The sequence below is a fragment of the Nothobranchius furzeri genome, chromosome 5, assembly GCF_043380555.1.
Source record: "Nothobranchius furzeri strain GRZ-AD chromosome 5, NfurGRZ-RIMD1, whole genome shotgun sequence".
NCBI lineage: Eukaryota > Metazoa > Chordata > Actinopteri > Cyprinodontiformes > Nothobranchiidae > Nothobranchius > Nothobranchius furzeri.
In genome coordinates, this window is record NC_091745.1 from 46,778,588 (window position 1) to 46,888,451 (window position 109,864).

Sequence of the window (109,864 nt, forward strand, 5' to 3'; positions counted from 1 at the left end):
CTCCAAGTCTACTGTGGATGAAGTTTTGCATTGTGGCCGCTAGAGGGTGTGTGATCTGATATATTTGTAGCGCTGTTAGCTAGCTGCTAATATTTTGTATGCAATTTGATTGTATACTTTCACCTTGTTCAATAAAGTTTTGAAAAAAAAGCTAGCTGCGAATACTTCCTGTTTTAGCTCTTTATTTAATCTTGTGGAAGACAGAGAATTAACATCGATTTGTTGGTTTTTATTTGTTTGTATACTTGAAGACGTTCTGGATGTCCCATTATTTAGACTAATTGTGATGTTAACACAAATATAAACCCTGTAGTGATTTTTACGTGGCATGTTTTATTTTGTAGGAAACTACAGGAAGTGTTGATGACCAATATCTTCTGAGCTTTACAAGCGCTGCCTGTAGTCACAAAATTCCTTAATGGCCATGCTTCTCAGTGCCTCCTGGCAACGCCTACTTTCATGGCATTTTTTCAACTCTTGACTAGGGTTGGAGTTACATTTTCTCCTCCTCCTTCCCTCCTGAGCTACTGCTACATTTCTATGGCCACACCTCATCCCTAAGCCCCCACCTCCCAGTCAGACATTCTCTTCTGATTCTGTCTCGAACAACAGCACTTTCTCCTTAGTGCCCGACAGCCTTGCAGCACCAAGGCTCATTATGCAAATGAGTTAATGGCATCAATAGGAGATGACTAACAACATTTAAGACAACCACGGAAAAGCTGGCAACACTAATCCAGACCAGTTTTATTTCTGAGCCACCAGGGTTCCGGGGTCCTGAAATATCAGGTATCACCGTATAGTGTGCTGCTCAGAGAAGCAAAGGATCCACAAATAAAAGGGAGGATCTGCACTTTGGTGGTGCTATACCTACCTGAAGATAACATGCTGTAGATCCAGAGTTGGCGTCACAGTTATCATGAGCTAATCCTTCAATAATGAAGTGACTAACTGAATCAGCCCAGCAGCAGATAAAGTCAGCGAGTGTTGAATTGTGCTTTTCAACTATTAAATAATAGTGTTTCACGAGGGAGCTGGCTCTTCTTCAGTCAGCTCCCAGCTAGCCTCAGTGGTATTTCACTGTAAGGCGCTTCTGCTTTGGCTTCTAGTGTTACACCTATGGATGTCTTTTATACAGTGTGAGCTGGCTGCCAGTGACCCAAAGCAACATCCTCCACTCGTGTTGTCACAGGAACCGGTGTCACATGGAGGTAAACTCAGTTTATTTATTGCTGATGTTTTTCTGTCTCAGGAAGCTGAGCGAGGTTGTTGTTCATATAGACATAAAGATGCTAGAACAAGCTAAGTGTCCACGGACTCTGTTGGCATACGTTCTGCACATGGGAGTGTATTGTTCAAAAAAGCTTTTATTTTGGAAAGTAATACCATACGTTTAAAGCCAGTATTATATTCAGAGGGGCTCAAACAGGGTGAGCAGAAATCATTAATATGTCAAACACAAAAATCTGTCCAGGTTCTGCCTCTAATCCAAGGTCAGGTCATGGTGACAAGTCCAGAGGGGACACTCAGATATCCCTCTCCCTAGTGAGACACTGTCCTGTTCCCGCTGGCGGATGCCCAGGCCTTTGCAGGCCAGAGGGTGACTTTTGGGTTTGCCCCGAGTTAGCCTTCCAGAGGGACGTGCCTGGAAAGGTAACAGGAGGCCGCCATAGTTCAGTGTTACTGAGGATGAGACCCTGATCTGTCCACCCACCTCTAGCTCCGTCTTACCACTCCAAAACTACACAACACATTTCCTGAACTCCTCCACCTGAGGCCGACTCACTCCCAGCAACACAAAGTAAATGGGACAAAAGGCAGATTACACTACTCGTTTCTAAAAGCAGCATCTTTTATGTGCAACAGCCAAGAGCCAAAGCTAACAGGAGCTTGGGAGACAGAGCAGCTGAGGCCGACAAGTAATGTGCCATTGATCACGAGCAGAAGGAAATCCGCTACATTTGTCTCAGAGGGATGAGGATGAATCCAGACATGGAGTAAGATCACAACACGCTGCTGCCTTGCCTGAAGGCCATGTGACAGACAGGGTATCATGCTCCAACCTTCCTTGAAAGGCTCCTTTTGCTGCTTTTCTGGGGATTAAACCAGCCTCATAATGGCCTGTGGGATTTGTGACCCTGCTGGGTGACAGCCATCAAATTGGGTGGCAGACAGAGAGGAATTGCAATCCGAACACAGAGCTCAATCTGTGGTTGCCAGTCAAAGATGAAGATCTATTGACCACGAAGAGAGGAAAACCAGAGATACCGCAAATAAAGATCTGCCGCTGCGACAGGTAGCGTAGCGTGCTACCACGAAAGGAATTAGGCTGCGCTGGGTTTGCATGAGTAATCCCTAAACCACATCTCTTCCTACAACTGCATCTGCTCTTATTTTGGGGATTTGCAAGATTATTTTTCCACAGAAACTACTTTACATCCTCAACAGCTTCTCCATACAGGATCCACAGTTTCCATGGTAATATCTGGGGCAGGAGGGAGGAAGAAAAACACCACAGAGAGAGAGAGAAGGAGAGGAGAGAGGAAGGAAAAAGGAAGGAAAAAGTATTCATAGTTGACATGGAAATAACGGGATTCATTATATTGAGCCAGCTGATTCCCTCTATCACCAGCAACAGCCGGCGTGAGAACGCTGGTGTTTGAGCTGTGATGAATTACTGCCAGGGTCAAAGTGGTGTGGGCCGTGCTTACTGGTCAAACAAGTCCAAACTCCTCCGACCCATCCCAAAGCCCCCCCACACAGAAGCATCCCCAACCCCAATTAAATGTTTTCTCTGTCTGTCTTCCTGCTGTTTACTCGGCCCCAGCTCCCCGTGCCGGGTCCAGCCCTGTGCTTTAGGTTAATTCCTGCAAAAGCACGGGAAACTTCGTTAGAGGCAAATAAAATCCCTTTGGTCCTCTGACGTGAAAAGTTTACTAGTAAATGTTGGCGTCAGCAAAGCGCCGGCTGGGCTCGGGCTGCCGTTGGGTTATAGAGAAAAGGTTTTTGCCCGATAATTGAGGATTTTTATTCCCACCGACTCACAGCAGTCTCACGGTCAATTTAACAGAATTGTGTGGGAGAGAAAATGCAGCTGTTGTGATGAGTTTGTGTGTCGATCCCACAAACAGGTTTTACATTTCAAAACAAGAAGCAGGATGAGCAGCAGACACCCGCGCATCTACACCCACATCAGCACCCCGAAGAAGAAGAATACATCAAATATGGATGTAAGGATAGACATGAAAGTGTTTCAGCAGTTTCTGTTGATGCAGCAGATCAGGAATGACTGACACGTCGTGGTTAACTTCCTTCTGACCCAAATGGTCACACATTCAATGCATGGCATCAGGATGTAAAAATCTAGCAGGAGGAAGATCAGTGGTCCAGACTCCATTTCACTTCTCAGGACCAAGTCAAGCCGATCTCTTTAAATCTCACAGACTCCCGTGTCATAAAGGACTGACCCGCTCAGCTGATGCAACAAATGACCAGTTAGACTCGGACGTGTCAGGACATGAAAAACAGAGACACCGTCCAAGTGGAGGTGTGTTTTCCTGTAGGAAAAACAGGTAACATTCATGTTTATGTTTATGCATTTAGCAAACGCTTGTCCAAAATGACCTACAAGTGAGGATGAAGCCAGCAGGTTGCCTTTGAGGCTTCATGTTTCATAAGAAGCCCAGTCAGTAGAGAAATAACACACTTTTAAGCTTGAAGGGGCTTGTTTTTTATTTCTGCCCAATTATTTTTGGAAACTGCACCCAGCGAGTGATGAATGTCCTGTGTTGGAAACATCGACATGTGGGACTAAAAGTGGGCCAGCAGGATCTGAACACAATCTCCTAACTTCTGCTTATTGTACCGAGGGAGTAAACATCAATAACATAACTGTAACAGGAGCCCAAATTCCTAAATCATTCACAACGTTCCACAGCTACGGTGGCTTTGGGTTTTAGGATTCCTAATGTTTCATGAAGCTTCAGTGTTTAACGACATTTTCATGTTGAAGCCCAGTTTTGTTGAGGTCTAAACGACGGTCTGCTCATGAGAATTTAGACAGCTTACCTTAGCCCAGGAGGTGCACAACACCAGAGCATGATACTACCACCACCGTGCTTCAGAATTTGCCATCATTACTACTTATGGTCAGCAAGAGCTGCCTACTCCATGTTTGCATGCATGCCTGTGTGTGTGTACGTGTGCGTGTGCGAGTGTGTGCGTGCGTACGTGTGCATGTGCGTGTGTTTGTATGTGTGTGTGTGCTTGCACGTGCCTGTGTGTGTGTGTGTGTGTGTGCGTGCGTGCGTGCGTGCGTGTGTGTGTGTGTGTGTGTGTGTGTGTGTGTGTGTGTGTGTGTGTGTGAATAAAACATACATGTTTTCTTTAAAAGAGCTTTGATTTCTGGATGTTTGCCTGGATTTTGGAATTCTGAAGGACACCCCTAGAAAACATTTAGTAAAATAAACCCACGTACAGCGTTACACTTTACAGCAGTAGGTCAGAAGGTAGAGCGGGTGTCCTGTAATCAGAAGGTTGCAGGTTTGATTCTGACTCCGACCAGAGAATGCTGCTGTTGTGTCCTTGGACAAGAACCCACCGTAGCTGCTGGTGGTGGGGTTTTATTAAAACTGTTGTGACAAACACAATCAAGTCCAGTAGTAGTGTCATATTTGCCTTTCGACGAGTGATGGAAATTTTTTGTTTCTCCTGTTTTCTTCTGATCAACAATCTCAGATTTTATTTATTTATTGTTTTGGAAGATGACACCGATCGGTGGTGTCCGGTCCTGATCCTCGGGAAACACTTTGCTACATCCTTTAGCTCAGAGGCTCTTATTTTTGGTCCTGGAGGGACAGTGTCCAGCAAGTTTTAGTTGTTTCTCTGCTCCAACACATTTAATTGAGTGGATGAATCACCTGTTCAGTAGCTCATGCAGCTTCGCAGAAGGCTGTCAGTCACCTGTTTGTTGGCATCAGGTGTGCTGAAGTCCATGTGTTGGACCACAGAAACATGGACACCAAAAACATGAAGGATGGTGGTGGCCCTTGAGAACCAGAGTCCGGTAGAGCTGCTCTTGATTAATCTGCTTAGTTTTGATTGGGATTTCTAAAGGAACTCATCCAGAATGTTGGTGTTGTTTCTTGGAAACGCTGATCATTGTCTTATTGGACCTGGTTTTGCCCAAGGCTAACTTTTATGGAGCTTCTGATGTATTTCTTGTTTCCCGTGGATCATGTCAAATCCAGGGATAATGTCTGTGGCCATGCTGATGGATGTGAGTCATTTTGTTTCGAGGAGAAGACGACGGTGCTCATCACCGACAGCATGAAGCAGTACGGACTCCACTTTACTACGACAAGCACACAAAGAACTAGTGAAGAAATCAATGACCTCACCTCTAAATACATTTACCTCACATCAATGAACTGACTTAGCTTGAAGCTAAACGGTTAATACAGAGATGCAGCTAAATGGTAGGAACATCTAGTGAGTGAAAGTGGGGTCAGTCCACATATTTAAAATACTTGACTGTCTCATTCTGATTCTACTTTTACAAGTTTTCATTCCGAGGTTAGTTATGTGGAATTATGTGCTTAAAAACAGCTATTGTGACCTTTTACCCTTGACCCCTCAGAGGCCCCAGGACTGAAACCAAACTTCTGTCGGCTCTGGTTTCAACTCTGTCGATTTAAATAGGATTTGAAGCCATGTCGCTGTTTCACAACAGGGATACAATCCAGATGCTGTGACCTCTCACAGCTGTTGTGCTTTCATATAAAGGGATGGTTCTCATCTGTTCAGGACTCAGGGTCATTAACAAGTAGTATCTTACCTGTTGTAGATAGCTCTTTGAATGACCTCAAGTTGGTAGATTACTGATGAGTGTGATGAGCCTCAGCTTTTCACCACAAGGCAGGACGAAGAGGATTTTGAAACAGTTGTCTGAAACTCATTACAGCGCGTGAGCGCGGCGTTTCAGGAGACGTTGGATTGCTTTCAGTTTGATACACTCTGTAGAAATGGTAGAATTGTGGCAAGGTGGAGAAACAAGGGCCTAACCCCAGACTCCCAGGTGAGAGCTCTAACCATCCTTTTGGCCAGGTGGCCAGGGCGCATGATCAGTCGGGATGCAGTGACACTCACCCAGTCACTCGAGGAAGAGTGGCAGAGGAACCCCAAATCCAGGTGTGAGAAACTTGTTGCATCTTGACCAAGAAGACTCGTGGCTGTATCAGCTCAGAAGGTGCTTCTACTAAATACTGAGCAGTCTGAATACTTAGAACCATGTAATATTTCTGTTTTTCCTTTTTGATAAATCTGCAGAAATTTCTAAAAGTCCGTGTTTTTCTGTCAATATGGGGTGTTGTGTGTGTGTTGATGAGGAATTTTTTTTTTTTTTTGATTTTGGGAAATGCTGCAATATAACAGAGTGAAAAATTAACTGTATGACTACTTTCTGTACCCACTGTAAAGTCTACTTTTTGGCTCAATCCTTTTTTTTCTGTGTAGTTTTCCTCGTCTGCTGCGAAACCAGATTTAGCCCCACGGCTGTTAGCTCGGTCAGAACTAGCCTCCGTTTCTCCAGGATGAGGTCACTGAAGGAGCAGGGAAGATATACATTTTTCATAATCTTTCCACAGAATCCCAAGACAAAAGATCTAAATGTTCCCTCTACGAGGCAGATTTCTGCATTCAGTCACCCCTTAAGTCCAATGTCACCTTGTGCCCGTTCATAATCAGAAACCAAGTGAATTTAGTTGCCACTTCTCACAAGTCCTGCAAGTCCTTTCAAGAGGAAAATCTTTTCATTGGATGGATCAATCAAAAAGAGCAAGTGTGCCTGTCAAAGGAGCAGAAACCTTAATTAATGAGTATCATCTGAGTCCTCTGCAGGAAGTTAATATTTTCCATCACACCAGCGTGTCGAGGAAACATGATTTGGGGGAAGAAATGATTTCCTGCTCGAGTGTCACCGTTCTAATAAGCGTTTATCATGTTGGTTGACTTGTAATTATTGTTAATGACATTGTGCTGATGACAAGCAGGAGCATTGCAAGTTATTGCTTGTCTTAGCGAAACCAATAACAAGTAAAATAACATAATCAGTAGAAAGGAACGATGCTGGTTGAGAGCGTGCAGCAGTGCGTGATGCTGCAGTGTAATTATGATCCTATGAACTGCTTGCTGGCAGGTCCTTTATTAAACAAACAGGATGTTCTTGTTCCTGCTGGTGGCTGGAGTGGACACCAGTGACAATCTCCACAAACGGGAAGTGTTTATGACGTTCTCGGGTATGTGGCAGGCACGCTGCAGCGGATCAGTGTAAGACCAGCTTACATGTGAGGCATTTAGCTTATGCACTCCCGCAGGGAGCTTTAATGTTGACTATTTAAAGACTCTCGCAGACTGATCTAAGGTGCAGGTTTGATCCTGCAGCCAACCACAAGTCTCAGTTAGAAGAGTAAATTACAGGAAGACCAGCCTGTACTCTCCATGCTCACTAATGCTGCTTTGGTAAATTCTTCTGTAAGTTTTAACTAAAGGTTTTTGAGGATTTGGTGTTACATTACATGAGGGGTGACATTTTTAAAAAACACCACATTGACTACCATTTAAATGCAGACGATTGCCAATTATGTGCCTCTGTGAAGCCTAATGACTCCTTACAGCCCCTTGTTGAATGCTGCAATGATGTGAAGAGCTGGCTGTTGGAAAACTCTCTTTAGCTGAACGATGCCAAGACAGAGGCCATCATTTTCAGCCCTAAGACTTCTCAAAGTCCCCAACTGACCCTTCCATTTATCGCAAGTGGGTTGAAAACCCGTGTCACAAACTTAGGGGTTGTGATGGATGCTAAACTAAAAATGGACATTCATGTCAACCAGGTAGTTAAGACCTGTTTTTACCACCTGAGATCTCTCTAAAGTTAAGCCCATTTTAAAAAGGCATCATCTCCCTTCAGTTGTCCATGCCTTCATTACTTCCCGTCTCGACTACTCTAATTCAGTGCTATATGGTATCTCCTCCTCCACTCTCACTCGCCTTCAGCTTGTGCAGAACACAGCAGCTTGATTCTTGACTGGCACCAGGCAGCGAGAACACATCACGCCGGTTTTAGAAAATCTCCATTGGCTCCCCATCCATCTCCAGATAGTTTAAGATCCTGGTTTTTGTGTTTAAATCCCTCAATAACTTAGCACCTGGCTACTTGTCTGAGCTCATTCACCCTTATGTTCCTACAAGATCCCTCCGATCAGCCGACCAGCACCTCCTACATGTCCCTAGCTCCCGCTGTAAATCCCGCGGGGAGCGCGCCTTTTCAGTTTGTGCGCCGAAGCTCTGGAACCACTTGCCCCTCCTGATCAGACTCCCTTCCTCTCTTTCCCTTTTTAAGTCTCGTTTAAAAACTCACTTTTATTCGTTGGCTTTTAACTCAGTCTAACTTATTCTCTTTCTCCTTTTCTTTTTGATTTGAATTACTCGATTTTAATGGATTTAGTTTTTATTGTTGATTGTTTTTATTGTGTTTTTGTTCAGCACTTTGGTCGGCTCTCATGCCGTGTTTAAATGTGCTATACAAATAAACTTGGTATGGTATGTGGGCAACCGTGGTCCTCGAGGGCAGCTTTCCTGCATGTTTCAGTGTTTTCCCTGTTTCAGCACACCTGATTTCAATCAGCAGGTGATTAACCGGCTTCTGCAGAGCCTGATGAGCCACTGCACAGGTGAATCAACTGTGTTGAAACAGGAAAACAACAAAACGATGCAGGATACCAGCCCTCGAGGACTGGAGTTGCCCAGACCTGCATTACATTCACTTTGGAGCGGGTAGGTGGCCGAGGGAAAGCAGAGGCCAGGGAAACTGAATGAAGCTCGAGGTCTGGCAGGGTGGAGTCTCTCAGAGGTCAACGGGTTCAAACGTGATAAACGACGGTGGTTACTGAAAAGGTGTATTCACCCAGCATTCCATGTTTATTTTTATTTATTGACTTATATTTAAGAGGATAAAACCACTTGAGATGAAGCATCTCGTTTACAAGTAGGTCCTCTTGGAAACAAAGATGCAAATACAAAGACAAGATAACAGAGCGATAATTTGAATTCAAAACAAAATGGCTAATTAACACTACCACAATTTAAAAAAGCAATAATAATAAAAAAATAAGGATAATAATAATAATAATCTTTGGACAATAAGAGATTATAAATATGTTTCCCAGTCTGATGAGTCTGGATTTCAGCCTTGTTGCTGGTGGAGTAATGCCGAAGTTCTAGTTCCACTGAGCTTGGTTTAGCCACAACAGCCTACCTGAGTACTGTTGCTGACCACGTCCAACTCTTCCTGACCGCATGGACCCATCTTCTGATGGCTGCTTCCAGCAGAATCATGCACCAAGTCACCTCCACAGTCACCAGTCCAGAACTTTTGGGATGTGGTGGAACGGGAGCTTCTCATCATGGATGGAGCTGATGCTGCCATGCCAGGATGGACCAGAACCTCTGAGGAAGGATTTTAACACCTTGTTAAATCTATATTTTAAAGGATTAAGGCCGTTGTGATGGTAAAACCTATTACTGGCGCCGTTTTGGTGATGTTTTTAAAAAACCTTTAGTATCTGCAGATTTCTGTTTTATTTGCCGCACCAGCTAATAAAACGAAGGGGAAACGTTTTAAATGAGATTGCTCATTTACTTGAAGGCTTTTGAAAAACTCTTTGACTCAAGAAATGTTTACAAGTCATCTCACATCATTCTTCCACTGATCACTGAGAATCTTCTTTCTCTAAAAATCACAAAGTAATTTTCCTGAGTGGCTTCTTGAGCTTTATCGACAAAAGCCTAAAATGCTGCCTTTCTGTCATTCGTCCCAAATTTATTTATAGAAACTTTGCCTCTGTTGGATTTAAGTCTCCACTTTGATTCCTTTGTAGCTTCTCTATTCACAAAGCTGCTGTTTCTACTTAACCCCCCTTCCATGTTTGAACCAGCAGATGAAAATCACCCAGCAACAAAAATCTGTTTCTGTTTCTGAGGACGTCTCCAAGCTCACCTCTCCACCAGCAGGACTTCATTCACCCAGATCAGAACCTCTAACAGATTCTTTGTTTTCGGAGCTTCGTGAATAAAAAGATCAGGGTGGCTGTTCGACAGGACAGATCATCAGAGGAGCGGAGTTTCTACCTCCATCATTCAGACCAGGAACAAAGAACGGGTGGAGTTTATCAGAGAAGCAGAAGCCAGTAAAGGATCAGAGCTGCAGCTTCTACATCATAAAAGGAGACCACAACCCCCTCATCATCCACAAACACCCCCACCTACTCCAGACCAGAATCAAGATGGAGACCTCCTTGAGGACCATCACAAGCTTTGTACTGATTTCCATTTCTCAAATTAACAGTCCAGTAATAATTGTCGGGAACTCTCCCTTCCTGTTGATGGACCTTCTGACCTGAACCTCAAAGTCAAATCTGCCTGAAGATAAACTCTGTATCCCCAAAACAGTAAAACAATCTCCCTGGATTAACTGGAACATCCTCCAGCACATCTTTATGATAGACTTGTTCTCCATCATCATCGTCATCATCATCATCATAAACTTGTTCTCCATCAGCAGACAGGTCCAGGTCAGGATGTGCCGTATCAGGATCAAGAGTTACATCTACTGCAGACCTCTGGACCTCCTTCAGCTCAGCCTCCATCAGGTTCTTCATCTTCTTCTGAGAGTCTTCTCCAGCTGATGCACAGCTCTCATCACAGTCCTCTCATATGATGGAGGATGAACTCTGAACTTTGTCCAGTCCTTGGTGGGTGGAGCAGCTTTCAAGGAGCTGAAGCTCTGGAGAAGGTGGAGGTGGTCTTCAGAACCTGAGAGCTGCTTCACCTCAGAGCTCCTCTTCATCAGCTCAGAGATCTCTGGTTCCAGATCTTTGATGAGGTCTTCAGTCTGGTTCTCTGTAGTTTTCTGTTTGTCTTCAATGTCCTTTATGGGCTCCTTTATGCTTCTCTCAACAGACTTCTTCAGATCAGTAAAGACCTGAACACCTTCTGCTTTCTGTCTATCTGCAGCATCTTTACTGATCTTCACCGACTCTCTAACCTCTTGAATCTTTAGTCGTCTGTTCTGGATCATCTGTTGAACTTCAGCATGTCTTCTCCAGCTCTGGAGAAGACATGCTGAAGTTCATGGCCGCTTCCAGTCGGCAACAAGATGGCGCCTGAGCTTGGCTTAGCCGCAGTCACCGGCCACTTTTTCAAACTTTTCTCCACTAACCTCCTCTTTTCCACCTTGCTCCTGTCTGCGATCCTCTTCAGTAGTGTCCCTGCTACCATCTCCTATGATCGCCAGACTCTTTTGTCCTTCCGTTCGTTCACGATCGCCCAAGACGCACCGAGGACGTACCATCCTGTTTGTTTACCTGAGTGGCGCACCTGCCCGGAGCCAAACGACAGTCCTGAGCTGTGCACCTCCGGCTATGTTTGTCCGGTCCCGGGAAAACGTCGGAGGAAAAGAGGTAAATGAGCAGGAATCCGGGTGAGATTAAGACTTCTCTTAAAGCGAGGTTTATCTGGTAAACATTGGAGCGATCTTCTAGCTTCTTGTCCTTTGTTTGGTGACCTGAGCGCCACTTCCGCATTCCCGCCAGGCCGCGTTGGGACGCGGTTCATCCGTCCAAGTTTTTTAAGGTCGGTTTATCTTCATTCCTCTGTAGTTTCTCCTCCTGTTCCCTCCATAAGTGGTTTTTATAAACACCGTGGATCTAACCCCGCTAATTTACGTCCACTAACTCCAGCTGTTTGTGTAGTTTCTGATTCCTCCACCTCACTCAGTATGGCTCTGTTAAATTCCCACTCTGTTAACAATAAGTCCTTCCTGCTCAATGATCTAATTCTCTCTAAAAACCTGGATTTTCTGTTTCTGACTGAAGTTTGGCAGCAAACATCTGATTATTCTGGTCTGATTGAACTCTGCCCCATTGGTTATTCTTTTCTTAGCCAGCCCCGGGGTTCTGGTCGTGGTGGAGGCCTAGCTGTTGTTTTCAGAGACCATCTTCCATGTAGCTCTACAACCTCTGGTCACTTAGCTTCCTTTGAACTGCAGCTGATTAAATCCGGGCGTAAGGACCCGTTGACCTGGTCCAAACAGTTCTTTCCTTCAGGAGTTTAGTGACTTTCTATCCTCCACTGTGAAGCTGTCCAGACTGGTGACTGTTGGTGACTTTAACATCCACGTTGATAATCCCTCTGATCTCTTTGCCATGAATTTCTCCAGCCTTATGGACTCCTTCAGCTTTACCCAGCATGTTTCTGGCCCCACACACACCAGGGGGCACACTCTGGACCTTGTTTTTACCCTTAGTCTAAATGCTGACAGCGTTTGTCCTGAGGACGTTTATATTTCAGATCACCATTGCATTTTCTTTAACTTGTCAGTTTCTGCGTCCCAACCTCCTGCTCGCCGTATGGTTAGTTCTCGTTTTGTTAATGAGAGCACAGCTAGCAATTTTTCTGCTGCCTTTGATCCACCCTGTTCTTCTGATAACGACCCAGATTCCTTAACTTCTCAGTTTAACGAGCACTGCCTCTCCATTCTGGACAACATCTGTCCTGTCAGAACCAGATCAGTTCCTGCAGTGAACCCTACTCCCTGGTTTAATGACAGCCTTCGCAGCCTGAAGCACCAATGCAGAAAAACGGAGCGTTTGTGGAAGAAAACCCATCTCCACATCCATCTGCTGCACCTAAAGGATCTTCTGACATCCTTTAACTCTGCAGTCAGAGATGCAAGGGTTTCCTATTTCTCCAACCTGGTGTCCCAGAGCAAAGGGAACCCCAAGGTGCTGTTTAACACCATCAGCAGCATCGTCTCTCCTGCCTCTCTTACAGCCTCCATCCACTCTGTTACAGACTGAGAACTTTCTGTCTGTCTGGTTTGGCAGCTGCTGGGTTTCTGTTCAGCTTCATATCTGAATTGATCAACCATTTCTCTGAAGGTGTTGACTTTTAGTTCAGGTCTGGTCTTCTTGAACAGATGGGACACTGGAAGCTCTTGCCACCATCCCAGTGTTGGGTGATGCAGGTCTTACAGAAGTTGTGTCCACATGGCATGGTGACTGGATCAGTGAACACATCCTGACAGACGGATCCTCAAATCTCAGGCTGGTGCCAGCAGACATGTCTGAACTCTGAGGACAAGAGTCGAAGAGGAAACTACAGAGTAAAGCAGATCTAATCAGAAAAGTTTAACGTTAGTTATTTAAATAATTTAGTTTAACTCCAGATGAGTTTCAGCATTAGGAAAGCTTCTCATTTGGATTAATCCGAGTTTAGTTTTTCCTGCTGATTGATGAACCACAGCAAACCTGATCAGTTTTGTTTAATGATCACAGAGTCAGAGGAGAAAAGGTGAATTCTCCTTCAGATAGAAAGTTGGTCTCAGCTGCAGCTCTGAATCGGTTTCTCTTTCACTAAAGTGCTGTAGAAACCTCCAACAGGAAGTTTTTAATTTGCTGGTAGTCAATCGGAGGAAACGTCCACATACCAGGAAGTAAGTCACCAAAACCTGATGTGTTCAGTTGAACTCTGATCTGGTTCCTAAAACAGGAGCAGAGCGTCTTTCTCAGATACCAACTTACAAGGCATTCATTTAAACCAGAAGACTGTGTAAAAACAAACAAAAAAAATAACTAGTGAATTTGGTCTTTAAGCGAGGAAAGGCTAACAGGTCATACCTCTGATGGCTTAAACATCAGCTTAAATATAAAAAACAGATCATTAAAAATACTTAAATAATCCTTATGTATACTCACTTTCACCTGACAGCTGAAACCTTCACCTTATAGTTGGAAATCTTTGGTGGACAGAGAAAAAAAGTTAGTTAATCTTGATCAACCTTCCTACTCGTACCGCCAGGCTCTCTCTAACCCGCGGTCGGTCCAACCGATTCAGTCCGACCTGAGTGTTGGCTTCCTCCTTGGAACAGAGAAATGCAGGAAAAATAGGTTTGAAGCAAAAACTAAAAACCGATGGAACTTTGCAACGGTCTGGTGCTGGAACGTTCTCCTTTTCAGCTTCTTAAAACAGCCAACGGTCTTGTTAAATGGTAAATGGCCTGTATTTGATATAGCGCCTTCTAGAATCCAGGAACCCCCCAAGGCGCCTTACAACACAATCAGTCATTCACACATTTACACAATGGTGGGGATGAGCTATGATGTAGCCACAGCTGCCCTGGGGCAACTGACAGAGGCAAGGCTGCCGAGCACTGGTGCCACCGGTCCCTCCGACCGCCACCAGCAGGCAACGTGGGCTAAGTGTCTTGCCCAAGGACACAATGACAGCAACAGACTGAGCAGGGCTCGAACCTGCAACCTTCCAATTACGGGGCGAGCACTTAACTCCTGTTTCCCGTGTTAAGTCAAGATCCTCTTCACCCCAAGTCTGGTGGTTCACTATCTCCATCGGTAGAAAGTGGTCGGTTCCTCTTTCCTTCCTTCGACCTTCACACCAAACCTCGGCTCCAACTGATTTGAGTTACAATCTGGACCTTTAACTTTTAATCACAACTTAATCATTAAACATGTTACCATGGAACAGTCCCTACTGATCATTTAACAAGACAATTCTATTGATTCAGATCGCCGTTTAACATTACTTGACTTAAAAACTCATAATCATGCCATTTAATCACAAAATGGACATTGGCTGTAAGAATCCTTTCATCACCGTCTTACTCAAACATTACATGAAATCATACATTAGATTATTTCATCAACTTTTGCCTGTTTGTGTCCATCTCTCCGATCATGGGTAAATGTGACTCAACTCATTTTGACTTTTTTTTTTCTGTTCTAGAGACATTATTCTTTATTCTGTTGAACCACAATTTGGTTTGTCTTCATGTCCTGGACACGATCAGACATTCACACACATTCTTACCCAGGTTGTGTGAAGAACAAGACAAAGCAACAAGACAAAAGAAGATGAGCTGCAGGATTTTTATTTAAATCAAGAGTGTTTTTATCCAAGATTCACTTCATAATAAAAACCACTACATAAATGATGGTTGACGCTCCTGCAGTTGACAAGTTTTCCAAACCGTCTCACACTCCCACCTCCGCTCTAGTTGTGGCCTTGGAGAGCCTCTGCCATGAACAGCTTCCCAAGGTTCTGCGAGGTGAACTCCTTCACGTTCTGGCAGTAGTTGTTAATTTGCCCTGTTGGAGAACAGCCACATGCATTCACACGCCCCCATAAAACAACACACAAACACCCCACAAGAAGCATATGTACAGCATACACACACACACACACACACACACACACACACACACACACACACACACACACACACACACACACACACACACACACACACACACACACACACACACACACACACACAAACATTTGTACAAACACAGACGGTGAAAACAGCAGCGAAACATCAAATTAGTGGTGAACGGAGTAAACGGGGGGCTCAGAATGCTGTCAGGAGGCGGAGAGCCAAACAGCGGGGATAAAGGAAGCTGAACGGGAGGCTGAGTAAATAAACTTTAAATTAATGTAATTTTAAGATAATGGCAGAGATAATTGCGAAACAGAACCTGAGCTCCAGTGAGAGGAGCAGAAGTGTCTGTTGGAATCTGGAGAGAAAAAGAAATGCGGGTGTCCTCTGGTTTGATTGGTTTTTTGTGTGTGCGTACCTGCAATGAGCAGACTATCCATGCGTGGTGGCGCCTGTGGGGGCTTGAACAATTTGGTGATATCCTCCTCAGGCAGTGGGGGTTCTCCACGACTCTGCCGCTGGGCATTCTCCTGCTGCCTTCTCTGGATGTACTAGAGGAGGAGACCCAAAAACAGGGTGGCATAAGTCGGGGGAGATGCAGGAGAAAAAGTTGAAAAGCCCCAAAACAAGTTCAGATAAATTCAAACAAGAAACCTGGATAAATGGAGCCAAAACCAGAAAATATGTGAAAAGAAATGACGAGAAGAGATGGAAGTAAGAGAAGAAAGCATTAGGTAAGAGAGTCAAGAAGAGTTACAGGAAAAGTAGCAGGAGGCATAAAGTCACGGAGACGCAGGGAACACAAAGTAAGAAATGTAGAGAGTGATGAAAGCTGAGATAGGGAGACAGAAGAGTTATAAGTGCTAACAGGAAGGGGAGTGATTTGTGGTGGGCTGACAGTCGGTGAATAAGTGAGGTTCCGTGTCTCTGGAGATCCTAAAAGCCTTGTTAATTTAGCAAGATGGAGAAAAGGAAGGTTGTGGCAGATGGGAGGTGGCTGGTGTGGGAGCGTGTTTTCAACCAAGCATCCCACAATGCACCAGTATGTGCGCCTCACATAAACATAAAAATGAAAATATACAACTATTTGATCATTTTATTTCCTGCCGGTGTGTCACAGCATGAGCATGGTTCCTAAAACGTTCATGTGTCAAACTTCAGCCTCACTTATTAGTGTATACGACTCCTACAGAGCTGTTAAACAGACGTTAGAATTAAAACTCTAAAAGTGAAATACGGTTTCATTTAGACATATGTTGACCTCATCAAACACAGGCACCACTGTCTGCTTTCCCTCCTCTTCACAAACGGCTCAATCGCTGTCAAGTTGCCATTTTTCCAGACCACGGACTCTGAAATGGACCAGGCTCTTGCCTCCTGTGCGTTTTATGCTTCGTGTTTGATGTTGACGTCTTGACGAAAAGCAATCGTGTCCCAGCAGTTCTCTTGCAGCCTGCAGCCAGGGCTTCCTGTATTTTGTCGTTTTTATTCTCAAACCTCCACCTTCACAAGCGTGGATTTTTTTTTTTTCAGTGCCTGCTGCTGAGCAGCATCACCACAATGCGTTGCTGGAAGCGGCGTGCAGCACGCTGTGGGACGGCGGCTTTGCTGTGATGGCCTCCACAGACTTGTTATAGAGTCAGACCTGACGAAATATCAAAGCTGGACCAAGACCAAATGAAGTTAGTGTACTACGTAATGGTCTAATCTGGTCAGGTAATGCACCCAATCATAATAAAGCCTTTAATCGTATTGTGAGCTATAGTCACTGCAGACGATGGATGTGTTCAGACAACAATTACCATCCAGATTGAATTACAGAGAAGATTATTATTTTATGGAGTCCATTTGGCGACACAGTATTGAATTGTTGGTCAAGTGGGTGAAAAGATGATTTTTAATTATTCTAATAAATGAGTCTTTAAAGCAATTAAATTCTGTCCACTTTGGTTTTCCTTCTTGAAAAGGTTCATTGCTTCTATAAATTTGTAAAGTCAAATAACTCAAGTTTTGGACTGAGACGTGGCTTTGGAATATTCCTAATCCTAAATGGCTCAGATCGGTATCTGAGCCTAGTTTTTACTTCCTCTGTTTCCTACCTTCCTTTCAACATGCTAATCATATAAACTTCAACTCTTCTGGCAATGTTTCCAACAGCTGATTTGACTCCCCTTTCATGTTTCCTTTATATACAGAGACAAACCCTAACCTGACTCAGTAACAATATTGTTATTTGTTAATTGCTGCTGATTTCTTTCATTAGGTATAATTTGTGCTCCCTCGATTCAGTGCTGCGAGTTTCCTTTAGCTGAGACTGAATCAGAGGAGTGAGACATACACTTCCTTTAACAGAGACTAGCGCGACTGCAAATTGTGGCAGGGGATCTGAGATTTACCAGATTCAGGGGCTGTGGAAGAAAAATGGAGCCCGCTCAGCACAATGCCTTTTTGCAACTTTCTATGATGATTAATAAGGTTCCATTTGTCCTGGAAGCAGCAGGGTCAATAGCACGAGATTACAAGGGCCACGCACTGTTGATGTCTGAAAGGTTTAATAGAAGCTCACTTTCTTTTTCTCTGTGCTTTATTGGTTCATAATGGGGAATCGTGTGAAACACGAAAAAAGGCTCACTGTAGGAAAAAGGTTTCTGTGCCGTGTGTGTGTGTGTGTGTGTGTGTGTGTGTGTGTGTGTTGGGGAGATTTGTAGGCTGTGATGATGAGGAGGTGAATACATGGGGGATGATGGATCATAATGGTGTAAATGTGTGGGTGAATGGCCTGGGATGAAGCATATGCATTTGTGTTGGTATGGAGTTGGGTCGTGGATGCGTGTTTTCTTCTGAGTGACTGGAGCCGACTGGGACTCTTAGCTGCTGTTGGACCACATGATGATGATGATGACTCAGCCTCGATCAGCATTAATAACACGGGCACTTTCTCACTTCCATTTGCTTGGATTAATGACTGAATAATGTAGACTTTTTAATGTAGGAGTGTTTGTGTGCACATCAGTGAGTCACATCGAGCTGCTATTCTTCCATTTTCCTGTATAACGTGTGCACAAAACTGTGACGCTTGTGTTTCCATCCGCTGCCAGATGTTTGTGATGCAGAGGTTGTATTTGCAGATGGTGATCAGTGAATGTAGACGGTTTGCATCCTGGAGAAGCTGCTGCCTTCTAGTGCACTTGTCACTTTATTTTGGTTTTAGGATGTGATGCGGCATCTGCTTCTAAACGAGCTGTGATGTGGCTACACCTACTCATCAGCTTTAAGGACTCACAGCACATTTCATGTGCATCGGCTCTTCTTGCTGTTAACCATGTGTGAGTTTTACCTTCTAAATATCTTGTTGGATCAATATTCAAGAAATATGTTTGCTCTCAATACAAAGCACGGCACTTGAGATAAGTAAACCTATTAAATGCAGGTGACAAAACTTTCATTGAACCCATTTAATAAAAACAGTCATGTTCCTGTTGGTTTTACTGAAATAAACCAAAGTTTTCTTTAAGTAAACATCTATTAGAGTTCACATCAGAGTCTGTGAGTGGGCTGGCAGTAGATTTAGTAATATTCAACACATTTAAACCACCTTCATTTCTTTATTTCCAACTGACCTGGCCATCTTGTAGTACATTAAAGTGGTCTTGATCACTAAATCCAAAGTTACAAAGCTCTCTCAATATTTTCTTCAGACAGCCGTTTTTCCACTGAAGGAGTTCTGGGAAATTTCTTGGAGGGTGGCCTCTCAGCCGTTGTGTCTCCACACAAATTCAGCCCTTTCTGGACATTGCACAAACGTCAGCATGTCGCGACTGTTTCAGCAGAGAGTGATGTCACTGATCAGCACCAAAAAGTGTCCACGGACAATGACATAAAAGTTTTTTTTCCCGGGTCAGCCATTTCCTGGTACAGAGTCTGAGGAAATGTTCAACATCACTGCCGTTTTGTGCTAGGTTGTGTTTCCGTGTAGCATACAGATCACCTCACACTGTTTACTGATCACCGTGTGCAATTTTAGTAAATTTTCAGCTCTTTGAAAATCACTTTGACTGTGCTATGATATGTTATTTATTAAACTGTTTTCTTTGACCATTTTCTATAAATTCAGTCTAACAAGTGAGCCACAGATTGTGACAGGCTGCTTATAAGGAACCAATTTAAAAGCTCAACATATATTAGTAATAAGACTCAGTAGTTGAAAACATTCGGTGAGAAACCATGGAGGATTTCAAATGTCATCATGTTTCTGGTCTAGCTTGTTAAAATATACCCGTCTCAGTAAAAAAAAAAAATTATCTTTCTCATCTTTTTCTAATTTGGGAATTCAACAGTAGTGCAGCTTCTACTCAATGACCAGATAGGCAGCCATGTTTCTGTCTGGAGAGTCTTTGTGCGGCATGACTTAACATTTCTGAACTTGTCCCATTTTTACCACACGATCACAAACATTTGATGTTTTTATAAAAAAAAAAAGGGGGGGGGGTGTCTTTTTCCTTACATTCTAGTGGGAAGATCAACATGTTTATTTTTTATTACAGAGTGATATTTAATGACTGTTGACAGAGGTTGTTGCTCTATTGCATGTAAATGCTCAAGCCCAGATGTTTCACTGGATGTGTGTAGGTACACTTGTGCTTCCTGGTGTCGCTGTTCCTCACCTGCTGTGACTGTGGGTATGACTGGTTGTATCCACGTTTGGAGCTGTAGGTGCTTCTGTTTCCGTGCGCGTGAGTGAGAGTGAGAGTGAGAGTGAGAGTGAGAGTGAGAGAGAGAGAGAGAGAGAGAGAGAGAGAGAGAGAGAGAGAGAGAGAGAGAGAGAGAGAGAGAGAGAGTCTATACATGCATGCTGGTGAGCTGATATGCCTGCTCCTCCTGCTGGCTCGTTGTGTGGGTGGTGTGGGCACTTTGCTTCCTGAAAGCAATGTGCGTGTGTGCAGGAGTTACCTGGTGCTTCTGCTGCTGCTGCTTACTCAGGTTGCGGCTGTAGGTGTTATATTTGACAATTTCTTGGTTCAGGTCATCCACTCTGTCCATCAGAAGCTGAAGGCTCTTCTCCAAGTGGTTGCTGGAACAAAAACAAAGTTCTACTTGTCATTCAAAATTTCTGTTTTCCCAACAGCACACCTGAGCAGTAACGTCATAAATGATTAACTCCTGTTATACATTATTTATTTTTAAAGATATTTAACTACAACTGTTTGACTCCATGTCAAAAAGAAATTGAGAGTATTTTGTTTCCTGATAGCAGAGATAATATCAAGCTGAAGGGGACCTTTGGAATGAGCTTGAGAAGATTTTACAAGACTAAAGCCCAGCTGTAGCCGGATGTTTTAAGAATGACTACAAAGATAAGTACCACAAAGTTTTCTATAGGGATGGACAATATATCTGCATCAATATCTGTATCGGCCGATGTTAGTCATTTTTTTAACATATCTGTATTGGTTTGATAAATAAAACCGGGCCGATATTAACAACCATTATTTTTTCCATCTCGTCTCTATTTGTTTGCCTGTTTCAGGGGGTGGGGGGTGAGGTGTAATTGTTTAGTCATGTGACAGTGAATGAAATCATCTCAGAACTGTAAATGAGTGTGTTGTTTACATAATAATGTAAATTCAGCTTTAATAATTTTAATTTTATACAAAATCTGCTGATTTTAGAAGCATTAATGTCAGTATATCGGTTATCGGCCATAACAATTATCTTAAAATCGGATATCGGTATCGGGCCCAAAATTTCATATTGGTGCATCACTGGTTTTCTGCCTTTGTTATCACCATACCAAACCAGACCAGTTTATTTATAGAGCACATTTAAAAATAGCATGGCAGCTAACCAAAGTGCAGTACAGGAGAGCCATGGCAGTTTGCATAAACTCCAGGATGCAGTGAAGAATTTTTAGATAAATAACTATTTGCAAAGGCCTTCTTCTGCTACAACCGCCTGATATAAACATGCACAGACTTCATTTCTCTCAACAGAAGACTTCACATGTTGTTAGCAAAATTGAGATATCAGGAATAAAAAAACAGATATACCATATTTTCCGGACTATAAGCCGCTACATTTTTTCCCACGCTTGAACCATGCAGCTTATAATGAGGTGCGGCTTTACTGAAGATTTTCCTTCACTTGCCAGGGGGCGCTTTAGCAGAAAGTGAAACAGGTGGAAGTCAAAAGTAGAAATCGAAGAAAGTGCTCATTTTAATTTAGCACATGCAAGCAGCCAGCACGACAAAGAATCTTTTTCAAATCCATACCCCCTCATCATGGTAAATACTATGAGTTCATATGTTGCCGCATTTAAGTTGAAGGCCATTGATCTGGCAGTAAAGGAGGGAAACAGTGCTGCCGCACGTAAGCTTGGCATGAATGAATCCATGGTTCGGCGCTGGAGACGGCAGCGGGAAGAAATCATTCAAGCCAGCTTCACCCGGGGATGATGACAGCAACACGGACAGCGACACTGACAAAACCACAGAAAAGTTATGTGACGAAGCTCTTCTGAGGCTGTTCAACTCCGACACTGAAGAAGACTTTAATGGCTTTAGTGCGCAAGAGGAAGATGAGAGCGAATGACTTTTTCTGGTAGGCAAGTGTGTTTTATTTACTAACCAGGCATGTTTTCTGTGCAGTTCTTATTTTCTAATCATCCAGGGCTTATTAATGCTGTGTCAGCGCTGTTCTTTTCTTCTAAACATGCATGCAAATTACCGGTAATAACGTGTCAGTTCTGTTTTTATTTTATAACCATCCAGAAATATGAATGCTATCAGTGCTGTTTTCTAAACTTGCAGGCACGTTCATCTGTGTTTAAAATTCGTTTCGTTGAATTAAAACAACAACGAAAAACCTCCTTGTAGCATCTTTTTGTCTAATCATCTTATGTTATGGCCATACATGCGCTGTGCGCCGGAGACCTGCATGTGGCTGCTGCACCACGGCTTGTATTTGAGTGCTGCGTGTGTGTAGAAAACCTTTTTTTTTTTTTTTTTGGTGCGGCTTATATAGGGGTGCGCTCTATAGTCTGGAAATTACGGTAATTTTTGTGAAGAAGACTTCAGGGTGCCCAAAAAAGCTCAACGACTACCAGGACTTCTAAAGTTGGTCCAGCTGTTGGATCGGGGCACCACCAGCTGGCTTGGGAATGGCAGCGATTGATATGGTAACTATTAAAATATTCCTAAACATAATTCTGACAAAACAATGGAAAATGGACCGGAAAAGGATGGCATACCAACTCCGGGTCTGGAGAGAGTTCCTGCCTCAAGTGGAGTAGTTCAAGTATCTCGGGGTCTTGTTCATGAGTGAGGGAAGGAGGGAGCAGGAGATCAACAGGCCGATTGGGGCAGTGTCTGCAGTGATGCGGACGCTGAACCGGTCTGTTGTGGTGAAGAAGGAGCTGAGCTGGAAAGCAAGGCTCTCCATTTACCAGTCGATCTACCGCCCAGCCCTCACCTATGGTCACGAGCTTTGGGTAACGACCGAAAGAACAAAATCGCGGATACAAGCGGCCAAAATTAATTTTCTCCGCGGGGGATAGGGTGAGGAGCTCGGACATTTGAGAGAGACTCGTAGAGACGCTGCTCCTATATAACGAGGGGAATCAGTTGAGGTGGTTTGGGCATCCTGCTAGGATGCCTCCTGTACGCCTCCCAAGGGAGGTGTTTCAGGCATGTCCTGCTGGCAGAAGGCCCCCTTGGTCGACCCAGGACACGTTGGAGACAACATATCTCTGAACTGGCCCAGGAACGCCTTGGGCTCCTGCCGGAGGAGCTGGTGGAGGTGGTCGGGGAAAGGATGGTCTGGAACTCCCTAGTTGGGATGCTGCCCCCACGACCCAGATCCAGGTAGGTGGAAGAAGACGAAATGAGACCCAAGTCTTTAAAAGACTCTTGGCAATGGCGATAGAACTTGGTTCGACAAGACATTGAAAATACCTTTCGAAGGTTTTATGCTACCGATAGTAGATGGTCTAAAATGTACCCATAACCTTGGTGGTTCTAAAAAGTACTTCATCACCACACCCACATGAAATGTTGGTGGTACAATGAAGCAAGCGTTCAGTCTACCCCAATGATAGATGATGAAACCATCAGCTGTGTTGTTTAGTGAAAAAATGTGCTCTTCACAACCACCTCATCAGACAAAGTGTCAGAATTGGAACTGAGAAACAACTAGATATGTTGTATTAAAGTGTCCTCAGAGCCTCAACAGACCCAGCTCATGCAGTGGCAGAAGACTAAAACCCGAGGGCCTGTCATTCAGTTCTCCTGTCAAATAGATCCTCCATTTTCCAAACACTGCTATGCTGACAGCTCTCAAAACACAACACTGCCAGCATGCACCCTCTTCCCCTCATTTCTAACATTTGTTTCAGCCTTTAAAAAGCAAGCTCCACTTTTACCTTGAGTTCAACCTTGACAGGGCTGCAGTGCTCCGTGTTAAGTTATATACCTCTTCTGTTTTCCTCTCTGGGATTAGATTGTTTCATTTATGAACGTTTGGGTGCTACACATTGCAGCATGTTTTGCAGAGAAACTGATTCCTGCCTTCTTTTTGAAAACTGCACCCGAATGACCTGCCTTTGTGTGAGTCTGAGGCATGAGCAAAAATAACTGTTGTGTTCCTGTTTGACTGGGAGTACAGACCTTAAGTCCATCTGTTCCTGGATTACTAAAGTCTTTGTGCACAAAGTAAAACTCAGCCCTTCCACCTCCAACAGGTACACGAGATGCCTTACAAGGCAGTCGGGTTTTTGGTAAGATCACAACAGGAAAGAATCTTTTCTTCCATTTGTTTTGAGGCATAAAGACAAAGGATCAGACAGAGAAGGGTCCTGCAGCTAACAGAACTTCTTCCGGCTCTTGGAGAGTACAGACGCTTTTTTCTCCTCTCCCTCCCTCCTTATCCCAAGGCTCTTTGTCCTGTCTGTGCATGGCGCTTTCTGCATTTTTTCTGGAAACTGGAAATTATTAAAAATGGATCTGGTCAGTTGGTCTCTCAACGCGATTAACAAAAAATTTTCAACGATGAGAATGGGAGAAGGGGCTCCCAGATGCCCCTCTGGGACTGAGTCAGCTGGGAATATCATGGACTCCTGGAAACAGTGGAACCTGATCTGCCTCTCTCAATTGTCTGTAGAGGATTCTGAAGACGTCTGGATGTTTGTCGTTTTGGTGTCGGGATTCCTGCTGTTAGGCCTGAGTGGTTACCTGGCTTACCGGAAAATTAACGAGCGTTCGACGAATATTGGCTCAATCCCGGAGCTCTGGGATGAATGCATCGTGCTGTGAACGCACAAACTCATAACTGTCAAGATGAGTCGTAAGCTTGGAACTTTGGCTGAGATTCGGGCTCTGGCACAAAGGGTGGATACCATCAAGGAGCGAGTGGACAGATCAGCACGAATTGGGATTGATTAATTACGCGATTATTGGATCTAGAGGGGTTGTAGACCAACAGAACACTAAGGCAGAGAGGAAATTTTCTCTGTCCCCAAAACAATTTTTATCTGAATCTGCCCTTGGAGCCTGTGAGGCTGAAGTGATAACTCCCCCCTCAGAAGAAATGTGGAATGCGGTCATCGCTATGGAAACTCTTTCTCCCTATCCCAGCCTGGGCGGGACTGTGACCTGTGAAGGCCAAGGAAACGTATCTAGGAGTCACTGTGCTCTCTAACCCATTATCTCCCTCCCCTGTCCAAACGGAGGTGATGAGTGCTGCCCCATGCGGCTGCACACACTGAAGTGAGGAGGGTCCCAACCCTACCTCCCCACCTAGTGGACACTCATGTTGTTTAATGTCTGAAGTTTGTGTGCATATCTGTCTGAGGTGTTGTGATGCATAGCAAAGCTGCCCTCTCTGTGGAGGGTAACTCTGAAGTGCTTTTTTTCCCCTCCCCCTGACTCTATCCTCATATAAACGCTCTTGATCTATTACGGTGCCGCAACTCGGGTTTCGAATGACCACAGTCACCAATTCTTGTCATGTGTCTGTGTATGTATGTCTGATCTCAGAATTGTGTGTACTGAAACTCTAATTTCCCTCTGGGATTAATAAAGTATTTTTGAATTGAACTGAATTTTCCATTCAGTCTCAGAATCAGTGCTTTTTTAAGACGTTCCAATCAGGTCTACTTAAGACTTCTTTGTGTATAATTTAAATATTGACTAATTTCGTCTTTTAAAACTAACAGCTTTTATGACTCTTGTTGCTCTTTTAAGACCAACTAAAACCATGTGCAAATGTCACTAAGTGTTTGACTAAAGTATGTGCACCTGTAGAGAAGTTAAATGATCTATACTATATAACACACAACAAAAATGGTAATACTTTAGAGTCATTGATCCCACTACGTCAGTAGATGTTTCTATTATCTGGACTATTTCCAGTCCAGCCACGATAGCGTGTGAAGACTGGTGGGTGATCAGTTGGCACTCCTCCACTGTAAACATGAAAACTGATGGCTCAGGACCAGATCTCAGGATAACACTTTCCTGCTGTGTCCTTCTTACTGTGTCTAAATCTATTCTCACAGACGAACGGCTGTTACAAACGGTTTTACCAAAGCAATACGGTGGTTAATGTGCGTGGTGTGAATGCATAATATTTGCATGGGGAATCATTTAGTCAGATTAAAGGCCTTTATTGCATCTGTCCTTTTAAATTCAACACAAGTGTCTTCTTAGTATGTACAAACGGATGTTATTTTCATTTGTTTTCAAGTCCTTTTCGATATTTTTTTCTTTTAAGGTTAACTATAATGATCACAGAGGTTATAAGCTTCATTCAGTTTGTCTTTCTGAATCCTTCACACAAAATTGTGACTTCGCTAAGCTCTCCATTACTCACAACCTGCTGAAATGTGGCTGGATGTTGGCAAAAATGGAGCATGTTCTTTGGTGTGAAGACAATAACAATACAGCTTAGTGCTGTGTTGATAAAATCGAATAGATGCTGAAATGATTCTTATGAAAATTCCAATAATCAAATTGAATTGATTCATAAGTCCAAAACTCCATTTCATTGTTTAACATAGTTTGCCCTTTGTACAGCTAAAATTGGAAGGAGACGTCCAGATGGTCAGAAAGGGTTAATACAGTTTCCTCTGTGAACTGTTACTCACCCAGTGTTTCACCGTTGATATATGGGCATATAATTAAGGTAACAGCTAAATTAAAACGCTTTAATAGCACTGACCCATATCAAAATCCAAATGGAACAGATTGAATAGGATCGGATCATGATAATCTAATCTAACACTTGAGAATCGGAATTGAATAGATTCTTGAAATCTGAATCAATGTCCAGCTCTAATATGGCTACGCTCTTGGTGCAAAACAGGGGTTTCCCTGCTATTTCGCCATCCCTGAGATGCTTTCCCATGCACTCGGCACACACTAAATGTCCACGGTATGCTCCCACTACAACGTGACCATGCCCCTTCTTGGCATGACTCTTATAAAGTTTAAATTGTACATTTCAGTTTAGGTATTTAGAAATAAATCACAAAGTTACTGATTTAAATCTCAAAACCAGGGCTTTCACCGTGCATGTGTTAATGCATATTCTGTCGTTTGAATAGAATTACAGAAAAATTACTCTATAAGATAAAATTATATCAGTTTAGCGTGACTAGAATTTGGATGAGGCTTGTGTTCTCACAAACTAAAGAGATAAATTATTCAGACGGGTTCACCAGAATTCTGATCAACATTATTTTAGACAATTTGTCATGAGATTTCCTATCATTAAAATTTCTGTTGAAAGGTCACATTCGATGACACCACATTCAGTATGCTGTATGTCTGCTAGTGCATGCTCAAATTCACATGGGACAATAAAGGACAAACTGTAAAATTGTGTCGATGTGTGAGAAAAAAACTGGCTGACATTCAGTAAATTGAAGGTTCAGAAGGGAATTCTTTAACAAAGCTGCCAGGAAAATGACTTTCATTCACACAACGAGCATTTTATTCTGATGGGAGTCTTTTTAACTGATGGCCATGGACATAAAAATGGATTGCTGGCTCACTTCTATATAGCTGAATAATTTGTTTCAAAGAAAAAGTAAAATCCCCTGTATTTTGTAGTGTGGTATGGTGTTATATTTGTTAAAATTCAGCTAAAATGAAAAAAATGTGTAAAAATGTCCAATTTCAAAAAGGATTTAAACTAAGTTTGAGGTTTTCTGAATGTCGTAAGCACATACGCTGCCGAACATTCACTTTAGGTTAGAATCCAGTTTTCTTGCTTTATTATTACTTTTGTGCATAAAAGGGTGGCAGCAAAATAGGAGAAGACACTATTGCACGATATACTGACAAATAGGAGAAGACACTATTCACCCCCCCCCCCCCCCCTCAGAGTATTCAATACACAGAAGCTTCTCTGTCACCACCTCCTCTATGACCCCATTTCTCTACCTTTTCACAGTCCTTTACAGAATACACATCATCAGGGTTATCAGGTAGCACAGAAAGCCACGGAGGCGTGCAGAAGCTCAGACATGACCTGGGAACATTCTCTTACTGGATTAGTAATTTTAGTAAAATGTTAAGTTGTCTCCAGTGAGTGCTATGTAAAAGATGAAAACATTCATTATAACATTTTTGTTTTGGAAAGCTCTAAACAAGGAATTTTTGACCTTCATGCTTTTTACCATCGTCTCAGAGCTAAATAACCTTGTTAAGACGATGGCGTGTTCGCATTTGTCGACGGGAAAGGCCGGGTGATGTAAATTTTAAAGTTTTAAAAATACCTCGACTCCTCAGACCTTGCACCAACAATCAGCAGCCATGGTCTCATTAGACTGCAAAAGTCTTCAGGGAGATTTAGCAGGCTCTAGACAGGAAAAGCAGTGCCCTGGTGTTCAGTCACACTTGCATAAATGTGACCATAATAGAAGAAAAGTCAGAAGGAAAACCCTTCACTTGTCCTTTCAAATGTAGCTCTCCAACACTACAGTCCTTAGTTTAGAAAAGATGGATACATATTTGCTTTCCTTCCCGCATCACTAAGATACACATTTTCAACAAATAGGGCTTTCACATCTGGGTCAGCCTGGCCTGGCTTTGATTGGGTAACTGTGTTCACATCTGAGTAATTTGTGCATTTTCCATGCTCAGCTGACTGGATTTTTTCAGAACTACTTCCCAGTGGTCAGCATGGTGTGATGCAAACACAGCACACCCACTACCGACTGACTGGCCAGCTGAAGTTCACGCCTACCTATAGAGGGAGCTTCTGATTGGCGGAGCACACTGCATTTTCAGTAAGACAGTAAGAAGCAGTGTGCTTCATATCAGAGTCATACACCTAGGGATGAAACAAATTATCGAATTATTTGGATGGTTCGAATAATTAAATTCCTTGATTCATTTTTTACTAATTCAAAGCTTCGTTAAATGTGCGCACCACAGTCTGAAACCATTTTACTGGCGCACTATGTGGTAATCTAAGTGCAGTGGAGGAAAATAGAGAAACCAGCAAAGACAGAAAACATTGTACGTAAATGGTCCAAAGTTTGGGATCAAGAGTTAAACTTGGGCAGATTAGCAATGCTAAGTTAGCACGTAGCATGCCCATGAATCATGATCAAGTGGAGTTCAGAAAAAAACTTCAATTCATTCAAGTTTATTTATATAGCGCCAAATCACGACGAGTCGTCTCAAGGCACTTCACATAATAAACATTCCAATACAGGTCAAAACGTGATGATTGTGAATGACTAAACTCTACAAGCGGAAGAAAAATCCCCTCCATCCCATTTACGTGTGGATGTCTGCAGCTGCAGCGCTATGGAGCAGAACCGCTGCAGCTGCTACCTGGAGTCAGGTTGTTGCTACTGAGAGTCAGTGACTCGAGTCTGCTCCACACACCGCAGCAGGATTATGGCAAACCGTTGTAGCATGTAATTCACAAACGCTTCTATATTTTAGAAAATTTAGACTGGATTATGTTGCCAACCCGCACAAGATAAAATATGTCCATTACATTGTTACTAGTAGAAATTAAATGTCATTATAATTTCCAGTAAATTACCACTTAACAAGTTACTGAAATTATTAAATTCTACTGATCGCATTTGAATATATTTAGTTATGTTTAGACTAGGATGAGTGATGTTAATGCAAACCTAAAATATGTATGAAATATAGGTCAAATTCTACTCCATAAAATTTTTGTTGGACGATTTGATGGAACATTCAAATACTAAAAGCCTTGTACAGTAACTGTAAACTAGCTTTGGAGCAATCTGGCACACATTAACAGTCTAGATTTTCCGAGGAAATGCAAGGATCCCTGAGTACTGGGCACGAGCTTGTTTAGTTTGACTCATGTTCACTTTATTAGTTTCTTCTTCCTTATTCTACCGTGTATTTTGAGTGAATACCTTCCAAATATACATTGCTAGAGTTCAGCTGTTAAGGAGTGAATAAACCTGGGTAGTTCTGTTACTTAAGCAGTTGTGAATAAAAACTGAGAAAAGCTGCAACAGAAGCTCAGCTGTCCAAGCGGGGAGCGACTTTACAAAAAGATAAGAAAGCTTCACCTGGTGCATCAAAGCTTGGAGATGACTATGTACAGACAAATGTCAGCAGACACCATGCCATACGAAGTTCGTGTGTCCTCATTCAAACACTGACTTTATCAATTATAGATGCATGTTGCATTCAAGCAGAAACTAGAAGATGATAAACATGATATCTGTCTAGCCATTTTGGGCTTAATGAACATCTGGCATCGAGACTTGTATCACAGCACCAGACCTACAGGAGAGGAGAGATCTGTGTAGTTTCGACCAGTTGTGCATATCTTGATTTTTGTGAATTGTAATGCTGGACGAGTCACACAGGAAGAGCAGCAGCACAGAGTCAGCAGGTGACTTGTTTCCACAGGCTTCGATATGACTGAACAAATCCAAGAAAGTACAATCACTGCAGATGTGACATAAAATTTCAAAAACTGCTTAAAAGTAAAATATAAGCTGAAACTTTGCAGTCCCATTGTTGTATATTTCCTGCTCAAACTACTTCTTTTGTGCTATTCCTGCTATGTAGCAATAATTTCCATTAGCTATGCCTATTGTTTAGGAAAACTGCAGCGAAAGTGCCAGCCTAGTTCAGCCATTACACTGCTTGCAACCTACTTTGGTAAATTTTATGTAATAAAAAAATACACTGATCTAGACGTTATAATTCTCGTTGTGAAAGCTATTTTAATGGGGAAACACAGTTGTGAGGTTCTTTGCTAGACTAGCTTTTATCCCTTCTTTTACTGTGTGCTTGTAAAAACTGTCAGTTTGGAGATCCAGATAGCTCTCTCACTTCACCTTCCCACTAAAACACAAAACACTTTGGGATTTCAACATGAAAAATGTAAGTATAGAACAACCAGTTAGGGCATTTTTGACCTGAGCGTCTTCCAGCATTATAATAATAACCTCCGCAGAGGGTTTCTGAAGAAAAACACATTGTCCAGATCTACTGCATGGGGGTTGTTGCATAAACACAATGTGTGAGTGAGTGTCAGGTGCCCTGGGAGGAGTGCTTTCTAAGTTTTCAAACTGTAATGGCAAAAGGTCATACCACACTTCATAAAGCTTTCATTGACTACCTTTGAGTGACTTGGAAATACAGTTGTGCTTTGAATGATGCAAACCAGTCGATCAAAGCCATGACAGTTAAGCAGGAGGACATTTTCTGCTATTTCAACAAACAATTAGGTTGTCATTTTATTTGCCAACATCCGTCCCGACTGGTCGTAGGTTCTGCAGCTCCTTTTTTAGGGCAGCACGTTCATATGCTAAAGCTCAAATAAAATGGCAGCTATTAAATTCATATTTCCCATCTAAAAAAGCTAAAGATCAACTAAATATTCAGCACTGGCTTGTGAAAATAAATGAATGTTAGCAGGTCAACTGTGAATAATACCATCCCAGGAAAAAATGTGCAGGTATGAATGGTTTCTCTTATTGAGTGGCATTTCATAAGAAGCCTTCCTGCACAAAAACACAGGCACTGAAAAGGCTAACAGTCATGACCAGAAAAAGCAAAACAGTCATTAGTTCCAAAATGTTATCCAACATTCAGCAGTCCAAGGCTTTTGATCACTAAAACAATCATTTTCTTTGATGCTTTTTAGTTCACTATCATAGTAACTATTCAGCAACTGAAACTGTTACTGAATATGGGGGCCACTCTGCAAAAATTATTTTTTTGCCAGTAAATATTTAACACCTAGGTGCCCAAGAAGAAAAATCCAGAATTTGTTCAAAATAATATATTTTTTGCCACAGTAAGAAAGCCTACAGATCAAAAATGGCAAAATGTCAAGAAAGGGACACGTCTCTAATTGTAGAGCCGGGCTATCGATCGACTGGGCTTCAGGCTTGTGCTGCAGTCCGACGCATCACTGATACGGAAGAGGAAAGGATTCAATAAAAAATACTGACGATAAAACAGAGCGTGGTTTGGCAACAGAATGATCCCAATCAAAGGTTTCAAGTACCGCAGGAGGTATAAGCTGAGGGTTTTGCCATGGTCTACTACAGCATAAAGGGAAATCAGTGCTCAGACTCTAAAAGAGCGACCCATGCAAAATCGATAGGGGGAAAATGTTTAGACTCATATGTCTTCATAAAGATGAGCTATAAACACTTTATAAGCTTTGAAATCTGCCAAAGTCGGTGGGGCAAAACCTTTACTGCATGTTTTTTTTTTTCATTTTTGTTATCTGCAAATTGTAAAAAATAACTGAAAAGTGTTTTTATGCAGTTGAACTTTCTTCCCTTTGAAGAACATTTCATCATCTAAATGTAAGTAGCTAGCAACCAGAGAAATGACCAGGACCGTAAATATTGTTGCATGTGAACTAATTCCTAAACTCTTCATGGTAATTTTGTCAGTGGAATAAAATCAAGCAGACATAAGAAATAACTGCGCTAACAAGTTGGTGAAAACACGAAAAAAGCCACAAAAACTTCAACAGAAATTTCAACTGGTTATAAAATGTGTGCAAAGACAACTTACAAAGAAACGTTTCTGGTCTTGCATGAAAACAGTCCAGTCCCGTACATTTCCAATACAAAAGTGCTTCCAGGATTGAGTTGGACTGGGTTGAAGGAGGCTGCACATATTAATTTACTTCATGCAAACCATCAACACAGTCAACATCATCATCTGTGGTAAACGCAAACCTGCCTGCCAGAGTGAGACTGCACTCACTCAGCCTTACACACAGATGACAGTGACAAATGGGGCTGCAGATTGGAAAATGAGACAAAAGGAAAAACATTAAATAAAACCCCTTATCGTCCACTTTTTGAAAGGGTCTGAAATGGGTAGAAAAGGGTGGGGCTGTCAGCAGAAGATCCAGAAGCGAACATCACAGTCCCATATGAAAACGGAGCAGCGCAGCAATCTGACAACTTCAGGAAACAATTTCATCTCACAAGACATCCCATCTGCAACCACGTCAGGAAGCCTGCGAGAAGGGCTCCTCTGCTGTGCCCTCCATATCAAACGAGATGTTTCTACTTTAGAGTAGTCATTTCGCAAACGTGCCTTGTGAGATTGGTGCATCTACTTGACGATGTTTAACGAATGACCCTGTTGGTGTTTAGCTTGGCTGGGCATGCATTTTGAAGAGCTCCATTCACATGACTCTGTAAAAAGTCATGACTTGCTTGTTTAAGAGGACACAGATGAGAAGAATAACGATTCCTGATGTGATTCATCGCAGCATACGAGTAAGTGCAGAGAGCTCTGGGAGCAAACAGAGTATAAATCAGCACTTTGAGTCGTTATTGTGCTAATTTCTCACACCTGCCCCTGGGGAGCTTTTTGATTAGCAGCTTCACAGCTGTTGCTCCACTTGCAGCAGTTTATCTCCATAAATGATTGCTGATAAATTCTCCAGAGACTGAAGCCGAGTTCCCTTGAGATATAAAATGTGAGACTTAAAGAGGCAGGCTGCGATATGATATGAAGAGAGTCCTGTTGTGCTCATTAGTGATGGAAGACAAAGTTTGCTGGCATGTTCTGTTTTCCAAATGCATTTCTGAATAAATAAGATGTGGCATTTTGACATGGCATTTGTTGCACCCAATTTTGGACCAAGTATCAAAGTAAGACTTTCCATAGTATCCTAAAGTTACAGGTTTTTGAACTGAAAAAGTGGTCCATCATGTCTCAGAAAGATGTCATTGTTGATCATGAGCATTGTTCAAACAAAAAACCCCGTAGTGTATATAGCTGAGTAGATACCACCCATCTGGTATTAATTAAAGGGACTTCTTTAACATCATGGTGTGTTTCAGAGTTCAGGTTTAAATGTTTATTCATTTATTTTCTTTGAATTGTTGATTAGTGATAACACTTAAAGTATATACATGTATTAACTACTCCTATCAAATTCATTGCTTTTTGGGTGAAACTTGCCTTAAAACAATAATAAAAATCACACGTTTTCATGGTAACATCATTCAGTACTCTTTTCTTTCCTTTTCTGTTACCTTAAGGTTTAACTAGTATTTTGCCCTTTTTGTTGTTACTGTAGTTTATTTGTTATTCCTCTGTAGGATTACAAAACCAGCTCTTTACTGTCAAATAACACCCAGCAGCAGCACAATATAGCTCTTACTGTGGGTCCAGGGGTCAGGTCTGACAGGAACGCCTTAATATTTTAGCATCAAAGGTTCCTATATTATGTCTGCTGATGTTTTGTTGAAACTCTGGACATGAAATCCACCTTGGTGTTGGCTAATCTGGAACTAGCCTGATGTTAAAGCAGTACTTGACTCATATTTTTAATACATCTTCAGTGCTCTCTAGTAGGAATGAATGCCTCTTAAGTTGTACTCTGAGGGGAAAAAAGCTCTGGTGAACCGGTTTCAGGGGCTAGAAGTGAGCCAGATCAGAGATGAGATGAGCACAACAGGATTTGGAGTCTTGGTCCCTGATATTCAGACATCTCTTCTCTGATTGGCTAACAGCAACACAACTCTATTACTGACTCTGCTCTGCAATGTTGATGTTTTATCTCCACAAATAACACAAGCCTGGAGTTCTGCTGTGTGGTGGAGTTGCTAATGCTAACAGTTAACTTCTACTAGTCTAGACATTCTCAGCTGTTTCTCAGCCTTCCCCGTCGTGAGTCTAGATGGGTTTATCCTGGATACAGTCAGCTGCATATTAATCCCAGTAAAGTGATCCAGTCTGACCTGGACAGTGCAGCGTTCCAATGGTCAGCCTTACAGTAATGGCTCGTGGGAAAGAAACAGCCAATATGAAAAGGCACAAAACTGGTAGCATAAAACAAAGATAAGTCAGATTCAGTGTAATGACGTGGTTTTCTAATGTGCAAGATTTGATTTGTTTTTCTTTGTATATTTTGATAAAACAATTGTTGCTCCATGAATCCATCACTATGGACTACATAGGCTTTAAATGTCCACTGGTAGCCGATTTCTGAGGTCAGTGTTTTAACAGGGTGGCTTAAGAACAGTGAAGTGTCCACAATTCCCTAATGTTTAATCAATTTTAATTTAAGAGTGGCTTTAAGCCATGTCTGTGAATGCAGCTTGCAGGCTTAAAGAGAACCCGTGAGATGGAGTTAAAGCTTTTCTTTTGAGAAACTCATACAATCCACAGGTATCAACGTCATCATGGTGACCACATGCATAATCAGTATATTATGACTATATTGTGAATAGAACTTGTTAAAAAAACGACTTTTGTGATATGTAAAGGAGCATTTTATTGCTTAAAAACTTAAATTTAAAGCAAATTCTATAAAGTAAACAGATGTAATCTGGATTTAACCTTTGTTCAACTTGTTTGCTCATCAAAAACTTACAGGTGAGGTATAACAATTAATGTTGGAACTAATGTAAAAAACAACACATAATGGGTCAATGACTGACCTGCTGGAGAGATTGAGCAGTTCGTGCTTGTCGGCGGCCGTGGACTTGTCTTCCAGCTCCCACATCAACACGCTGATGAGGTGGGAGTTTTTGATGACAATAGGGACCTCCTCGAACATATTCTCAAAACCAATGCTGGCCTTCTTCAAGCTGCAGACAACAACAATTAAAAAATGTCAGAGATGTGCTAATTTACTCATATTACACAGGTGTCATACTATATTTTATAATGTAATTTTATGCTTTTAATTAGGGATGTGTATTGGTGAAATTGTGGCGATACGCATTACGATACAGGGGAGATGATACAATATACCGTGATATATTGCGATACATTCAGCCAGATGATATTAGTGATTTTTTTAGACTGAAATTATTGTAGGAAATTCAATAAAAAGTCCAAACTGATACTTAACATGTTTAACATGAGGTATCTGAAGGTGATTTTAAGGTGCTTTTATAGGACACACCATGCCGGCATGTCGGCGTAATATTACCGCAATTGTATGTCTATAAATGCGCCCTGCCGGCATGGCGTTGCGCAAATATTGTGGCATTTGTTCCGCCTCACTTGGTAGTAATATTGCCGCATCAGCCCCTCGCCTCTGACGGCTAAACGCGTGTCAGCCCTGCTAAATCCCTTTGGAGCGACTGTGGGAGGCTGCCCGCAAAAAAGGGTGGTCGCGTTAGTCACGTGTACGTCACGTGTACTGCGCACCGGGTGCCGGCCGGAAGCAAAGCCGGCTGGATGGACGCGGAGACCATGGAGCTTTTGGCCGTGCGAGCGGACGAACAGATTAGTCGCTTTTTTACGGGGACGGTGAGAGACAGCCAGCTGTTCGACAGAGTGGTGAAGACACTGGCTGAGCGGGGCGTCAAGTGGGACAAAAAGCAGGTCACATCAAAGCTAATGGCCCTGAAAAAGAAATTTCATCAGTCTGACGTGTCTTCCGTCTGACGTTGAATGCACAACCCTGTACGTCACATGCGGGGGGGGGGCCCGCCCAGCGACCTCCCTATATCCCGTCTTGGTTGGAGAGGTGTCTGATGGCAGTTTATTCTAGCTTCAACTTTGCTACGATAAATGCCAAAATCCTCCCCAGGGTGCTGCAGCAAATCCCGTTTTGAAAACGCCATGGTCCTATAAAAACAGCTTGAAACATAACAGAGGGATTTACATTTCAATGGTGGAAACAAAACCCATTGTACACTGCTGCCTACTAGCGGTCGGCATTTGAATTGCACCGAAAGAAAAGAAAATACACAAATGTTTGTATGTAAATTCTTCCAAAAATTCAATATACAGTGGTGTGAAAAACTATTTGCCCCCTTCCTGATTTCTTATTCTTTTGCATGTTTGTCACACAAAATGTTTCCGATCAACAAATGGTAAATGGTAAATGGCCTGTATTTGATATAGCGCCTTCTAGAGTCCTGGAACCCCTCAAGGCGCTTTACAACACAATCAGTCATTCACCCATTCACACACACATTCACACAATGGTGGGGATGAGCTACGATGTAACCACAGCTGCCCTGGGGCGCACTGACAGAGGCGAGGCTGCCGAGCACTGGCGCCACCGGTCCCTCTGACCACCACCAGCAGGCAACGTGGGTTAAGTGTCTTGCCCAAGGACACAACGACAGCGACAGACTGAGCGGGGCAACAAACATATTTAAACATTAGTCAAAGACAACACAAGTAAACACAAAATACAGTTTTGAAATTATGTTTTTTTTTATTTAGGGAGAGAACAAAATCCAAACCTACATTGCCCTGTGTGAAAACGTAATTGCCCCCTGAACCCAATAACTGGTTGGTCCTCCCTTAGCAGCAATGACTGCAATCAAGCGTTTGCGATAACTTGCTACGAGTCTTTTACAGCGCTCTGGAGGAATTTTGGCCCACTCATCTTAGCAGAATTGTTGTAATTCAGCTTTATTTGAGGGTTTTCTAGCATGAACCGCCTTTTTAAGGTCATGCCATAGCATCTCAATAGGACTCAGGTCAAGACTTTGACTAGGCCACTCCAAAGTCTTCATTTTGTTGTTCTTCAGCCATTCAGAGGTGGATTTGCTGGTGTGTTTTGGGTCATTGTTCTGCTGCAGCACCCAAGATCGCTTCAGCTTTAGTTGACGAACAGATGGCCGGACATTCTCCTTCAGGATGTTTTGGTAGACAGTAGAAATCATGGTTCCATTTATCACAGCAAGCCTTCCAGTTCCTGAAGCAGCAAACCAACCCCAGACCATCACACTACCACCACCATATTTTACTGTTGGTATGATGTTCTTTGTCTGAAATGCTGTGTTACTTCTATACCAGATGTAACGGGACATTTGCCTTCCAAAGAGTTCAACTTTTGTCTCATCAGTCCACAAGGTATTTTCCCAAAAGTCTTGGCAATCACTGAGATGTTTCTTAGCAAAACTGAGACAAGCCCTAATGTTCTTTTTGCTTAACAGTGGTTTGCGTCTTGGAAATCTGCCATGCAGGCCATTTTTGCCCAGTCTCTTTCTTATGGTGGAGTCGTGAACTTTGACCTTAATGGAGGCAAGTGAGGCCTGCAGTTCTTTAGAAGTTGTCCTGGGGTCTTTTGTGACCTCTCGGATGAGTTGTCTCTGCGCTCTTGGGGTAATCTTGGTCGACCGCCCACTCCTGGGAAGGTTCACCACTGTTCCATGTTGTTGCCATTTGTGGATAATGGCTCCCACTGTGGTTCGCTGGAGTCCCAAAGCTTTAGAAATGGCTTTATAACCTTTACCAGACTGATAGATCTCAATTACTTTTGTTCTCATTTGGTCTTGAATTTCTTTGGATCTTGGCATGATGTCTAGCTTTTGAGGTGCTTTTGGTCGACTTCTCTGTGTCAGGCAACTCATATTTAAGTGATTTCTTGATTGAAACAGGTGTGGCAGTAATCAGGCTTGGGGGTGGCTACAGAAATTGAACTCAGGTGTGAAACACTGCAGTTGGGTTATTTTTTAACAAAGGGGGGCAATTACTTTTTCACACAGGGCAATGTAGGTTTGGATTTTGTTCTCTCCTTAAATAACAAAAACCATCATTTCAAAACTGCATTTTGTGTTTACTTGTGTTATCTTTGACTAATGGTTAAACGTGTTTGATGATCAGAAACATTTTGTGTGACAAACATGCAAAAGAATAAGAAATCAGGAAGGGGGCAAACAGTTTTTCACACCACTGTACGGCTTTTGAATATCGATAAAATATTGCAGGAAAAAATATTGCGATATGTTGTGATATCAATATTTTTTTACATCCCTACTTTTAATTAAAGCTTCCTTCCGGACTATTTCTCTTATCCAATGGCACCATCTAGTGGTTGACAAGCATATCACACAAAAACGCTGTTCCTCAGTTTTTTTTTAGATGGCGACTTCACGTTTCTGTTTATAAATGTGCTTCTGTAGCCGATAAACAGCTAAAACACATTGTTTTACGAGTATTATTCTCATTTCATGTTGTGTTTTCATATATTTATATTTTAGAGACTTTCTTGTCCATGAAAAGTTAATCAACTCTGCATCAGCCAAGGTATTCCTTTAATTTGAAGCGTCTAGGCAGTAGTCTATCGCTATTAGTTAGTTCTGGTCGGCGCTCGGTTTCCTATTGCTCTGCCAGGCAGGGGGCGTGGTTAGCAAAAACAAAAAAAGACGTATTGCTTATATTATATCACAGTACATGATAAGATAATCACTTTTACGAATTTCTGACAAATCATACATAATTTCTGAAAGAGGAAGACTCCGGATAGCAGCTTTAATGCCAAATAGACACAAAATAAGTAAATACTGGCATTTTTAAACACTCATTTCTCTTTGTAGATTTTTGTTATTGTGACTCTGTTTAGAAGACAAAAAGAAAATAGAGAACACAACTAAATCCTTATTTTCCAGCCTGATGAGACATCAGGGTGATATATTTATTGGTTTCTGAGACATCCAGTGGTTTTTAAAGGAGCCATCTTGCATAACAACACAAAGGAGTGAGGCAGTGTGGAAAATTAATCTTGAACAAATAAAAATAAGCCCCAGAACAAAAAAAAATAATAATAACAAAAAACTTAAAAATCTTGGCTGGTCCAGAGCGATTCGGAATAAAAAGAGAAATGTTATTCCCCTGCAGGTCATTTGTATTCAAGTCCTAAAATCTGCGCATCTCTTTTAATAAACAACAAGGATTTGTTGCAACAATTCCAGCGGCTGAAAATTAAGCTGCATAAAAACACCCAAACAAACAACAACTAAGAGTAGCTGTCCTATGTTTTCGGATTCAGGCAGCACAAGCTGTCCCTCTGCCTCCCAATAATCAATGCCCTCTCTTTCTTTCTGACAGGAGTCTGTTAGCACAAAATGGTTCTTTTACCTTTCCTAATGTCCCACATAAATCTATTTAGAGTGACTGACTGTGTATGTCTCAGGCTGTTTGGTGTTTGCTCTGGGATCAATACTCTTGCTGCATTATTCTACTCTGCACCATACCTCAAACTAAATGTTTATAAAATGCTTGTCTGAGTGATAAACCGGAATGTGGAGCATCATCTGACTCTGTCATTTATATGGTTTGTATTCTATGTAGAGCATCACCCCGGGCTACCTTAAGGATGCGACTCTGAGGCACAAAGTTTAGCCTGGAGCTCACAGCAGAGGACAACTCGTTTAGGTATGGTTATAAGGAGCCCTTTAGGAAAAATCCATAACTATCTTGGCAATGTTTTAAGATTTTGACACAATTATAAATCTGGAGTACTTTAAAGTGTTTGCTGCATACTGTGACCTTTCCGAATGGCTGCAGCGTGACATAAAACGCCATCCATGAGGAACCAGGAGGACAGCACACTCCACCATAGGCAGGACAAATTGCTCAACCCTTCTGGAACTTTGGCGTGCTTAATGTCATGCTGCCTGAAAGTTGGATGAAGCCAACAGAGGACTCCACAGGCAGACTAATTTGATGCTTTATATCGTGTGCTGAAGTGGACACTATTGACCGCTGCCTGTACAGCCCAGTGGAGATTGAGGGCAGTTCAAAGAAATCTGGCCACTCAACGCTCATCTATCCGTGCCTTTCATTTCAAATAGGTGAGCAATACATGCAAGCTTCTGGAACATCAAGTACAGCAATCTGAAAGAAATCCTTTTTACAAAGGGCCGTGGCAGGGGAGGGAACACCTGGAGTTTTGCATCTTAGTTTGAAAGGAAGCGGGAGAGAAATTCTACATTAATATTCAGATTTCAGTCAAATCTAAAAAACAGAGTAGAAAACTAAAATGCAGTTATGTGCCGATATTGTCCTTTACTGTCCTGGCCTGTTTCAATCATGGGCTTGTTGGGAACACTGATAGTGACGGATTGGAGCTATAATAAATCATAAGAACTAATGAAAAGCTGCAGAAATGAGAGGGCTCCTGACTCTGGGCCAAACACAGCAGGTCAATAGCAGACCGGCGAGCCAAAGAGACAAATGTGTGGGAAAAATACAGAGGGAATGGAAAAGAGCTATGAAAAGGCACTTTAAAATTGCCCTTCTTCCTGAAAACACACTTTACAAGAGTGAGTACGTAAATCTGAGGCTTCTGAGTGAACCTCTGGCTTTTCTTCATTGGACAAATACACCCGCTTTTGTCTCAACACGTGCGAAGTCCCCTCGTGAGCGTGCTTATGTTTGCCAGAGAGGGTACACTCGGACTGCTGCGAACTGCCAGGAAAATGGTCCCCTCATTACGTTCATTTTTAGCTGCAATTTAAAAGCAATTACGATAAGCCTTGAGGTCAGAATAAGCGTAAACATGGTACATTTTTTTGACGGGCAAGGGCGAGCTGATAAATCATCATCATCAACATCCATCTCCAACTGCCATTAAATGACTCCCCTGTGGATGCACCAGGCTGTATTTGCATCCGCTGAATAAACAGAATTAAAAGGGTGAAAAAGCTAAAAATGTTAACTTTACATCGCTATAAGTAGTGTTAGCTGATGTGTTGAGATAAACATAAAAGTACAAACAACACATTCTGTGTGTGTGTGTGTGTGGGGGGGGGGGGGCATATCATTGTAAACTACTCACCCTTCTGGTGTGAAGTCTTTCTCTTTGCAGATCTCCATAAGCTTTGGTGTGAGTCTGTAGGCTTTGAGGGACAGGGAGCCCTGGGCCGTTTTTATTGGGTCTACAATCAGAAAATCACAAATCCACTGTTTGAACAAACAAATCTTTACTGATTTGATCCTTTTAATGCAATTCTGTTTAGGTTCAGAAACAAAGAAACTGGACTTCTTCACTTGCTTGAGGGTGTTTCACTTCTTATCTGGGGACTTTTCTCAAGTCAAACAAATAAAATGCAAATAATTATGCTTTTAAACTATAACAAGAGCTTTGTTGTCAGATAAGACGGTTTGTAAATCACCTATATAATCCTCCATTTGATGTGGGGAAGGGTTTCGCTGTTGTAGCTTGTAATTTTCTCGCTGAATAGATAACACTTTGACAACGAGAGAACCTTCACAGACAACGTTTTACAAATAAATCATAATATTTCAAACATGTTAGATTAGAACACATTATTTCAGAAAACCTTTACTCATTTTTACTTTAAACCTGCAGAACATTTCTGAAACTGTTCAGAATTTTTTCATGGATCAACAGTTTTGTGCTCATTACCCAAAAGCCCAAAGATGAAGGCTTAGTTCCACAAAAACCAGAATAATTTCTATTGGATAAAAAAATACAAAATCCTCATCACCTTTACACAAATGCTGAATAATCTGGAATACAAACAGTATTTACCAAATAGTTTATCATAAGTGTACTTTTATACGACCTAAAAACGTCATGTTGGGATTTACAACACTCCAAAGCATGCAAAGTGCCTAAAATAAAAACAATTACTTAAAAGTGATACAGCCTCTACAATCCCGATTCCCTTTTAATATGTTCACCTCTTTATTTTTTGAGTGTTCACACTCTCCTGAGCCTCCCAGGTAAGGACTATTCAGGGGTTCTGGAGAGGAGGGTCAATCGAATTGTCGAACCTCAGATTCAGGAGGAACAAAGTGGTTTTCAAAACTTTCTTGCAAATCCGTTATGTGCTCGACACACGGGAGGCGACAAACGACCGCGAAATTTGTCGCTGTCGCTTTTATTACCTGTCACACGGGAGGTGATCCGCGGCAGCGGCCAGCGGCAAAGCCGTCTACGCGTTCTGTTCCATGGCGAAATCGAAACTTCCGTTGTTTTGTTTGGCTGTGTCACGTTGGAGGGAATTAAGGTTATTTAAGCGGTTCAGAGTTAATAAAGTGGTAGATATGATGTTTCACAAGGTGCTGCTAGAGTTATGTGAAATCTTACTTCTGATTTTACTATATAATAATAATAATAATAATATAATAATAAATATAATAATAATAATAATCAACTTCTCCTTCATGTTTGCTCGGAGATGTGCGGAGCATTATGTCCGCTCATTGGTCAGTGAATGAAACCTCTGTTGATTGATCCTCGTCCGAGCGACAGCGATGAAAAGTTGAACATGTTTCAACTTTCTGGGATCGCGTCGCTGGGTCGTCCATGCACGGCACGTGCATGAGTGTAAAATTTCACACGCACGTTTTTCACGTTTCGCTAGAGAGACCCGCAATTATCGCTTTGTCGCGCATGTCTCATTGAAAATTAATGGAGAGGCGATGTCGCCTCCCGTGTGTCGAGCCCATTACAATGTTCATTATGTCATCTTTTTAAATATTAAACAAGGTTCTTTTTGCTTCGGACATGAAGGTGCGAAGCAAAAAGAACCTTGTTTAATATTAAAATGTGGTTTTCATTCTGGCCGTGGAACACTGAGCCAGCTCTATACCCTTAGGGGGATCTTGGAGGGTGCGTGGGAATTTGCCCAACCAATCTACATGTGTTTTGTGGATTTGGAGAAAGCTTTCGACCGCGTCCCCCGGGGGACCCTGTGGGGGGTAGTCTGGGAGTATGGGGTACCAGGCCTTCTGATACGAGCTGTTAGATCCCTGTATGACCGGTGTCAGAGCTTGGTCCGCATTGCCGGCAGTAAGTCGGGCTCGTTTCCCGTGAGAGTCAGGGGCGGCGTTAGGCCCGGCTACTTGGGCTGAAGCCCCGGATCTTTCATGATAACCCCCGGATCTAAATCGCGGAAGTAACATGCAGTACCAAAGTCCAACAGAGAAAGCGCAGCTGGCAGTAGTTTGTAAAGTCCCATTTAGTCGTCACACACACACACAGGTGAAATTTATTCTCTGCATTTGACCCATCCCCTGGGTCAAAATAGCTCGGGAACTATTTGGTGGTTTAACCCCCCAATCCAACCCCTTAATGCTGAGTGTCAAGCAGGGAGGAATTGGGTCCCATTTTCTTTGGTATGACCCGACCAGGAGTCGAACCCCTGATCTACCGATCTCAAGGCGGACACTCTACCACTAGGCCACTCAGTCGGTATACAGCCTGCCTGAGCCTCCACCACTGAAGAGAAGCCCTTCAGCAGCTGGCTTCTTCTACAGTCTCTGTCTGAAACGCATGAGTGAAGATGGACATAAGGACGTTTTTTAGACCAAAAGTACAACGACAGAACCCCAGCTCTGATGAGACTGGTGTTGACTCAGGTTTGTGAGTCTTATTTGAAAATATTTGTTGTGCTGCTGGTTTGCCTAAAGTTAGCTTACTATCAGGTAAAGATGTTGGAGAAAGAAAGGGAATATTTACTATCATCTCACACTAAACACTAACAGGAACAATACTCTGCCCTGAATATGCTTACTATGTAACTTCAGATTAAACATTATGTGGTACAAGATATATATATATATATGATGTTGACTAGTGCGTGTCACGTGTGTGCGCGCATGCGTGTGTGCGCGTGCGCGCATGCGTGTGTGCGTGTGCGCGCGTGTGTGTTAAGCCCCGGATCTTCTTCAGTCCTAAATCCGCCCCTGGTGAGAGTTACTGCCAAGGCTGCCCTTTGTCACTGATTCTGTTCATAAATTTTATGGACAGGATTTCTAGGGGCAGCCAAGGTGTTGAGGGGATCTGTTTTGGTTTGCCTTAGGATCGGGTCTCTGCTTTTTGCAGATGATGTGGTCCTGTTGGCTTCATCAGAACATGATCTCCAGCTTTCGCTGGAGCGGTTCGCTGCCGTGTGAAGCAGATGGGATGAGAATCGGCTCCCAGGACACACTGGGGGGACTATGTCTTTCGGCTAGCCAGGGAACGCCTTGGGATTTCCTGGGAAGAGCTGGCTTAAGTAGCTGGGGTGAGGGAAGTCTGGGCATCCCGGCTTAGGCTGCTGCCCCCGCGACACAACTCCAGAGAAGCGGCTGAAAATGGATGGATATTTTGGAGTAATTTTGACATTTCTAACTTCAAAATGTGAGCAGGAAGAGGAGCTGGTCTTTTCATTACAAAATCTCACAGGCAGTGTTGTTTTAGACAGCTATGTAGGTTTTAGTCCTAGTCTTTTGGATGAAAATGCATTTTAGTCCTAATAAGTTTTAATTGACAAAGATTTTGGTTTTAAGTTTTACAAAAAGATTAAATGGAGTATTAGGGATCAGTGAGCAGAAAAAAATAGTCTTGACAGACTAACCAACACATTCTTCATAAACATGTTCAGAAAAAATTTGTTAAAAATGGTAATTTCTTTCATTTATCTGCCCAAAATATATGTTTTCAGGAAGTGCACAGATAAAAACGTGTCAAAGCTGCAAGAGCAAATTTAGAAAACAAATTAGCTTAAAACACGTTTTCATGCCTCTTAACGATGTTCTAATGTTCTTGTTCCCTGGGTCCTCAACTCATTACACACTCATGCATTTAGCAACAGAACACCACTGGTGTGAGAGGTTCTCTACTGAATATACCAGAGAAGGAGAAACAGTTGGCTGCTATCACTTCAACTTTAGGACAATTTACCAGAGTCCCAATAAGAAAAACACCATTTGAAGGTTTGGACCTAGAAAATGGTGACTGGTGTTTAGCACCATCTCGTTTCCTATGGCAGCATGGGTGTCCGATTCTGTCAGAAGCATCTCAGGGAAGATACCCAAGGGGATGGGTTTGTGTTCCGTGACTGTGTTTGCGTTCAAAACCTAGCTTGCCCTGTAAATTCACAAAAGCATCTTTAACATTATGAATTTATTACTAAGTATCGTCGTGCTCGCTCATATTTGTCACCGTTTATGTCAGCAGTAAGTCTTTCTCTCAACTGCACCCAGACCCGGTGACAACAGCAGCGGCAGCGTTACTTTTTAGCTTCAGACAGACAGGCAGAAGTTTGCTTTTTGAGCACAGTCTTGTCACATCGTCGGCATCTCATTTTCGTGATGAGAAAAGGGGCATCAACAAAACCATTCAGCCCTTGTCATCATTCACTAAAACAACGCTGATCACATTAATAAACTAACAAAGAAGATAAACTTTGTTTACAGTTAACTAACTTTCTTCATCACTACCCTCTCCTTGTTCAGCTCTCTATCAAATCTGCCTTTTCCAGGATCCACCAATTACCTCTTTCTAATTCATTTTCTCTTTCCCTTTCCTCGCATTTTTTTATTTTTGTGATATATTTTAATAATTTTTAAATATTTTTTATTAATTTATTTATTTTATTTGGTATTTGTGAAGCGCCTCGTGATTTTTATCTTGAGAGGCACCATATAAAAGATTGTTTCTTCCACTTCCTCCTCTAATGTTGTGGAACAGCTACTTACTTCTTCCTTCTTTTGTGTTTTCTGGTGGACTTTTCTTGTAATCTTTTTAACTCAACTTGAGCAGTAAATCGCCAGGCTTTCTGAAGGTCTTATCAAGTATTTACCTCGACATTTTCACTCATTTCCAGCTCAGTCCTTGGACATGACTGTAGGGTATATCTCAGTAGGGTGTGCAATTTGTCCTGGACAAGTAGAGGACAAACAAAGTTCTTGTACCTGACAAAGGACTGCAGCATTTAATGCAATGTGTTTTCAAATAGTGAGGAAGTGGACAAAAGATGAATGGTGGGGCTTAAACATCTCCAAAAAAATGACTTTTTATAGTAGGTTCCTAGCAGCAAAGTACATAAATATGGGGTTCAAACCATTTGTTTGCTAAGTTTTCTATTATATTTTTGTACATCACTGGTTCATCCCTTGAGTTATGGTTTCCTTTGTAGGGATGCACCATTAAAAGGAACTCCGGCTATGAGGACGTGTATGCCCTAAAAAGCCACAAATTTTCTGTTGTACCAAACTATGTTGTTAGAAACACACAAAATATAGCCATTTATTCATAAATCTGTAATATTTAATACATTTTTGGACAAACGTAGGATGCCATGTTTTCTGCACGCAATGCACTCTGGGGGCAATGACGTATATTGGTTGCTCTTGGAAGAATAGCTATTGATGCTAGTGTTTGTTACGCACTCACCATATTAAAAATTAAGTAAAATGCCGCATTGCGCTGCTTTTGGATGTAATTTCCAGTCAGAGGGCAACAAGGGGAGTGATGTGAGGTTACACAGCTTTCCCACTGGCAAGAAGAGGAGAAAGCAGTGGGAAGATGCCTGTGGACGAACACAACTTCCTAAAGACCCACGGCTGTGTTCCCTACATTTTTCTCCTGATGCGTTTGAGGCTTTTAGTCGACCACAACTACTTAAAGAGCTCACCAGAGTGGCTGGGTATAAGAGAAGGCGGAAACTAAATGCTTTACCGACCATTTTCCCACACAAGACGCCTAAACACCCTTGGAGAGACAAGAGACGCTCTCCTGAGCCGACAACCCGCTCCTGCAGCTGCCGCTTCGGTCATGTTCAGCAAACCATCGGACACGCCACTCGTCATGGATGAAGCTGAACGTTCACCTCTCCCGTCAGTAAAACAAGCAGTAAGTGTAGCAATACAGTGTTTTCCAAATATATAATATCTGCAAAAATGATTTGTCATTTCACTGAATATCCTAATCTTCTATAAAGCACACGACAGCTCTGGATGCTAAAATGCTCCAAAATCATTCATAATTGAATAAGTTTGATCACACGATAGCTTACCGTTAACTTCTGCTGACAAAAATGTGAGCTCTTGACAACAAACTCTCCCTCTAAGTTACCACGGAGACGCATTTGCCACACACGCAGCACTGGTTTTGTCCTGCACTCGCGTCATCCCGCCCTTCTTGTTCTTCATTTTGATGCTCGTTTAGTGAAACATCATCAGTGATGTCCTCACTGATGTCCTCACAATTGCATTGCGACGCCAACAACAATGGCGACCTACGCGTTAAACTATTTTTTACAAATTTTATAAAAATGAAGACATTAAAAAGTTTTTTACACCACTTTAATATAACTGATACTAGCATTTATCTTTTAAGAACCACAAAGTTTTGTAACCTGGGTTCCTTTTAAAAACATTTTGTATCTGTCTGATACCACGTGTTTGCATAGTCCAACTTCTCACCATCAATAAAACTATGCGGCAGCATGGCGTTCACCTCCCAGGTGAGTGGTCAGGTAGTGAGGAAGAGTAATATGATGTTATGTAATGGGTTAGAGTTGTAATGTGGCTCATCAGCTCAAATGGTAACAGAACTAAACAGAAAGAAACTCACCACCACTCAAGAGTTTACAGACGTCAGCTATTTGAAGGTACTTCTAGGTGAAAATGCACATCGACAAGTATCAACATGAGTGTTTGTACGAGCACTCAGTTTGATTTTAAGAGTTTAACTAACACTCAGTCGGGTAATGCAAAGTAAAGAGTCTGGATTGATGAAGAAAAGGCCAATAACCAAAGAGCAACCTTCAACAAGTCTAAAGAACAATTGATGAGGAACATCAGGAGAGAGAAAAAAGTCTGGGACACTAATTAAAAAATAAAAACTGTTCGACTGATCGACTTTTATACAGAACTGTACAACGTTAATAAACACCAACCTATACAATTTCCCTTCACAGCATACCTCCTCCAGTTTGTGTGTGGATTAAAACAGTTTAGGCCAAAATAATTAAAAACTGCATTCAACGTTCACTGTGTATGATGTAGATATCTCACTGACCTTGTGTTATAATTTTAAACACCTAAAATTGCTGTATGGAAATTGAGTAAAACTGAACAGACTGTCAATTTGACACTTCCTTAGGCACTCCCCAAAGGCAACTGTGTTAAACCATTTGCCTACGGATCAACCAGTTCAAGTACAGACTGAAAGTTGACCGTGAATCTCAGTTCATGTTCACAGAGAGCAGGGAGGGCCAGCATGAAGGCAGCTCTCCCAAATCCATAAGAAGCATGCTGACTGAAATCAAATGCTGAGTGACGCAGATGAACTCTGAAGAGCTGGTTGAATTTGGACACCATGTCCTGATCTTCTGCTGCCTACGAAGGCCGGTCTGTTCCGTGTGGTACACGCTACATCAGTTCTGTTAACGGATCCACCCAAACATTCACACAATCCTAAATGTCAAGTGTTTTAGTTCAATAGAAGGTGCCCAGTGATGATGTTTACACTGATTATTCTCAGATAATCAAACACAATTTTCAGTTCAAAGCTCGTTACTAATGAGGTTCGGAGCCTAATTAATTTCACTGCATGCGCCCGATTTGAATGCTCTGATTAGCTTTGCATGTCCACCTTCACCTCTTCTACTGTTCACCTCATATTTAAGTTTTTAGACATTTACCCACCTGGTTTAACAACCTACTGTAATCCATAGCTGTCACCAGACGAAAGCCATTTACCTACAAGTTCCCCAGACGATTGATTCTTTCATCGGTATAAAATGACCGGTGAGCTAATGACAAAGGGAGCAAAAAAAAAAAAAGAAAAAAAAAAAAGAAATCAATTTTCCCTTCCCCTTTGACTTTAAGCAGAGATAATGTAAATTCCTTTGGGGTGCTTTGATCCGTTAAGTGCTGCATTATTGATTGACATTAGTAGGAGGTCTCGTTTAGAATGAGAAAAGGCTCGCTGCCCAACTGCCTGGCTGGCAGAAGCACATCACAGAGCTGCAGCTGGAAGATGGTCATAAATAAATCTCTGTCTGTTCTTTATTATAGAACCTGAGAACAACAAGACCCTGAGAAGATTTAGAAAAGGAATAATCTGATTAGTATAGCCGTTTTACAGACAAAGGGTGAAATTTGAAGCTGGTTCAGTACTTTAAAATAGCACGTCTCCATTTTTTGTCTTTTACTCAACGTGACTGTATAAAAATTGAGCTGTAATGAAATATTTGAAAGCAATAACCTTGTGAGTCTGTTGTGCGTCAGCCTCACTCTACTTTCTGTTTTCTGATTCATGACTGAGGAAAATTCTGTATCGTTACAAAAATAAAACACTGGCTGAAAAGTCAGTCCTGACATTAGGATGATGTTACATTTTGATTACATACAATACACTTGGTTTGTAAAGTCTGATGAACGAGTCACAGCAGGGCTTTACTAACATGAAACAAAACCACTTATCATATACATGCATTTAATTATGCAACCAACAATGAGATGCATCCTATGAACTCAACTTGAAATGATTAATTTACATTTATTCAGACAAGGGAGTCCAAAAGTTTCTTGTTAGAGATATATTTTCTTTGTGGGTCATGCTGATTGAATTTGTGTCGTCTTCTGATACTTAACACCATCTGATACGGATTGCTGTGTGGAAATAATCTTTTAAAGATTTACCTGCAAGCCTAGCGCGTCCATTTGCATCATGTGTGCGTTCCACCCAGAAAACCTGCTATTTCTGGTGTCTTCCTGCCTTCTGCTTCTTTTTCTATTGTTGGCCTCAACCACAGAAGGGCAATGGTACCTTACCTCACTACAGGCAAAGGTCCTTAACGTTTCCTCACCTGTGTAGCTTCAGTGCCAGGTGTGACATAATACCTTCTGAGGAGGGTTTCAGAGGCCAACAGGTTAGTTCAGCTGACTGAATACGATTTAGTCGTGAAAAAAGGACTCAAACATGTCTATGGTGTTTAATTACCATGTCACTCAGTGTCTACTCCCTAAACCCCTGCAGTTAACTTCTGAGCTTTGTTGCGTTTCATGGTGTCTTAATAAAAGAGCATTTTCTGTGTCTTACTGTCATAACAGCTTTATCCAACGGATGAACAACTTCTCATGAAAAATCCTCTGACCAGCTGGCCTCTGGCCCACTGCCACCAGATTTTCCATCACTTTTCTGTGTCTGACCCCCAGCGTGAGTCGTCTGACACGTAGCTAGTTTGATGTGCAAAGTAGAAGTGTTGTAGACATTCTCATGAGTCTGGTTTTAAAGAAGCATGAAATTATGTGTCATTTTTCTTGGGTAAAAAATGAAACCTTGATGTTTTTACCTCCACAAATAACACAAGCCCAAATCTATTCTTCCATGCTGTGGAGTAGCTAATGGTTAGCTTCTACTAGCTAAAACATGCTCTGGCTTTTCTGGTTTGCTCAGTTTCTGGTCTGATTCCTTTCTGTGCCTACTGCAGAAAATGTGGGTTGAGGACAATTTTCCCGCTCAGCATGCATATGCAACTCAGACCATCACATTTTAAAAAGTATCTCACACTTTCTCAGTGAACAAGAACTTTAATGGACTTAAGATTCAATTTAATAAGTCCTTTTAAGTGAAAACCAAGGTGCTTTATCTCTTGAGGCATGAAAAGTAATGACATTAAAAGTTAGAGGGGCACAACACACGGCGTTATTTCCATTGGTTGTAAGTTAAACACCTTCAATAACAGCAATTTGCCTCACGTGTGACTCCAGACCTCTGATCTCAGTTTGGAGTCAGATGGACTACTGAATATTAAGAAGCCTTGTTGTAACTAATAAATTATTGCATTAGTCTCTTGGTGAGAATGCAGCAGTAACCATCAAGATGAAAAATTCTTCTTCAAAACCTACAAATTTACTGCAGTAAAATCTTTTTCTATTTTGTGTCAAACTGATTTAGCTACTTGTGACCTTATTCTTTGTCTTCATTTGGTGAAAAAAAAATAAAAAATACCTATTTGACCCGAGGTTGTTGACTCATGCCTGACAGTGCACACTAAATGTTTTCAATCAGTTCTCTTACAGAAGCACCATTTGAGCGCCTGGTAAAAAAGATGATTTTGCACAAATATTGTAAATCTTGGCCAATGGCCATCTCCGTTTTACTTTTTTTTTCTAAACAACGTTTCCTTATGACTCAGCATTTCCTCTGGGAGCTGTAGTGTCGAACTTGACTGGTGCCGATCTACTCTACTGGAACCACTTTCCACCTGCGCAGATTTCTGTGATTAGTGGCCGTCTATGAATGCTTGTGTGACAAGTGACGACTGCGGCAGTATGTCTGCTCAGTATTTCTGGTCCATAACTGAGTCAATAAAACATTTCCAGCTTAAATGCAAAAGATTGAACTGGGAGAGCACATGAGATCATTGCTGACCATTAGCTGAACCCGCTCTGGGTGTTTAAGAACAAGAGCTCACACCACCAACTCAATTTTAATACTTATTTTCTTCATCGTTTATCTGACATTAAATCATCTTCTTGCATGAGTTCTTGTTTAGTTCAGTTCCTATCATCTGCATGTCGATATCTTTATGAAATTTCCTTTTATTTAAAGTAAAAATGCCAGTTTAACTGATTTTCTAAGCAATTTGAAGCACATAGCATTCTCTGTGTGGAAAACTCACCATAGATGAGAACAACAGACTCTTCAATGGCATGTTGGTAGCTGAACTGGGAATCTAGCAGAGCTCGGCTGACAAAAGAGCCATAGTAGGTGGACTGGTACCAGCCCACATGCAGATGGTCAATGTTGACATGACGCAGAGAACGCATCATCTCCATCTGGTACTGGACTAGAAGCAAAGAGGGAAGGAGAAAGAGAGAGTGAGAAACTCAGATAAATGGAACAAGTGGGGGAAAATGTTTACATATGAATTCAATTTAAATTAGCAATATTTTTTAGATCTGTGAATATCTGTGGACCATCTGCACCTGGATACGGTGGATAAACAGAGGATGTGAGATTTAGAAAGAAAATGAGCCACAAGGAAGCAAAGGACAAACGTGATCAAACTGGGAAAAACAACAGGCTTCATCTGCTGCTGTCAAGTGGCCATGGAGGTGATTTCTAAAACAAACATAAACTCGGATCAAAAGTCTGCCTCTTGTACTTTGTCAGTAAATAAATCCTGGCAGGGGAAAACAGCTGGACAGATACGCGAGCATGTTTCAGCTCCTGAGGAGGAGGCGAGATGCATTACAGAGAGCCTTTTCATTATGGCGGACACCTCTTAAGGACGTGCAGCAAGGAACACAAACACCCCGCATCACCGGCTTTAAGTAACAACCACAGCAAGCGAGCAAAACAGTGTCTAAGCAGGCTAGCTGGGGGAGGTTGATAAATCAGGTTGTGATTGGGCAGCTGTGGCCCCTGACGCTCAGTCTGTAGAGCACAACCCTGCCCTGCTGGGGCGGTTAACAAGAACAAAGTGGAGGGGTGAAAAACAGGGAGGGAGAGCACAGAGGGCAAAAACAGGAGCAAAGACGGAGTGGCTTCGGACACCAGGAGGAGAGATGGAAGGTGCTGAAGAGGAGCAAAGGAAGATAAATAACAATGAGCAGATACAAAAGAGAGAAGGACTAAAGAAAAATGTAACGTCACCCATTTGTGAAAGGGAGATTTTTCTCTTAATGGCCTCGGTTGTGTCTGGCAGGTCACTAAGGTCACAATACTACAACGTCAGACCCAGTATAAGTACATAAATATAGTTTTTTATCATGTCTGATCTTTAATTAATGAGTAGTTAAAGAAAATGTCTAGGAATAACTGTTTTAATCAATTAGAAACTTTGATGTTTCTAAAGAGAATTTTTGTCACCACTTCAAATAACTTCTAACACTTTACTGATGGAATAAACTTCAGGTGACGAGTAAAACGTTTACCAGAAACAGAAATACTAAATGTCAGTGTAAACTAATGCAAAAACACTACTTTCATCAAAAGAGAAATCAGAGGTCAAATTACCGAGTCCACTATTAATCGACTCATCAGACACAACACAGGTTTGTTTTTCGTGTTGACTGAAGTTTGGAGTTAATCAAATCTGAATTAGTTGGGTTCCATGTTGACCTAAAACAATGCGGTGACACTTCACAGTTTCATTAATTAGCTGCCAACAAACACACACGTCATTCTGAGTTTGATGTTTGCTTAAATATCAGTTTTACAAAAATAAGATGTGACCCTTCAGCAGCTTAGTATTTCTGAAATGTATTTTCCCTGTAGCATCCTTTTTCACACTGATTAGTTCATCTCTCCCCGTCTTTAAAGGTAGAGCCATATGAAACATTAACCTTTTATTTCCATTTCTATTATTCTGGATTCTGCGAGTTTACAGTGTAGAGGGTAAATGTTGTTGCTTTTAAGCTTAATATATTACCTTTACTTATGACCAATAAGCTGTGATCCTCTATAAAAATGTAGAATATCAACCTGCTTGGTCTTTGGATGTTTAATCAGAAGATTCTAGGGTTCTTTGCTTTTTCAGGGATCAAACACACTTTGTCTCAATTCAGACAGAGTCAGGTTCATAAAAGATAAGAAATTTATTTTCTAAACAAATAAAAACCTGACAAGTTAACCAAGGCTACTGTGATGGATGAATCTAAGAGGATGGGATGTGATGTATAGTGATTGAATGGTGTGTGTTTATCAGAACCTTGTATCTAGAAGGACTGAGTTCTGGGCGTGAAAAGGAATTTGGTTTGCATTAAACTATGAAGTTGATTCTTATCAAAATGGCATCAGACGCAATCATGTTGTGTTCTACGTACCCCCGAGGAGGATCCCTTTCCGTAGCTTTCTCTAGAACTCTCACAGTCAAGTGAGCTCTGTTTTAATATTCTCATATGATTTCTTGGCCAACCGGGACGTGCCATGTTAAGGGGTGTTAACAAGCAAACCTCAGAACATCACGCCTTCTTTCAGATACAGGATGCTCTGATTTGTGGCTAAGAAAATATCTATGTGTTATGACGTTTAACTTAACTTTAATTTATCTCTAGTGAACCTTGTGTCTGAGTGTAGATAATGATTCACTTGTTAAATCTAAAAGTACTGATCATACCATAATAATGTTCATTTCAAACTTCAGTAATTCAAGCACAGATTAATCACCCTTATTCATTTAAGCACAGATTAATCAAGACATTATTATTATGCATCACCCATTATGGTTCATTTCATTTCACGATTGACCAACTCAAATGAGCTGAAAATAGTCACTTTATTCTGAGAGTGAGCAATCCTGCAGTGTTATCAAAAGAAGGCTTTGTTTGGGAACACAGCCTGACATCTTGTTCCTCCTGAAATGTAAACAAGGCTGCAGTATCCTTTTGGGTTTGTTGGAAGCTAGGACGTAAAATCCACCTTAGAGAATGGAATTTATGTCTGCAGATGACCGGTGGCATGTAGGTCAATCTGTAGGTGAAAAATGACCATTGTTGGACACTACAACAGCATTTTTCTATCCAAGTGTTTTAGCGTGTGGTGGATTTGCAGACGTTCATTATCTGAACTGTTTTGTTCTCAGTAGGGTCAAGGGGAGCTGGTGTCTCTCCAAAGGTGGTTGGGCGAGAGGTGGGGGACACCCTGGACAGGTCGCCGGTCCATCACAGAGACAAACAGGACACACAGTCTGTGGACACACACACACACATCCATCCATACCTTGCAACATTTTAGAGTTGCTAATAACATGAACATTCATGTTTTTATTCTGGGAGCAAAGCAGAACGCACAAAAAAACACTTTTATCAAAAAAAAAATAGCTGCAGCCGGGACTCAAACCTACAACCACCAAACAGCCCAATAACTATTAAATGGAAAAATAAACATTCTGTCAAATTTCAACAAAAGGAACACAAAAATATTTTTAGTAACAAATGTTTAAAGGGGCATCATGGAAGTTTGACAGCCAAAACATGTATAGAAATAATACATTTCTTCTTCATACATTCTCCTGCAATGCCCTGGTTCTGTAGAATGAGCCCTGGCATTTTTACTGTGATTGCCTGTTTTTCTGTAAAATCACAGAAAAAGAGAGATGCTCGGGTAGAACAGGCTGCTTCATGCACGTTCACGCTCAGGCATAGCCCGTAGCATTTGCTATCAGTAGCTTTAGCAGCAGAGAGAGAGAGAGAGAGAGGTAGTGCGACTTTGTCGCTGTTCCTAACGCCTAGTGACAAACCTAGCTACATTTCTGAGGACCCTTAGCTACTTTCTGTAGAACTTTCTTCTAGATATTTCCTGCAAATTAGCAACAAAATAGCCATTTTCACTCCGAACCGTTCTTTGAACGTTGTTTCAGCTGTCATCAAGATATACAAATGTTACAGATACAAAAGACACCACTGGCACTTTAGCTCACCTAGTAAGACGTCGGACTTTTGTGCAGAAGACCCGGGTTCGATTCTGGATGTGAACATAATTTATTTAGAGTTTCTTTTTTACATTACTGGTATATTTTTTTACAGTAAGATGCCCAAATTTTTATTTGAGACTCGCCGAACAGCATTGAATTCACAGATAAAAAAGATGTGGGTTCAACTTTCATTTTGGAAATATTTTTCAAGCAAGGGAAGGGAATGATCTGAGCATGCAGGAGGACTGACCCATCTTAAACCTTTGTCGGCTGTGCTGAAGAGAAAGGTACAGAACCAAATTAATTAATTAGCTGCGCGTTCTCCTGTCCTCTGGGCCACACACACACACACACACACACACTATCACACACAAGGGACTGTCTCAGCTGTTATTTTCGTTAAGGAGTGTGCACGTACAGCATGCACGCCTCGTGCACAAGCCTACTATTGAAGCTGCCGTTACGCTTTTGGCCTGAGGGGCAATCGCGAGCATAAAAATTCTAAACTCCGTAAAGTCCCTTTAATTATTTGTTGATCATTTAACAAATCAGAGATCGCCTCGCAGATTTAAACTGACCATAGCACAGTTTTAGTGTTTACTCTGCAAAGTAGCACATAAATGTGATGAAATAAACAGTCTATACACACACACACACACACACACACACACACACACCTTACTACAGAAGTCAAGAATCAAAGACATTTTTACGACCTGTCCAACAGCGACGAACTGGATGAAACAATCTGTCCTTCTAATCTTACCTTTTATTTAGTGGCTGACATGGTCTGAGCGAGGGACAAAAGGGGACATGGTAGTGGCAGATGAGAAGGTGGGAGAAGAATTAAAAGACAACGTGGTGTACTGGGGGAAGAAGGCAAGTAATTCTGGAGCATGCTGTTAAGTGAAAAATGTTTTATCCTGCTGAACTTTGACCTTAGCCGTCTATCCCCCCAATTTCCACTAAATAAATTGGAAACTATCACAAATCAGTAAAAAAAAGTGTATGATTAGCTAGTTATGAAATCATGCTGAGGCAGTGGTTCATCCCTTGAGTTATGGGTCTTTTAATAATGCTTGAATGAGTCATTGGTTAGTGACAAATGCATAGAAAAAAGCATTTCCCAAAAAGACAAATTTGAGCCTAAAGTGATAAAAAAAATTAGTCAATGTTTAAAGAAGAAAAAAAAAGATCTTAAACAAACCGGGAAAACGGGAATTTAAAACTACTTCATAAAATTACAAGGACGTCTGGCTCCAGGGAAGCTAAATATAAAGAAAAAAAGTATGCTCCAGACATCAGCGCCATAATTTATGTAGATTAAATTATTACGAGGCAGGATGCAAAGATGTTAAAAAAATGGAGTCAGCAGAACTGACTGTTAACAAGAACTACTCCATGACGTGAGGGAGAGAGGTAAGACGAAGGATGTAAGATGGTGACAGACTGCTGGGGAGGGGCCCTGACCATGAGCAGCCCAAAACAGAGCTTAATGGAGGAGGAAGACAGCCTGCCACCAAACCACCCCATTTGTCTCAGCACTCCTCTCAGTAGGAGTTCTTACCTCTCAGGCACCACTGATGCGTACGCCTGCCCCCACATCCCATCATTAGCAGGGAAATTGTGCACAAACTAAGCTGAAGGATTGACAGAAACGGCAGGAAAACCGCACACAGTCTCCATTTCACGATTCAATCAGCAACTGTCTACCCGATATTTATATAACCTCAACATGTGTAATATGTTATGATGCGGGTTAAAGTTTTCATGTAAAACTGATGAAATTTTAACTTTAGCAAATGATTTATAACAGCATGTTCAACAAGTAGCACAAAGTGAGAAGCTTAAAAATAACGTTTTTTTAAGGCAACAGCTATGTTGAGTAAAATTCTCCAGCACCAAACCAATCATTTGCTTGTAAATAGTAACACGGATGACCTGGTCCCACCTTGTTTTAATCTACAGTGTACCCCGTAACAGTCAAGTCTTTTTGTGTAAAGAAATCTGACAGCTTATATTTACGGTGAATCTTGGTGTTCTTTCAAAGTAAATTCAGATGAAAAGCTGGGTGGAAATTATACCAAGCATCCTTGAAATGCATTTAGAGCTGCGGTTCCTTCAACCTCACGTTAATTCAAGGAATATGCTGAGAAAAGACACTGATCTGAGAGTGGTTCTTCAAAATTAACTCAAGTGGTAAGAATTCAAGAACAAGGAGAGAGGATGCCAATGAAGTTGGAAGAACTGCACTCTCAATGCCTCAAGGCCCACTGAGCAGCTAAGAGCTAGTAAAAGACTAAAACAAAACTAGACGGTATGCTCAAAGCAGATGAGCTACAGAACCTAGCTGGTGTTTGTTTCATCATGCTCATCAAGGTGGAGTCTCGATAAAGCAAAAGGTCTGACCAAAAGAAAGGTCGAACGAGTCACCTTTGGGAGATAGTTTTCTGAGTTTTTTGAATGGCGAGAGTTCAGAGACGAAGACGAATTCAAACGGTTGTAGACCTGGTGATCACGCTATTGCACTGCTAAGCACAGCTTTTGTGGCCGGCTGGTTTGAAAACACTGGTGCACAGCAGGGATCCATGATTTAAAACCAGGGCGTGATATAACACAACCATTCAGTTACCATCTGACTACGGTAGTTGTAGAAAACTTCCTGTTTGTTTAAACAGCAATGTCACAATGTTGGAGTCACATCCATGATTCTGTGTCTAAATTTAAAGTGACATTAATTTGTTTGTTTTACAGTCTAATAAAATTATGTCTGAGGGTCTCTGATGATAAAAATCTTGTAAATTACACAAATGTGTCACTAAGAACCTCTCACAGCAGCAGTCTCCAAAGCAGTGGGAAGCTGCACAATATCAACAACCAAAATAAGCAAGCAATAGCTGATCTTTAGGTGTATAGTGGAATTAATACCTCTACAGGTCAGCACTGCTTTAGCAGGGAAAGAAAGACATTAGCTAAAAAACTCAAAGAATCTTAACTGTACAGATAATCCACCCATCTGGATGGCATTTACAAGACTAAAGCAGACAGGTAGACCTCCACACAAACCACTACAATCTGTACTACGGACAGGGATTCAGAGAAAAAACAAAAGCAGAAGGCATGAAGACAATCAAATGACTTTCAGCCTGATGGCTAAACTTAGATTTAGTTGGCTGAGGGAGACAGGCCAGTGGCAGCCAGCCAGCTCATCCCCACAAGATCTAATACAAAGCACAGAGCCTTGTAAATGCCACTGGATCACTACCTTGTTTGTTCATAAACCATGAATTATAGCCATCAAAAAAATATAGCACAACAACAATCTCAGTGACCATCACACGTGTATACCCCACAAAATATTGAAGTCATAAAGTCAGTAAAGATTTCGATTTGTGGAGTGAAATAACAAATGTCAGACAATTATTTCTACAGATTGTATCTTAGTGGTTAAAAAAATCCCCCAAATCCCTCTGAAGTAAAAGTCTCTTGTAAAAAAGAGAAACAGAGGTAAATTTGTAGCTCTTCTTTTTATTTTATATATTTTGTGTTGTTTATTAAATTTGAGAATAAATGTTTCATTAAAAATTACTCACTGTTTTGAAGGATTAAAGACTATTAGGGGAAACAAAGGATTAAAAATGCGTACATAACCAAGGAAAGCTTTTGTACTTCCCATATGGCAAGATTAGAGACGAAGAGAGTCAATGGGTGGGACTACATCCTGGTTAAATGAATGGGAATTCTGAAAACAAAACGGTCAATTTGACAATATCACCAAGGCGTGGAGGTGGGAGTGTGTGCCATCGTTTGCTATTCCTCATTCATTTTTGCTGCCCTGCTGCCTGCCCTATCAATCAATCTGTGTCCCGAGGCCAGACTGGGAATGAGTCTACCCATTGTCTCAGTGCTGCCTGGTTGTGTGCAGGTGTGTGTGCAGGTGTGTGTGTGTGTGCAGGTGTTTGTGTGTGTGTTTGTGTGTGTGTGTGCAGGTGTTTGTGTGTGTGTGTGTGTGTGTGTGTGTGTGTGTGTGTGCGTGCGTGCGTGCGTGCGTGCGTGCGTGTGTGTGACAGCAAGAGAGCAGTGATGTTGTGCTCACTTGAGATCGAGACAAAGTGAATGTGTGTTTAAAGGAGAATGTGTGAAGCCAAGAGTTAAGTACGGATAACAAGAAAATGAACGAGGAAGCAGAACTTGATTCTGTGGGTTCCACGGCTGCAGGAGAGCAACTGAGTGTTTAAATGTCTGGACAGCAAACTGGCAAAAAACTAAACATACATGTGAAGTCCGGGAAGTGCAAGCCCTGAATACTGTGCATTGAAAGCTGAGAAAATGTGTGTGTTCAGTGAAGTGGAGGCCTTTGTCAGCCATGAGTAAAACTCCTCACCTTGGGTAGTAATGTTAACAGGTATAATCAACAAGGCACTATCAGCGTGTGTCTGCGCCCTGAACCAGGCAGTCCATACTTAAATACTCAATGGCACAAGAGGTGAGCTGCAAAGGACCTCGTATTCTGCTGCAGGCCACAACAACTCCGTGCAGGCAGCAAGATGTGTTTCAGAGTCTGAATGTGAGGATGCACATAACTGCATGTCACAACACATTCTAATCACCCCTTTGACAGGCTGACGGCGCCTTGCCTGGAAAGCCCGATGCAGTTTAACACACGCTTTCCCACAAACACCAGCCTAAGTTTATATCCACCAACTTCAAGTTAAACAGATGAGTAATAGAATAGATGGGATGTCTGAAACTTTGGGGGGGACTTTGATTTTCTTCCTCTACTTTTCAGAGACTACACTACATCTGTCTACACTGTGTTGGATCATTTCAAAAGAGGAGAATGCTTTCCTAATAATAAAATAACTGTTCATTAACTGAAATATGATTCAACACCACAGGTGAGGCAGGCTGTTTGCATGAACGACAAATCAAAATGCAGAGAAAGAACATCCTAGTTTGGTTAAATAATCTTTTCTTTCTTTGATACCATTTACCACTTATTCCAAGTATTACTTAAATTCAGCAATAGCTACAGGGTCATAGGGAAGGAAGACAGATAGAACAAATGGTAGAATTTACTCAGTTATTGTTTTTATTTATAGAGCGCAAAGTGAGTTTGTGAAAAAAGCTGCTGTATACTTGTTTCTGAACAAAACTCTCTAAAAACCACACGGCTAAAAAAAGAGATCCATCACTTTAATAAGACAAAAATCATAATTCACATGTAAGTGGGTCAGTCATTCATCTATATCTAAATTTATTTCACTGATATATTTATTTGTAGGAATCTGTTACAACTATTTATATTCGAGTTTGGATAAATTCAAAAAGGATGTAGGAAACAGTTGATGTGAAGGATTCTTTACAAGGAAAGAAACTGTCGTAGTGGAAGTTAAGTGAATGTACAAGGTTAAGATGCATTATATATGTGAGTTTAAAAAGCTGATTCAGATTTGGCCGCTGTAATCCCAAAGACAGGTTGTACCACTGTAGTTTGATCACTTTACATCAGTCTGACTGATGTAACCAAGTCTGAGATAAACACATCATTTAATTAACTGTTATTACCTCTGAATATTCAAGGACAAATTCTAAAATGTTATTGAAATGTCAACATCTTATTCAAAGTCTCAGGCATGTTCAAATTTAAATATTACTGTGTGTGTGTGTGTGTGTGTGTGTGTGTGTGTGTGTGTGTGTGTGTGTGTGTGTGTGTGTGTGTGTGTGTGTGTGTGTGTGTGTGTGTGTGTGTGTGTGTGTGTGTGTGTGTACCAAAAACATAACAAAAACATGTTTTTGCAGACTGGTGGTTGTTCCTGGATGGACCTCCTTGTGTTTAAGATGCTCAGAGATGACAGCAAGGTGTCCCAGGAGGAATTTCATTATTACTTCAGGTGAAAAACAAACTAATGTTTGAACACATTACAATTTAAAGACGGCCCATGCTACCTGTGTTTTTCTAAGTGAAGAACCGTGCAGTTCTGTAGCTGCTTTCGTTATCCCTCGTATTTTCTGAACTCTGAACACCAATTTTAATTTAATGAGTCTAAAATTTTGACCCATTCAGTCAACACAGCTGATATTCCATGTTTGCTCTGCACTTAGTTGTGAAAGTCACCAGCATCCCAGCTGTTTGGAGGCTGAAAACAGAGTGGCTCTTACCAACTCGTGTGTTTACACCTTTGCAGTTTTCTTTAAAAAGCACCCGTGAAACTCTGTAAGCATTCTATAAAAATACATGTTCATATGCAAGTTAACAAAACACCACTGCTACTATTGTTTATGCAGGGAACCAACACATATCAAAGTTTGAAGGCATCTTGTTCTCTTTTCTTTTTGCAGTTATGTTTAACAATCCTTTTTTTACATCAGTGGCTTCTCTGAACTCACTCAGGGTCCCTCCATCTGGGAAATTATGACAACCTCCAAAAGACATCTGCACAACTATGTTCTAGTAACTTGAAGCCATTTTGCGTCAGATATATAAGTAGCAAGAAAGTGAACAGATTTCTGTTGAGTAACACATTTTGACTCGTGTTTAGCGCAAGCCTTCAGTTCTGTGTGCAAAAGGTCAAATGTGAGCTGGGAAAAATCTTTACAGTGAGTTGAGACGTAGCAGCTGGCCCAGCACTGGCTGCACTCGCAGAAGAAATAGGGAAAACAAACCTGAAATAAAGATATTTAGCTACTGTCCCAGTCTCTCACAACCATCCGAGCCAGTTGTAATTTAATTGTAAGCAATGGAACAAAATTCTGATAGATGTGAATAATCAGTGACTTTCATCACAATAATCAGCATCAATATACTGAATTTAGCTTTTAATTTCTTAGCTGAAATGAAATGAGTGTTTTCCCTCCACACCACTAGGCTGAGCTGGGCTGTCCATCAGTCAAGTTCAGCTGCAGTCGCTGCCAAAGCTGCAACTTCAGAGCGAGCATGGTGGATAAATTCATGTCTACATTCGCTTTTGCAAATTTGCATCAAGCAGAGTTACAAAAGCTTAAAAAGCTGCCAGGATCTAAAACATGGTAGTACTTTAAGCTAGCCAGAAAAAAATGAAAAGGTGTTTTTTTTCCCCCCACTCTACAAAGTTTCGTCTGCTTACATCGCGTTTCAGAAGAACATGAGCCGCTAAAGCTGCTAGAGTTACTGTATAGAGTTACAATGTCCGACACATTTTTCAAGTGAAAACATTTTGGATGAAACTCTATAGACTAAAATCTTAAAACACATTAAACATTGCATCTTAGGTACATTTGACCACATAGATACTCCTACTTTCTAAACACATTTAAATAAAAACACTCATTTTAAATTCACATTACATGCAATACTTTATGAGCAGAAATGTATTTATGATCATTCCAGTTCAATCCGAAGGCTAACAGAAGGCCAGAACATGTAGGCCTATCCGACAGGACTGTGGGGACATGGACAAAAATAAATAAACCAAGAATGATGTAAAATATGAAACACATCCACAAGATTAATGACAACTATCGCTCAACAAGAGTTCAACCGATACTGGTTGGTCTATTGCCAATTTCAGAAAATTTCAGAAGCTGAATCAGACTTGGAACACTGAATTTAACCAGATGTTAATCTTGTGCACTTTGCTTAGTGATAAAATCAGACAACTACCTAAAATTATTCTAACAAACCAGTAAACTGACCAGGTATTTAAAAATAAATTTCAGTTGGAAATAATTTGAGTATTTATTAAAGCAGATGTTATTCATAAAATACACTTAAATTAAATTCTGCAGCAGCACTGGGCTGCCCAATGATGTGCCTTACTTTAAATCAGCTTTACTACAGATGTATTATCGGCCAATGCCAATATGCAGTACAGGCCAAAAGTTTGGACACACCTTCTCATTCAGTGTGTTGTCTTTATCTTCATAACCATTTACATAGGAAAATTCTCACTCAATGCATCAAAACTATAAATTAACACATGAGGAGTTATGCACTTAACCAAAAAAGGTGAAATAACTGAAAACATGTTTTATATTTTCTTCTAAATAGCCACCATTTGCTCTGATTGTTGCTTTACACACTCTTGGCACTCTCTTGATGAGCTTCAAGAGGCAGTCACCTGAAATGGTTTTCCAACTGTCTTGAAGAAGCTCCCAGAGGTGATTAGCTCTTGTTGGCCCTTTAGTAAATAGTCATGGTCATGAAAATAAAGAAAACAAACTGAATGAGAAGGTGTGTCCTAACTGTTGGCCTGTACTGTATAAAAAATATCAGTTACCCCAATGCTCAACTGAAAACGATCTCTGAGGTCCAAAGAAACGGGATGCTGATTAACAAAAACTAAAAAGGTTTTAAAAGGAGGAAGGAGATCACCTGACATTTAATGAAGAGTGCCAATAATCTGTGTTATATGCGTGTGTGCAGGGTTTTTCCTGCATTCAAATTTGTGTGGCGGCTGCCTCCAGCTAATTTTGTGCCGCCCCAGCCTGATTTCACTCTGCCTCCAGCTATATGGATGTTATTGTAACTGCAGTTGCAGCGTTGTGTGGCGCCGTATCAGCAGCGGTGCACCAAAAAGCACTAAAACCGCTGCAGAAAAAGATCAAAAATTGCTTTTCTCGCTAATTGGTACATATCTATGGTTGGTGATTGACATCCTGATTTTACCCCAGGCTCTTCCACATCAGAGCAGGGCTGTACAGTGTGGCGAAAAAAACTGTCTGTGCGTGTCTGTCTATTTTTAAACGTAGCACTGGTGCAACATCTTTGAATTACTATTTTCCCCAGAACTTTATTGAACAAATGTAATTTACGTGTAAAAAAATGCTTTTTACTGGTGCACAGTGTGGTCATCTGGATGCAGTGGAGGAAAATAAAGGAACCAACAAAGGAAGAACCGGTGTCGTTACAGGATCTGCTCGGGTGCGAGATCGGCTTGGGGTCCTTCGATTGCCGATGATGTCAAAGTAGTTGATGGGCTGAACATGAAGCTTACGGAAGTTACGTTATCAAGCTATGATTTTGATTGGTCAGAACAAATTTGCGGTCGTAGTCTTAGCGATTGTAGTCCTGTAGTCCAAAAATCAACACTTTTTGGAGAAAATATGTTTGAATTTCCAAAGGAAATGTAAAATATAAGCAAATGATAAACAGTGACCCTCAAAAGCTCTTGGTGTTGATGAAATGGGGCAAAATAAAATATAATAATTTTATTGAAAGACACCAAACAATATTTTGAATCAAAGAATTTATTTGTATTTAGATAACAACTAAGGAAATAAACAGATGAATTCCACATTAATACAAACAGATATGGCTTCACACTTCACATATAAGAACTGTTCTATTTTTTGTCAGTCCGATGTTGGTTTTATGCAGTTTCACATTCTTTACAAAACAAAGATAATATGGTGATTTATTAACAAATTACAATTATAAAGAAAACATTTAGGTGTTAACAAACAAGAATTTATTAACAAAACTGCCGATGTCTTTCCAAAACATATGTGTGAAAGCCGAGTAGATTTGCAGTAATGTGACATCATCAGCAGGCGCTGGACCCCGAGCTGATCTGGCACCCGAGCAGATCCTGTACTGACACCGGTCCAAAGTTTGGGATCAAAAGTGCAGCTACAAGCAGCTACAAGCAGATTGGCTAATGCTAAAGCTAACGAGTAGCAGTCTCGCGATCAAGTGGCACACAGAAAAATACACGATGATCGTAAAACTACGAAAGACTAAACTCTACAAGCGCAAGAAAAGTCCCCACCATCCTGTTTATTCTGCATCCTGCAGCGTTACGGATCAGAACCGCTGCAGATACAAGTCACATTACTGCTACAAGTCTACGGAAAGCTGTTGTAGAATATAATTCACAAACGCTTCTATCTCTCAACATAATTTAAACTGGATTATTGCCAACCCGTACATAATAGACATGCCACCATTACATTGTTAGCAGCAGAAATTAAATGTTATTACCATTTCCAGTACAAATGCAAGTTAAAGAAATACATTATATTTTAATGGATATATTTATGTTATTTTGACTGAGATGAGTTATTAATACAAACCTAAAATGTCACTGAAATGTAGGTCAAATATATATATATATTTTTTACTACAAATATCAGATGGGAAAAAGGGAACTACTCCTCCTTGAACCGTCACCTTATCATGGTGGAGGAGTTTGAGTTCCCTAATGATCCTAGGAGCTATGTTGTCTGGGGCACTTGGTGCCCCTGGTAGGGTCTCCCATGACAAATTGGTCTTAGGTGAAGGGTGAGACAAAGAACAGTTCAGAGGATCTTAAATGGATGTAAATTCAAACAGTCGGAGTACCCGGCCCGGAAGGTTACCGGGGTCCCACCCTGGAGCCAAGCCTGGGGTTGGGGCCCGTGAGCGAGCGCCTGGTGGCCGGGTTTCGCCCAAGGGGCCCGGCAGGGCCCGGCCCGAACCGGATACATGGGCTCATCCAACTGTGGACCCACCACCCACAGGAGGAACATGAAGGGTCCGGTGCAGTGTGGATCGGGTGGCAGACCAAGGCGGGAGCATTGGCGGTCCGATCCCCGGACAAGGAAACTGGTTTTTGGGACATGGAACAAAATCGTTGGCAGGGAAGGAGCAGGAGCTTGTGGCAGAAGTTGAGCGGTACCAGCTAGATATAGTCGGACTCACCTCAACACAGCATTGGCTCTGGAACCCAAGTCGTTGCGAGGGGGTGGACATTCTCCTTTGCTGGAGTTGCTCCAGGTAAGAGGCGAAGGGCTGGGGTTGGTTTTTTGTTAGCCCCAAGACTCTCTGCCTGTGTATTGGGGTTTACCCCGGGGGACGAGAGGGTAGATTCCCTGCGCCTTCGGGTCGGGCAACGGGTCCAGACTGTTTGTGCTTATGGGCCAAATATCAGTTCAGAGTAACCACCCTTTTTGGAGTCCCTGGGACGAGTGCTAGATAGTGCTCCATCAGGGGACTCCATTGTTCTGCTGGGGGACGTCAATGCTCACATGGGCAATGACAGCTTAACCTGGAGGGGTGTGATTGGGAGGAATGGCCCGCCTGATCTCAACTCGAGTGGTGTTTCGTCATTGGACTTCTGTGCAAGCCGCAGTTTGGCCATAACGAACACCATGTTCGAACATAAGGATGCCCATCAGTACACTTGGTACCAGGGTAGCCTAGGTCGCAGGTCGATGATAGACTTTGTAGTCGTATCATCTGACCTGCGGCCATATGTTTTGGACACCCGAGTGAAGAAAGGAGCGAAGCTGTCAACTGATCACCACCTGGTAGTGAGTTGGATGGCAGATGGCAGGGGAAGATGCCGCGTAGACCTGGCAGACCCAAACGCATAGTGAGGGTCTGTTGGGAACACCTGGCAGAAGAACCTGTCAAGACGGTCTTCAACTCCCACCTCCGGCAGAGCTTTGACTGCGTCCCGAGAGCAGTGGGGGACATTGACTCCAAATGGGCCTTGTTCCTCTCTGCGATTGTTGAAGCGACTGTTGCTAGCTGTGGTTGCAAGGTGGCCGGTGCCAGTCGTGGTGGCAACCCCCGTACCCGCTAGTGGACACCAGAGGTTCGGGGAGCCGTCAGGCTGAAGAAGGAGGCCTACAGGGCGTGTCTCCGGAGGCAGCAGACAGGTACCGGATAGCCAAGCGGGGTGCAGCAGTGGCAGTTGCCGAGGCAAAATCTCGGGCGTGGGAGGAGTTTGGTGAGGCCATAGAGAAAAACTATCGATCAGCTCCAAAGAAGTTCTGGCAAACTGTCCGGCGCCTCAGGAGAGGAAAACAGCAACTCGCTCACACTGTTTACAGTGGGGATGGGGAGCTGCTGACGTCAACTGGGGCTATAGTCGGATGGTGGAAGGAATATTTTGAGGAGCTCCTCAATCCCACCTACGCGCATTCCGAGGAGGAACCAGAGCCGGGAGACCTGGGGATGGGCTGTCCAATCTCGGGGGCAGAAGTTGCTGAGGTAGTCAAACAACTACAAAACAACTACACAGCAGCGGAGCCCCGGGGATGGATGAGATTCGTCCTGGGTATCTCAAGGTTATGGATGTTGTAGGGCTGTCGTGGTTGCCACGTCTCTGCAACATTGCGTGGTCAGCGGGGGCAGTTCCTTTTGAGTGGCAGACCGGGGTGGTGGTCCCCATCTTTAAGAAGGGTGACCTGAGGGTGTGTTCCAACTGTAGAGGGATCACACTCCTCAGCCTCCCTGGAAAGGTCTACTCCAAGGTACTGGAGAGGAGGGTCCGATCGACAGTTGAATCTCAGATTGAGGAGGAGCAATGTGGTTTTTGTCCTGGCCGTCCAGCGCTGACCTTCAGCTCTTGCTGGGTAGGTTCGCGGCCGAGTGTGAAGCGGCTGGGATGAGGATCAGCACCTCCAAATCTGAGACCACGGTTCTCGACCGGAAAAGGGTGGCTTGCCAACTCCGGGTCGGGGGAGAGGTCCTACCTCAAGTGGAGGAGTTTAAGTATCTTGGGGTCTTGTTCACGGGTGAGGGTAGGAGGGATCAGCAGATCGACAGGCGGATTGGTTCAGCGTCTGCAGTGATGCGGACACTGAGCCGATCTGTCGTGGTGAAGAGGGAGCTGAGCCAGAAAGCCAGGCTCTCGATTTACCAGTTGATCTACGTCACAATCCTCACCTATGGTCATGAGCTTTGGGTGATGACCGAAAGAACGAGATTGCGGATACAAGCGGCCGAAATGAGTTTCCTCCGTAGGGTGGCTGGGCTCAGCCTTAGAGATAGGGTGAGGAGCTCGGACATTCGGGAGGGACTCGGAGTAGAACCGCTGCTCCTCTGGATCGAAAGGAGTCCGTTGAGGTGGTCTGGGCATCTGGTCAGTATGCCTCCTGGACGCCTCCCTGGGGAGGTGTTTCGGGCATGTCCTGCCGGCAGGAGGCCCACGGGTCGACCCAGGACACGTTGGAGAGGTTACATCTCCAATCTGGTCTGGGAACGCCTTGGGGACCTGCCGGAGGAGCTGGTGGAGGTGGCCGGGGAGAGGACGGTCTGGAGCTCCCTAGTTGGGATGCTGCCCCCGCGACCCGGACCCGGATATGCGAAGGAAGATGACGACGACGAAAAAGGGAACTAAACACCAATCTAATGCATATTAGTGAGTCTTTCATAATAAAAGTCTGTTATTCAGCCTGATAATTTTGTTGTTATATTTCATATTTTAAAGCAGCAAACCAGTTTTGTTTCACTTGAAACATTGTCAAATGTAATATTCTATTAATCAACAGAAGCTTAGATTAGAACACTTAACGAAAAAATATTGGGCCTTTAAAAAAGTGAGGCAGTTGAATGCACAGAGTATGCATGTGCTAGCCCATGGTCAGGATGGTACCACCTCTGCCTCAATTTGAGCCAGGAAAAACCCTGTGTGTGTGTGTGTGTGTGTGTGTGTGTGTGTGTGTGTGTGTGTGTGTGTGTGTGTGTGTGTGTGTGTGTGTGCGCGCGTGCGTGCGTGCGTGCGTGCCCAAGATGGAGGTTTCACAATGCAGAATATTGACATGAGCAGCCAACAGCAGTGGTCATCCAACTATCCTCGACACCAGCTACATCACAGATTGTGTCCCTGCAGAAACACCACCATGACCCCGCTCTGTCAGATTTTCTCTTTTCTTCTTTCTATATCCAGAGAGGAGGACAAACGTTTTCACTCTCCTGTTTTGTCAGCGCCAGCTGGTACTGATGTGAGGGAGCAGATCGCTTATCCTTCTGACACGGCATTTTGTCCATCCATGCGTCCGTCTGTCGGAGGAGGAGGAGGAGAGCGGTGATAAATGTGCAGAGCGCAGGGAAGTAAATGGCGCTATCGAGTCGTGGTCTGGTCCTGTGTGTCAGGAGAGTCGTGGGGCTAATTTTCAGCGGCGAGCCTATAATGGGATGTGTGCGCCTGTTTGTGTGTTTGTGTAAGTGTGCAGAGGATAGTTTTGCTTTCCACCTGGCACAGTGGATTAGGTGCAATTAATCTTAGTTAAGCACGCCCTGCAGAGAGCTTCCTCCCTTATTCACGCGTGTACACAGAAATACACACAGCGCCACAAGTAGGCACTCATACACACTCAGTGATGCACCAGTAAGAGAGAGAGCAGGGTGAGGCAGATGCTCTTGTGTGCACCACACTGACAAGTTAACCATATGCACATTTGACAGCTTCACTTGTCATAAGGTTTTGTTTTTATAGTTAGGAGACGATTAGAAGGGGAACGCTGTCACTTCTTTATGTATCGTGGGGTATCTTCTTGAAAGGGACAAAAAGGAAGAAGAATTTTACTTGAATTTCCTTGTCAATATTTTATTTAAACAATATGTTTAGTCGTATGAGCTGACATTTCATTTAAGCGTAGGCAGTTTGCAATGTGCGACAGTCCCATAGCGAGTGTGATGTCAGGCAAAGTCAGTCGAGCGTGGCAAACTAACTCAAACACTTCCCACTACAACTTTTTCCTTGTGGGATGCTAAAGGAGGAGTCACATTTCTCATGACTCACACACAAAACAGCAAAAAATGACTGATATTACTGTTCAGATTTTAGAACAAGATTTTTTTGGTTTATACAACAGATTTTGATTCTAACTGACAGATTGGAATAAAACACCCTAAAATTAGCAGGCATGATGGAAAAGGAAATGCTAAAAAGGGATCTGGAGGCAAAAAGAAAATAAAACAAATCTGAGTTGAATGTGTGATGGGGAAAACAGCAGAGATTCAAGTGAAACAAGACTCACTGAAACGTGCTGAAGCACAGTGACTTCCTCCCTGTGGTCGGAGGGATGAGGGGAACGTACCGGTCCTCTTCAGGCTCCAGTCTTCCTGCTCTCCTACTGACAGTTTCCTACGCACAGTGGGAGCCACTGAGCTGCTGCCTTTTCAACCGGTTAGACAGGATGGAGAGAAAAGGACTAGAGTTCTGCCACAAACCTTGAAATAGCCTTATTTCTGATGAAGGATGCGACAATGGAGCTCTTTCAGCAGAAGGAACAACAGACTTCCTTCCCAGGGTTTGGAGCAGCGCTGCACTCAGGTTCAAGACAGCAGCGTTCTCATTAAGAGTGCCTACAAACACCCTGGTTATTTCACTGCTCCGGATTCTGTCACGTGCTGTGAGAAAGTTCACCAAAGGCACTAAAGAAATGTTGGTGAAACAGATGGAAACAATACAACAAACCCTTTTGTATGGGTTTAGTGGCTCTAGAAACTGGTCAGGATCATATCTCAGGACCCAAAATGTATTCACATTTACCTGTTTATGTTTATTATGTTTATTCATTTAGCAGACGCTTTTATCCAAAGCGACTTACAATTTATAACCTATAGGGCATGTTGTGATCTGTGGGGGAAACCGGAGTACCCGGAGGAAATCCACGCATGCATGGGGAGAACACGCAACTCCACGCAGAAAGGCCGCAGCAGAGTTTCGAACTTGCAACCTTCGTCCTGCGAGGCAACAGTGCTAACAACTGCGCCACCATGCAGCCTTTAATGACTTACGAGCTAAACCCCCCAAGGTGCTTCACAACAATCAGTGATTCCCCCATTCACACTCTGGTGGGGATGAGCTACGATGTAGCCACAGCTGCCCTGGGGCGCACTGACAGAAAAAAGTAATCATGAATAGATCTAGGTTATATAATAGGATTTAAAGATGCAATGGCTAAATTTTGTTGGACTTTTTGAGGGGATTTGCAAAACAGCTTTTAAACACAGTCGTTGAATTTGCACCCCTCACACCCCATCGCTCACAAAGCTAGCTTTGGTGCAGATTAGCCATTATTTCCAGTTTTAGACAATGTTTTTGTAGTTCAGCCAGTGATGTTTGAGGTTTAAAGACGGCCATTGTTAATTTGTGGATCAGAAGCTGAAAAGTCAGAAATTTTATTTTATTTATTTATTTATTTAGGACAGTGCATGTTAATGAACATTAATGTCAAAACAGCTTACATGAATGTACACATGCCAGATTATAGCCAAAGGCTAATCTCCATCTGTTGTCCTTAGACATAAAAAGACATAATAATTCATAAAAATTCATCATTTATTCATGATAAAAACTCCATCACCAAATTAACACATACACACCATTCTATTCACAAATAAAACATTAAAACTATTAAACTCATACATGATCACACGCTTGATTTATCCATAACCAGTTTTTAGCCTTTGCCTTAAACAAAAAGTCGAGCATTCTCTAATGGGTTGAGTAAGACTGTTCCACAGATGGCCACCCTTAACAGAGAGGACGTTCTGCCCAAATGCTGTCCGTCTATGTGGTATAAATTCTCCTCGAATTGTAGCTCGTGTAGTCCTGTTTGAGCTTTCTTTATGCCTAATGAACTGCTTTAGTGGTGGTGGAGCAAGGGAGTGTAAGACTTTATATATTAAACAGACTCTTAAGTTTCATTAAGTTATTGAAGTTCAGTAATTTATTTTCTAACACATGACAATGGTGGTGGGAAGTCAGTTTTTTGTCAAGCAATTTTAAACTTCTTTTATAAATGTTTTCAATAGTTTTAAGTGTTGTTGGACAAGCAAGTGACCAATAGGTCAGGCAGACTTTACAGTAGACGCATCATCAAGTTTAAATGGCTGCAAGATCCTGTTTGCACAGGATCATTACCCCAATGAAGGGCTTGGACCACAACTGATCATAGCCTGCTGGACTTGAGTCATCAGAGACAGAGAGGCATGCAGGTGAATCTGACAGGACGCCCCTGATCCCCATGCTTGCTTTAGGCGATAGCAACTGAAAGGCTAAAAGCACGCCGTTTGTTTTGTGATAAACGTGTTTTAGCTCAAAATTTCTTTTTTCGAAACTGAAGTTTGTCAAATCTCTGACATAAAACACTAAATAGAAAAAAATCTCACGTGACCATCAGAGCCTTCTGCACAGTGCAAACACATGGTTTTAGTACGGAAACAGCTTGAGTTACATTTTCATCTGCATTTCTATTTGACTCTCAGGGAGTGAGAGACAGGCATGTGGTTACTATGGCAATGCTGATGAGAAACAAATGCTCACTTTAACGTTTCTTTAGATCTGGACTCTTTTTGCTTGTCTTGGTAGTTAATACAACAACATGTAGGCATTCTGCTACAGCTTAGATCAGGGGTAGGCAATCCTGGTCCTGGAGTGCTGCTATCCAACATGTTTTAGCTCCAACACACCTAAGTGAATGGTTGATTCACCTGTTGAACAAGATATCAGGCTCTGCAGAAGACTGTTAATCACAAAATTGGGTGTGTTGGAACAGGGAAAAATCTAAAACATGCTGGATAGCGACACTCCAGGAGGACCAGGATTGTCTACTTCTGTTGTTAATTATTATAAATTTTTTGTTTGAAATATTCATTAACAAGTTATTTTTTAACATTATTCATCCTTGGATTTTAAAACTATTAGTGAATAATCAATTGCACTTAATTAGATTCAACTTGTTTCTGTTCATTAGATTTCTACATCAGAACATCATCATCAAGCATGTAGCTTAGAATAAACAGCACCACACTCCTGCAATCCGTTTAACGTCCTATTGAATCTGAAGAAGCAATGACAACTGCGTAAGGAAAATGATTTCCAATAATTCATGTTTAACCTCACATTTCATCCCCCAAATGCTTTTTATTATCACTCACCTCCCCACAGACTCGGCATCTCAGCTCATCTGTTCACAGGTGTTTGTACTCATACAGGATTCCCCGTCTGCGGCGGGACAATTAATTGCAGCAACACCCACATCATTTGTCTCAGTAAAATCCCATGTGGTAACACCTGTGTAGAACTACAACTATCAGCCTCGCATGAGTAAACACAGGCCCACTTGTGATTAACACAGCCTAACAGAGCGGCTAAAGGGAGAGGGCGTATTTCAGACATGCAGTTTGTCAAGTCCAAGTCCTCTATCTTTACCAGCTAGTCGATGTTAGAGTGACACCTAAGGGTTGGGTGGGCATTGAAACTGCTCCAGTGCCGATTTAAAATTTAGTTTAAACCAGAAAAGGGAAAAATTAACTTCAAGCTGAACGGATTTGGTGTCGGTGCTTGGCTGATCATCTCAGTAGGACGGTAGGATTCTCTCTTTGGGCTACATCTCCCTGCCGTTTTTCTTCTTCTACCAACCCTTACTGGTTCCCTCGCATCTGCATCTCTCAGAGCAGTTTACTCCTGCTGTCCATCTTCACCTGCCCCTCTTCTCTTATGAGCACCAACCCTCCATCTCCTGCTTGGCTGCTCTTGGAATCACTCTCCTTTTTTCGCATCAGCTCCTCATGCCTCTACCTCTGTCCTCCTTTCCCCATCGTTCTTGCCATCCTCTGCCCTTCTCTCTCCAATTATTCACATCAGTGACTACGTTTACATGCAGCCAATATCCGGTTTATGATCGGGTTAAGGTCGGTATTCGGGTTTCTGAGTTGATCACAATAACCCGTTTACAAGCATAAATAGAAAGAGTTACCCCTAACTTGCATAACCCGATTTAAATGCGGATGTTGGGATAGCATCAGGACGTATGGACTACGTCAAGATGCAATATGCGTCATTTCCGGTTCTTCTTGTTCCGGTATCCGTGAAAACAACAACATGTTTCCCAGTTCAGAAGAGATAGCGACCGCGTTTGTTTGCGCTATAGTGCTGGTATTGACCCACCAGCAGCTCTTACAACGACTGTGCGTACTGGCCTTCATTCGAAGGATAGTACGTGAGCAAGAAATGGTAAATATAGAGAGAGCTGCACTAAACATACAAGACGTCTCGCTACTCAAAAGACCAAGATTCCTTGCGAACAGAGCATGCGCAGAACACACACTTTGATGGGGATATCCCGATATGCGTTTACACGACCAAACATTCGGGTTAGAAAAGGGTTACCCCAGGTGTAGTAACCGGGTTTTTAAAAACCCGGTTATGAGCATATCTGGGTTTTTGGCAGTGTTTACAAGGACCTGCGGAACCGGGTTATTGTGAATATTCGGGTTTTAAAAGGGTTACTGGCTGCATGTAAACGCACTGTCACATGGAGCCAAATCCCCTCCCCCACCTGCTCCCTACAGCCCACCTGGATTAGCAGCAGCAGGCAGTAATGCATTCTGACCTCCCTCCACACACAAAATTTAATGTAGGGCAGCATTGTGACGAGACAAAGGAGCAAATGAATAAAACAGTGGTACTGATGCTGATGGTGACGGCACTCGGGGGACTCACACTCTTGATTTATAACACCTGGTGAACATTCAGGAGCAGGTACGGCTACAGCTCTCTGCTAACAGCCAGCTTTACACAACAGTTAGACAAAAGCAGAGCTCTGACAGGCGGATAGAGGCCACCAACCCAAAAAGAAAAAACCCATCACACTTAACAGAGCATCTTTAATGTTTATGCATTTCCCTTAAAGGTGGGCAGGAAGCGATTTCTAATTAGCCTCGGAGAGGGAGGACGAGAAGACGGAGGAAATCAATTTCCCATTTGGAGCAAGTAGAGTGATCTATTGAAGGACTAACCCCCAAGGCAGACCTTATCAGAATGATAGTCCAACTTTTTTTTTTTAGACAACGCACAAGCACAATCTACACATACATGCTTCATTGCATACTGAAAAGTATCTGGAGGAAATAGTGAGATGATCATGGCAGAGGCGGTTTTAATCCCCCTGACTTCAATTAACCCGACGTGAACGTATCTGCCACCAACGACAATACCAGCTCAGAAAACTAAAGGCTAACCTCTCAGACCTTAGAGGAGGAAATATTGACATAATTGGTCATAATTAGTTTGGTTTACATTTAAACTTTTGCTGCTTTGCAGTGATTAAGTCACATGTGCCCTTTAATTCATATATTTCAGAGTGCTTTACTTCTTTATTGCTTAATAAAGAGCAGATCGCTTGAATATTCCCTCTCCAAGTGCTCGATATCAAAGCCCCATGTTGGTGGTGATGTGAAAATGAGGTGAAAGAAGTGTGGAGCAAAATAAGATGGCTGCAAATAATCTAACATATCAAGAGAGAGACAGTGCTCAGCCAGCGGTGTTGTCAAGGATCATCGGGCTGACAATGATGGAGAGGAAACTGAGGCAGATGCTGCGTGTGTCCTGTCAGCGGAGGTCAAATCAGCGCAGTGGATTCAACAACACTAAACAGGAGTCCAATCCAACAGCTGACGCGTTTCCTTTTTGGGATGGGGTGGGAGGCTTTAACAGAGATGACATTTTAGGAACGAAAAGCCAAACTCTGCAGCTTAAACAGAGCTCTAGATTATTATGCTCAAGCCAAATGGTGTACATTTTTGCAGTGGATAAGGCTCAGGCAGACCCATATTTACACGTCTGATTCTTAAGTTGAGTCAATATTTCCCTGGGCTGTGAGGGTGGAGACTAATTGAGGGCACAAATTTGTAAGAAAATTTAGGAAATTCACAGATACATAACCTGTGACATCCAAGCAGGTTTTATGTCCCAGTGTGGTCACAGAGGGTCCTAATTATGCCTCAGCTAGTTTACTAACCACCTTATCATCTCCACTTAGAAAACTTCAGCTAGGGTTGGCAGTCAAACATTCCTCTCACTTTCTGCCTCATAAAAACTGGGTGGAGGCGGGTTGCAGATGCTGGTGCTATCTCTGGCTGTTTTGAGGATGTTTAGTAAATGGCCTGTATTTGATAAAGCACATTCTAGGGTCCCGAATCAAAGTACAATCTAACAGTCTGGTCTGGCTACTTCAGGAGCTAAATCCCACATAGACACACATCAAAAACATCTAAAAAAAACCTTCTATATTAGTTTACGTCATCAGAAAAGCTTTTAAAAGCAACAGAAACCAACAGGTAGTGTTGGTATCAGCATCTGTCTTAAGGATTAACCAAGAACAACAAAGGAGTTCATATTCACTTCTTCCATCTGTACCGTAAATGATTGGTTTGACAAAGTCATGCAACCAAACCCCACAACATGGTGTATTATATCAATCACTACTTGCCGTTTAATTCTTGACACAGTGGTCACTAAAGGTTAGCCTGCTCTTCTCACACACAAGATCCATTTATAAGATAAAACTACACGAGTAAATAACGGCTAATACGTAACAAAAACAGACCAAACTGGGCCCTTTTGGAAAGCCTCCCAATAACCCTTCCTTTCACCAGAGTGCTTTAATCAGAGCAGACACACTTGCCTTGCAGTGAGGCATTTCCTTTATCTTCCATCCCAGTCATAATAAATCCAATCTTAAGCTATGTGGCTAATTGGTTTTGTTACAAACCATGGCAGCAGGAGTGACATCAACAGCAAATAGCAAACAGAGAAGAGGGTGTCAATCAGCAAAATCAATCTAGTTAATGACTAAAAGTTTTTTACACATCAAAAGGAGGTTTACCGCTCTTTTTAATTATGCGTCTTGTTAGAATTGAAGAAGCGGTCTTCTTTTATGTTGACCGTCAAATGTCCAACTTAAATGCTCTACAGCTAGATAAGACAATAGTCTTAATAGTGTCACCCAACAGAGCTAACACATCTCTAATTAAACCTGGACTCTTTGTAAACAAATTTACAAAAACTAGTTTGATTCACTGAGAATAAGCGTGTTGAAAGCATGACCTATAGAAGAATCGCCACTGACCATTGGGAAGAAGACTGCTAATTTGCCATCTAGAAAGGCCTGATGATCATAGCAAGGAAACCGTAAAACAGATAATAGGTACATACGTTTTCAACTGGTGATGTTATTTATACGGGTGGAAAGCCATCAGGAGCAAGCTGGAAAAGCAGTTGTCCACTAAACCTAACTAAAACTTAAATAAAGCATTTGTGATAACTGGTAACGAGTCTCTTTACCTGTAGAGGAAGTTTGTCCTCGTCTTCTTTGAGAAAATCTTTTAATTTAGCAAAGTTAGAGGGTTGTCCTGCATGAAGAGCTTGTTTAGCCAAGAGTCAGAAAACTCCTTCAGGAGTTCCTGATAGTGAGCACAATTCTTGGTTTAATCAATTAAAGCAAGTGGTTATGGTCCTGATGCAGCAAAGCAACTACCGACAATCACACTATCACCACCATGTTTGATTGTTAATTTTACCCCTTTCCATGATTGGTCAGGTGAATGCTATCAAGATGGTCTCTCTCCCAAGATTTCTATATCTCTTTCAGAATGTCACCTTTTTTTTTGACAAAGTCATTTTTAAAACTTTAGATTCTATTATTGTGCCTTTTGTTTGTAACTTTAGGACCCACAGGATATCAAAGACCGCTTATACAAACCAGAAGAGAGAGGTGGGCTAGGCCTACCTTGTTTTATGCATTACTACTGGGCAGCAAATCTACGAGCTTTAATTTATTGGCAAGGCGGCTATAAAAGACAAGTACTGAGCAATACTTCAGCCTGGATCGTAATGGGAAAAAAAGCTAATAGTTCTCTTCCAGCACTTCTTTTTGCATCACCCAGAGTTGCTGTAAAAACAGTGACAAAGAAGAGAGTAATTCTGAATTGTTTCAGAATCTGGTGGCAAATTAGGAAAAGTTGTAAATTACCAGACACCTCCATACGCTCCCAGATTTGTTATAACCATACCTTCCCTCCATCCCTCTTCGACAAAGCCTTTGAAAAATGGAGATTGGATGGCATTGCTTCCCTGAAAGACGTGTATTTCAATAAACAATTTGCTCCATTTACCCAATTACAGGAAAGGTTTTCTATACCCTCAACACAATTTGTTAGGTATTTGCAAATTAGGAATTATGTTTGACAGAATGTAAAACACTTTTGAGTGTCTCCCACAAGATGAGGGGTGCTATGTACTTTTAACGGGCCCCCCGAACTCCAAACACTCAATTATAAATATTGGTAAGTTATTTTCTGATGTTAAGTTTGATACACAATTTATTAAGAAAGCGTGGGAGACAGACTTATCTATTGCGATTAGTGACACTGTTTGGGAGAGGGGCCTCAGCAGGACACAATCCTGTTCTGTTAATATGAGACAACCCTAAATAATTAAGTTTAAGGTAGTACACAGATTTCATAATTCAAAAACTAAAAATTGTACAAAATGTATCCTTCAATTTCACCTTTATGTGGTTGAGGCCCATCTCTTCTGGTTTTGGCCAAATTTGTATAATTTTCTGGAATGATATATTCAAATGGTTTTCCAAGACTGTGAATTTAAGCCAGACCATAGCATTGCATTGTTTGGTCATTCTATGGCACTTCCTAAATGTAACTCTTGGATTCAGACCACTTTCATGTTTGGATCGATTATTGCTAAGAGAATGATTCTAAGACCACGGAAAGCAGAAGTTGCTCCCACATTTAGAGACGGGCTCTCTGAACTAACTGGAGTGCTGCATTAGATATGATATGCTGGATGAATCTGAATCTTTTCGAAATACCTGGCAGCCCATCTTGGACCTTCTAAATCAACAAGTTTATAAATCCAATTGATATGGGACCCCATAACGTTCCATCAACAAATGCAACTAGAACATATTTTTGTCAGCAACTATTTTGGCCTTGGAACAAGTGGGCCATCAGTGCTTTAGATGTCCTAGGTCATTTTGTTCTTGTTTTGTTTTAGAAGAGGACATCATGTGTTGGTTTCTGAGATCTTTTGGTATACTTCATCGTGTCAGTCTGGTAGTAATCAGGTCTGGGTGTGGCTAGTGGACCTGAATCGGCTTTCCAAATAGTGTCACAATTAATCACAGTTAATTTATGACTTATCAAGGAGGGAAAAGACCTGGAGGGGTGGCTTAATGGGGAAAGCAGTGGGTCACTGGTTTGATCCCAGGTGCCGCTGGCCACATGTCCAAACATCCATGGGAAATAATCTGGACTGAAAACTGGGGGTGTAACAGGAATGGTATTCATGTTTTCGGAATGGAAAGGGGGTGTACCCAGTTCCCTCACGGAGTTAAAACTGCATTTTGCATTTAACCGTGTCACTTGGTTCACCTTCAATATCAAAATCACTGAAGGGACAAAAAAAGTAAAAGCAAATGAAATCTAAGGGGGTAAATACTTTTCACAGCACTATTAAATGTGGTATTTTTCTTAGAAATAGCATTAACTCCAGATTTCTAATAAAGAACACCCCTTGCTGGTAATCTAAAAAACAAATGACTTCTGCGAAATAAACTGCTCTATTTCTGGCATATGATTATCCCAACAGGACATTTGTTGGGCGCTTCAGTATTTTTCTCTAACAGTACGCATCATAATTAATTTTCAGGGAGGGAGGGATGGACAAAGGATTTGGGAACTGAGAAGGTAGAAGGGGAGCTAGTGATTGAGGAGAAGCAACAAAGGGGAATTGGCGGGAGAGAAGGGAGGAGGCGGCACTCACATGTAATGAGTTAGGAAAAGAAAACAAAAGATGGAGAAGTAGAGCAGGAGACGTATTGAGAGGAAGAACTAAAGAGGGTGTTCTAATTTCGTTCCGTCTTCAGGATACTTTCTCCTGCTGCCGAATACAAACAGGAAGAGTAGGTCCCTACAGGCCAAAAAGAAAGATCTATAGATCTGATTAGTTAGCTGAAATTATTGATTAAATCAGCTGCAAATCGTTGTTCAGTCTGCTTAAACCCAGTTATGACCATGTTATAAGGTGAATTATTTTTAGTTCACTAAATTCTAAACAGAAAACAAACTGCAGAGAGAAAACCAGACTGGTATTATTCTAGGCTGTCAAAAAGTTACTCAAGGAGTTACATTTAATTATTAACATCCCATAAAATCTGCCACCAGCAAGGTTTCACCATTTCAAACAGTGAAGATGGTAATTAGGCTAGATGGGAGGACTCTTCTGGTGTGTTTAGTGCAGATATTTACTAATGTAGAGGATTAGCAAACAACATCGTCAACCTTAATGTCAAAACGGACTCAATGACTAACGTATCAAAGTAATCTTTCATATTCAGCCACTCAAAGTTTCACTCTTACATGCAATGGGATCCTCGCAGTATGGAGCTCAGCTGTCATTGTGGGGAGGCAAAGAAGAGTTAGCATCATTCAATTAAAACATGTCTTTAAAATGTTCCCAGTGTGATCCAAACAGTCTCTCATTTACATCACTTTTGTTTGGAGATCAGTTATCAGTCAGTGGAATTCACAGTTTTACTAAATCTTATTTCTGGGGCCAACTTCCCTCTGACATCGACCTGGGCGGTGTGATCCATGCAGCGTGAAACCCGACTAAAGTCTGAGCTTTTCTGCAGCAGCTGGTGTAAAAGATGAAGACACATGGAGCAAATCTTTGTAAGAAAGAAAATGGGAAACCTACGTGCATGTTAGAGCGGTACAACAGAGGATGGATAGCACTGAAAATACTAGGTGGGAACATTCCAATTAACTGACGCTGAGCTGAGTTACAGACTGCAACACACCATTTTAACACTAAACTAGTGTATACTACTATAAATCCCTGTCTTGTGTAAAATGAGAAAATCCTTATTGAAACTGATAAAAACAACAGTTTTTATGAATTTGTAAAAGCACAGTGAGGAATTGTTTTTAGTGTGCGTTAGTGCCGGGAGCACAGAATCACAATCACTACCTTACACAACTTCATTCATGCCCACATCCCTAATAATCTCTCCGTACCAGGATACGTCGTCTCTGTAATGCTTTATCACTGATATCACAACAAAGGAAGAGGGCCGGCCTACATTATTAACATGCTTCTCTTGTGCCTGTACTGCTCAGAGTGCCAGCCTATAGTTCTGCACATCTCATCCATGCATTCGAGTCAGTGATAAAAGGACAGAGTGTGCAAGAGCACAGGAGATAGGGAGTTGGTGTTCAGCCTAGGATCTGTATTTTTCTGCCTTTTTTAATCTGAGCCAGATTCTGCTCGGTGTGAGCAGTTATTCCTTTTCTGTCTTTTTGTTGTGTTTTTTTACTCATTTTGGTCACATTTGCAGCCACAGGCTGCCCTGCAAGCACAGCTCCACACTGGCACCTGTTGATGAAGTAGCAGCATGGCACGCACTCAAAAAAATACACAGATGAATGCATTTATTAATGTGCTTTCTCACAAACGGCCAACACACACGCAACATAAAAACAAACAGCCACATAGCTGTCAATCTCAACTATTGTTCCTTTAGAGATGGATTCCAGGAGTCATTCTAATCTGTGGAGCCGCCGGCAACAATGAGTCAGAGGGAGATGATTCAGCGAACACACACACACACACTTACACTTACACTTAAAGTGATGATGACAAATGCAGAAATTCATGGGGCAGAGATATAAACGCACACCCAGACCTTACGGGCAGAATGTTTGTGAGGGACCAGACTCCACCAAGTCTTTCATCTTGAACTCTAATGAACACACCGATGTAACAAACTCACACAAATATTCACGTGGGACACTATGAGAATCTTATGGAGCGAGGCTGCAGCTGGTCCAACTGACCCCCCGGTCACACAACAGGATGACAGAACAGGTCGTTTCTGCTGTGAAGGCTGAGAGGATTTAGTGTCAGACTGACAGCAGTACACCAGACACTCAAGTCTGTCCATCGGCACGGTGAATGCTGGCGAGAAAGCTGGAGGATGACCAGAATGTCTTGGTTTTAAAGAAAAGGCAGACAGCTCCACAAAGACACCCCCCACCACTATAAGCTGCTCCCATCAGGCCGACACTGCAGAGCACCTCCGGCAAAAAAAAAGATAACATGCAGAAACTGTCTGAGTCCCGATGAAATATCAATCTTTAACACGGCGAAACAGCCGGTCGCTTTAATGGGGATTCGAAAGTCTTCATATTCATTTATAGAACTATTAATGTTTGAGTGTAGGAGAGAAAAACAATGAACAAATATAAACCAAACTGAGGAACAGATTGGAAAAAATACATTTTGACGAGACAGACATACTTTGAGCCACCAGACCACTTGAATTTCCATCTAACAGGGTGTGTGTGTGTGTGTGTGTGTGTGTGTGTGTGTGTGTGTGTGTGTGTGTGTGTGTGTGTGTGTGTGTGTGTGTGTTTCCTGATAAGTAGCTGAAAAAAGCCACCACTGTACAGAATAATAGGGTGCTTATTGAAACATTACTTCCAAGAAGCAAACAACTCAGCACAAGTAAAGTGCAAGTGTGAGCAGCTGCATCCAAATTACATGAGCTGCAGCGTTTTTCTCCTCCAAAGGGTAAAAAGTAGGTGAAAGATGAACTCTGTTTAGCATTACGGAAACATGTGTGAATGTTACCGCCCATTATTACACAAAAGTGATGTTTTTGCCAGCACCGGTGTTCATTCTCACAATATTTCATAAGCCCCTTGATGGATACCAAGTAGATTTGGACGTACCTCTGTGGTTAATACAAAAAACTGAGTCATTATTACAGAAACTGAGCTGCAGTTCTGAGGTCACTGACAACACACACTCTGACAACAGTTTGTACATTATTCAATCATTTCTCCAAATGATGCTGAAAGTTCAGCATGAAAAACAGTGGGCGATCAGCAGTCCTTTAAAGAGCAAGTAACGTCTAAATTAACTTTTTTTTGCTGATGAACTGTATAAATGAGTGTCTAATAGTGTTTTAAATGTGTGCATTCTTTATTTTAGCATTTTGGTGCATTTTCTTTAAAAATTAAAAATTCTGTCTAAAAACACAGTAATGCGCCACCTTCAGTTGAAAACATAGAATTTGAGTCATTTTGAATAAATTTTAGCCAATGGCTAAAGAGTAAAGTACTACGTAAACCAGTAGAGTACTACGTAGCAGCTCCGTGCCAAAGTTATAAAAGCAACGAGCGTCTCGGCCACGCCCTGTGGCGAGTTGGGAGTTGGATTTGCAAGCGAGTGTAGGAGGTCAGCGGTAGTTCAGCATTAGCATATAGCATTAGCATATCCTAGTCTTAGCATATCTTTTAGTGTTATAAATACTTATTTAGTGTTAGATTTGGCTGTTGGATATTGTAGTTTAGTTAGTGTTTGGCTGTTAGTGTAATTGGGAAAGTATTTTGGGTTTAGTGCTCCATATCGTCTTAGTATTGGTGAGTAGGTGTAGTGTAGTATGCTTGCGGTGACTCTGTGGGCATTTTACCCGCGATTCTGCACGTCTCCGTTTGAAGAGGGAGGCTGCCCACCGTGGCTCTTCCGCGATTTAGATGCAGCCCACCGACTCTGCTCCCCCACCACGGCGGGCTCCAGTCTGAGGTGAGTAAGCTAAATAAACGTTTTAACATCTTCTAAAGACAATTCCCTACCTAAATGCAAAGTCTGAGAGACGTGGTTCACTTCCTTTAGCTAGTCAGTCGGCAATTCTGCAACAGTGGCTCTAACTGATGCAGCACTAGTTGACAGACAGCATTACAGCGTGAAATCCAGCTTGTGAACAGGTTCTGTGAGGAATTCTGTTCAGGAGGTCGCATTTCAGGCTCTCCACATCATATGTGACTGGCTTTTACGTTATAATGATCACACACTAGGAATGTTATAAAGCGCCTATATAGGAAAGTTTCTTTTGTATATTATCTGACTTTATAAACTCCCAACAACAATGTGCTTATATATTTTTTTCAGGCTAAATCTACCCAAGACACTGGCTGTCAGACTGATTTAGCTGCAAGAATGCACTTGTCCAGGCTGACGTGAAACCTTCCCTGTAGCAAAGGTGAATTATTTTTAATAATCTTCTAAGTAAACATTTTATTATTACCTTCTAGTTTTAATTTGTTTTACAGATTATTGTTACACGTGATTTTATGCTCTTTTAAACATTTATAAATGTGCTGCTTCTTTGTTTTTACATAGCCAGCCAGAATGGAGTTCACAGCCGCAGTGTGTCTGGTGACCCATGGGGACCATGATGAAAATTCATCTTCCAGAAGGTCTCAGAGCAGCGGCCACACCCCCTGAAAAGACCAAGGTTTGAGGTGTCTGTTGTTGATTCCAGCTTCCACCTCAGTGACAGTGCAAGCTCAGTGAACCGTTCAAGGTAAAAAAAAATTAAAACATTTCAGAATTTTTAAGATATTAACAATTAAATAAGTATGTGATTACATCATGACGGAGGCTTCTGATTCTGGCCCCGTGACACTTGGTGGTGACGTGTGAGCTGATTCACCTGGAAAACAACTTTTACATTAAATATTTTGTTTTTGCTATCAAAAGTAAATTAACTAATAACCTGCATTATTGCAGGACACTCAGCAAAATATGGACTCTACACCATGAGGCAGGCACACGTTAATATTCTATAAGAGCACATAAGGTGAGCAACACCACATATTGTACACTGTCCTGAATTTGTTTTCTTTCTGCATCTCATTAGCCTGGCTGATCACCTGATAACTCCTGTCATCTGGTTATGACAGCATGAGGATGTCCTCACACACCTGTAACCTATCAGCTCATCTGGCAGAATAGAGAGAGAAGAGACAACACCACATCTCCTGTTCCTGGAAAGCCTTCAGCCATCCTTCGATGACTGAGAACCTCCATCAGCTCTGTCTCCTGTCTGCCTACAATTATTATAATAAATATTGTGTTTGACAAGTTTTTTGTGCTGCCAAATATCTCATTTTGATTCCAGTTTTGATATTTTAATGGATATTTATAAATTACATTAATTGAATTATCACAATGCATGTTTAACTAGCTCTATTGTGATGAATTAAACTAGCACCTCACTGTTAAAAGTTCGTTTTAATTTCAAGCATGTTTAAGTATTTATGGACATGAACAAAAACAGGAAATATATAAATTGAGATTTATTTAATTAATATAACAAATAAGGGGGAAAGAGTCATTGAAAGGCACATTCTTCTGGAAGCTCCTGATCCTGACGACACCAGCAGGAGACCACCTGCAGACACCAGAGGACCTAGAACCAAGAGAGCAGCTGTTATCAGTATATAAATAAATCAGGGCAGTTTTAGTGAGCTGAACACATTACAGAATAATTTTCTCATGGGGTATTTTCATAACTTTATGCAGCAGACTGTAACTTGAGCCCAGAGCTACCGGAGAGCTGCTATCCAGCATGTTTCAGTGGATTTTCCTGCTTTAACAGGTTAGATTAACTGTTAAGCAGCTCAGCTATTTGTTGCTGATTAAAACCAGGTGTGCTGAAGCAGATAAACCTCTAAAACATGCTGAATACTAGCTCTAGGGCCGTGGAGACAAACCCTGCAGCTAATCCAATGCTATGGCTAACGACTACTTACGTTCAGAGGTGGTTCTGTTGGGTCGGTTCTGGGAGATACAGGCAACTCACAAGCTCACAACAATAAGGCTCAGGTCCGCTTGTCTCCTCCAAATAGACTTGGTCCCTTTCTTCTCGAGTGTCTGGGTAAGGAGGGGGAGAAACATCCTCCACTTCTAATAACTCCATAGAGTGAAGGGAGCTAGCATCGTCTAGTTAGCCGTCGTCTTCGTCACTGCCGCGGCTCCGCCCTCTCGGTCCTCCAGGCAACGCCTACTAATGTTGCATTTTTTAAAATTGATAAGTGGGTGGAGAAGGACTCCGAGGCTTTAAGAAATGCTGTCTGGTTTGATTTAGAAAACGCGATTTTAAGTCCGAGGTTTTTGTAAATCTAACAGGGAAGCCAGCTCAAGTAGTGGACTGTTTCAAAGCCAGCTTAGAACCAAAGCAGAACTCTTTGTTCTGTGTGGGTCTGCAGAGGGTCGAGGCAGCCCACTCCAGCACCAGCACGTATGAAGGGCCAGCAATTAGCTGCTCTGGAGCAGCGGCGACCGAGGCAGTTGACTGCCCAGCTGGTCAGCTGTGTGGGTGGGGAGAAAATTCAAGCTGCAGTCCAGTCAGAAACAAAAGAACATGAAATCAGTTTTACACCTTATGGCTGATCAACTATTTAACTCTGCCGACTGTCTCCTTGGCTTTGATTCAGAGGAAAAGATAGAGAAGCCAAAGAAGGATGAGGCAGCAGCTCTCTGTAGAGTCACACTTCCCCTTGGTGTCATGTTCTCATCTGACAGAACAAAAGTTGGCAAGAACCAGCAAGCACAACATGAGTGAATCCTATTTACATTTGGAATTTGGTTCCATACCGGCAGATAACCTGAAGCCTGTCACCTTTTGCAGCTGGATCAGAATCCGCTGAGAGGATTTCTGTTGTAGCTCGGTAAATTTACCGGAGTTCACAGCAAGCCGTCAGTCACTGAAGCGCTTGTTAACTTAAAAAGAGTGACAGATGGAAAACCCAAACCATCACGAGTCCACATCACAGCCGGCTGTGGCTTTCACCAACTCACACACACACACACAGATCCACTGCTCCTCACACTAACGACCTTTAGCCATCATCGTTGCATTGCATCCTGCTCAGTGTGTTGACGGTTGCTCATTAGCAGTGGAGGCCTGTTAGGAGTTTTCTCGCCCTGTCCACCTTGCATCTGTTCGTCTTCCTGCCGCCCCACGGTCCAGCCTGTAGGAGACTGGCACAGCACTGAACAGGCAGTCGGTAAAAACAAGGCTCAACGAGAGCGGGGCAGAGGTCCGAGGACACGGCAGCCTCCAGTGAGAGGCGTGGGGTGAAAAGGGAAGTGGATTTTTGCAGATAAAGATTAAATTAAATCCTAAACACGTTCACGCAGTTCACCTGTGACCCCCAGAGGAGGAATATTCCACCCCTACCCTGCTGACCTCTCACATCAACCCTGGCACTGACAGCGTAGGACATCTGGCACCGAGTGGGTCCAGTTAGAGCTCAATAGTGTCCTTAAATCTGCACCAGTGGATCAAAAACACACTGTTACTCCAGGTTTACATGATGATACAACCATACCTCAGAGCCTCACCATTTCATCAGGCTAAGATTTCAAGACTCACTGCCAGCATATCCAGCTAGAGTCAGAAATGTTTATTTTAAACCAGTTTTGTTGAGTTTAAAACCCAACTCTGATAAGATTGTAGGCTTCAAGACAATAACCTCTTTGCCCGCCTGTCACTCAGCACGATCAGATAAACTAAAACCAATCCATCCACGTTTTACAGCCAAAACTAAAATGGATTACCCCACCACCCCCTTTTGCACAGAAATGTTTCAAATGAACATTTCCAGCACCATCTGCTATATCAACCCAAGAAGTGGGAGCCAATTAAAAACCTAATCATCCCAACTTGCAGTTCATAAAGGCACTTGGCCGAATCTGAATGACAAAGGGAGTTCTTATCAGCAATCAAAGTAACCGTTTCAGATGCGTTCAAATATGGTATCACAAATCCATCTACCACCATCACTCCAGACTATGAGTTGTGAGTAAATCGGCACAGCAAACTGAATTACCCTCGTCGAAGTCTGCATCGTCCTCGGTGTGCTGAGGAAAGGGGAAGCAGTTGGTTATCTCCAGCCGGTCGTCCACCACCAGGCCCAACAGGACCCCCTGCACCACCTCGCTGCCCTGGCCCTCCTCCTGATAGTGCTTAATAATCTTCAGCACAACCTGTGAGCGGAGACAAAAAGACAACTCAGACCAAGAGCTTTTAACAACGGCTTCGGGGTTTTGATTATGTTTTCTGACCTGGACGTTTACGGAGTGGTTTTATCATATTATCTCATTAAACCTGAATTTATGCCATCATGCTCAGTCGTGTCCCGCCTGTCAGCTTAACTTGTGCTCATTAGAGTGATTTAGGTTTTTTTTTTTTGTTTCAGAAGGCAAAAAGGAACCTTTGCTGATTCATTTCTCTCCTTCCAGTTCTTCAAAACACATTTGAGGACAAACAAATTAAACGGGTGAACGAATCTAAAGGAGAACAAAGCAGATGATGTCTAATGTCACCTTCTAATATGGAAGTGCATGTATAAAATTAAAAACATAATTAGGAAACATTCTGCGGTTTGTGAAAGTGGAAAAAACGTTAATTAAAACGTTTTCACATTGATTTTAATGTGTTTTAAATAAAAACTGCATTAAAGCGAGAGAGAGGCTGCGTTTAGGAGGAAGGATGTTCAGACTGGAAAACTAAAATGTTGGGAATAAAAAAAACCTGGTGCTACAATCCCTATCCAACCTGCTCTAGTTGTTTCCTTGTTCTAACACAACTGATTCAGTGGCTGAATCGCCTGCCGTAGCAGCCTGTTCATCACCTGCTGATTAAAGTCAGGTGTGTTGAAGCAGAGAAAGAACTGGATGGGGGTCTCTAAGGCCAGGGTTAGGCACACCTGGTCTTAACGCTCCCAAACAGGAAAAGTTTTGCCAAGGTTCCAAATGTGGCATCAGATTGTTGCTGTTGTTGTTGTTGTTTTTATTAAAACAGTAAATATGAGCCACTTTACTTTGATGCTGTTAAACCAAAAAGCTCTGTGAAGTTTGGCTCAAAAGCCAATGAAACGGCACTGTATTCAGGAGGAATAGGAGGGATGACCCGTGAAATTGCTCTAGGAATGCAGATTAGTTTCACTGAATGTTTTTAGGATTGATTAAGGATTTTCCTATTTTTGTATTGTAATTTATTAAAGAAATCTTATAGATGATGATTTAAGAATAATTTAAGAATATTGAAAGATTGTATTTTTGTACTTACCTGTGTCTGGGTTTTAGGATTAGTCCAATTAGTCACACCTGTTATAAATACAGCTCTGTGTTTGTTGGAGACGGTTGAGAAATGGATGGAGCGGCATGCATGGATTTTTGCTGCCTAGTTTTTAATTTGTAAAAAATGTAAATAAATGCACTTGGGTCTGCACTAGACGTCGGCCTCCTCAGTATCACTTTTTCCTCCGGAGCGCATGAGGGTCATCCTGACAAGTGCCCTCGGCGCCATAGGCACCAATACAAAGCACAGACCTAGTAGACTTTTAATCATGAACACTTTTTATTCAAATATAACTTTTAAATATCTTCATGGCTTTGTTCCAGAGGAAATGAAATAATACAAAAGCCAGCAGTACAGGAGCTAAGGGGAGCAGTTAGAGGAGACCAGGGCCGCTCGCTCCTGACAAAACCATACTAATCTGGTCAAATCAATCATTTGTTGAGAGTTCACATAATCAGGAGACACTGATTGACATCAGCAGATTTTAAAAAGAGAAAACATACAGATAGGTCAAGGTTGCATGACGAAATCACTTTTCTGTTGCCTGTGGCTGCTCAATAACGTCCAACCAACCAAATCACAGAGTGCAACAGTAGAGGGTTCTGTCTGTGTTTATAGGAACACAAGCGGTACCGTTTAGGGCCTTCATAAAAATGAAAGAGGGTTCATGCATAAACAATGCATCACCACAATCACGGTATATAACAGTGTAATCAATCACACAGTGGTTCCTCCTGGCTTTGATGGAAAATAAGAAGATAGATACTGTATCTAAAAATAAAAGGCTGTCTTACTTTAAGCTTTTTCAATTAGAAAAGCTATGTACACACAAAATAAAAGCATGTCCCCAATGCATGTACTCATATACTTGACAGAGAACTAATAAATTATTCAACTTGGAGTGGATTAGAAAAGCATTAACTTTGCTTTGTAGAGTCAAAAGAGAGGTTTGCTGAGACTAAAATATGGTTTAAAGCTCTTCTATCTGCTGCACTGCAGTGGGAACGTAAAAACAAGGGCGTGGCTGTCAGCTGTCTATGTTTTTATCAAAAATGAAAATCTAAATTACAAAGCCGAGTAAGCCTTAGGTTATTTAAATTGTTCATTCCGATTTAAAACGCCATGCATGTACATCACCCTTCATCTAGGTTACTGGTAATGGAAATCCTCTTTTACATGACACAAAACAAAAGCACTAATTAGCCATCTCTGTGCACACGCTAACTTTTGTTGAATTGTTTACTTTCTCTTCTTTACCACTGAACATCTTTCCTGATGAACACTGAGCCAGCTGGTGAACTTTCCAGGTGTGAGGAAGGAGTCTGTCTGCATTTCCGAGTAGGAAGCTGGAGGGAACTGTAAAGCGTTAAGGGTGCACAAGAAGCTAAATTCTATTTTTCTTCACATAATAAACAGACTTTAACTTAAAGTTATGACAGCTCAGCACGTCCGGATGAAGTGTTGTGAAACAGCTTTCACACACATCTGCTAGACCTATCAGCAGTCTTTCCTGTGATTGACCACAGCATCTAGGCTCGAGTGTTGTGTTGGCTTGAAGGGGTCAGCTCTCCAGTGGTTTCACTCTCATCTATCTGATAGGCCCTTTTATGTGAATATGAGACCCTACAACTTGAATGAATGGCCCTTGAAGTGTGGTGTGCCCCAGGGCTCAGTTCTCAGTCTTATTCTGTTTGCTTTGTACATGTTGCCACTGGGGTCCATCTTTCTGAATGACGGTATTTCCTTCCATTGTTTTGATGATGACATTCAAGTCAGTCTTCCTCTAAAATCAGGAGGAGAGTCTGTTGGTTGGTGTGGTCCTGAACATTTTACAGCTGAATGAATGTAAAAGAGAAATTGTTACTTTTAGGAATCGTACCTTGATGCTAGACATTCCTCTGGGCTATTCCTCCTGTCACAAGTCAGTGGCGAAAGATCTTGGTGTGTGCAGTGACAGTTCTCTTAAATTTTCTAAGCAGGTTAGTGCGCTAGTAGTACAGTCAAGTTTTTTTGTTTTTGTCATCTAAGGCTTCTAACGACGGTTAAGCCATATCTTCCTGCTAGGGTGTTTTAACATGTCATTTATCCGCTTGTCACCTGTAGAACAGACTATAGCAACTCCCTTTATTTTGGTTTATGCCTTCAGATGGTTTAGTATGTGGCTGCCCACCTACTGACAGGCATGAAGCCATGTGAGCAAGTTCTACCAGTCTTGAAGTCCCTTCACTGGCTTCCAGTTATTCACAGGGTCAAGTTTCAAATCTTGTTTGTTTTTAAATCCATTAGAGGCCTTGCCCCCTCTTATTTGACGGAGTTTCTAGTACCTCATACTCCAGCCAGAATGTTGCGGTCTAGCTCCCAGTTACTTCAGGAGGTCCCAGGAACCACTTGGGTCTGCTCAAACTTTAGAATCTTTTAAATTGTCACTGAAGACCTATTTATGAGACAAAGTGTTTAGCAAAACCTAAACTTTTAGTTTATTTGTTTGTAATTTATTGGCTGTGTGTTATTCATTCGCTTGTGTACCTTAGAACTAATTTTAGCTTTATAGTCAGTTTAACTGTGTTTAATGCTTTTATTATCTATTCATTTTTGTCCTTTATTCTTTCTTGGTTTTAAACTAGATGTTTTCTGTGAAGCACTTTGGTCAGCTCAGCTGCTGTTAAGTGTGCTATACAAATTAACTTGACCCAGCCTGATATTTTATGTTTATTCATCTTCAGGTGCATCAGCTGATCATTTTCTGATGGAATTGCAATGTCAGAGAACACGATCATGAGATCATTAAAGCTGTGGGGTTGTTTGTAGCACTCCTGACTGACCCAGGATCTATTTTACACATGCAGGGTTCTTTATCCCAGATGTTACAAGTACTAAAACAGTAGTAGCTGGTGTGGGAGTTGGAAAAGCCAGATGCTTGAGCTGACAGAGCAGAGCATTTGGTTCATCTTCAGGAATTTCTTATATGCCATGGCGGCGGTGCTACTACAGTCAATATTATTTATGGCTGTGGTCATCTTTCAGACACAAAGAGCGAGAGGCTGATTAAACAGCTTCCCAACAACACTACAGGAATTTGAAAGCACAACATGTCATCTTTCAGTAACCATTTGAAGTTTTCCGATGGCACACGCAGTTGTGGAGTTACAGTAAATTAAAGTCTCCATGTAAAAAGAGTCACTGATCTGTGTTGATGCTTTTGGGATAACAAACGGCTCACAAAACTGTCCAGTTGTTACCTTTAGACTTCATCTTTGCATTAAAGTACCAGCTTTTAATGTTCACATGGTAGGATGCCATGTTTGTAAACATTATTGCACAAATAAAGTGCTCAAGCTTGATTTGAATAAAATCGTGAATTTAACTGAAATCACAATTCTTGCGAGGAAAATCACAATTCAATCATTTCCTCAAATGGTTCGGTCCTACCATGAAGGTTAGGAAACCGCTTGGACCACTTTAACACCACCTAGAGGCCATTGGCATATTTACCACAAGGGGGATGGACGGAGAGCAAAATAACAAAGGCTACTTTTTGAGTTTGTACTCTTTGACCATTCTTGAAATAGCTCTTCCCTTCTTCAGATCTGACAAATATTTACTCAGATGTCTCAGAATAATTGTTTTAGTCTTAGAATCAAAGAGCTATAATTTAAGCACCAGTTAGATGGCCACCACATCAAACAGCATGTTCAAAAGTCATCATTCTGTACAACAGCTACTAACCTCCTACATACAGCCATGAAAATGCCCCCAAAATCCTCGTTATATAAAGAGGAAATTCTGGGATGCATGACTCAGGCAATCACAGACTGGCTGAGTGGTGGAGTAGGATGTACCACCTGCAAGCTCCATCACTCGGGCATCGCTGCTCGTGAACGTGTGCAAAAGGCCAGTTGGTGTTCGGCACCGCTCTAACTTGCAGGAGGAAGGCGAGCTGAAACACATTTTTTATAGAAATACTGCTAGACCTATACAGCAAGGAGACACACCAGAACTTGTACTCTAATTTTCCAAATAATTTTAATTCATATAAACAAAGGAAACTGTGTAATAAATGTTTTATGTGTGATAAAAAGTTCAACAGCCTTCACAGGTTCTAGGAGATGAGCATTACTATACACATGTTCACTAATCAAAGGCCACAAGAAAACAGAGCAGGCTGTCTGGAGAGAGGGGCTAAGTGTCTAAATGAACAGGAACTGGATGAAGAAAAAGAGCACAGCGCGGACAGGTAGAGCATAAATTACACTGATAACGGTGTGGGCAGGTCACAGCCAGAGGCATTAATAATACACACGCACACACACACACACACACGAGCAGGGTGGCAGTGCTGCACCCATGATCACAACAAAAGGAAGCCCTTCCTGGATGCAGCTGCCCCCGTGTGCACACGTACAGGTTGTTCTGGGAGATGATTTATTTTAGCAGAGAGCTGAACTTGTCATGCAACAAGTTAAGAGCTAGGGGCAGCGGGAAGAGAGACGATGGGAGCAGGAGCACAGAGAAAAACAAATCTCATTCCATGCCTGCCTTTGCTTTTCTGACTGAGACGGAGGGTCGGGGGTGTCTGAGAAATAGGAGGGGTGCATGGATGGAAAAGGAGGAAAGAGTGAAAACATGCAGGAGTGAGAACTCCATGGGGAAGATGATGCTGCAGGGCAAGGAGGAAATATGGCTCTGAAATTGTGAGATGGTGAGATGAGAAGCACAAAGAAAATGCTGACAAATGAGGGCAGGAAGAGGCTCAGAGGGCGACAAGAGCAAACAGATGTGGCAACGAAGGCAAGAGAGGTGAGGAGGATGGGGGACTGGGATCCATGGCTCCCCCTGGCTGCACCTGTCAGAGGTTTCTATTCCACCATCAGATAGCGCCCTAGCCTCTCTCTCTTCAGCAGACACAGATATGCCTGCAGCCATCTTCCTTTTGGCAATCTCTTCATCACACACTTTAAAAAGCATCCTTCTGGGAGGAGAGGAGATGAGGGAGGGACAACTGACCAAAAAAAAACAGCATATAAAAGGTCAAGCAAAGGGAGCTACATTTGAGTTCAGAGAAATTCTACAGAAAGGCTACAAAGGGGGGGAAACTGAGGAGGCATCCGCCCTACAAGATAAAGGACGAAAGGTAGGAATGGTGGGGGTTTCAGTGCATTTGTATCCCGGCTTCCTGCTGCTGTGTAAATGCCATCAGGTATGGAAAGCAAATCCCTGAAAGCTCTGAGTTGGAGCGATGCACACATGTAAAAACTAGTGCTCTCTCTCTCTCTGCAGCATCATCTCTAACTGCAACACTTTCTCTCCCACACCGACACTCATGCTCAGATTTATTGATCTAGCTTACCGGCGGCTAGCCCAGCCAACTCACCTCATGTGCGGAGACCCCAGATTGATATGTGGATAGCATATTATAAATCAACAAGCTTAAAATTGAATTGTGCAAAATCAATTGCGATCCAAATCTCCCGTTGGCTGCCTTTAATTCTTATCATAAATCTTCTCTCGCTCACACAAAAAGAGCTCCTATTCCCGACACGACGGGGCTCAAGTTATGAGAAAGTACAGCGAGAGAGACAATCCTTAAATGAGTTTTCTTTTTCGTTCCGCCGCTCAAGTGTGGACGAACTCGACACACAAGAGTTGGCTGTGAGGTGCTTGGTAGAGAAGTGCTGTGGGAGTCATCTGTTGGGTTAAGCCATGGATGAAGACTATGGCAGATTCTCACTTCATCTGTCAGCTTTTGCCTGCTGACTTTGAAGAGAAAATTTCTCAAACATGTCGGTCCAAATCTGGCTTAAAATGTGAAGATTCTGGAGAATGTATAATCTGAAAGAATCTAAAAGGTAAAGTGGGGAGTAACCATAACAACTTCCCTTAAACCAGACAGGATAACACCTGGTTGACTCAGCCTAAAATCTTTTATTTAAGATTTTTCCATTTTTTCTTCAAAATAACATAAAATTTCAATTTGAGGCAAGTTTCTGTAAAACAATATAAGGTTTCCATAGAATAACTGAACAGACAGCAGCCAGAGATACTGACTGGTGTGTATAATGTGTACCATGAGGATAGTAAGTGGTCTCCTGTGTCCGTGGCATCCGATCTGTGTCACATTATTATGAGACATATTCCTGACAAGCCCAGGCTTAAGGGCCTAAGGCATGTGTAAAAGCCTCAGGGGAAGAACTGACTGTTCACACTGTTCTTTTCATACTCCTACACCAGCTTTGAAACAAAAAAAAAAAGATAAATCAATGCTGGCGCCGTTTCAAGAAACATTTAGATTAAACTCTTCCTGTCTTTGCATGAAAATCCCAGAGCTTTTCAAATTCAACGCACCAAAAATACACCGCACAATGTACTCAGACTTCTTCCTCAGTTCATGACATAAAAGCGCCGTCTGACGTGCGTCGTACGTCAGAATAAATGAAACCAGGCTATTCCTTTTTTCCCCAAACACGGGCGATTGCTCAATCACAGTTGGTGTTTAATAGAAACTCATTGCAGAGCTGCAATCTAATTCTGTACCAGCAACAACCACTGAGAAAGTCTTCTAAAGTGGGAAAACAACCATTTCAACAACACAGAAGCAGTGATACCAACTACAGGCAAACCTGCAGCTAAACCTCTGACAGAAGGGTAATGATGTAATGCAGCAGCAACTGCTGCATATCAATGCATTCAGGTGAAACGAGGTTCATAATTCTACCTGAAATAAACATCTCCTCCAGCACCCTGAATAGAAATGAGATCACACAGAAGAAGGGGCTCGCATCTGGGATTAAAACATTCAGTTAACAAGGTTGTGGATGGAATTAGAAAAATATCAGAAGGTGAAATATTACAAATAATTGAGGTAAAATATTTAAATCTGTCAATAGAGCCTGATACCCAAGGACAGTTTTAATGAGAAAAATAAGTCTTCCTACTGGTGGATGCCAACGCAGCAAGTTTGTCCTCTGCTGTTTGTACAGAGGTATTACAGAATGTAAAGATGGACTGCGTTTTATGGTCACTTTCAACAAAAACACTAAGTATGAATAAAAAACAAGTCATTAGAGCAACACTCACTTTGAAACTATGTTGTAAAAATATGCATGAAGCAATGTGTTTACTAAAACATGTAAAACTTTATTCGTGTATGCATTTGATTTTAACACAAGCCTAAAGCTTGATTCCTGACATAATTAATTTCAAATGTAAAAACAACTTAAGTGGCCATAAAGTTATTTTCTGGAAAACTTGTCTGAATTAATGACGTCACGAAAAAGGTTTTTATACACAAAATCTTTAACAAATCAAATAACACTGATTGTTTACAAAACAATGTGAGAAATGTAACTATTATTATAATTATTTCATAACTTAATTTAAAGATTAAAAACATTTATTTGTTTTTCGTAAATATTTTATTATTAAAATTTGATGATGACGGGATTTTGATTTGGAGCCCATAGGATGCCTCCCCGTAGCAGTTTTCATAACAGTTCAACAAAAGATGATGCTAGGAATGTCTCGCATTAACATATATAAATATTTGCATAAACAGTAAATGTAAATAGTATAAAAAGGAAATAAACACCGTCACTACCATCTAGAAAATCCCTAACAGGGAGGCCCCGGCATTAGAATTAAACGCTCCCTTAGTTGCAAGCTAAGCATCAGGCAGCTAACCCAAAACAAGCCCAATTACTCTTTTACCGAGACAGTTGTGGAATAATTGTACTTTCATGTAAAGTAGTGTATATAAAAAATAGAATTGTCAAAGGATGCGGTTGGGGAAACCACAATCAAAATAAGGAATAGACTACTTCGGATGCTCATTATCTCCGCGCCATGATGATGCTAACACTTAGCGTTTGGTAGCAACCGTTTCTCTGCAAAAGCAGCTCGGTTCTCTGAAATGACAGCAGGCACACTTACCAGTCCTTCAATCTGGATCTGTTTGACTGGAGAGTCCAAAGTACCGCTTGTAGAAGCCATAGCTGCGACAGAAGTAGAGGTGGACTCTTTACGTGAAGACATGAGCCGGTGTTGGTCCACGCCAGAGAAAGGGGGAAAGAATTTGGTGATGCACTTTTCCGCTTTGGGTGCATCTCCTTTCATGTCCGTGTAGAAACATGTAATTTTAAAACATGGCTAAATGAAGTTTATTCCATCCTTTCGCTCCGCTTATAAAGTTGTTTTCCACTATTTTGTATTTCAGACATTATTCTGTATTTTGTAAACAAACAGCTTCTAAATGAATTTACGTTCAATTCCAAATTTGACGCACCCACTCTTCTTGAGAAACACGTACTCGTGAGCGCTGAGGAGCTGGTACCAATCTCCAGCAGTTATTGAGTAATGGGACAAAGGTCACCCTGGAAAGATCATCTGACAGAACCACATCACTTTTCACATCTGTAGGAGGAAGCCTGAAAAAAAACCTAAGCATGCTCACGCCATGCAGAAAGGCCACAGCCATGATTTGAATCTCAAATCTATGAACCTCTGTCATAAAATATTGCTTTTAATGACCACAGACTCCTTTACTAAGCCAAGTTTTAGAAACACTTTATTTTTTTACAGATGTATCACAACTAGAAGTTATCTAAAGTCTAAAAAGATGGGACAGTGATTTGCAACAAGTTGCCTCGTTGCATAATGCAAGAGACTGATGAGCATAAACGTAAAAAAAAAAAAAGTACATTAAACGTAACCGATGAATTGGCTGAATTATACATCAGAAACATAATGCCAGGTATGATTTTATCGTTGACAGACTAGGTTTTTTGCCTACCCAACAAGTGCAGCAGGAAGGTGATGGAGAGTTTACGCTTCTGAGCAATAACAGTACCTTTCCAGAAAATGTACAGAACCAATACAGGATCACGTGTGATGATGCCAGATTTTAAGTACTGAAGCTGAAAGAGGGGACATCATACTAAAGATAATGAATGAGCCGACAACAGATCTTTAACTTACAAAACATTATGAAGCAAATTTTCAAATAGGTAACTGGTAAGTTTCCTTTATAAATATACTTGTAAAACATTCCTTACTCCTCATGAACCAATACTGTAGGATTATATTTGTAGTACAGTAAAATCATTTTCTTAAAAGCTTCAAACCCTTCCCAAGGGGGAAAAATGGTTCAACAGGAAAACAAAATAAAAAAGGCAAAGAGTAAAAAAGGATGTCTGTTGCAAGCAGTGTTTGTTTTTCCAATCTCTAAATGAGGTGGAATTTTGGTCCAGCTGTGGCGATGATGTCGCTGTAGGGCTGAGACTGAGTGACTTCGATGGCTTGCTGCTTCTTGAGGACCAGGAAACTGTAAAACTTGGCAGCTGCTTGTTTTCTGTTGTTGTTTCGGCACAACTCAAGCAGACTGACAGAGTCTGCACCAGTCTTCGCCATGACGCGCTACGGGAAGAGGCACAGAACTATAAATACAACCAGGAAATACACTTCTGCACTAAACTTCAGGTGACCTGAAATAAAAAAAAACACAGTTGATCTATGTCAGGCTCTTCTACCTGAAGGCCGTGCAGCATTTGCTGGGTTCTCTTGTTCCATCTCTTCTCCTCCTGATCCTGGTCTCCAGCCTGACCGTCTTCTTCCTGTGAACCACAGATGATAGTTAGAACTCCTCAAGAAGCGCAGTCACCAAAAACTTTTTTTGATGGATCACTTTTCACTTGTTAGCTTTGAAGCAATTAATCAAAGCTTGATACTCTGTGGCTTCCTCTCACCCCTTCTTCTTCACTGTCGGTCTTCTTATCTGTAGGCTTATCTTCAATGAGGTCAAGCTCAGGAACAAGCTGGGTGAGGTCCACACTCGTCTGTTCTGCAGGTAAATCAATCTGAGACATGCCGAGCTGCTGAGACAGGTCTGAGCGGTCTGCCAATAGCTGCTGCTGCTGCTCCAGTGAAGCCATCTGAAAACCAGCAACCAAACAAGGGACATACCCAAACTTAGACCACAGGAGTAGTACGAATGCATTTATGTTTACTGCATCATACAAACTAGAGTCATTGCACCTAAACAGCCGATAAATCCAATGCAACCTTATGAGGACAAAATAACTAAATTGTGTCAAAGAACAAAACTTTGAAGACATAAAAAGTTGAGTACTCACAGGAAGGGTGTTCTCCTTGTCAACAGTTTTGCGTTTAACACCACGAGGGGTGGATGGAGGGGGCATGACGGTTTCATCCAACGTCGTCCTGCTGCCTTCCATTACAGAAGGTGCCAGCATGCTGGGCTCCTCCATGATGGTCTGGTCTAAAGGGGCGGATAGCAGAAATATTTCAAATAAAAGTACAAACCAATGAAGGCAAGTAGAGCATATTTTTGCAACAACACATTTTTAAAACAGGGTTAGCCACAAGCCTCCACTCGAAGCATCAGAGCTGGAACGTGGCCATCACTCACCAATAACATCTCGGTGCTGCGTCATGATCTCCTCTCTGGGCACCTCTGGGTTCTCCAGCTCTTTCAGGAACTCATCCAGACTATCAGCCTCGCCGCCCTTTCTCCTCTTCCTCAGCTCGTCTGGCACCAGAGGTGTCAGGCAGCGTGTGAACATCTGGGATGTAACAATGAAACTCTGAGAAGGGACCTTTTGTAAAATCAATATTCTCAATTTAATTTACAAACTGCTTTAGTGTGTCTAAAGGAAACTACATCTTAGGCCCAATCAGGGTCCGAAATTAATTTTTTTACTCACCGGCCAAGTTGGCCGGTAGATGATGAAAATCTACCGGCCAAGCATATTTTTTACCGGCCAAAATTCTAAATGATTTAGATCTACCTAAAGCATGTTACTCTATATTATGTTGATTCCAAACAGAATGACAAAATAATTAAAACTTCAATTAATAAGAAAAACAACTCTTTTGTCATTTTTACTATTTATTTATTTATTTTTAGAGATGTTTTTATGAACTCTTTCATTGAAATCTAGACAGACTCCTTGTTTTCTCTGTCCATGAAGTCTGGCCTCCTGCTTCTGACACCGTCTTTGTGCCAAAGCATTACAGCCTCATTTGGGTCACAGTCCTTGATCTCTGGAGAACACAGCTGCACCATGAGAATATCTGAAAGTGTGTCAGGGCTAGGGTTGTCACGGTAACCGGTGTAGCGGTAAACCCCAGTAAAAAAGTTGACAACAATAATAACCGTCTTGTTTTAAAAAGATAAATATTATCTCGGTGGATTACAGTGGCTGCGGTGTAGGCGCGGTGACCCTTACCAGCCACCGTATCATCTGCTGAAGTTGCCGGCGGCACGTGCGCACTTTGTTGTTTACGACCAAAACTTTCTTTAAGCTAAAGCTGAAATAATGGCCAGAGGAGACGGCACTCGGGACATTTATTATCCCTCAAAGACGACAAAGTCGAAAGTATGGGCATTTTTTTTTTTTTTGGATATTTGAAGAATGCCGAGGGCCAGTTGTCTGTGAAAGGCAGCAACGCTACGTGGCCATCATAATGTAGCCATTGTCTTACGACTCCGCCATCTCCGGTTCGCCACTTTTCACAAAATCTTCTGGTTGCCACTGGTCCTGGTGGTTTTTCTTCCAGTTCGACGAGTTTTCTTTTGGAAGGCTGGCTGACTCCAGTTAAAAACCGCCACATTTCACCACTAGTTTAAACACAAAGCTAACTGCTAACTTGATAAACTGATTGAATGGGATAGGTGGAAATGACGTTGGATGCGGCGTTCACGTTTCGCGTACGTTTGTGTACGTTGCATGCAGGCGGGAGGAGTATCAGAAATCCATGGAAGATGACCGATAAACATAACTAATTTGGTGCAAACATTTACTCACCATGTGGCAGATAGAGCTCAAAAATTTACTCGCCAAATGGAGCAATTTGCTCGCATTTGGCGAGTGGCGAGTGTTAATTTCGGACCCTGAGCCCAATCCTAATACTCACACCTCCACCCTTCAATTGCGCAATCCCACCTATGGGTGTAAGGTGTTCAGATTCTCAAGTGTGGATGTTGATCACGCCCCTTTTGCAGCCTTGATCCACGCTTCACCCAAGTCAGCATTGCTGCGGACTTGTGTGAAGAGTATTACCCACAATCCATTGCTGCAGAAGAAAAGGCTCAAGTTCCTTTTCTGAAAATATGTATTTTCCAATGAAAGTAGTTCATTTTAGGACGATTAGCTGATGCTCTAAATTTTTTAGACAAAGACTTTTTAAGGCCACTTTGACCAAATTTAAGCTATTTAAGCAGGGCAGCAGTAGCTCAACAGGTTGAGCGGGTAGTCCAGTAATCGGAAGGTTGCAGGTTCAATCCCGGCTCCAGACAGAAAATTCTGCTGTTGTGTCCTTGGGCAAGACACGTAGCCCACCTTGCCTGCTGGTGGTGATCGGAGGTACCGGTGGTGCCTCTGTCAGTGCGCCCCCAGAGTCCTTACTATGACAGGTGCTATACAAGTGCAGGTCATTTATCATTTTTAAAAACTTTATTTAAAAAATTTTAAGCTATAATTTCCAGCTATTGCCTGGAACTGGTGCTAACCACGCCACGATCGTGGGATTAGCCATCCAGTTACCATTAAACTTGCACTTCCCCATGGCGCATGCTCCCACTAGCTTAACCAGCTAATGTGCTCATCTAAAAATGGGCCTTTCACAACCAACTGAATGTGTATGGTTCCGCTTACGCCAACATCGTACACAAAAAACGCTGAACACCAACTAGAAATTCACGAAAATTTTATAGAAATAACAGAATCTTGTTTATTGGGTCTTTGGTGATTTAAGACCTTTGGAAACTGTATTTAAGGATTATTTGTCATTTAAGGATTTTTAAGGTCTTAAATTTGGAAAAGCTAATTTAAGACTTTTTAAGGACCCGCGGATACCCTGCATTAGATTGTTTGAAAGTTGTTGATAAAGGTTTTTTGTTCTAAACGCATTACAGCGACCAGTATCCAAGCATGCATTGCGGTCAACGATGCAATGCTCCCTGTCTCAATTCGGCTATTAGCACAAATGTGTATCAAAGCCTTACTGCACTTTCTTCAAGTGCACTTTGCTGAAGACCGCAGGGCGAGTATTGGGCCTTTCATTCAGTGTTTACACGAGTATGAAAGAAGCACCAAACCAGCCCCTCCTCCATCTCTCGTTGTTGGGTGGATACTAACTTGTAACTAATAGTGCTGGTGTACCTTGAGTAGTCTAGCATTCCATAGGGGTTGGGCAGGTAGAGAGAAGAGCTTCTCCACTCCTCCAGTCTCCTTCCACATCATGAGCTTCTTAGTGGGAGGAGCCAGATCCAAAGTGGTCACGATATCAGAGTAGTCAGACAGCTGGGCTCTGATGGTCTTACTGTCCAACTCCTTCACGCTGTCCACGATCAGCTTTCTTTTACGCTTCGCCTTGGTCTCTTTCACTAGAAACAAAAGCAAAGTAAGCATGAAGAAAAACATAGAAAAGTATTCTGAAAATGTTAAAAGAAAATAAGTTGACTATTCATTAAAAACTATGAATGCAGTAAACAGGAAATCCAGATGTTTACAGTAGTACAGCTAGAGCATTTTCAAAACAGCCATTTTTTCTGCATCGATGACCTCTCAGACTTCCGTACATTCACCACCAACAGTCAGCGGCAGCTTTTTAATAATTTTTTGTTCCCAGATAAGTTTGATGAAACAAAGTGTCTTATTTAAAGTCTAAATCAGTAAATAGACAGGAGGAAGTGGGACCTACCAGTGATGTCGATGGGCTCCAGGGCGAATGCCTCCTCCTCATTATGAACAAGTGTGGTCTGCTCCGTTTGGTCAGCCATTGCTGGCAGTGGTTCAGTCGGGCCAGAGTCTGGACTGTCTGGACCAGCTGGACAGACACAAAACCAGAACCTTCTTCTAGACGACAGCGCACACACGCTCAGGAACAGCTAAAAACACTTGTTTCATTGTAAACTGATACTTACGCGACTGAAGGTTGTCAAAGTCGTCCTCATCATCTCCGTGATCTGGAGGCATCATGACGCTTTCTGTGATGGCTGGAGGATCATCAAAGATGCCACCTCCATCTTCGGAGCTCAGCAGCTTGTCAACTGGAAGAGGAAAGATCATGCAATGTTAAAAATGTCCTTCAGAAGAACTTTACTGTTAGACCTAAACGGTCAACCATGAGCCATCAAGGCAAAACTCACCCAGCATCCCACCATCACTGTTGCCCATAGGGCCGTCCCCAAAGTCATCATACTCCATGTGGTTGGATTTGTCGGGGAGGTTAGCTGGACCGGGCTCTGCCTCCAGCAAAAGGTTTGAGGCTGTGGCACCTTGGATGATGTCATCTTCAAATGTGCTGGCATCACGCATAATTTCTCGGTCATCCATACCGAAATCAGCTGAGGAGCAGAACCACAGACTTGTTTTTCCTTTGTCCTTTCATACGCTCAGATGGAGTGGAGAAAAACTCAGCTTATCTTTGTCTCACCAAAGTCATTGTCCTGCAGGATGTTGATGTTCCCAACATCTTCCCTCATGGTGATCTCTTCTACTCTGCTTTGGTTCAAGGTGAACTGCTGTGCCACATCAATGTCACTGACAGGAAAAGAGCCAGAAATGGCATTTAGGTCAGCAGCAGATAAAAATCTGTTCCGAAGCTGAGGGGTGACCAACAGGTCATCGTCTGTTTCTATTCTATTCTATTGTAGATCATCCATACAGTTACATGTCCTCTTTTAGAACACTTTTAACATGTTACGATACGACTCTGGTCGACTTACTCCAGATCAGGAAGTGGCTGATCAAAGTCATGGAACTCCTCAGGTAGAGTGATGGCGTTGTAAGCTGCCTCTCTGTTTTCCTCAGGAAGATCCACAACACCTGAACACAGGAACAAGAAGACTTGTCACGTAGAGCAGGAAGACCTGTGTAATCGGACCATACACTAGGTGTTACTCCAACAATGTAACAGCACTTCTCACCAGGTCTGAAGGCCATTTTGATCTTGATGAAGGCTTCATTACAGTCAGCAAGCAGATACTTGGCCTTCCTGTGGTAGATTCTCACCACCCCGAGCAGCAAGTGGCCAGATGTACGCAACGCCATCTTCACCTGGAAGCCAAAGATACCAGATGACGATGAACAATAAGGACTACAGATTAGAAATTTATAGAAAAAGCAAACGAGAAAAGTACAATAAAATATATTATTACAGTAAATGATAGAACTATGGGAATTAAGTCCTGGGCTTTTATAAACAACAGTCATTAAATACTGGGTTATTTGGCTACTGGTGTGTTGAATTATCACTCATTCACTTCATAGTTGAGAACTGTTTAGGATTTTAAAAAACAATTGGAATAAAAATGTGGAATTAAGAATAAAATAGAAAAAAGCTGAATTTGGGATAAAAAGAACTTCATAGAGCCCTGGTATTCCTGCCAAACGATTTACGAATTAATCACTTTCCCCACCAGATTTATTCTCATCATCAAAATACTCTGAAGTATCATGATGTTATGTTTGGAACATCCTGCCCACCCCAACACAGAGCGGCAGGAACAAATGTCATGAGAGAAAGTACTGAGTGATTTAACAGTAAAGACTTTTTGAATAATGCATCACTATTTTTCACACAGATCAATTATTTTAGCCCTTTGTGTTTTCAAAGTCAAATAAAAGTTCTCCACTCCTGATCTGGATGGAGCTGGCCACAAACAGGGAAAGGTGAAGACAGAAGGAAAAGCCACCAGTAACCAGAAGTGTTCTTGTTACCTTGGGTGAAATGATGCTCTCCACGCTGCTCTCCAAGTTGCATTCAAACACATGGGCCTTGGTCAGCTTCTTGTCCCAATGGGCCGCCAGCCAGATCTTGGCCAGCGGCCCACGTTTGCTGAGGACAAAGTGGGCGTAAAACATTGCCCTGGCTCCCCGGGTTCAAGCACTCCCTATGATAGTATGGCTTACCTAGGAAAAACAATTCACTCTGGTTAACGTAAACACACATAACGCATGTTTATAGTTTAACATAAATACACACGGTACTTAACCCTGAGCATAATAGTAGCAACATACAGTTTCTGTAAGAATCAGCCACATGAATAACACAGCTATAACTAAGGACATAACACAACAGTGCTGCAATGACAATACGTGTAAAATGTATATTATGAAAATGTAAATTTTCAAATCATTACATAACATTTGCTCATAATTAGCTCGTCTCTAGGGGCTTTGATTTGCATTTAAATACCTATTTTTCTCTCTTATAGGCTTCACATAATCTGATTTACCCAGACATGGCTAAATTACACGACTAATTGTGTAATTTATGTCAAACTCTGTCCTTTTCGGATTGCTAAAGTTGGCAGCCCTTCATAAAGTCATGAAACTACAATCTTGCAACACAAACTCAACCAGTAGATTTGATAATCAGCAGCAGTGGGCAAAAACAAAGGGGCCACACACGCCAAGAACAGCAATATGCTCAAAAATCTCATGTGGTCAGTTGTGTGTCATTTTGGCGGTCCAGTTTAATCTCTTTAACCAATTTCAACGACACAAATAGTTTTTTCGAGCTACAGGTCGTTAAAGAAAAAATGTAATTGTATGAATACACGTGTTTCTAAACGTTATAGTGTTTTATTAGGACAAATACGCACACTTTATTATCGGTGGCTATTAAGTCAGCTCACGTTACGTTTACTTGCTTTGTTTCCATGAAAAGGTAACCGGTTCTGAACGTTACATTTGTGTAAAACATCAATGAAGTGAAATAAATAGGCAGCAATGCGTTATCAAAACAAATTCAAGTTAGTTCCGCCTATTTCTCAGTCCAATGGGCACACACTGGAAATGCATCGCGTGAAAGAGGAGAAACTTTTGCAATTTACAATTTTAAACAGTACCTTTACACACAGCACCGCATAAATTCTGCACAAGTACAATATCCACACACGCGCACTCACCAGACGCAGAAAAACGCCTGAAAGCGTCAAAGTGATGGACGACGCCAGTAAATAGTCGGCGCCATCAAGTGGGACGAACTAAATTAGCCGAAAGCTAACTACAAAAGAAGCAATGAATTCGTAAGCAGAGCGAGCGGACCAGCACATTTAATCAACAATACAATCATTCACATTCTAAATATTGGCTCTTAAATTATTTTTCACTCTTATGAGCACAAAAAAGACTGTTTTGATGTCCACTCAAACTTTCACCCTCCATCAGTTCAACACCATCGTTTTAGCCAGCGGTTCTTCGCACAAGGCCGCGATGACAAAAGCCCGACATGCACGTCTACGCCCTTTAGTTAGGAACGAAACCCAACGCGCAACAATTGCCGCTGCAAAGACGCTTACCGAAAGGTGCCCTCTCTGAGTGAAATCACAACGATTAGGTAATTTCTCCCAGTAAATTCTCCCTTGTTGTACTCATTAAAGCAACCAAGATGGCGCCAGCCGCCTTCCTCCCGCTCAGCGCAGTCCTTTTAAAATCAGCAGGATGTTTACAGTTAAAAACGGGAGGAGGAGCCTGGCGAGAAGGCGGTTAGGCAAGCCAATTTACCATATAGCCTCTACAAAAATGTGGCGTACATGTTTTAAATATAAAACAATGCCGTGAAAAAACTACTTAAATAATATATAAATTTCGCCCTGAAGTGGTTTGTTTTACTATGATTTGTTGTTACTTTACTATTTCCTCCTCTTATGTATTTTTATTGTACAGAAGCACTTTGGTACACGTCTTTGTTTTTATTAGTGCTTCAGAAATAAATTGTAATTGTAATTTGATCTAAGAATTAAAGGATGAAATTTATTTAAAAATTATAAATACCTAGTGAAATTTTAATGCCGCTGTCATGAAGTTTGGAAAAAAAATCTGGTGAGTTTTTGAACAATACTTTCCATGCATATTTTACCTCAATCAATCAATCAACTTTATTTATATAGCACTTATTCCTACAATACATGCAACTCAAAGTGCTTAACAAATTAAAAAGGCCCCACATACCCACATTCCCTCCCATCCCCAGAATTTTAAAAACAGTCTGACAATAAAAAAAAACCTTCACAACACTCCTCCACTGACACACACACACACACACACACACACACACACACACACACACACACACACACACACACACGCACACGCACACACACACACACACACACACACACACACACACACACACACACACACACACACACACACACACACACACACACACCCTTCCCCATGATAAAAAAACACCATTGGCTGAGATCAGATGAGCCAGACCAGCTAAGATAAGGATAAGGAAACGCTATCAGGGGAGCCATCCACCTGGACAGCAGCAGCCGAGGCACTGACACCGGGCGCCCACGGCAGGGAGGGCAGAGACCCCCACCATCACCCAGGAACATACGGAAAGCACCCAGGCCGCCACAGCCGACCACCGCCGCCGGGGCAGAGGGGTCCCACAGAGGAAGCACTGGTAAAAGATTAAATTAAGTTTAAAATATAAAATCCAAAGAGCTAAAATGAGAATTGTAATATAAAAAGTTATATAGATATTAAAATAATGTTGATCATACCTAATTCTTCAATTACTTTTCTGAACGACTCATCAAGCTACCTGTTTTTATTTATAATTTGGTCAGGACAGGTTTGGTCCTGCATGGTTCTCACGAACACCTTTATAGCAGGAGTAGCCAAGGAGTAGCAGGAGTAAATCAACATGGCTGCCTTCTAAGTTTTTCATAAAATGTTCCAGTTTTCTAGATGGTGAAAAATGCAGTTTGCAATAATAAATTTGGAGATTTAACTCAGAACATGAAGGGCATCATTTTGTCACGCAGGAAAGTTGTGTGATTCTGTAAACCTTTTTAAAAATATGTTCTATCGACCTGCCACTGAGAAAAATTGGATTCTGCTGAGAGCGTCAGGAGCACATAGGGGGCGCTGTGACACAAACCCTCCATTAACATTTAAACTAATCATGCAAGCAAAATGTGTACACAAAGTACACAATAAGATAAGATTGTGCGTGCTGTACTTACGTTAGCCACTACTAATGCCATTTACAGACTAATATTTTGATGTATTTAAGTTATCTTCATTTAGTTTAGTTTAGACTAGAATAAACCTTATTAAACCCACAGTGGGGAAATTCACTTTAAGTTCATAGTTTAAGTTTATTTGACAGGACAGTACAAAAAGACATGTTAGAACAACACACACACACACACACACACACACACACACACACACACACACACACACACACACACACACACACACACACAACAAGACATTAATATAACTAACAAAAGTAGATAAAGTAACATGTTTGTTTTTGTTCCACAGTTTTACCTAGGAGGTGAAAACTCTACCAGCCTTAGGGTAACTGTTCCAAATCTGATGACCTCATTTAAAACAAAGTAGTATAAGAATTTTTTCCTAAAATTTCAACAGGTACTTAAAATCCAGTGTTCAATAATTATTAAAATATTTGATGGTGTTACATGATTGGTGGCCTTCTAAGGGTCACAGTGACTCAGATTTCATACAGCAAATTCATTTTTGATTGAATTATTCAAAATTAATTCTGTCTCACAATTATTTCCAGAATTTGATTAGCAGCCCCAGACCATCACACTACCTCCACCATATGTGACTGTTGCTATGATCTTTTCTAAAATGCAGAGGTGGATTCGTACCATCACAGAGCGTGTTGTCATGCTTTTAGCTTCATGCTGTCAGATGGGTTCAGCTGAAGTACTGATTATGCATGTCTGTGTGCGGCTGGTGAGATTTTACTCAGATTTTGAAAGCATGTGGTTGATGTGGTTAATTGACATAATGGGAATAGTATTTTTTCTCCTTTGGCCAGCTTGGTTTGGATAGCTTTGTTTCTCTTAATAAAGGAAATCATTTAAAAACAGCTTTAAAAATGTAAATATGTTTGATGTAGAAACTTGTTTTCTGATCTGAAACTTTTAAGTTTGACAAAAAAAGAAGAAGAAGTTTACATTTGTAAACGGACAACTATGCAACATATGCAAACATATGACCAATAGGAGTCACAATAATACACCGGTGGTGTGATATGTGCAGAGAACACACTCATGTAGTGACAACCCAACGTGTTGCTCAGTGAGTCAAATAAAATGTCAAATTTAAATGAGGAGACTGTTAAATTGCTCAACTTGTATGCAGAGAGCTGAACTCTCCAAAAACCAATTTCCAGTCACTATATTAGATGCAGAGATGAGAAATATGCCTGACAGACAGAGTGACTCATCCACAGTCGAAGTGGGAAGCGGGCATGCAGCAAAGCGGATTTGTCTGGTGGGCATCTGTTGCAGCAGAACTGCTGCCAGCTGAGTGTGTTTATAATTTGCAATCCTCAGAGCTTCTTGTCACTGAGTAACCTGGATAATGAGGCAGCAATACGGTAAACTTAGCTCTGGCGCGCATGCAGGATTTATTTAAGTCAAATTCACATAAGATCCACGCAGAACTAGTCCTGTTTTATTGTAAAGAACACATCAGGGGTTCTCTAATCAAACGTGTTCTAAGATGGCTCTTTTATTGTGAGTTTACTAAAATAGTGCCCAGATCCCGTGGATGGTGATGACACAAAGACCCTACAGGCAGGAAGGGTTGTTTCAAATAAAGCTTCTCATTTAAACTGAGGTCCTGTCATGCAGCAGCAGGAGTTTGCACTTCCACATACAGACACACGTTCTTCAGAATAAACTC

The 109,864-nt window shown here is 41.9% G+C and overlaps 2 protein-coding genes, 2 long non-coding RNA genes and 1 pseudogene across 4 annotated transcripts; 1 reads left to right on the forward strand and 4 right to left on the reverse strand.

Annotated features, from left to right (window-relative positions):
• Nucleotides 1-9,939: 9,939 nt before the first annotated feature.
• Nucleotides 9,940-14,463, reverse strand: LOC139070187 (E3 ubiquitin-protein ligase TRIM21-like; annotated as a pseudogene).
• Nucleotides 14,464-14,985: 522 nt separating this feature from the next.
• Nucleotides 14,986-97,234, reverse strand: LOC107378773 (eukaryotic translation initiation factor 3 subunit H). Its single transcript, XM_070550823.1, has 8 exons — nt 97,080-97,234; nt 87,901-88,057; nt 51,915-52,082; nt 41,321-41,420; nt 35,229-35,378; nt 20,240-20,360; nt 15,708-15,840; nt 14,986-15,218 (listed from the first exon to the last, which is right to left on the reverse strand). The coding sequence occupies exons 1-8, from the start codon at nt 97,179-97,181 to the stop codon at nt 15,124-15,126; spliced, it is 1,026 nt and encodes a 341-aa protein (XP_070406924.1). The 5' UTR covers nt 97,182-97,234; the 3' UTR covers nt 14,986-15,123.
• Nucleotides 84,732-85,150, forward strand: LOC139069832 (uncharacterized). The gene is made up of 2 exons (XR_011520495.1): nt 84,732-84,863; nt 84,967-85,150. It is a non-coding gene; the product is annotated as an uncharacterized lncRNA (long non-coding RNA).
• On the reverse strand, nt 85,346-85,907 carry LOC139069833 (uncharacterized). The gene is made up of 2 exons (XR_011520496.1): nt 85,819-85,907; nt 85,346-85,475 (listed from the first exon to the last, which is right to left on the reverse strand). It is a non-coding gene; the product is annotated as an uncharacterized lncRNA (long non-coding RNA).
• Nucleotides 97,235-97,696: 462 nt separating the features above from the next.
• Nucleotides 97,697-106,610, reverse strand: LOC139069831 (double-strand-break repair protein rad21 homolog A-like). The gene is made up of 14 exons (XM_070550822.1): nt 106,477-106,610; nt 104,891-105,082; nt 104,098-104,227; nt 103,897-103,996; nt 103,605-103,711; nt 103,318-103,515; nt 103,093-103,218; nt 102,870-102,995; nt 102,329-102,552; nt 99,574-99,727; nt 99,278-99,423; nt 98,891-99,076; nt 98,675-98,758; nt 97,697-98,561 (listed from the first exon to the last, which is right to left on the reverse strand). The coding sequence occupies exons 2-14, from the start codon at nt 105,032-105,034 to the stop codon at nt 98,370-98,372; spliced, it is 1,917 nt and encodes a 638-aa protein (XP_070406923.1). The 5' UTR covers nt 105,035-105,082; nt 106,477-106,610; the 3' UTR covers nt 97,697-98,369.
• Between the last annotated feature and the right edge of the window lie 3,254 nt (nt 106,611-109,864).

Excerpts from the sequence above, each read along its gene's own strand:
- LOC139069831 (XM_070550822.1), bottom strand. The coding sequence starts at position 105,034 with ATGTTTTACGCCCACTTTGTCCTCAGCAAACGTGGGCCGCTGGCCAAG. Across the intron at positions 103,997-104,097 it reads CAAAATGGCCTTCAGACCTG|GTGTTGTGGATCTTCCTGAG; the intron begins GTGAGAAGTGCT and ends TCCTGTGTTCAG. Across the intron at positions 102,553-102,869 it reads GGAGCCCATCGACATCACTG|TGAAAGAGACCAAGGCGAAG; the intron begins GTAGGTCCCACT and ends TTTTGTTTCTAG.
- LOC107378773 (XM_070550823.1), bottom strand. The coding sequence starts at position 97,181 with ATGTCTTCACGTAAAGAGTCCACCTCTACTTCTGTCGCAGCTATGGCT. Across the intron at positions 15,841-20,239 it reads AGCAGCAGCAGAAGCACCAG|TACATCCAGAGAAGGCAGCA; the intron begins GTAACTCCTGCA and ends CTCCTCCTCTAG. Across the intron at positions 15,219-15,707 it reads GGATAGTCTGCTCATTGCAG|GGCAAATTAACAACTACTGC; the intron begins GTACGCACACAC and ends GTTCTCCAACAG.